We start from the raw sequence: 117,291 nt of genomic DNA, 5'->3' as shown, positions 1-117,291 counted from the left end.
GCTGTAAGGTCCCCCTGGAGCCTTCTCCAGGCTGAACAACCTCACCTCTGTCAGCCTGTCTCCATAGGAGAGGTGCTCCAGCCCTTTGGTCTTCATGACTTAGTGTGATGGCTTTTCTTAGATCTCTGTATCCAGGGGGGAAACCTGGATTGGCAGCACTGCCAGTTTCTGGCCATGTGGTTGGCTGCACAAGCTGTAGCCATTGCCCTACACATGGTTCAGCTTTTGGGTTGGACTACCCAGGCCGTGTCAGAAAGGTCCTCCTCCAGAAGCAGTTTAGACTTGTCTGCCTCAGGTACTGCTGCCAGCAGCCGTAATTTTTGGGTTTACAACCCTTTTTTCCACCTCTTTGTCTCTTTCCTCCAACAACTTGAGGGTGAGACAAAATAACTGTATGCAAACCACAATTAAAGTGCTTTTTCCCCCTCATAATTTGAGATTCTTACTGTCCAAGATGTGCTTGTGCTGTCAGCCAGTTAGTTCTGTGGTTAGTTGTTACAGGTTCTGCACAGCTTAGAGAATTGCTGGGGAAGCAGTTGGCTAACATGGAGGCTGGCAGAGAGCCCCCACACGGAAGGGCTGACAGGACCTGAGGATCACTGCAGCTCCCTAGTGCAGGTGTCCCAAAGGAGCACCTCTGAGTGCTGGGAGTGGGACAGCATTGCTGAGAATGGCACTTCTCCATGGATGCCAGGGGCACACACACAGGTCCTGCTGGCAGATGGCAAGCAGGGTTTCATAGTTTAGACTTGGGGAACCAAGGTGTAAAATTTTTAGGTTGAACTTTGGGTCTATTTCTACACCTTTTACTGCAAACATTGTATTTTCCCGTTTTTTGAAGAGGGATATTGTAATACTGAAAGTCAAGCAACCAACTTGCTCCAGTATCTTGCTTGCAGCATTATGGTACCCAGTGTTTGAGAAGAGCATCCAGAATGGGATGTCTTACTCTCCCATTACAGATTCACACAGATTTGTGAAGGAAAAGGATGTACCCCCAAAAATGTTTGCATGCCTTGCCACTCATGGAAATGTTGGACCCTTCTCCAGATCAATTTAAGATCTTGTTTTTCTTTCAAACATCCTGCAGCAGTAAGCTGTCAGGGTTTAATTAGAAATTTTGCTCAAAAAAAAAAATCTCCAGGCTTTGTTGCCTCTTCTGAATTTTTTCAAGAACAGGTTTTGCCAATCTGCCTTTGCAGCTTTGTTTGTCCAGTAGATGCTCCTCTTGTGTCACCCTGATCCATTTGCTCTCAGAGATGAGCAATCCCCATCGTGTCCATTTCTTGTCAATGAAGATTGCTCCTCATCCTGGGGTACTTAATATTCTCTTGTTCTCTAACCTCATTTCTGATGGAGAAGCACAGGTTTTTGTGTCTCAGCTTGCCAAAACCCCTGGGCTTAGACTTTCCTGCTGCTTGGCTTTGGGCCTCAGGAGCTCTGGCACACATAAAATACAGGGTGTGGGGTCTGGGGGTGCACCCATGCACCTGCAGAATGGGAGACATTTCTGACCCTTGTTTTTAGGGCACTGCCTGCTTTTGCCTCTGTGTCTGCCCAGAAGGGGGACTTGCAGTAGCATGAGAGGAGAGGGAGGATGGAGCAGATGGAGGATGCAGGCCACTTGCTCCCTCTCCAGCCTTCTGCATTCTCCACATATTTGTAAAACAACTTTTGTTTTAAATTGAATTGATTTCTAAGAGAGCCATTAAAATACAGAAATGCTTCTCACTGACCTAGTACTCTGCATTCATGTTGGTAAAATTTTGGATGTGTTTCTGTAGTCCTCCCGCCAGTTCTTTGTCAGGGTGAAGGGTTTAGTTGGCTCTGTTAATCTACTCTCTAGCTGAAATTGTTCATTTAAATAGTTATAAAAATCCACTCTTTTCCAATGCGAATCCTATATTCCCAGATTTGAGTACTGCTGCCAGAGCAAAGACTTCAAATTCTCTGAGTGCAACCACACTATGTCAGTCCAAAGCCAAATTGCAAACACTTATCCACAATTCCCCTTACTCAGCTTTAAGCTAATTTTTCCAGCAGGCAACAATAGCCATAAAAGTATAGAGGAAGATTATTACAAGAGCTTAGGAAATGGTTAACTGATTTCTTCACAAGCTGTGGGATAATTCTACCACATTCTCTTATTGCAAGAAGTTACTTAATGTATTTTCAGCACATGGTTCTTCAGTGTCACAGTAATTAAGAGCAATCACAGCCACTGAAAAATGAAGCATGGAACAAAAGATCAAGTGAGTGTTTAAGCTGAAGTCAAGGAAACTAGGAAAAGTAAGCTTACCGACACAAAGAAAAAACCTTTGAGTGCTCTGGTCTTTTACAATTAGCAAAGGCAAACACACTTCTGTAACTTTTTCTACATGCAGTGATGGATAATGTTCAGGTCACAACATGCTGTGTTGGGTGGGGAGGTTTGCTCCTGCAGGCCTGTTAGGAGCATCACTCATGTCAGGTCTTTCCTGTAGTTGAGGTATGATGTGCCCAGCAATACTTCCCTGCTAATCGAGGTTCACGCTTTAAACAGGTAACAGAGTTCCTCAGGGGGCAGGGGGAGCAAAGCTGGTTGGAAACACAGGCAGAGGACCAGTCTCCTCCAGTTGCAGTTGTTATCTCCCAAAAAGTAACATTTCAGAGGCCAGTGGAGAGAGGAGCAATTACTGTCCAGCAAAATTACAATCTGAATGGGCTGCCATTTCCAGTGCTTCACTAGGATGGCTGTGATTGCTATAGAAACTTCTGAAAGTGAGACAGAGAGGTTTTCCAGTACTGGAAACTGCGAATGGAGAAGGTTAGACTGGGTGCAAAGCCCATTCAGTCAGGCAGCTGCCAATCCAGCCTCTTTGCCAAGTAGATTGTAGGAAATGCTGATTAAAATGTCCATGGAATGCACCAGGCAAATTAAATTTCAGTCACAGCCACCTGGGCGGTTTCGGTGGGCAGACAGCTCCAGCCTGTGGTGCGCCTGGGCTTGCTCTCCCACTGTGGCCTCTCCCACGGCCACCTGCCCCTTGCACACGGCTACTGCAGAGATGCTGCAGCCATGGCAGCCTAAGGAATACCAGTGAGGTGAGGCTTGTGGGGAAAGGTCTGGTAAAGGATGTTTGGGGGGGAAAAAAAGCCAGACATCATTCCAGGTAAGGGAGCAGTGTTCCTACCCACTCCAGCTTTGACATTTCTCCCAGGGCATAAGTCTAGGAGGTGAGGGCTGCTGCCATGTTCACCACCCTGTGACTGGGCTGGCACCCCCTGCCTGTCTCACCCATCCTACTCCCCGTGTTGGCATTTAAACAGGACTGCTGTCTTTGAACACTGCCTGCCAATCCCTTCCCCTCCAAACAGCCTGCAGTGGACAGCTGAAAGTCTCCCTTTGGGGCAGAACAGCTGGCAGTACAGCCAAAAGCCTGCCACAAACCAGGAAACAAGCCACAAACCAGGAAACAAGCCTAAGTCTGAGGGAAGTGTTGGGGCTTGGAACTTCCCCTTTTCCACCTTTTCAGCAGCATAGACAAGCCTCTGAAATCCCCTCCCATAGCTCATTGTCCCCAGCTTTGGTAGAACAGCCAGGTGCAGCTGCAAGTCCAGTAATGTTTTTTCTTGAGAAGCTGCTCCGACCTCCTTTCCATACCCCCAGTCTCCAGCCCTTTCATCTGTGCTGGGAGAGGGTTTAATCTCTTTTTGTGTTCATTGCTGGCCTTGGTAAAGCAGCTCGTCACCCTTCTGGCAGCAGGCTGGCAGCAGTGATTCCAGCGCCTCGCTCCCCACTGATCCCCTAAAGGAATGTTGGCATTAGCAGGCTTTATCACCACCATAGTTTCATTTCCTTCTCTCTGCTGTCTCTCCTCAGCCTCCTTTGGTCTAACTCCAGGCAATCAGCCAGAAGAGTGTCAGGCAGGTCAGTGCAGACTCAGGTAACGCTGCGGGGCAGTCCCACAGCCATTCCCTCCTGCTCCAGGAGCTGGGTGCATGGGGCACTCACACAGCCATTCCCTCCTGCTCCAGGAGCTGGGTGCAGCCGCTGTGCCAGGCTCAGGCAGCCTCAGCACTCTGCCCCCTGTGTCCCTTCACAACAGCTCCACTCAGGACAGCTGCGTTTTTGCTCTTGGCTTCGAGGCAAAACAACAAAACCACTTTGTGAATCAAAGGAATTTCTTACCTACCTGTACTGCAGTTTCCAAAGGTTCTTCATAGGCTGTGCTAGGCTTGCATTTAGGTACACAAAATTATATGGCCTGCATAAATAAAAGCAATGAGATTTGTCTTGCCACATAAGGGTGAACAATGTAAAAAGTCACACTTACCAAATCCACTAAATGTTTGCTGTATGGATTTTTTCCCCCAGAAAAAAAAAAAAAAGAAAAAAGCCCTTTTGGTAGTGAATATAATTGGTATTTTGGCTTATTTGATTCTGCTAATTTACAATTCCTCAATACACAGTTCTTTAAAAGTCAGAGTGACTTCATCCTGTGCTCTCAGAGCACCTGAGGACAAAACATTGAGACATCTGCTCAAGCCAGTGCCTGTCACTGCCTGCCCAGCCTTTTTACATACCTTGGTTATTTATTTTACTAACACCAAACTGCTGCAGTACTGTCTATGTGTATATATTACATGTGCTCAAGGAGTTACAAATGGGTTCTGCAGCCCTTGTGGCCTGTAACTGCTCCCACAGCCATGAGTTAAGACTTAGTTAATGGATGCTAATCTGTCAATTCTTGAACAATTCAGGAAATTAGTTATTGACATAATGGAGAAATTACCTGAGTGTATCACAGCAGCCCATACTTGAGGACACCTCTGTCTGCTAGGGCTGACCTTAATAATTAACAGCTTTACCCACTGCCCCAGAGGTGCTTTATAAGGCAAGGGGCTGAAGGTTAAATAGCTTCTGTGCATCAGATGTGCTCATTACACCAGTTTGTCTATAATGGCTTTTCTGAAGCCACAGCAGCCTGTTAATTGATTGTTCTCATTTCACGGTCTTTCCAGGGGTCCCCCTGGTCCCTGTACCATTACAAAACTGCGCACTTGTCCTTGCCAGATTCCCTTTTCCTGTTCAGACTAACTGGTGTTCCCTCTCTGAACAGGGACTGCCTTCCATCCCCTTGCCTGCCCTTGGTGGGCTGTATGGTGCTGCTTGGGCACCCTCCATCCCACTCCTCCACCTCAGCTCTTCCTTCTGTCACACTCACAGGCTTGACTGCAGTTCAACCACCTGCTTCCACAGCACAGCATCCAGGCAGCCCTGCAGTTCTCCTGCTTTGTCCAGCATTTATTTCAGTTTTCCAAAATAAGGCAGCAATGATGAATCAGAAGCAAAGTGGTGTGGAAGAGGGACAAGGTTTGCAAGCAAAGCATGACTGAGCAGGAAACCACCATTCATCGGTCACAGCCAGCATGGCTTCCTGAGGGCAAGGTCCTTCTTGTCAAACTTCATTTTACAACAAGGGAACCCACCTAGCTGACCAAGGGAAGCCAGTTGATGTAATCTTTTTTAATTTCAGTAAAGCTTTCAATACTCTCTCACAGTATCCTTCTGGACAAAAAGTCCAGCACAGAGCTGAATAAACACATCATGCCATGGGTGAGCAACTGGCTCACCAGTCAGGCACAAAGGGTTACAGGGAATGGGGTGATAGCAGACTGGTGGCCTGACACTGGGGTTCCACAGGGCTCCATCTTAGGCCCTGTGCTCCCTCAACATCTTCATAAATGACTTGGATGCAGAATCTGAAGGGATCCTGGATAAGTTTGCTGATGATACTAAATTGGGAGGAGCTGCTGAAGCCCTCAAGGGCAGGGAGGCCTAGCAGAGAGACCTTGACAAATGAGAGGACTGGGCAATCACCAACCATATGAATTTCAGTGAGGGAAAGTGTTGAATTCTGCACCTGGGATGGGGCAACCCTGGATGTATGCACAGACTGGGGAACGAGAGGCTGGAAAGCACGGCTGTCAGGATTTGTGGGTCCCTCTCCTCTGACTTTGGTGCATCTACCATTAGCGACAACAGTCAAGTTCAATGCTGTATTTTAAGTGAATTGAGGCACCATTGTTCCATTATCCAGGCAAAACAGAGAGTCCGGGCTAAGGCAGGATAAACAGTAAATTATCATGAAAGACTGACAGAGAAAGGAAAGCTAGCCCCTAGTTCTGTAGGAATACTTTTGTATTTGGGCACATCACACGCCATCATCTGGCACCACTCTGTGTTGAGATCTCTTCTCTTGCCTCAGGGGAGGCAAAATTTTGTTCCTCACCCTTTCCTAGAGGAGTGTGCATGCAGTTGCATCACTCTCTCTTCAGCAGGCTGTTGTAGTAGTGCCAAGCAGGCAATTTCTCATCAACCACGCTCATTGCTTCTGCGATTCAGTGGCACTTCCAGTCAAAATGCATTCCCTGTTCTTCACTCATCTTCCCCAGAATCTGCACACGCTGAACTCTCTGGTGGTAAAAAATTAGCAGGCTGGGCCAATTAAATCCTAGACTGGCAAGGATTTGTGGGGCTAACTGTCTTTAGGATAACAGGAATCATCCAGATAGCCCAGGTTCCCCACAAGGCTTGCACCTGCAGGGGCTCTGGAAACACATCCACTCACTCTGCAATCAGCCACTTCCCAGGGATAAAAGGGAAAGCCTGTCTTAGGACACTGCCTTCGGCTTTTTCCTACCCTTGTTTGCAAAATCACAGAATCAGAATCGTAGAATAGCTTGGGAGAGAAGGGACCTTAAAGTTCCCACACCCCTGCCATGGGCAGGGACACCTTCCACTAGACCAGATTTGTTTCAGAGCCCCCACCCAACCTGGCCTTGAACACTTCCAGGGATGGGGGTCCGCAACTTCTCTAGGCAACCTGTTACAGTCCCAGTTATCTTCCGTATTTTAAGTCTGCTCGGGAAATCTCCCGTTGAAGCCCCGAGCGCCGCCGGGGCTGGGCTGAGGGCGGCCTGCAAGGCGGGCAGGGCCCACAAGATGGCGGGCGCGCTCCGCGGCCAGGCAGCGGCGGCAGCGGCGCGGGAGGGGGGCGGCCTGGCAAGGTGAGGGTAAAAATACACCCCAGAGTGTCACCGCCAGGCTGAGAACAGTCTGGCAAATACACCGAACTAGCCTGCGCTCAGATCCCTTCCAGAAAGTTCCGTTTGGAGTAGACTGAGAGGGAGGGGATCCCATTAATGCATAGGTGTCTGTCTCAAAGGCAAGAGATGTTGCCGGACTACTGTCGGTGCTGCCCTGTGACAGGATGAGGAGCGATGAACTAAAACACAGTAAGTTCCACCACAACATGAGGTAGAACTTCTGTATGCACTGGAATAGGCTGCCCGTGGAGGTTGTGGAGAGTCCTTCTCTGGAGAGACTCCGAATCCACCTGGACACGTTCCTGCATCACCTGCTCTAGGTGACCCTGCTTTGGTAGAGGGTTCAGACTGGATGAGCTCCAGAGGCCCCCTCCAACCTGAAAATGTCTGTGAAATACTGAAAAAAAAAAAAGATATATCAAACACCCACACTCCCAGCATAGGATACAGCCCTGTGTCCCACATCAGGCAGGCTGGACACAAAAATGGGGGGCAGAAGGGTCATGAGGGGCTTCAGGGCAGCTGCTGGACAGGGAAGTGTGGGGCAGGTGGGCAGCAGAGCCTTCCACAGGACAGGGATAACTCAGCCTTCACCATGATTTATGTTTCTAAACACATCTGTTTTTAATACACAACCAATTATAATGATTTTGGGAAGCAAGGGCTTCCATGAAATTGGGGCTGCCTTATATCACAGAATAATCTAAGTTGGAAGGGACCCACAGGGATCATCGAGTCCAGCTCCTGGCTTGCCCAGGACCATCCCCAAGAGTCCCACCATGTCTGAGAGTACTTCCAAACTTCCTGAACTCTCTTGGTGCTGTGACCCCTTTTGTGTTGCTTAATCCTACCCCAGCCTTCTCCCCATGGCCAGATGCTGCAATGGCTCAAGCTGAAGCCTCCCTGTCACAGCACCAGCAGCATCCTTTGGTGCAGGGTACAGGGCATGTGTGCTCCTGAGCAAAGTCACAGGCAGGCCCCAAAAAAACCTCTGGAAAGTTTCTGCATGGCTACCTTGTGACAGGGATCCCTGTCTCCAACTCATCATTTTGAACATCTGTTTGTCAGCGTGTTGCCTGGGTGATGTAAGGCTGTCTCCACCCTGGAGCGCAGAAGTTCTTGGTGGGGGTCCTTGCTGCTCCTGCATATGGGGACCTTATGGCAAATTGAGCTGGAAGTGCCATCTATTCCTGGGACTGAAGTAATTCTGGGATGCTTCTTGCACATACAGGTGGTCTTACAAGAAACAGCGACTCTCACAACTTCAGACGCACCTGTGAATTCCCCATGTTAAAGGGCAGCTGTGCTAATGAGTTGTATCTCTGTATCTCAGTGAAGAAATCTATTGTGGTTGTCTTCTGCTGGGATCCTGTTCTCAAAAAATCACAATATCTGGAACAGACTTAGAGGAGTCTAGCTTTTGAACCAGCCTGAAACCCCAATGCTGTGAAACCTGGAGCACTTGCAGGATTTAGCTTATGACAGGCTCCTCAAAAATACCCCCAAGACCATGCCTTTGTAAAAAAAGATGGCACTTGCTTGGGCTTACTATGGTTAAGAGCTTCAATAAGCTCCCTTAGTCCTGTTCTTCCACCCCTTCATCATCAGTGTCTCCACTTCTCCTCCTCCTCCTCCCACAGGGTTCAGCTTGGAGAAATCCTATCCACTGACAACATCCTAGGAGAATGTACAGACTGTATCCTCTCCAAAAACATGAGCAAGGAAACTAGAAGGTACTAGAGGGGATGGGTCAACCTCTGTTAAACATTTCACTGCTTGTTGTTTGGTTTGGGTTTTTAAAAATTATTTTGTTGTTTGTTTTTTGTCATGAGAGCAGCTCTTGTCTGCTTGGTCTTCCCCGTGTGATTTCCCCTTCCAGGCTCATACCTCCGTTGATTGGTGCAAGCAGCTCCTTGTGCGTTCAGGTTCTGTTCTTCTGAGGCACCAAACTTTCCCCTCATAAACCGCAAGCACTCCATGTGGCACTCAGGGAGTCAGGCATTTCAATGCTCAGTGTTCCTGCATACTTAAGTACCTTTCAGGCACTATTTCTTAATCTCAAGTGTTAAAAAAATGCTAAATTCAAGTGGAAAATATAGACGAACTTGTTAAACATTGGTCCCTCTGTGGCTTGCCTAAAGGAAGGAATTATATTGAGATTTTTTCAAGTCAAACTATTGCAAAAACACATTGAAGGGAGGTACATAAGAAAAGACCTTTACTGGAACACTTTACCCCTATAGAGAATCTACTGGAACAGAAGTCTGATGATGTGCAGAAAAAATACCTCAGTGTTTCAAGATTTTTGGTCCATGTAGAGTGAAGAAGAAACAAGGAAAAAAATCAGCTCCAACCAAGCATGCTAAAGCATAACCCTCTCTGCAGATGTCTCCTCATAACAGTCCAAGCCCATGAAAGGACTGGCATCAATAGGTGCTGAGGCCTACTGAAGGCCTTTAATGTAGCAAGTCAATGAACTTCTGGCTTTTCTGGAAAGTCAGCTGGATTGCCAGGGTAACCACATCACAAAAGGATGCAGGATGGAAGGATACAGACATTTGCTGAAAAGTTCTATGGACTTGACAAAATTAAATGAAACTGGATGTCCTAGAAAACAGCTTTCACATTCATCATGTCTCTTGGCTGGATTCCACAGCATCACAGAAACATTTCTACAAGAATTGATTAATTTTCACATTCTGGGCCCTGGAGAGCTTCCCATGCTGCTCAGAATAGGTAGGGTTTTTTTGAGTACAGGCCTAGAGGTGAGATCTAAGCCAGCTGGGCAGGGCCAACATCCTTCAGTTACACATTACCATGCATATGACTGAATCCTGCATCAACAAGCTGAAAGGAAAGGGAGTAAAAGGACAATGTGCTAATTTTATCCACATTTAGCAGCAGGATATGCAGATAAACCGTGGGGACAACAGTAAGCTAATCTGAGACAGAGAGCAAAGGTAAATCTTTTCTCTGAGACAAAGAATAACCTTCATCTGGGCAATGACTAAACAAATGGATCCAAGCTACAGGGTAAGGTTAAAAGCAACATTCATCCAGAGTTTAAAGAAGTTTAGACTCATGAGTTCCGTTCAGACTAAAACATGGGGTTCTTAAGTTCTAAAACTAAATGTTTCCTAAAGTCTGGGTGAGTTCCTGCCAGGCTCTGTTTGCAACTGCAGTCTTTGCAGAAAACCCTACCAGTGGCTGCAGGACTTCACCACTTCCATCTCTCCAGCTAAAGCCTTATTCTTCTTACATCCTCTGTACTTTCCTGTGTTGGAGCTCTTTGCTCATGCAGACACACCTGCTGCTTTCAAGAGGTATGAGGACTTCAGGAAAACTGGTTGGAAAACTTCTTGCATGTCCTCCAAAAACCCCAAATCTAAAACAAACACGACCACCCTCGCCCTCCAACATTTCTTATTCTTCAAAGTGGTTTTTTTCCCCACATAAAAGTAAGTTCAGGACTCTCACTATCTGGAGATATCACTTCAAAACCCTGCTCTACCTCTAAGTTCCGTGTTCTAGAGTGTCCATGAACCAGGTTAATGGTTTGTGGAAACTGACAACAATACCATGACAACAGGATGACAGTTCCACCCCTTCATTCATAGAATCATAGACTGGTTTGGGTTGGAAGGGACATTAAAGATCAACTAGTTCCTACAACCCTGCCAGGGGCAGGGACATCTTCCACTAGATCAGATTGCTTCAAGCTCCATCCAGCCTGACCTTGAACACTTCCAGAGATCCTCAGCTTCTCTGGGCAACTTGTTCCAGTGTCTCACCACCCTCACAGTAAAGAATTTCTCCCTAACATCTAATCTGGACCTATCCTCCTTAAACTTAAAACCGTTCCCCCTTGTCTTATCACTACAAGTAAAAAGCCTCTCTCCTTCTTTTTATAAGCCACTTTGAGTACTGGAAGTCTGCAATGAGGCCTTCCTGTAGTCTCCTCTTCTCCATCAAGAGAAGAGCAATCCCAGCTCACTCAGCCTGTCTGGGCAGGAGAGGTGCTCCATCCCTCTGATCATCTTCATGACCTCCTGTGGGCTCCCTCTAACAGGTTCACATCTTGTGCTGGGAACCCGAGCTGGATGCAGCACTCCAGGTGGGGACTCAGAGAGCAGAGGAAAGGGGCAGGATCACCTCCCTTGACCTGCTGACAACACCTTGTGATGCAGCCCAGGATGTGTTTGGCTTTCTGGGCCGCAAGTGTTCACTGTTGGCTCCTGTCCAGCTTTTCATCCACGAGAACCCAAAAGTCCTTCTCCACGGGGCTGATCTCCAAGAGTTCTTCTGCCAATCTGTACTGTCTGGGATTGCCCTGACCCAGCTGCAGCGCCTTGCACTTGCTGAACCTCAGGAGGGTCTCATGCTCCCACATCTCCAGTTTGTCCAGGTTCCTCTAGATGGCATCCCTTCCCTCTGTTCCAGCTGTACCTCTCAGCTTTATGCCATCTGCAAACTTGCTGAGGGTGCACTTGGTCCTACTGTCATGAATAAAGATACTGAAGAGACAGAGCCTCAAGGGCCACCACTCAGCACCAGCCTAGGCATAGAATCTTTGGCCACAACTCTCTGGCTGCATCCATCCAGTCAATGCCTTATCTAGCAAACAGTCCACCTTTCAAATCCATGTCTCTCCAATTTGAAGACAGGGATGATGTGTGGAAATCACTTGCCTTGTTTCAGCTCTGACTTTGTACCTTGCCCTTTGGAACCAGGAAAAGTGAGCAAACTTGTCTTAGGGCTTGAGAGTATAAAATACTTGCATCATCCCTGGCAGATGGCCAATAAGCATGAAAGCACTGGGACCCCAGAAAAGGGAATAGAAGATAAGAAATTACTGATTTCCACCACCAACTGGTCTTCTGGAAAAGGAGCCTTGTTTTTAAAATTAGATTAGGGCACTTCTCGAGATACAGACTGCAGGTATTTTGCAAAAACGCCTTCGTGTGTTTCCATCAATAGCTACAGCAGATACAAACTTGTACTTTTGGATGAAAGGTACTTTATCAAAAAGTTCCTGACAAGCTCTTATCTACACAGCACATCACTGACATACCCATCCTGTGTGAAATCTGTGCAAGACAGACAGCATTTATTTTGTCAAATCATAGGTAGGAAGCACCCTCCAAGGCATCCTGCACCACAGATTATCAATGCAGGAAAATACACTGAGCCTGGTGGCAAAGGCAATACAAGGAAATGGATACTAGGGAAACTAGCAGGTGTGAAGAACAGGCAAAACCAAAGCTTATGAAGATGGAATTAAAAAAAACCAAAAAAACAACTGAAAAAGGAAACTACTTATCCTAGCTACCACTGAGCCGCTGAGCATCACAAATTTTTATTCATTCTCTCCTAAAATGAAAGGTGCTGATGCCAATCTGTACAAAGAGCTTGTGGACTGGAGAAAGGTTGTTCTTGTGTTGGCAGTGGAGCAAACATTAGCAGAGCCCCAAGCAGGTGAAAGACACAGTCCTTCCAGAAACAGAGGTCACAGGAGTGTGCCAGCAATGAGGCTGTCATTCTGATGCCTCCCTTCCACTTTCTGCTAAGTGCTGTTTTTCTCGGTCTCTGGGAGGTTAAGGACAGATGGGAACCATTAGATCTTCACAGCTCCTTTGGGAGCTGTTAGTCAAGCCTGTCACACATCACAGTCCTTCAAACATCACCTGTTTACCTTGCCTGAGACTTGACTGCAGTGTCCCTCACGCTTTTAACTGTGCTTAGTGCACGCCCTTCAGAAACAGGCCTGTCTTGGCTTGGGCACATCTGGAAAATGTTCCAACTATCCTGACAGCTTGTTATGGTGATTAACCACCTTCATTCCAATAAATTTGTGCCCAGTTTTTCATATGAATGTATCTGATTTCAGCTTGCTGAAACACATTCCCATAATTTACTAGATTAAAGAGCCTTTCAGTACCTGATATTTTTCTTCCAAGGAAGTTCCTTCACCATCATAATCAATTCTCTGCTCAGCCTTTTTTGATAAACTAAAGAGACAAAGTGCTCCATGTCTCCCATTGCAAAGCATTTTCTTCAGGCCCTGAATCATTTTGTGTGGCTCTAATGTTCCACCACCCATTTTTCAACATCAATTTATAACGTGCAGGCCATCCCAGGGCTGGTCTCACAAATACAGTACATGCTTATATCCATTTGCTTCTCCCTTAGGACTCTTAAAAAAAAAAAAAGAAAAAAATAAATCTATTCAGAGTCTGAGGCAGATGCAAGCCTGCTTCCTTCTGTCTGGCATTTGGAGCAACCAAAAAAGAGCCATCAGTCACCTCTGCTGCTGCTGCTGCCATCTCAGCAGGTAAAGGGGAAGCATGACAAGGCCGTCTTCCTTCTTCCCCGCCACATAATTCAACACTGGAGAGCAAGGCTGCCCCTGTGCAGGGTTCTGCTGTGGGCACAGATCACCCCAGGCACACCCAGACCACATCCATAGGGACAAATGAGCCAATGGCACAGATTAGCTGTCAACAGGCTGTTAAACCCTCTTACCCACGGAAGTGTAGTGACTGCAGACATTTTATGCCCATACCCGGGAATTGTTTGGGAAAATGCCACCATCCTGAGGCCAACACTCTGCCAGGGACCAGTTTCTCCATGGACCTAGCTGAGCTCCACTATCTGGGAGTATTCCCCACTCTGCCACCTCCTTTATCAAGAGAGGTAAATGCCATCTGAACACAGCACCAGCCTCCAAAGAGGGAGAAGGATGAAATGGCTCCCTCATTTTCTCCTTCCAAACAGGTCGGCAGCATTTCTAAGACCAGGGAGGCAGCAACAGGCTGGGGCATCTGGCAGTTATATCAAACCTCTCAATGCAACCTCATGCCTCTCCACAAGGGAAGGGGCACAGGGCGAAAAGGCAAGAAGGAAAAAAAGGCAGTGAAAGCACTTTTGCATAAGGTCAGAGAGAAGAGCTTGTGTCTAGGGCTTGCATCACCATGCAGCTGGGATCCAATCCAGGCTGGCAACCTCACCCAAGCTGATGCTTTAGCCCTGGGGGGACCCTGACCTGCCTGTCCTGCACCAAACATCCACTGGGCACCAGCACCCTGGAGTGTCCTCACCACAGGCCTGTCCTGCAGTTGCTTGTCAGAGCTGGAACAGCAGTCACCCAGGAATCCAATGCCGACAAAGCTGGAGGCACTTCACACAGATTACATACAGAAAAGGTGCCCAGGCTGTGCCTAAATAAAACTTTGTCTTCAGTTCCAGGGTTCTCAGATCAAGAGGCTGAGGGGAGAGTGATTTTGGGAAAATATAATCTCAACCCCAGCTCATCTGAAGGGAACAAAAGTACCTGGTGGCTAATATTTTATTAGGTTTTGATTAGAACAATAGGGACTTTCTTTCTTTGCTACAGAATTTCCCCCTTTCTTGTATCTCTCAGTGGCAGAAAATGCTGAATCACAAACCTGGAGCTTTAAAAAAAAAGTATTTCATATGCAGAAGAAACATATCTTACATAATTTCATGCTTCCTGCTCTGCTCTCTGGTGCCACGTTCCTCATTTTCAGGCTGTTTTAAAGGTCAGCTTCACAGAACAAATCCTGACCTCAGACATGGGAAATATGCTGCCTCATCACTCCAGGATCTTTTCTCACATGATTAGTCCCAACATTCCTGCAAGTAGAACAGTCCCCACTGCCACTGCTGCAGACATTAAACAAACAAACAAACAAACCAATCAAACAAACAGAAAAGAAAAAGGCAAGATACTTTTTTCTCTTCATTCTCAAAGTTAATGCTCACCAACATCAAAGCCTTACTTTACAGGCTGGGGGCCACTTCAGCACTGTAATGCTATTGCCATCTACAGACAAGCAATAGTCTTAACAAACACACATACAAGTTAAAGTAGGAATATATGCCTAAACTGACAACTGTTTTTGAAAAAGCCTGAGAGGACGTAAAAGAGAATTTTATTTAAGATTTTCCAGAGGCTAAGATATAGGATCTGAGCAAAAGTTAAATGAAGACAGCAATTAGCCCTCATGGTACTGGTTTTAATATTGATGATGTATTCATTCAACTGGCTCCATTTTTCTGGAGATTCTTATTTTGATACTATAACCTGAGCAGACAGGAGAGGTCACATTAAGGGGCTGATCCAGAAGACACACGTATACTCTGTTTATTTTGAACAAAAGATCTGAACTTATTTGAAATTACTAATATCAATTACCAAAGAATGATGGAAGGCACAGCCATGATGAACAAGCTCCAGTGCTACAGGAAGGCTGAATATTAATTTACTTGCTTAATAAAGCTGAAAATATAAGATTTCAAAATTAAGAAAAAAACCAGTCAGTATTCTATTGGTTAGAAATGACAAATATATACTGAAAAATATTTTGAATGAAATATTAAAATTACTGCAAACTCTTTTTAGTGTGCTTAGGCCTCTAAGAAGCAATATGGCTCTTATTCAGTAACCTGGTGGACTAGTTTTTTGTCAGTATCTGTAAGAAATATAAAGCAAAACTGAAGCTCCCACTCACTGGGAGACTCCACAGATGATATTTAAAAGAAAGCATACCACCACAGCGAGATGAAAAACGGGGTTTCTGTTAAATTATAACTAGCCAGACAGTTATACTGCTCTCAGGTTCATGATAAAAGCAGAAAGGTTGCCTCCCATGCCTGCAGAGTTCATTGCCAGGTGGCTCAAACCAGGCACGGTTTACTTGTCAGACTTGGCCTCTTCTTGTTGATCCCTGCTGAACCAGTGCAAGGGAAATGCCCAGGCCCTGAGAGCAAAGACTGCCCCACAGCCTGTCATTCTTGGGGGGGAAAGAAGACAAAAGAAAAAAAAAATGCAGTGAAGGCATCGGACCCATCTCAGTCCCTTGCCAGAGGAAAGGCGTTGTAAGACTGAACCCTGAACAAGTCATATGAAAAGAACCAAAGCACAAAGTCCTCTAACGAAGTCAGAACAAAAACGTTTGGAGAGGATTTCTGGAAGAAGGAGCCAGAGGTGTTTGTGAATAAGCACAAGAATAGGCACTTCCAGTGACCACAGAACTAAAAACAAAAGCACTTTTGTGCACTCCCGGATTACTTGCTCTTATTTTCTCCTACAGTCACATGCTTACGTAGGCCTGTACTGTTTGAAAACGTGATTTATTAAGACACCTTAAATTGCAACCAAGTATTGTGTTGTTAATAGGAACTTTTAAAACTTTCCTGTTCTTAATATAAATTTACATAATTTTAATCTCTTATGCAGCCAAATCCCCACTGATTCTTTTAAAATTTTTTCTAGTTATGTGAGCTATATTTCCAAAGTGTTTCAGATTTATGGGCTTCCCCCCCCTTTCCCATCATTGTTTCATTGGTTTGGGGACAACCCCTTCTTTTCAGCAGATTGAAACATCCAGTAATGTGAAACAGATCTGGTGACCCTATAGCATTAAATCATGCTTTGTGGTGCTTTATTCCTGCTCCAAAAGACTTTATGCATTAGTGAGTACATAGAATTGCACCAGAGACTGAATGTATATTGAAAAGCAATAAATGATTCCATATGATCTTAATTTTTCAAAGCAGTGCACCACTGTTTTAAAGCAATAGTGTTTAATTTTCTAATTAAAGGAAGTTTTTAAAATGGCCCTTCTAACCCACAGATTTGGGAACACTCTCACTTTGGATATTCTCTCCAGCTGAGAGATTTGGGTACACCAACAATTTTCACAGTCAAATGGTGTCCTTGGTTAGCAAGCTAGCAAGGGTGCAATTAGCCACGGCAGTTAATTTCTTCCTTTTATTCAAAAAAGCTTGTGTCATCATTACTGCGAAGACACAGGTCACAAAGGCTCCGTGAGCAAACTGAATAGCACACGTTCCTCTTTAAGCTTCACACACTTGAACATCTGTCAGACCTCAGCTAGAGTTCCTCCCCCAGTTTTCCCTGTTTACCTCCAAGGAAACAAGTCCATTTTGGCTAAACAAGGTTTATAATACCTCTACCTATATTTTAAACTAGACATGCCTATTTTGAAGAGTAGTCACTGTGTTTAGAAGCAGCACACTCTCTAGCAGATTGGAATGTATTCAATTAGATGGGCTCAAAAAATAAAATTACCCCCAAAAATACATTTAAAAACCAACAAAATCAGGTCTCACTCTTGCTGTCATTGCCTCTCCATAGATAAACTGGCAGTGAATTACTTTGGTTTGCTAAACTGAAGGAAATGATTTTGCAAGGCAGGCAAGGGTGTGTGCAAATGGAAGAATTCAACTTTTCAGATTCCAGGAAGAGTTTGCAGGGCAGTTGCTATAACTGCATGCCCTGAGCTTGTTTGAGTCACGTTCACATGAGCTGCAAGGAATGTAAAGTCTTTAAGAGCAGAACAGTACCGGGGCAGAACCGAGGCACTAAAGTTCAGAACTGCCCTCCCAAAATCCCCTGCTCCTAATTAGATGCCTAATCCTGGAGGCAATAAAGGCCTATTTTTAGGCTGTCAGCATCTCAAGATACAGGATACTCTGCCTCTCACATACACACAACCACCCCAAGTTGGGCAGCTCTGTGCCTGTCTTCCCCCGGACCCAGTGCTGGAATTCGTAGTTCGGACACGTTTCCATGCAAGACGAGACCCACGGCCCCGGCTGCGTAGCCTGCTCAGAGCACATCCAGCACATACCAACAGGCTCTGGCTTCTTAGAACACGCTGCTGGGATCGCTTTTCCAGGACGGGACGGCAGGCAGGAGGTGCCCGGCGCTGTCCCATCGCTCTGCGGCTCCACAGGCACCCGGGAAACACGAGCCCCTTCCCATTCCTCAGACTTGATGCCGCTCCTGAGTCAGCAGTTACCCAGTTCCTCCGAGGTAGGAGAGAGAGAACCAGCTGCAAATGCTTATAATCAACTTCTCCACCATGTGCTAAGCCGCTGACTGCTTTTGCTTAACACTTCAGCAGCCCTTTTGAACCCTTCCTCAACTCCCCAGGGGAGATTTCCTTCCCTCTGTGTGCCTTGCAGTGCCCCTCACACACACCAGGAGACACGAGGTCATTTTCTCCTTTTCTGCCCGCCGGGGTTCAGATGCCTGGCTCTGACCTTCCCGAGGAGTGTTTCACCAGGGAGGCAGGCCAGCCTGACACGCACTCCATTTCCAAGCAGCCTGTTGAACCCGTACTGCTGCTTGGGGGAGAGGGTGGGGCTTCGGGATTCACGGGAGCAATCAAGGAGAGGCCATGACCCAGCAATAATAACATCGCCATGGGGAAGGGAGGGGACCAGCCTTGGATTTCAGTCCCCTTTTGAAAGTGTGCTCTATGTACTTGACATCAAACATCTGTCAGAGAAGAAAACACAACGTCCTGGGAAGAGGACCAGGAGCCACATCTTCAGCTCCTGAACAAGTGCTCTGATCACTGGAAATACAGGATGACAGCATGAGGGAGGTGCTTAGACTTTTTCCTCCAGGGGCCACGTACGGGAGAAAATAATTAATTCTTTAGAGGAAGCGAAATAGGCCGTATTGGGCACCTGCTGTCAAAAGGAGAGGCCAGGCTGCGAGCCTGAGAAAAGGTAAATCCTTTCCCGCAGCCCTCATTCTCGTCGCCTGATCCCCGATTAAACCCCCTGCTGGACAAGCGCGCCTTCTGTTCGCAGGTAGAGGGAAGCAGGGCTGGGAGAGGTAGTTGTTTTAGTGCTGTGCTGTGTGAGCACCACCCCAACGAAGCAAGGATCGAGGCTGTAGCTCTGCACAGCACCATGCGGGCAGGACAGTCACCTCGGGGACGTTTTTGGTCCCGCGAAGACAACCGACACTGACAACCGACATTGTTTCAGAGGTGTGGCTTCCAGGTCTCCCTCTCGGTGCCCTACCTCTAGGCATCTGGCACACTGGAATGGCACACCTGGCTGCCAGACACATACCCACCCAGTCCCTTCCCCTCCCTCCGCACACAGCTCTCCGCTGCCTCCAACCCACATCTGGAGGGCACCTGCAGCCTGGCACAACTTAGCTTTGAGACAAGGAGATCGGGGAAAGCCGAGACATGGTTTTGCTTGGTTCTCAGTGCAGCAGTACCTTCTGGCTGAGGCAATTTCCGTGCGAGCGCCGCAGCACTTAGAGGAAAGGCTTTTCTGGCGACAGGGCTGCAGGCAGGGCCCGGAGCGAGGGGCAGCTCCGGGGAGGGGGCGCGGAGCCCGCCCGGACCCCCGCCCCGCGCCGCATTTTACTCGATTGTTTATTATTTTCCGAGGGGCGGCGGCGGGGCGGAGGCGCCGGCCAATGGGAGGCGTCGCTGGCCTGACGGGCGACGGGCGACGGCCAATGGGCGGCGAGGGCGGGCCCCGGCGGTCACGCGCGGCCCCGGAGCATGACATCATTCAGTTCGCACGGCGCAGCCTAGCTTGGTGGGGGCGGGGCTGGAGCGGGGGCGGGGCCGGCGCGGGGGCGGGGCAGCAGGGGGCGGGGCCAGTGCAGCCGCTCCCCCTCCCCGCGCCGTGTGGGAGCAGGAAGGTGCTAAGTTATAATGATGGAGCAATTAAGCGATAAGTGGGGCTAATTAACCCCACGTGGGGGGAACCGAGACGGGCTTAAGCGGACACGGCCGCGTTGCACAACGAGTCAGTGGCGGGGTAGAACAGCGTTTGGTCATTCAGACCAGCCCAAGCTAAGGGAGAGAGCTGTCTATCTTTACAAGTCAAAATTCTTTCATATAATCCAAGATGAATAATAATAAAAAAGTGGAATTTCTTGGTGTATCTCAGCAATTTGACTGCACCTTAACAGTATAAACTCAAAAATTGCATGTACCCCCAAGTATTTAAAAATTATGAAGCAAGGCTTTGAGCAGTGTCAGCCTAAAGAGCAGTTTTTTAAAAGGGTTTAAAACATGTAATTATTTTTTGCCTTTTCGCCACCTCTTCCTGGCCCTCAAAGTCACATCCGTGGCACATCAGGAACTTGGCTATTGGTTTACAATGGGAGCTGAGATGCTCCTTCAATGGGACATTAAGAAGAGGGATATCAGGGAAATACAAGTATTGCAGGCCTCATAAATAATGCTGAGTCTAACTTGAAGTGATTTTTAAATTGCTGTTCATCACTTCAGGGAAAATTTTATAGTTAGAAATCTGTGGCCATCTTTGGCAAACCCATCAATTTCCACGGCACAATTTGGACCCTTGTTCTGTGTCTGCCAGTCAGCCAGTCTTTCCATAACAACTGCGAAACCCATCGGCCAGTTTTAGCCAAACTCGACCAAAAAGTTAGTCTCAGGGTATGAATTTGGCTGGTTTCTAAATGACATTTCTTTCTAATCATCAGCATCCAGGTTGCTCTGAATCAGCCACAAAGCCTATTGCCTGTTGCCCAGTCTGTGTTTAAAGGACACAGTAGAGAACTGTGGGAAGAACAAAAAAACACATAAAGGGAGCCACTCTCTCACGGTATGACTGGGAGGGGCGCACAGGGTTATTGCAGGGGACAAACTGCTCAGGGACCAGGCTGCAGGTGCCTCACCAAACAACCCCTGATATGCTTGTTTGTGTGAGGTCCATGCAGACAATGCAGCCGTTGTTTAACGTAAGTGCAATATAACATTCATTTACTGAGCGGCAGTACACTTCACAGGAGATGTCCATAATGCTGTACTGACAAGAAATTCCAGGTCTCCCAGCCCTCCATGCGACTTTATCTCCAACCCTGCTTCTGCAGTTAGGATATTTGTGTGAGAGGTGAAGCCAGAAATGTCACCTGCACTTCTCTTGCTGCCATGTGACTGTGACCCTGCCAGATCCATATAATGCAGACACTGTGATAGGCACAGGTTCCCCACATCAGCTTGAGCAGCCATAGTAGATAAAAGGAGAGGCAGATGCAGCCCTGCCCTAAAACACTTGCAGCCTAAGTAGGCAAAGTAAGTGAGCTGGTTTTCAAATGGCCTGAGGGCTGGCCTAACTTTATTCCTGTTGAAGTCAGTGATAAAACGCCCATAAATGGAGCCTTCTGGAAAATCCCACCCTTGGGGCATGAAAGTACTTAAAAGAGGAGACTGAAAATTGTGCAAGCTTTAGATTCAATTTTGATCGGTTTTTATGTGTATTTCAGAGGGCCCAGCCATGGAATCACAATAAGCAGAGCTCCCACGTCTTTCTGTTTTGCTCATACACTTTTCATAAGCAAAATGTGTAGGAAAAATTATACTGTGGTTTTAATTACGCCCCTAAACTGCATTATCACGGGCACACACGTGCTGCATGGAGCTGAGAAGAACTGGTATCATGACGTGTAATAAAGGTTGTGTGGCTGATATACCAGTGAATTCTGAAGAGGACAGATAATCTTGCTCAAGGCTGGCACTCAGGTGATCCAGTTTTATTTCTCAGTTCTGGCATGGGCTTCCTGTATGACCTCAGTACAGTCATGTAATTGTTCAGTGCCTCAGTCCATCATCTTTTTAATAGGGTTACTACTTACTTATTTCCTTTCTCCCGCCCTCTCCTGCCTCACTTAGACTGCAATTCTGCCAGGGAGTGGAGCATTTCTTACCACGTGCAGGGCCTTCATCCAGTACAGTGAGACCTAATAGCAGTGCCTGTAGAGTAATGCAATGCCAATTAAATAAATAAATGAAGATGATCATATCATTTAGGACTAGATTTGCTGCTTGCAACCCAGCCCAAGGTCAAAGTGTTATGCTTCCCTGGAACCTCAGGATATGCTCCACGTGGAGGTTTCTGTAGTGGTCAAAATCAGCCCCAAGCAGTAGCTAGTTTTGGGAAAGGGCTGAGCAGCAGTCACGGTTCACAGGTGGCTTTCTATGGCTAACTGCTGAAAGCCACAAGGAAAGCCTCCTTGGAGATGTGGTGTTGGACTAAGCATCTTCTCACCACGTCTTTTTGTCTGAACTTGGTTTCTGGCTCTTCAATGTCACTGTGGTTTTCCTCCCTACCAACTGCTAAATCATATACATGAATGCCAGTGTCACAATTGCAGAGTGGCTGCTGTCTTTTTGAGCTGCCTTGCGTTCCTGTAGGGGCCATGTTACAACAAAAGCCATGGCAAGGCACTCAACATGGTGACCCAAAATGGAGTTGCAGCCATTATTTCCATTACTCGAACAGGCATTCATTCTGATTAATTCAGTGTCTCCTGGTACATTTAGATAACCAGGGGTTAATTGTATGCATATTGAAATGCTGTCCCTTGTAATAAAATCACACTAAATTATTCCTAACTTCAGTGGCATTTGAATTCAAAACCTAACTAGATCCTTAGGCCCTACTTAGCAGCAGTGTAAGGCACTGACTTAGGATCAGGGCCTTGATGTTTTCTAATAAAATGGAATGGTTTTCAAATCTCTCTACTTGTCTATAATGCAATAGATCAGGAATAGTTTGATTAGTCAGCTAATTCTATCCAGCAAAGCTTCAGAAGCACACTGCTTCTCAGTCCATGCTATTGTATCTTGTCTCAGAGACAATGCTACCGTTGGACTAAATTTAGTCCACAGTCTAGGTCTCTATCAAGCCAGGTGAGAACTGATACATAGAAGTTGCCATGTGAAGTATTTATAACTACATCCACATTAATAGCTTTTATGTTCCTTGGTTTTGTGGGTCATCCCTTTATTCAAGCCACAATTAACATCTTCAAGCGAGCTACTTTGGAGGGCTTTCTGCTAGGGCATGGCCTCCAAAGAGGAGGTACAGCGGCACTGTATTCACGCGTGGACATGTCTGAACATGTTCCTGGCATCACCCAAAGGCAGAGTGAAAGTTTTCAAAGAATTACTAAATTAGACTCTGTATTTTAAACTTTACCAGAATAGCTCGTACACCAATAATTTATGACCAGTGAAAACAAGTACAGAAAAGAACCAGGCCTAATACAACCCTCGCAGAGATTTACCGAGTACTTGGAGAGGCCTGAGCGCTTTCCCCTGGGCCGGCCGGACAGGGCTCTGCAGCCGCAGGGCGGGCGAGCAGAGAGGCGCTGCCCTCGCCAGGTGCCGGCAGCTCCTCCAGCCCGCCCCGCTCCGGCGGCTCCCCCCATCCCGGCGCTCCCGCCCCGCTGGGGCGGCTCCTGCGTGGTGCCGCCCGCCCGTGGGCGGGCCGTGCCGAGCCGTGCGGTTTGGTTGAGCCTCCCTGCGTGTGTCTATAACTTTGTGTTGCTGGCGGTGGTTGTTAGGAGGAGGGATGTGGAAGTCGGCGGCGAGCAGGGTGACAGGCTGCTCGGGCGGGCTGCGGCGGCGGACGGGCTGGGCGCGGGCGGATCGCTTGCCTCTCGCCGGCTGCTCGCAGGGGGAGCGGGCGCTCTGCCGTTTTCCCATCCTTCGCCTTTAAAGGGAAGGCTCTCTGGAGCTGAAGGCGCAGGAGCAGCAGGAACCATGCAGCAGCGCTGCTTCTTCCTCCCGTGAATTCGGATCTCGGTTGCTGCCGGTTGTGGAGGTGGCTCTCGATCCAGCACCCCCCCGCCGCCTCCCGCCCCTCCCGATGTGGCTTTCCCTGCCTCGTCTGCCTGCGCTTTTTAAATGACTTAAGTGAAGGGGGGAAAAACTGTCAAGATGGCAGCAGCAGGAGCAAGGAGGTTATGAATGTGGTGTTGATGCTGGAACAAAACCTATTCTCTTTGGCAGCCCTAGGGAGGGCTTAAAGCTACTGGACCTGTTGGAAGACTGGCGATTTGATTTGTTCCCGTTGTTTGCTTTTTCCCTGCAAGAAGGAGGATTTATTACTAATTTTTTTTTAACCGACCAGCCCCCGGGGTGGCCTTCTCCTGCCCCCTGCTCCGCCGGCTGTGAGATTTTGGGGGGTTGCTTGCGCGTGGCTTGGGGGCACCGCAAAGTGACAGGTTTACGCTAGTGTGCAGTTGGATGTATGCTAAGACTTCGGCTTCCTTTAGGGCGTTTTGAGGAAGGAAAAAGTCTTCGGCGTAACCCAAAGGACCGCTCTCCTTGCCTTCTTGCCGACGGAGGGCGCGAAGGACCACCCCCCCCCCCCAAAAGGCAAGATATCTGCGGAAGCGACGAGGAGCGAGCTCGGAGGCGCCGGGGGCGTGAGGGGCTCCTCTCCCGGCTGGATACAGCGCGGTTCCCGCCGGAGCTACTTCTGCATCCGCATGGAGTGAAACATAAACAAACGCACACACGCACCGCGGGAGCGGCCGCCGCTCCGCCGCCGCGGAGGGCAGCGCCGCGGGCAACTCCGGCACCGCCCGGCCCGTGCTGCCGCCCTGCGCGGCCGCTCCGGCTCCTAATCTGATTTTTTTTTTTCCCTCCCTCCCTCCCTCTCCTTCTCCCCCCGCCTCCCAGCCTCGGCGTGCGCATCGCCCGCGGGGAGCGGAGCTCGGAGCGCAGCGGAGAGGCGGCCAGCCCTTAGCGGAGCGCGGCATGCCCGCCCGGCAGCCACCCGCCTGCTAGGCTCCCGTCGGCACCGAGGAGGCGGCGGAGGAGGAGCGGGGTCGGCGGCCGCCCGCCCGCCCCGTCGCAGCGCCCCGCAGCCGCCCGCGGGGGAGGCCAAGATGGCAGAGGCGTCGCCCCCCGCCCCGCTCTCGCCCCTGGACGTGGAGCTGGACCCCGAGTTCGAGCCGCAGAGCCGCCCCCGCTCCTGCACCTGGCCCCTGCAGAGGCCCGAGCTGCAGGCCAGCCCAGCCAAGCCCGCCGGCGAGTCGACCGCCGACGCCGCCTCCATGATCCCCGAGGAGGAGGACGACGAGGAGGAGGGGGGCGGCTCGGCCATGACCGTCGGCAGCGCGGCCCCCGCGGCCGGAGAAGCGGCGGCGGCGGCGGCGACCACCGCCGTGCCAGAGGAGGCGGCGCGGCTGCTGGCCCCGCTGCCCGGCGGCGGCCCGGAGGGACCGAGCCTCTCGCCGGGCGGAGCGGCGGCGGCGGCAGGCGGCGGGGGGCTGAGCGGGGGCCCGGCGGCGGCGCCGAGGAAGTGCTCGTCGCGGCGCAACGCGTGGGGCAACCTCTCCTACGCCGACCTCATCACCCGCGCCATCGAGAGCTCCCCGGAGAAGCGCCTCACTCTCTCCCAGATCTACGACTGGATGGTCCGCTGCGTGCCCTACTTCAAGGACAAGGGCGACAGCAACAGCTCGGCCGGGTGGAAGGTGAGGCGGGGTCCCGGGGCCGCGGCGCTCCCGCCGCGCCGCCCCGACGGACGGGCGGGCTGCCCGTGGAGGATGCGGCCGCGGAGCGGGGTGCTGGCGGCTCGCCCCGGCAGCAGCCTGCCAGGCACTCGTGCTGGTCGTGCTGATGGTGGTCGTCCTGTCGGCTTTGGTTTTTTTTAGGAGAGAGATTATGGAAAGTTTTGTCTCTTCCCTGTTGCTGTGTACGGGCGGTGAGGGCTATTGACTCTGGGGGCAGAGTACACGCTGGAGCGGAGTTGAGTTTTGTGATGCACGAGCACATAAGCAGGGAAAGAGAGAGGAAGAGAGAGAAAGAAAAATGAAAAATATTTATAAAGTGTGTGGGTTTTGTTTTGCCTTTTTTTTTTAAAGTTATGGTAACAGCAGAGGTAACTCATGCTGGAAACTAGCAGAATTGCTTTTATGTATGGTCAGTCTGCGTCTCAAAGCTCAAATACAGAACGACTTTATTCATTTTGTCAAGGAAACGCGCAGTTTTTTGCCCATGTGTTCCTCAAAAGCAGTAGAGGGAAATTCGGGTTTTTTCATTTCTTCATAAAGTTAATCAAAGCATGGAGTTATTGACTGTTGAGCCCCAGGAATGCTTGGTTTGCGATTCCTGCCTTGCCAGTGTATGAGAGCACCGTCTACTGATAGCCCAGCATTTTCTGTCCAGCACTGCGACAGTGAGCAGCTAAGAGTACTACGGTTTTAATAAGTGAGGGGGAGAAAAAAATCTGGTTTTGTGGCTTGTTTACTCAGCGCGTGCAAAAGCACGTTGCAGGCAGGCAGGGTTTTACCCTCAAGAAAGAGTCTTATAAGGCCTACCAGGGGCCAGAACTGCACGTAAAGCACATTTGAAGTGATTTCCAGAGCTGCCTTTTTTTTTTTCCTTCTCGTTTTCCTGTTCGTCTGTCAGCGTCTGTTGGATGCCAAAATGTCACGTACTTGCAGCTGTACAGAAATGCAGGTGCTGCTTGACGCCTGTTTGCAGAAGGAAATCCCGGCAAGGTTCAGTTGCTGCTGAGGGCCGATACTAGTGGCGTCTGACACTGAGTTTTTGTGTGGATGTCTGAAGGTGAATTTGCCAGCAAGTTCAATGCTTTTACAGAGAAATTAAATTTTGTCTTTGAATCTATCCAGGTTGGATCAGGTGATAACTTTCAGTATACAAATTGGTCAGAAATACTGTACAGATGAAACATTTCTGACAGTTTCTGTACTAGCAGCCCTGTCTTGTGTTTTGGTGCCTGAGTAGGACTTGCTGCTAGGAATTGAAGTGTGGCTGTATGATTTTTACCTTCCAAATGAAACACAGGAGAGGAAATATTTAGTTGACAGAATTGTCTCAGGCTTGGGAAAATACAAACACAAAGTTTATCTCTGGCATAGCTAGTTGAAGACAAGGCTTTTAAAACCACACATTCTATTTACAGCTTTTGTGTCTGTATTAGGTGTTGAATTTTGATCTGACTTTACAAGTGTGATGCAGAGTGTGATAAAGGGTTACATCTTCCAATGACAGCCTGTGCCTTCATAAGTCGTTTGGTTCCGCACAGAAGCAGTGGCTTTAGATGTCAGCTGTGTTGACAAACCCAGCATTTTTATCTGGTACTTTGAATTTTCAGTAAATTCTCAGTATCTGATTCAAATGAAGATTTACCTAACAGTGGGGCTGGCACTGTTTTGAATTTGGTGGCAAAACTCCTTTTCACTTTCACAGAAGCAGAATCTGGGCCATAATATGAAGTGCTTACATTGATTAGTATCCTTAATACCGTCACAATTTTTCTGACAATTTATACTGTTAATTTGATATTGATTCCTTTGCTAAGCAGCATTAACTGGTACTTGGAGCTAATTAAAATGTTAAAAACTTGGATCCCTTGAGATTCTTCTGTTATAATTTAGTTCAGAAGTTTCTCATAAGCCTTTGGGATGACCTTTCTCAGGAGATGCAGGCACACTGGTAGCAGCAAATTCTGTCTCCGTTGATTGTGAGCCGTCTCTGAAGTTAGGGTAAGGCATTTGGTCACGTTAAAGGTGGGTGCAGTTGTGTGTGGGTGGTAGGGGCATGCTGGAAGGGACAAAGGGGAGGTCAGGAGCTAATAATAATAATTTGCCAGACATCTAAAACTGGAAAATGTAATTCCTTAGTAAGGCTAGGATTTCTTTTTCAAATGCGTATATGTTCAGAAGATGACTACTTCAGTTTCTTGGCTGGAGAGTAGCTTAATTTGTGCAGGGGCAACACTCTTACACGGGGACTCCATCTTAGTCTCCTGATGTTAAAACACATTATATCTTAATTATTATCTTTGTTTCCCTCACAGGTAATGAATACAACTCTTCAGGAACTAATGTCAGCTTTTCACATTAGACTTCTTCAGATCGCTAGTTACAGCAAGACTTAAAATGAACAGAAGATAGTTCTGTGTTAGAAGGCTTTCATCTTAATTTAGAATATTTTTACACAGCTAAATTAATTGTTGAAGGCAGTAAGCCCATTTAACAATATTCTGCTCTGCCACTGAGTGGGAAAATTGTTATTTTAAAAAAAGGGAAAAAGATAACTTGGTCTTATTACCTTATGTATTATTATATATGAAATATTAATACTGTTTCCAGTGAGATGTGCCGAACACCATAATCCGTAAACACAGCCAGGATTATTCTCCTCAAACAATTATTTTAAGAGCTGTAAATTAAAGTTACAACTATCACTTTTTTTTTCTTCTTCAATTCGGATAAGGTTTGCCCAATACACCCCCCCATCAATCTCCTTTGCTTCCCCCTCCCCCTGGCCCCGGTGGGACACTGGCTAAGCTAGCAGTGCCTGAAGCTGACTGGGGCAGCAGCGTACGGTGCAGTGCTGCGGAGGTGCCGCACTCCGACACTCCTGTGTGCCACGGGCTGCCCGGTTGGTACAATCCCACACACTTCCAGACCACTGGAGAGGGTTTCTGTGCGTGTTTCGGTATTGGCTTCTGTCTTGAATACTTAGGGAAGGTCGGTATTTATGTTTGTCATCACCGGAGGGGGGAACAGATCCGAGGGTGAGCTGGTTTCACCCTTGTGAAATTCGCTGTGCCAGGTGACTGTTCCAGGTACTTCACAGAGCTCCTTGATGACTAGATCTTTCCTCATTCAGGTATCTGTTACCCAATCGAAGTCCTGCAGTCACAAAACTAGTGTGCTGACTTAAAAACCAAGTTTTATCTTGCAGGTATTTAAGGTGAAGCACTCATTTCCTTCAGTAATCTTGAAATAAGAAACTGGAAAACCTTTTGGTCCGTGTACATAGTAGAGATGCCCAGTTTCACTACAGTTTAAGTAATTCCCTACCTCTTCCCACAATGTTATTTTGTAATTTCTTGAGCACTGTCTTGTGAAACAGTCTTTTCTACATGGAGAGTACACTAGGGGGACTATTTTCCTCTTTGTTAAGCGATATGGCAAGACTATGAATCTCATCCTTTATACAGAGATACCAACAGTTCCCAAATTTAAATGTAGCTGATTTGCTTTGAATTGTTTTTCATATCAGAAGCCTATTTTGTTTTCCACCTGTTGTATTCATCTTCCCCATAGAAGATAAACACTAGCTGCTGGGATATTTACTTTGAAGGGGAGGTTTTTGTAAACTTTGTACATTTCTTACCATGTTTTATTGGCCAGTATGTACCAAAGGGCTGCAGTCCCTTTGGTGTACCAAATGCATGAGTCTCTTCTCTAATTACTGAGACTTGAAAAGGCTTGAGAAATTTGCCAGTGATGTAGACAGATGTCTAAATCTGTTAGCCAGATGCTGATATGCAAGATGTGTCGGACTCTTTTTATCATCTTCTTGCAAAGATGTGAGAAGGAAGTAACACCACTCTCTTTCTTCTTACTTCTCCTTCCTTGGACTGACACACAATGTCTTCATCAGGAGTGGCAACATAAAGCTGGAGTCTGCGTCAGTTTCTTTTTTTCCTCTATTGACTTCTAAACTTCTTTCCTTTTTTATTTATTTAAAGGTTCTGTTTCCCAATTAGCTGCTAGCAGGAATATTTTTTTCAGCCTTCTATTTTTTTTAATATATTTTTGTGTTGCCTTATTCATCTGTACAGAAGGGTTTGAGTTACAAGCTGTAGCCTGATTATTTTAAGTTTTGACCTACCAAAGAGAGCATGGATTTAAGCACGTGAATGGATCCTTGGGACTTCACTGGGATTACTTGTGTGCTTAAACTTGCTGCTTAAGCATCTTACCTGATCAAAGCCTTACTATGTTGTGCTTTAACAAAATACTCAGAAACATTTGTAAGTGACTTTTGTGCTGAGCAGTGTAAGAGATGTGTGGTTCCAGCGGTTGAAACCACCAGATAACAAATGTCTTGCATCAAAGAGGAGTATACTGTAGTAGCACAGTAACAAATGACTTTCTAAACTTTCCAGTAGAAACCATATGTAGGTATTAGCACATATTGTTATTTCATATCTGTAATGTACATCAGAGATCTCACTTTTCCCCAGCTCATGCAGGCAGGTGACAGCTATTAGAGCAGTGAGAGAGAGACCAAGTAAGTAAGTACTTCTCCCAGAATCACTCTCATTGTTTGGTCCACAGTGTGACATGAGGAGCACCTCTGCTGAAGGACTTGTTAAATGCAGACAGAAACACATCACCTTGGTGAATGTGTTCAGCTGGTAAGAATCACAGGCTCTGATGAACTCAAATTTTGATGCGAATGGGAAACTTCCAATCAATGATGATGTGGTATTGCTGGATAGTTATCACTGCCAGGTAGACCTGCATGATAAATGCTGGAATCAATGTCCCTCCATCATTCAGAGACAGGAGGTTACCTAAAACAGTCATGCAGAAATTGACATTGTCTATGATAGATCGAATAGTGTCAATATTTGTACATATTTAAAATTAGCGCATATTTAAAATAGGAAGCTTGAGACTCAGAGGTTGGCTTCTCCTCTTACCTGTGTGTTTGAAAGTACGCAGTTAATGCCAGTAAAAATTAAATCACCTTAGTGGCAGCTATATCTGATGTATTGTACTGGCTTGAACAAACACTGTCTGAGACTGCGGCCAGGGAGGAGAAATGTCCTGGCACTCCTGCCCTGGGACGTCCTGCCTCTGCTCGGTGTTGTCCTGGTGAAGCGAGCGGTGTCTTACTCTCGAGGCCATTTTGTATTCGGGTCATTTTGGTGGTGCTACACTACTTTGCTGTAATCCTGGGAGATTAGGGGAGGCTGGGCACGTGCTGGTGCATTTAGAAAGGCGAGTGATTAGGGTTAGCTGTGTGGTTTTGTGAAAGCTCTTTGTGCTGATGTGGACAAAGTAGCAGCCCAGAGTGGAAGGTAGGCAGCCCTGGGGCAGCCCCCCTGCACCCTCCCGCAGTGGCTGGGTGGGTTTCAGCCAGCTCGCCTGGGGTGCACGGGGTGAACAAGTGTGAAACCACCCCAGAAAACTACAGTGGGTGTGCTGGCTTCAGAGGGAGGCCGAAGGGATTGCCTTGGAGATAGGGAAAACTGAGGATAAGCAGCCAAAGCATTTCTCTAGGTGGCAGCCTCCTAAAGGTGCCCTGCTAGATTTTGGCAGCCAGCTATTTTGCGTGGAAGTATGGAAAATCTTTTGTGAGGATTGTTTCTTATTTGCAATGCAATTAAACTCGGTCTTGGTGTAGTGGCGAATTGCCAAAGGAGAAACTGAAAGTGTTTCCTAATGCAAGTTGCTACTTAGACTAAAGTCTCTGCGTGTTCTTGTTTCTCTCTCACTTTTTAAAAAAACCTTACTTTACTACTCTGTCTGTCACAGAAAATGTGCCCAAGGGCAGCATTACAAAATGGCAATATTAGTTTGCTTTAGAGGCAAGGAGTCCTCCTCTTTTGGAGGTACTCTGTCTGGAGAAATGCAAGCTGTGAGCATCCTCCCCGTTGCTGATCTGTTCCACTTGCCATGGAAAACTGCTATTTTCAAATTGGCTCTGGAAAGGGGCACAGCTTGGCCAGGCCCTGGAACAGAAGGTGCGTTCAGGTCCCGCACACAGTGACAATCCCGATAAAGGCCTGGCCGATAGCGGCACTCAGGGAGTGCAGGGAATTTTTGATGTGGCTTTTCTTGGGACTGACAGTATGTGCGTAGCGCAGCGGTTCAGGAGCAAAATGAAGTGTTCGAGTAATGTGCAGAGTCATGCAGTTTTCTGTACTGCTGGCTCAGCACACCATGAGTTAAGTGAAGATTATGCTTAACCTTTTATTTGCTCTTCTTTTTGTGCTTCTGCAAACTTAGACTGTTCTGTTACAATTTCCTGAGCGTTGCCACACACCAAGCTTGGAAAATGAGGTGCGTTTACCCAATTTATGGCCTGACATATATTAATTAACATTAATTACCTGCTTGAATAGTCCATTTAGCACTTATTATTAAAAAGTGGCTTGTCTACAGAAGGGGATTTTCCTTCAGAGTGAGATGTTTTGTTCTAACTTGCTTCAGATGAAGTCAGGTTGGGGTATCCCGTGCCTCTCTGCATGACTGTACCAGTTTCCTGATGTTCTAGTTGTGCATGTGGGATACAGTTGTACCACTCATAGGCACCAACTCTTTACCCATGTATATTTGGCATTTATTTGACAACAGTTTAGCTTCCTGAGCAAACTAGCATGTTTCCAAGCATTTTCTGCTAGTGGTGGGTACAGCTCTTGCTCATCTGGTTGAGGCAGCAGAGAAAGAGCCGTGCTTCTCAGCCTGCCAGGAACTGCAGGGGCATCTGGAGTCCTGTGGTGATGTGACCCCAGCACCTTTGGGGTGAAGGAGTAGGAAAAGCTCAGGTGTGCAAGGCTGGAGAGGGTATGTAGGAGTTGCTGGGGCACACTGTGGTGCCTTGCAGGGAGGTCATCTGCTCTGTGTGGAGGAGGATTATGAACCTTAGGGCTCCTGCAGCCATTGGGAACAGGATACCGCTGGAGTGGAGCGTGATCTCCGACAACAGCAGGAGTCTTGCTGTATTTGTCAACTACATTAGCCAAGTTATCTCCTGGGCAGTGTGTTGAGTAAAGGTTGTCACAGATCATTGGTCTAAAACCTGTGAGGGTAGTAAGAACCAGAGAGGACATGTTAGATTTCCAAATACCAATATTAAAAAAAAAAAATAATCTGTGCCTCAATTCCCCATATCCCAGTTTCTCGTTCCTGTCTTGGGAGACTCCAGGGATGTTATGTCCTGCTTCACCTTCTCCATCCTTCCCACTTATAACACCAGTGGGAGGGTTGCGTGTTATGCTTCTGTGGGAGGTAGAGGGCTGGCTTGTAGCTGGCAGTTTTGGCTGGGGATACAGCTAGGAGATGATTAGTCTACAGGACTGATGAAAAGCAAGGCCAGTACAGTGTGAGCAGTTGGGAACAAGTGAGTGATTGCATCCATGCTCTGCCTCATCTCTGGGGTGGAATAGCAAGGGAGCTGCTTTCCAGTAGGGCTAGAGAAGAGCATTGCTTTTTGCCAGTGTGCAAAAAGCAGAGTTCTCCTGGTGGTGTGCTTGGCTGTCAAGTCCAGGAGGAGCCCCTCTTGCCCTGCAAAGCCAGAGTCCTTTCTTTGGGCCACACACCTTGCATATTTGCTCAAGGACTGATATGCTTATAATGCTGTTTTGCAGGGAATTTGAGGGAGGTTGGGAATTAGTAGCATTGATGTGTTCTTAATAACTCTGTCTGTGTGTGTCCTACCTGGACTTTGCTTACAGGGGCAATGTTCTGTATCTATATGCTGATACCTATTAAAAATCAAGGCTGTTTAAATACTTTTTCAAATGCCTTCTCAAGGTTTCACAGACAGACAAATGCCCTTCTGTGGATTTGTACTAGTAAAGAAATGCCTTGTGAAAATTAGCTCTTATAACAGATTTGTGCTAACAAATTAAATGGATTGCTTCCTCTATCACACCATGCTACATACTTTGGAGCTGAATTATGGAATGCTGGGTTCTCACATGAACATGTTTATTTGGCAGGGTATTATTTTGCTTTTCTTTATTATTTTTCCCCTGATGGTGAAGTTTCTACTCGCTGCGTGTAAAGAGAGGTGTGAGGAGGGTGCATGCTGGTACAGAAGTGTAGAGGCAGCCCACGGACCATTGTTGGAGGAGCTGGTGGAGGAAGGACCACTTGAAGCAAGGACAGCACTGTGTGGCACCGACAGCTTGTTGTCAGGGCCCTTGCAGTGTGTGCCCCCAGTTTTGGGGGTCAGGAGGCGGTGGGTGCAGGGCTGTGCCTGTGCTGTGCCCGGGTGCTGCCCTGGTCAGGTGCGTTTCCGTGGGGTGACTCACTGGATCACGCCACTCCTGCGTCCCTTCACACACTGCCCCTGCCGCGGCGAAGGGTGGGTCCCTGCTGACGTCTCCAGGCCAAAACCCAGTTGAGAGCTCTGGAATGAGGGCAGGAGGGAGGACTGCTGCCAAAGAAGCCATTTTCCTCCTTTGACAGCTACCTCTCAGGCTGCCTTCACACTCTGTGTCGGGCTGTGGGTCTGCCTGGGGTTCCTCACAAGCCAGCTCTCAGCCTTGCAGTGTCTTCAGGCCAGCCTGACTCCCCATCCCTGGCCTTCCAGTTCTTTGTCTCTCTCTAGGGAGCAGCGGAGGCCATGGCACTCCCGGGACTGTGATCAGTGGGTGGGACAGTTTTCAGCAGGTTTGCTGGCTCCTGAGTCATGTGAGCAGAAAAGGGCAGGTCTGGCCGCTTGCCAGGACTTGAACAGGGAGGTAACATCTGCTTATCCCAGCCCTAGAGGAGTGGGAGACCACAGATAAGTCAGGAGACTGATGAGGACAGCGTGCTGTGGGAGGACAGATAGAGGAACACCCAGAAACATCAGGATGTGTCTGCTGGGGCTTCGCTCTGCGTCCTGGTGCCGCGACTGCTCAGCTGGGAGTGGGAATGAAGAAGCGTTGGCATGGATGTGGGTTTATGACAGTGCAGCTTTCATGGGTAGATGAAGTAAAGAGGGCAGGTCTGAGTCTCATCCCTGCTAAAGGCTGTGTCAAGGCAGGAGCACACATTTGCATTAGTGCTAGACAGACTCAAGCCAGCAGTGCCAAAAATGCTGGTTGCAGCTCAGTCTGAGCCCCGTGTGAGGACTGAGTATGACCAGGGAGCATTAGTAACGGTGTCATACTTAAGTAAACCAAGCTTTGTTTAAAAATGTATTAATTACCTAGTAATATCTAATACAAGCTGCTTTCCTAGTCTAGACAGTCAGCACCTCTGACTCTGGAGACCATTTGCCCTTATAACTTAGTGTTTTCTCGTGCTGTATCATGTTGGTTTCTATGCTTTTTTCCAAAATAGGTTGCAGAAGAATAAATGTATTATTCTAAAGAAATAATTTTAGGATATGGGCCGAACTCCAGGGCCATATTTGTTTTGTCTAGAATGTGGACTGAATTGTCTTGATATGTACTTACACAACAGTTCTTTTTAATCCTGCTCTATCTGGGATTTTTTCTCTCCACACTATCTCTTCAAACACCTATTGTAGTTCTCTAAAGACACATTGTGACCAAGGTTAACTCCACTTTCTTACTTGAAATTTGCAGTGTAAACATACCTTTAAATGTGAGACTTAATCCAGATCAAAAGTTTTCGACTTTGTGTGAACCCCAGTCTTGTGTAAATATATTTGCTAATACTTCATGGAGGATTTATCAGTTTCATGTATTAAGTTCTAGATATGCTTTAGTAAATAAAATTTGGCATCCGACAAGTGAGAACAGTGCTCAAGAAAGAATGTCTTATTGTGAGTGTTTCACAAGCTCTCACATTATCGCCAGTTTTGCTGACTGGTTCTGTGCAGACAGCAGTGATGTGGTTTCCTGAAAGCCTATAACTTACTGTTTGTTCTGCACAACTGCTCTGAGCCTTGACTAATTTTCAGAGAATGTTTTTTTTCAGGAATTTGTACAAGAAGGTGATGCCAGTTCAAGTCGTGTCCTGAGATGCTTGTAAGCTGAGACATGTGGAGCTGCTGTCTCTGCTTTTGTGCAACATGATCTGTTGTGCCTGAGAGTTTCACTGTATGGGGGAACTCAAAACCGTTTGTGTGAGATGTCAGGTTTCAGGGTGAATGGTGCTTCTTTAAGTATGCATCAAGACCTACAATGGGAGGCTGCTGACCCTTCTATGCCTTTGTAGGACAAGAACATTGGCACTGATAATGATGCTGCCGCTGAGGAGCTGTAAAAACTCTGAAGCATTTTTTGACTTCGAAGCCGCAGCCGAGTATAAGTGGACTACATGTAAAATCTTCGATTTGCAAATGGCAGTCATGTCAGAGCTCTGCATGAATTGGGCCAGAGGTTTCCAGCCTAGTTTGTGCAGCAGCCAAAAGCTCTGACCTAGTATTATGTTCATCATGATGTTGACAGTGTGATTTTCACTTCCCATGGCATGTTGAGATTTATTTCTTGCCCCAGTAGCTCTTGCATCCTGATTCATGCATGGCAAAAATACTTCTGATTAAAATGTGCTAGAAGGTTTGCATGCTTGGGGTAGGAGAGAAATCTTTTATGAGGAATTGTACTATATAAAGCTATGGGGAGGGGAGCTGTGGTGCTTAGGAAGGTGTTTGAAAATCAGCAGTGAGGCCATTTTCCGTACAAAGAAGAGGGGAAGTGTGTAGTCCATAAGGTAGTGGCATACGGGACTGGGAGGAGGAAGGATTCTCTGAGCTAGTAGTAGGGTGTAAATCAACCTGATGTATGTTCAGAGACATCTGATGTCTACTGGGCCTAGTGGGGTAGCTCAAAGCAGGTGGAAGAAGCATATTGTTTACCTAATTAGAAACATAAATAAAATCTTTCCAACATTCTTCTAAATTAAAATGCATTTGAAGCATATGTCAGACTTCTTCTTAAAACCCCGCCGTTCCTCATGGAGGCTGTTTCTAGCCCACTTTCTGCAGGGCTCTGCCAGGTAACAAGTGTTCTTGGTTGGAAGATGGAGTGGGATGTGCATTAGCAGCTGGAGAGTGCTGGGGCTCTTCCTGAGTCTACCTGTACTCCTTTTTAGTCAGAGGGAAAAGGCCTATTGTTTGAGATGATAGACCAGGAAATTGGAATAACAAAAGAAAATTATCATCGTTGAAATACTTGAAGACAGGATTTCACCTTTGTATTTATTGAAGAGTCAGTGATGGTGGGAAGCAGAGCCTGGGCTGCAGTGCCGTCAGAGCAGCTTCATATCTCCAGTGTATTTTAGACACCAAGGAGACAAAGATGATGCTAATTGCAAGAGAAACTACTTAACTGCTTTGTATTATGTGTGAAATGAAGGGGGAATAATGCTGATTGAATGACCTATTTTGACTTTCTCAGTATAATATGTTTAATGTTTTAGTCATTTTCTGGACAGTGAATTATAATTTTATCAAATCCTGCTGGAAATTAATATGTTGCTGGGCAAAGTTATTTTAGCCTTGCAGTTTTAGCTGCAAAGTTACATCTTGCCACTTAACTTGGTGGCAGGAGTTTTCTCTTTCAGCTGGAAAGGGCTTTTGCCATGCAACACAACGACAGTAGTACTTTTTGTTTTATACAAAATAGGGACCTGTCAGGAGGAATATAAAATAGGGCACTGAAGTAGTCCAATTTAGAAGGAGAAAGGGCATAAATCTCCACCTCTCTCTGATGACAGAAGGCCAAAGTACAGCAGAAATGTTTCCCTGCTTGTAAAATGCCAGATGCCAAATGTAAAATACCAGAGAGGTTGTGCTGTTAAAGGCACAGCTGTATCTAGTGTCCTTACAAGTTTTTCAGCCTTATTTTCAATATGTAAGGGAGTTCTTAGACAATGAAGCAGCTCTGTTAGGGTCTTCTCAGCTTATTGTGCAGTTACAGAAATTATTTGCTGTCTTGGACCAGTGTCAGGCCGAATAATACTGAATAAGTCCCAAATGAATGTGGGTGGTGAAAGGAGAAAAATAATTTCAAATAAAGAGGGGTATTATCAGCTGAGCAGCCAGTGTTGATCCTATGGTGCTGAAAAATGAGAGCAGGAAAAAGGCACTTTCTTATGAAGAATGGAAATTTTCACTGAAAAGTCTGCTCTGACCGGAGCTTGGTATTCTACTCAAACTTGCAGCAAATTAGCATTGGTGCAGCAGTGCTGTGAAGCACTGAGAGGGAGAACAGAAGTAGGAACTCCAAAAGTTCCTACTTGAGAGAATCTTCAGATTCCCTGTCCATTTTGGACAACATGACCTGTAGTGTCACTTGCAGCTGCTGGATCCAAGAGTATAAATAGTGAAAAGAACACTGATTTGGCCAGGATAAAATGTTCATTTCGGGTTTTTCCAACAGCTGTGTTGGGACTTAACCCTGACAAAAACTTCTCACATATCATTGCTATTCAGGCTTGTAAGCATGTCGAATGACAGTGTTCTCTAATTGAAAGTAAGAAAAGAGGGAAAAAGTAGTAAATTGAAAAATAGTGTGTATTTGGTATCTTCTCAGCCTGAAGGAAAAATACTGCTTGAATTGTATGATAGCAGTTGTTTGAGAAATTAAGTATGGATTTCCTTCAATTGTAGTTGAATCATGACATTTTACTAAATTTATCCAGCTTTGAGTGCCTGCTTTCTGATTTTACATTTTTGTTGGTGGCTGTTGGTTGTGTTTGGTATAAAAAAAAAAAAACAAAACAAACCAACATTGCCACAGAGGTGGTATTTTCCCTATTTTTTGCAGGAAATTGTATCAGGTATCAGACCACAAATTCTTCTAGGTGATTACAGACTTGTGAGGGTCAGCAGCTTTCTCCGTAGAAGTACCATGAGGCAGTGGTGGGTTTGAGCAATGCCGGTGATGGGCTCTCCTCATTTTCTAGGAGGGAGATTTTGCATGGTTTGACCACAAACTGTAGATCACTGGAGTATCTCTGTGGATAGTTCTCATTATCTTCTGCTTGAACAGTGAAGGGCCAAGCAGAAGAACTAAATAAGAGCATTCTTTATTTATCCAAAAATCTGCACAGAAAAGAAGTATCAATATAAAAGTCAAGTGCTTGGGAAGTACAAAGTGTCAGAAATGAAGCTGCCTCTAACACTTGAAATTACTTCTCATGCCGGCTGTGACGCTGTTTTTAGTAAGGAGCTCACAGGCTCCATCCACCCCCGCTCTCCTTGGTGGGCTGGATCCTTCTAGGGGTGCTCAGGGTTTCAGCTCGTCCCCTGTGCTCTCCGTGTGGGCCCTGTGCCATGGCTGTTGCACTTGGCTCTGAGTAAAGAGATACGCCCTTCTGGGTGTGCTTGTCTGTGCCTTTTGCCTCCTCAGTATCCATAGGCTTCCCTGATGAGCGCTGTCCCAGCACCAGATATTCTCCCCTCCCCAAGCTCCTTACTATGTTCTCTCATCCCAGTCTCTTCCTCTTGTGATTCCCTGTCTTGCTCCAAGCATTCCTCCCTCCTTTTCCTGTGACCTTCCCCACCTCTGCCCACCACCACTGGTTTTCGTATCTGTTCTGCTTGTCCCTCTTGTCTGGTTTTTTTTCCCCAGCTCCCCATTCGACATTTCCCCCCTGCCCCAGGACTGTGTATTTCCTGTGTCTTGCTTGCCTATCCTAGACCACTAATCCTGTTTCGAATCCCAGTTTCAGTTCAGGTTTGTAAAGTTATTAGTGCTGAGGAACAAGCAGGGTTTTGTAGTAGGAAGTGTTGGACAATACAAGGTGTAGGTGGGGCTCACAGCACCACCTATAATTTAGAACACTGTTTATATTTTTAACTGATCCACCCTTAGGTAAGCAGTCCTGGTACTGTCAGTATGCAAATCCTTAGTCATTGGGATAATCCTGTTCCTTCTGCCAATACTGGGTACTGAGAGGTTGCTCATTTGTGTAAGAGATGGAGGGTCCTGTCTCAGAGAGACTTGGATGTTTTACTTCTCTGTGGCCTGACCTAGACACCAAACAGCATCTGAGATTCTACAATTCATGGGGCTACTGAGCTGTCCCTAAAGTATTTAATGGTATAGGTAGTAATTGCTCTTATTTCCATGGTGTGAGGGGCTGTTCCTTTTTCCTTCCTCATCTGTGAAAAGAGAGGAGACATTTGAGTACCTCACTAAAAATAGAAAAGATGGAAGGCATAGAAGTGCATGAAAGTGTACAGTCCATAGTCATAGCATATTCTGTGTCCTCCAGTAAGGACGCTCTGACTTGATGAATAGATTTAGACTTGAAAATATAATGATACAGCTGACCTTTTCTGATATTGCTTCATGGTTTCTTGTACCTTCTGCCTGTGATGCTGACTTCATGCCTGGTCTGCAGTGGTTCTGGTAAAATGCTTTCACATCTAGAGAAGCTGATGGCAGTGGTTTTGTTATCAGAATTAGATTGAGAAACTCATACTGAATTGTGGTGCTAGCTAGACCAAGTCATTTATTGGTATGAATAACCCTGTGTTGACCTGTTAAAGAGCTTGGGCATAGAGTGTGTCATCCATGAGACTCTTGTTCCTTCATGATAGAAGTTCAAAACTTTAATCAGGTTAACAGGGTGTCCTGTCCTCTTTCCATTGCAAGGAAGTGTGTGCAAACACACATTGCAACAAATAGTGCAAAGGCAAATCTAGCACGCCCTGCTTTTTCTCCTGCAGTTTGTTCTCTGCCACTGCTCCCCGAGCCACTCTGGCAGGGTAGTTGGCTGAGGGGGTTTACTTGTAGTAGCTGATGCCTTTCAGGTGCAGTGCTTCATTTTCCCAGGCTATAGATAATGGCTGTTTAGACACAGCTCTCTGGGTCACGATGTATAGGGATTTTCTGATGGTTGTGGTGACCTTGGGGGAAGAATTAGAGTGGATGTAATGTTCCCAAGGACTGGAGACGCCTGTGCCATTGCATTGGTGCACATTGCTGAATCAATTACTAGCATTGGTAGGATTTTGCTTTAGGGGAGCCTCACAGCTATATCACAATCTTGTTATTAGTAGCATATTGTTAATTTGTTTTAATGCAGAGCCAAATATTTGCAGGGAGAAGGAACCTCAGTAGTTGGTTTCTGTGAAGTATTTTACCTAAATGCAGCACTGTTGCAGTGCATACTCCAGCATTCTTTCTCACTTTAGTTTTTAGGAAATTTTTATTAGCTCCTGTGTGGAAATAAATTTGGTATAAAACCGTCATCCTCAGGTGAGGAATTGCAGCATGGTGTCCCTATGTCTTCCAAAGCCATTGATGACAACTAAAACTCTCAGCATGAAGATTTTCTAACTTTTTTTGTTATGTGTGTCACTCTGGTGACTCAGTCTACTGAGACATAGGCTCCTGGTGAGCTTTTGCAGAAAGCCTTCCCAACAAACCTGTGCAGCCCTTGAACTAAATCCATATCACCAGCCTCTCCTGCACCCATTGCTGTAAGTTTACTGTTTGTAATTGATTGTTGCATTTAATTCAGGGGCTGGTACAGTTTTCCTCGAAATGCCTGTGTAGTGTTAAGCCAGTTAGAAGTTACAAATGTAAATATGTTTACAGAGAAAAGAGGAATGCATGAAAGCTGGCATTGCCTAAACAGCCAAAAGCAGTGTGATTTTATGCTAGACGGACACTGGAAATGTAGGTTACTGGAGTGTGCTTCCAGAAGTAAATCCCAGTCAGAAGCACTTGCGGTCCCTGCCTTCAAATGCACTGCCCATGTGCTGGAGCTGCTCTGGCTCAGGAGTCCGTGGGCATCCTTGTGGAGTTTTGTAGGGAAGCTTGAAATGCCAGAGGGAAGCGTCAGCTGTGTCTGAAGGGCTCCCTGTTTGAGATTTTCCCAGGCAGGAGCAGCACAGCTGGCAGCGAAGTGACTCCTGACGCCGGTGTTTCATAACTGAAAGTTCAGCATTTTTCACAAGCTGTCTTCTTTGGGGTTGTGAGTGCGGGCACACGCACACCCCTCGCACACCCCCCGCACGCCCCCCCAGCACATTGTTTACTTCCTCTCTAAGTTCTGGGACATTCAGTACTAAGGAGCATGATACGCTTGCATAAACACCCCAGCCAGATTTATCTCTCAAGCCTATCTTTCCTTTCCCATCTTGGAAAGTGATTAATCTGCAGCACACATTTTGTTCTTTGATTGCAGGGCATTATTCTGTAATCATTTACAGTTTTGCAGAGCTCTGGCTTGATGGAGCATTTCTGTCATGTAGTCCCTGCTGTCGGCTGAAGCTTTAGCTGTGTAATGCAGGGGGAGCATTACCTTGTGTCTCTGTGTCATGTTACATCTGTTTTCTATTTACATTGCCTGGTTTCTGCCCATTCAGAAACATTCAAATGTACACATTTAAAGTGCAGATAAGTGTCTGCAGCAGCACATGCTGAGGGCTGAGGTTTAGGAACAGCATCAGTACTGCACTATGCTGGCTGCCAGCTGAGGTTTTCCTTTGCGTTTATGGAGAGTGGAGAAGTTTAAGTAACTTTTATTTTCCATGCTGCTGGTCATCTATTGAAGCCTGCACCAGTTAGAAGTGGGCAATTTATGTAGATACAAGAATTGTACATATTTCTTAGTGTCTGTGGAAAACAAGAAAGTGAAGAGATGGAAGTTGAACCAAAAATCTGTCCTGTCTGTACTGCACTGAGGCTTCTCCGTGTGCCCTTTGTGTATTTTGTTTGTTTGCTAGTGTGCAAGGAAAGGAGATGGAAGAGGTAACAATCTTGAATTAGCATGTTGTGAATTTGAGGTAAGTCTGTTGAGCAGAGTTGTGTTTGATGCAACTCTCCATGCTGTAAGCCTCTTGTTTCAGTAGAAAGATGTGAAAAGTAGGTAGAAAAAATTCAAAGAAAGCCACGTTACTTTGAGTTCTGACATCGTGGTAATTCTCTTTTTTTGCAATGTATGTGCACCTTTCTGGCCTACAAAGGCCCTGAAATAGATGGGCCTAGTCTAGTCACCCATGCCAATGAGTATCTTTTTCCAAAGTCTCTTAGAAATCTGGCCCACAGCACATCAGATAAAGCATTTTTCTGTCACCTTATGGCAAACCAAAGTCCTGTAGTTACAAGACAGAGACCAGAACAGCAATGTATTGCATGCAGATACCAGGAAAAACTGAAGGCCTTGCAGGTGCAGCATGTCTGTTAAATGAAATATCCAAAGGATCCCATTGAGATCCCAGGAAAAGTTTTGTGTATTTTGCTGCTGAGAAGTCAAGACAAAAAAAAAAAAAATCTTCCAACAGCCTTCCTTGTCAGTTTGATTTTGAGGGCAGGACAAAGAAGGGGATTTTCTCTGACTGCAAATCCAGCAGTTGTTTTAAATGGGTAAGTGTCAAGAAGACTACCCTCCTCTGCCTTAGGGATCTGACAGTGCTGGACCAGGGAGAGCAGCTGCTTCACTCCTCCAGCAATGGGCTGGGAGCAGGAAGAAGAGGCAGCACAGACCAGTAATATCATGGTATTTTAGTTTAAACTCCTGTCCCCTGATTTCTGATGTATAGGGGTGTCTTGAACATCTAGTCACAAATGTCCTTTTCCCATCCTAGAAATGTAAATGCCGGAATTCTAAATAAAAGGGAACTTTAAAGCAAGGAGAAGGAGAGCTGGGGATCTTTGGAAGCAGCAGCTGTTTAGGGAAGCTACCAAATTGTGTAAGGAAAGGACAGATTCACTGTGTGTGCATGTATGAAGGTATCCAGCTGCTTGGGTTGTGCTAAAACCCGGGATTAAGGTTCAGTTGGTGCAGCCAGCTTTAGGCACTGGTAAGTGAGGGGAGGTGACTCCAAGCAGGAGACAGAATGGAGTGCAGTGCTGCTGAAGTCCAGCCTGGCAGCACTAGTGCTGTGCCCTTCTGGCATGGCCTGCAGGCCCAGCTTCTGGACCACTGGGAGCTTCCTCTTACTGCACTTGGATATGTGCCACCGGGTCATGGAGTCAGGGTTCAGCTTTGCTCACCCCAAATCCCTTATCACCTCAAAATGATTTGTATCAGTTGTATTTGTTTGTCTTTAACAGCGGGAGATGAACCCCTTTAATCTCTGTTGTTTATGTTACTGTTTATACAGAGTACAGCTGCCCACAGAAAGATTCCTGGGACATACTGGGTTCAGTACAAAGGAGCTTCACACTGCAAACTTGAGGCCCCATTCCATAAGGCAGAAAGGAGCCTCTGCCTCAGTGTGGGTTAATTATTTAATAGTTGGCTGAGTAGGCAGGATGATCATGGACAAGGAATGAGGCTGGTCAACTATGTCCGGCCTAATATTTCATGGAGTAGGAGGGGTTTTGCTTGGCCCTCCAGAAGCACCAGAGCTAATGTCATGCTGAAGTTACGAATTGTGTAAAAGCTTGGGGAGGTAAAGAAGCTTTGGGCTTCAACACATTCAATTATGGAAGAATACATGCACTGAAAGCAAGGTCCTCTTGAGTGGAACACATGCCTCTAAGGGAGGGTTTGGATAAGAACCAGGTCCTGAGAACATCTGTTGGAGCACCCCAACCACTCACAGAGCTTCTCCTTGGAGCTCAGTAAAAGCTTAGTCTGCTTCTGTGTACAGCCTCCTCTGCACTGTAACTGCGGTGCTGATGCTTTACCTCCCCTCTTGCCTGGTGCAGGGGTGTGTGAAAACAAGGTGTGTCTGCTTTTCCAATCCGTATGGGTGAGTTTAGAAGGTGATGCTGTGGGTTTCAGTGCAGAGAGGCCATCTTCCAGATGCAGAGGAGCCACTGGCTCTTTTTCTTGCATCACATCACAGAGAACCCCTGAACCATGGAAGTGTCCCATAAGGGTGGAAAATGTGCTAAATTACATGCCACCATTTTATCCTATTTCAGTGCAACTGAAAAGCATGTGTGGCATTCTTTACCCAAGAAATTTGTTTTTAGACAGACTAAGATCCACCATTGCCAAGTGCTGCTGTTGTGCACCTGCACAATTTTTGACAGCGATGGCTGCAGTTGGGGCAGATCTTTAGAGAGGACTTGGGCTGTGCCAGCCCTAGTAACATATGTAACAAACCCAGCAGAGACTGGAAAGGGCAGTGGTGGAACCTGAGGGACCACCAGATGACAGGCAGCTCCTCTCTACCACCAGCCCCTGGCTAATTGCTGACTTTCAGTCCTTTCTTTTCCCTAAACTGTGAGGCATTGGAGATAAGTCCTGCTTATAGGTCACCCACAAGGGAAACTGGACACTAAATTCTAAACTTCTAACCAGGCTAACATTTTACTTCTTCATTTCATGCTAGAGGCTAGTTCTGGTCTTGAAAGCACCTCCTGTGCAATGTAAAACAGGGCCCAGGGAAAGGAAATGAAATCAGAAATGGAGAAAAGTTATTTTAATCATAAATAGCTGTGGTAGGAAGGTAGATGTTTGTATGTGCAATAGTACAGTACCTACTGTGTGTATTTTAGGAGAACCTGAGAATAGCAGCTGTGCTGAAATACTTGGCAGCGAAGTCAAATATAGTTTAGGTTCAAAAAAAAAAAAAAAAGGAGGCTGGGGAGGGTGGATTTGCAGCGTGAAGCCTGTCGGTGCTATCTCTGCCGCGTGGCACAGAACAGCCTGTCACTCTGGCACTTGTTTGTGGACACACAGTTCCCGAAACGGGATCCGTCCCGCTCCTATCAGTGTGGTATTGTGCCTGGGTGAATGTCCCCCACCTCCCAAACTTCCCCAGGAGCCACAGTCAGATGGATGACAGCTTTGTTGCTCCAAAGGCTGCCTTTTCTCAAGTGTTGCTGGTTTTGCAGCCAGTGGACCTGTTGAGCTTTAAATCTATAGAGCTCAGAAGAAGCAAAGCTGCAGGCACTAAATCTGGAGCTCTTGCTAATGTGCCAAGGTCAAAAGGATCAAAACCTAAATTAAACTTGTCCCTGAAATTTGGCTGTGAATCACAAATTCAGGAAGTTGTACATGAAAATCGGTCTGGGCACTATTTCTTCCTTAAGAATCCTTTAGCTAAAAATAATGTATTGCGCTATAGTTATAAATAATACGGGCTTTTTTTTTTCTTCCCCTGTCTAATTAAATTGTTACTCTTGCCACAACGAAAGGAAAGGGAAAAGATAATAACATGAATCTGGTTGAACAAGTACGTAGCTTGCAGGTTTCAGCTAGAGTGTTTGCAGCTGCAGACGGAGCTGAACTCTACGCTCATGCGTTTAATTGTCAAAATGAAAAGAGGGTGCTCTGGAGGGATCAGCAGTGTTTTCCGTGTGTCCATCGTTCGGGAACCCTTTTGAAAGCTCACACAAAGTGGGTTTTTCCTGCACTGTCAAAATACAGAAAAACAGGAATTTTTATTTTATGGTGATGGGGTTTTCTTTGGTGTTTTTTTATTTTTTGCTGGTAACCGAGTGGATTTTGTAAAATTGTGGTTGAACTATATGGTAGGGTGTTTTGATGGACTGTGGTGTCCTACTTAAATGACAAATAGTGGCTACAGACAGCTCTGCCGTTATACAGTGTGACACTTGGGCAGGTTTGCTGTGGGTAAGTAGTGGATAAAGCTGCATAAATGAACTTTTCTGCATATTAGTTATGGCATTGAGGTGCTCTTTGAAAGCCATGTGAGCAACCTGGCCATGACCTCCTGCCTGCTGAACAGTGGTGAAGGCCAGCAGCCTGGTGAGAGTACTTACCACACCTACTGCTGCTGCTGTGTTTACTCCAGGAAAGTTTTGTGTATCTTGCTGCTGAGATTTGCCAGTGACTTCTGGGGCCTTTTAGCAGTGTTCAGGTTTGTGGTGGATTGTAGATGTTATTGGAGAGACTAACTCACTTGCTTCAGGGAGGGCAATGATAATGGCCAGTGAAAGCAGTAATCCCAGGAGCCTAAGGGACAACGATAGGCAATAATGTGTCTGCTACTTCAGGCTTAATCATGACATCTTTCAGGTGGTGAGAAAGTTATTTTCCTCAAATGAGGCCATGCTGAAGGAGAAAGAAGGATCCTAGGAAGCAGAGAAGCTGGCCTGTCTGAGCAGTAGAGCTGGGCACAGGCTCAGAGATTTATTGCACTGAAATTTGCTGTCACTTTAAAAAAAGGAAAAAAAACAAAGCAGTGAGGCAGCTGCGTTATTTCACTGGCTGTGATGCAATGCTGGTGACACACCAGGACGGGAGGGACCAGCACGTTCTGTGACAGCACAGCATGTACATGGTGTCACCCGAGAGTGCCCCACCAGCCAACAGACCCAACCAAGTGCCAGCGTGTCAGCTAGGACTTCATTTTCAAGCCAATATTTATACATAACAGCTGGAAGTATGTTTTTGGAAGTAACCCATCGTGACTGCACGTGTACAATTTCCAAAACAGCCCCCCTTTTGCCCTTCCTATATTCTGTGCTTTAGGGGGTTTTAGATTTTTTTCCTAAATTTATTTTATTGCAGTGCACTCAAGGCATTTACTAATTTTTCATTCACTTGTCAACTGCTCTAAAAGACTGAAAATCTCACAGGAAAACACCATGCGCTGATAAGGTTGTAAACAGCAGAAATCTTGGTATTAATGTTTACTGCATAGTCCTGAAGATTTCTGCTGCCCCCAAAAGTTAGTGATGGCACAATCAAAAAAGACTATTGTAATATTGAAGAGAAAGATCCAAAAAGAAGAAGCTTAAGGACTTTTTGAAGAAAAAAATGCAAAAGGGGTGAGGAAGAAAGCTGCTGGTATATTAAGTGTGTGTGTTTGGTTAAGGAATTGAATGGGTAGCAAATACTTTTCCATGTGTGTGGAAAATATGAGTTGGCTTTTGCAATAGCATTTTATGGGAAGAAAGATCAAGGGTTCAGGAGCTGAAATACTTATTCATAAAATGTAGGGAGCAAAGACAAGCTACTTGTTGTGCTTCTGCCCGTTTGCTGTAAGTCCAATCTAGCTGAATCATTTCTAGGAATGGAGTGGGTAACTGGATTTCCAGCCTCCTCTCTGTCCTTGGCTCCTCTCCTGCATGGCTGCTCCTGATTAGTACTTGTTGTACTGAGCTTTATATGAAGGGTATGTTCCTGTCCACTGCATGGCTAAAGCTTTTACCACCTTGGGATCTACACACAGTCCACTGCAAACTGGATTAAAACAGCCAGCTTGTTTCACAGAGGTTTTTTAACAGCTGTCAGACAGAAGCTGACCCGGGTAGGATTTTGGTCTGGTGCTGGGGAAATGAAAGGCCCTTCCCCATCACTGGTCCATTGCTACACTTTGTGGGTGGTTTCTGACAAAATCAAACCCAACCCAAGCATTTCCCCTGGTGTTTGAGGTCTTCCAAAAAGGCTGAAGACGGATGATCTGCCACATGAAGCCAAGCTTGCTGCAGGTGTAGCTTTTATTTGTTCAGTGAATGTGATTTTTTTATTTGTGTATCTGAAGAGATTTGGTGTTAGGCTGCAGAGACTGCTTGCCTGAAGGTTTTTGCTGTCTGCTCCCTGCACAATGCCCGGACGGTCTGAGCCCCACTCAGCTGCCAGGGTGTGCAGATAGGTGTGTGCCAGGTCAGCACAGCAACCTGGGCTCGGCCCCTGCACAGTCCCGTGCTTGCCTCTGTTTAATCTGGCACCTTCCCAGCTCACCTGAGACGTGGCTGTGTGCCTCAGGGTGGGGTGGCTCTGCAAGGCTGCACTGCACAGGGTGGTGGTTTTCCCCTCTTTCCAGTAAGTGTGATGGGAGAGGGAATTAAAACAGCCGTTCACAACATTTTTAAGAACTTTTGAGAGCCTCTGTGTTTTCCATGGGTTTTAGGACAGGTTGGTGCTGCATATGAAGGTTAAAGTTTATCTGCCTGTCAGGAGGCCAAGGGGCTGAGCTGGTGCCACACAGCACAATTTGAATCACTTTGGTTAGGAAAAGCAGCTGTGGTTATCTTGGTGATGAATATAAACCCTTCTGGTTGTTAACTAGTGAGTTTTAGTATTCTGTATTTTTGCACTTCAGTTCTGAAAAAGGTGCAATTTGGAGCTTCTGATCTTTTAACTCCAAAAGAAGCAAGTGTTTTTAGTGGTGGTCTTGATCCAAGGTGCGAATTGTTTTTTTAACAGCAAGTGAAGTAGCTTCCTAGACAAAAAAGGTTCTAGGTAAGACTGTCACCTCTGCGTCCTGCAGTTGCTGTGCATTTAATGAATGTCTTGTGAGGGCTAAAAAAATTAATTAAAAGCACTTTGTTTACCTAAAGATAATCTATGTGAAATGCCATGTCTGGAGGAATTCAAAGCGCTCTGATGATTGAAAGTTTTTTTCATTTTTGTTGATGGTTTTAATCTTAAGCACGATTCCCTTTCACCCCTGGCTTTTCTAGCTGTGCACCCATTTGTGTGTGCGCTTGTGTGGTTATCAGCACATGTGTGGCTCCAGGTCCCTCGGGGCAGCAGCCTTTCCCTGCCTAATGGCTCTGAAAGGGCTCTGCAGAGCCAGAAAGATCCTGAGGATTTGCAGTTCCCACCCTGTTTTTAATACAAGCCTTTCACGGGCCCTGCTGCCGAGGCAGGGCTGTGCCAGGTTGGAGACTGCTCTGCTCTTTGGAGCAGCTCTGGCAGCTCGGGGCTGACCCTGCTGCCCAGGCTGGTGGGGAGGATGCTGCCAGGCCAGGCAGAGCAGCTTTAGTCAGGAGGCTCCATCTCTTCTGATGGGGTCTCCCCACTTCTGCTAGGGAGAAAGAAAGAAAAGGATCTGTACTCCCCAGCATGCTGTTGCAAACACAAATAGGGGCACAGAGAGGGCCAGCTCACTCCTCTATGTAGTGCTCCATTTTGGTGGTATATGAAATATCCACTTCCATTACCAGTTCCTTCCCTTGCTGGCTGCCTCCTGCCTAGCCCTCTCATTGAGGTATTTTGGCAGCCGTAGGTTCAGCAAGGTTAGGGGAGCACTCACTCAGGCTGAGGGTGTGCTGTCGCTTGCTACAGAGGGGGTTGAATTGTAAGGAGGAGATGGTGGTCAGCCTTTAGGGTGTGAGGAGAGAGACATCTTGGGCTGGCACACTCCCCGTGCGGTTACTGTGAGGCCAGGTTTCTTCTTCAAAGCCAAGAAAATACTCCTCACTGCTCTTAGTGCTCACCAAGGTGAATGTGAGTCCTTCCCTGTTTAAAACGTGCATTAATATTACAACTGGGCAAATCAGTGGCAGAATGTTTAAGATGGCAAAATGACAATTGGTGTCTGCTCTTGCCTTTTCATGAGCAGAGGTGCCCCACACTGAGCTGCCAGGAGAGCCTGGCCCCATTGTGTGAAACATATCAGTGCTGCTATGCTGGAGTTAGGCTGGTTTCTTAGGATATGGATACTGTGTCCGCCAGGACTTCTGTAGGCATTTGGGGGATTCATTGGTGGGGACTTCGCCATCTTCCTCAGGACTCCCATTGTCATGTGAGGAGATGTCTGAGTCAGGAGCTAGAGAGCCAGAAAGGGAAGAGTGTAAATGCATGTGATATTTCAATCTGATAGCATGTCTGTGTTTAATACCTTTTGGCTGCAAGAACTTGTCTTTCATACCTCATGCTGTCATTTGAAGAAATAAATAGCAAGAGATGGGACTGAATTGTTTTTTAAGTATCTTAAAGCTAGCCAAGATATAGATGTTTCCAAGACCTCTGGCAAAAAGAAATGAAATCGTTCTAATCTAGTGTATTGGGATCAGAGGCAACCTGTCTTTAGGAACCTTCTGCCTCTTCTTCCCCAGTCACCTGGGGAAAGCAAGCCTCTTTCTTTGGGAATAAATAGTTCTTTACAGTGCTGGGACACAGTTGTCCAGCCTTCCTATCTTTGCCGCCTCCAGTCAGTACTTTACTGAGGGAGTTGTGTTTATTCTTTTCAGCCCGTGCTCATTTCAAATTAGTGCTGTGTTTCCACATAGAGTCAACTCAGATCCTTTGTTATTATCTCTAATATGTGAAGCAATTAAGCTTGTTGAATATTTGCAAGATGAGCGAAATCCAAAGATGTTCCCCTTTCTTCCAGCGTCTTCCACATTGTGCAAGTGGTTTCGCTCAGAAGAGGCTGCGCGTTTCGGGAGCTTTTCTGTCTTCCTTGCGTGTTGGGCCAGCAAAATTTTAATCCTAAAGGTTGTGAGGCAACTGCCTATGTGCTGCTGGAAGTGTTGTCAGGTATGGGGTGATCCTACCAGGCTGTTTGAAGGTGGAGGATGTTGACATGGTCTGGTGGGGTGTGATTTACAGCTGTCCTCCCTCAGGTGGGAGGTACCAGGGACAGTCAAAGCCAAGGGACTCAAAGGCTCTGTTCACTGCAGAGTGCAGGCAGGTAACTCATAAACCTGAATGTTTCCTTTGCAAGACCTTAAAAATTTCATTCTGTTGTAGACAGTCAGGTGTATTCAGAGCAAACAGTCAACAGACTGAGTGTTTTCTGCATTGTTTTCCTGTAGCAAATATTAGAGGGTTACAGTTATCGTGGGATCACTGTTTTTGTCAGGATACTTGTCAGCCGCTTCTCTGTACCAGGATGAAGATGTATTGATAATTCTATTGGTGCATAATATGCTAGGTGAACTAATTCCTGCTCAACAGAAATAATTCAAAATTCATATTTAATGGAATGGTTTTGAGAACACTTTTGTAATCCTTTACTTATTTTAGGTACTTCTCAGTGGTCAGGTTTTTTTACCTTCCAGTAGCCTCTCTCTTTTCTTTGTCTCCAGAGATTATTTTTCTGGGAGGTTGTTTCATTAGCCCAGTGTGTGTGGGGGTCATAGTTGTCTACCCAACAGTAGTTACTTGGATTCTAAGCAGGAAAAAAAGAAAATTAATTTGAAATTTCATAGTTGTCATTTTTATTTTATCTAAATACAGCTGCAGGATTATGACAGAAGTCTTATATGAAGCTAATATTCCATATATTTTTGGTTTAATGCAAGATGTACTTTTGTGTCTTCTGACTCAGAAAAGAGGGAATAAAAGTTGATTTAATGTCATAATGTGGCATCAGTTTTGGACTACATCTCTGTTTTTTCACAGAAGATTGAAAAATTCTTAAGGAACGGTATGAACAACTTTGCCAGACAATAAAAGTACACACTGAGATTTTTCATTTACTGCATTAAGGCATCATTTTACAAACTCTTGCTCTGGATGATAGTTGCTCCTTCAGAGTCAGTGTGGCTAGACATGGGGAGTGATTTAGGCTGTGCTTTCAGGATGTTAAACACCTTCCCAAAAGCATCCTCTTCTTGAGACAGGAAGGGCCAAGATGAGAGGACATCACTGGGACATGGGGCAGTTTTGCACCCGAGCTGGACACGTCTGCCTTTGGCCAATGTTTGTGTTAAGGCAACACAAAAGCTGACTTATTTGGTGTCAAAAGGCTCTGCTGCCTGCCACTCCGTGTTGGGAGCCTCTGGGCTCCAAAAGAATGCCACTTGGGAGTTGGTCTTCTATTATTATAGTTCTCAGTCTGGCTTGGCGGGCTGCTGAAAAGTGGCTCAGACCTTCAGTGAGTTATGACAAACCAACTGAAATTAATACCATATTTTACATTGTTTTAGAGAGTGACCTTTCCTCACTTGGGAAACATAAAAGAGCTCATCTTATTTCCCCAGCACTTCTTTCTGAGTCTGTGTTAATTTTCCCTTGGTTAGGCTGAATTTATAATGCTGGAAACAAAGACAAATGCAGAAGATTTAAAAGCGCTTGTTCGTGAACTTTAAAAGTTCCCTTGAATAGACTGGCCACTTCTAAATGTCTCCTTATTTACAGTTTCTATTTTTTTTTTTTTTTTTTTTTTTTTTTTTTTTTTTTTTGTCTCTTTTCCCTTTTGGAATTCCTGACTCAGATGAAGGAGATTTCCAGTATTACTGTGCTAGAAAATGCTGGAAATTTATCTGTGCTTTCCACAATACTTTAAACAGAAAGGATCACAAAAAAGCACCCTATGTCAAAGCTGTACTTCTTTCCTATTGCATTGTTAATCTAGTTACTCAAGTGTAATCTTAAAACACCTGATAATCAGATAGAATACACAAACTCGCTTTGTTGGATTTTTTAAATTGCATTGCATTTCTCAATCACTGGCACCTGAATGAGGACAAAAGGGCAGACACCAGAGCAGTCACCTTCCGTCTTCCTTTGCATGAAGGATGGGTGGCATCTTTAACCTCGTAGGCTGAATCTTCTTCTCTAGAGACTTGTTATGATAGATTTGCAAGGTGCTCTTTATTTTCTAAGGTTTTTTTTAGAAATTGCAAGGGAAGTAGAACTGAGTCTAAGATCTTGTATATTTTATCAGAGTTATTACCTCTGGATTTAAATGCGTTAAACAGTGATTAAGGAGGTTCTTTTGTTCACCACTCAGTTGCTTCTCTCAGAGCTTTGATCAGAAGTTTTAGGGAGCAAGTTAGTAGATTTTTCTTAACAAAAGCACATTGTATCCTTCACATGTAACCTGGTATCTTTTCTTATCAGCAATTTTTCTCAGAATTTGTGTTGGATTGGACAATTGCATTTTTTTTCTCTAGCAAGATTGACACAGTGGAGATGTCAGCTTGGAGGTTTTTTTCCCAGAGGAGTCCAAGCCTTTGGACACAAATCATCTTGATATGGATGTACTTCCTAAGAATCAAAGAGTGCTGTGAGGCTTTCAGGATCCCTGACAGCTGCTGGAGACCTCAGTCTTTGTAATTTGTCCTGTCTTTGTAATGTGCATGTCCCATGCAGTGTGTTGTACCCATATTTTCAGGTTTGTAAGCACTGTGAGCCCCAGCTCTGATGGACAGAAAGGTGAACTCTTGACTGATTTATATAAACCAGCTTTAGCTGTGGTCTTCAAGGGTAGTATTCCATGGAGGGTTGAGATCCTCATGTAGCTGGTCTAGCAGCTTTTTGAACACAGTCAACCTTTGCCTTTATTAGCAGGTTAGTAGTTATCTCCTTATTGGTACCTTTCACGTTGTGTTTTGTAATTCACTTTTGGTAGGAGGACCTGTTAGGCACGACCCAGCTCTGTCATTGTCCCTCTGTACCCTTTGCATCTGGAGAGGACAGCCCCAGCCTGAGCCACGTGCTCCAAACCACATTCCTTCTAGCTCCAAGGTCTTCTCCAGGTACTCTAAATGACTGGACTTCTTACTGTTTTACTTTTTTCTGATGTTCTCAAGATTTCTGGCTTCCAGGGCTTTTATTTTTCCCCCCATCTTTCATTAATCCATGTTGGAGGTAAGAGAGCAGTGGTTGTTGCGGACTGTGGACCCAGGCTCCTAGTCTCAAAAGATTCCCATTTGTCAAAGAAAACAAAAGCTGTGCTTCTCTTGCAGGACAGCAAATGGCTGAGCTGAGCAATTCTGCTCATTAGGTCTGTGACTTGCTTCATCTCCCCTCCCATACAATTATTTGCAGAGAGAAAAACTCCCATTGCATATTTTCGTTCACATCAGCCAAGCTTGAGGACTTGGTCTAGAAAGATTAAACTCGTGTTCTGTGTTTCCTGCCAAGATGCTGCAATCCACTGGAGATAAAATTAATTCCTTTTTGCTGAGTGAGAATCCAAAGCTATTTATTAATAAGGAAAAGAAAGTGCCAGATCTTTCTTCTTCTCATCTCGTATGTGTGGGCATGGGAAGGGTACTCATGCTGCTTTTGACCCTCCGTTCCCCCTTTCCACGGGACATTTTGTACAAATCAGCATTAGAATCATCAAGTTTCTGAAACCAGGTGTGACAGAAAAGACTTTAGTTTAAATACCTTTTAATTTAAAGTCATTCATGCTTTCCAGTTTTCGATTTGAAGAATAATGAGGAGATTTTCAGGTATACCAGGAGAATTAGTCTCTCAGCTCCTGTTGGCTTTTACTGGTGGGATATGAAGAGAAAGCTGAGCTGTTGTCCTTGAAAGATCTCTTTGTAAATTGTCTAGCATTTTGTGATGAGTTGGTGTTTCTCTCCAGGAGTCTTTGAAGCTAGTATTTTCCTGGATCCTTCTTACCAGAATTACCAAGCAAGGCTTTATATTCAAATCTTTAAAAGATTGTAATTGCTTTAATTAAAAAAAAAAACATGCACCTACTTGCATTTGATTTATATTACAAATACCTGTATTATCAGGTTGTATTTGCCAGAGTAAATACCTGAAAGGTTTTAAGAACCTCATTACATTGAAGCTCATGGACTGAGCTGTCCTGTTTCACAGGTTTCACACGGTTTTGTCCTATCTCCCTATGTGTGTGCATGTTTATATGGGTGTATATATGTCCTTATGTTTACCCTACCAAAAAGCTAGCAGCCTGAAGAGCCAAAGTCATCTGTGGTGAGGAGAAATACCCACTACCAGGTTTTCTGAAACTCCTGCAAACACTGGTGAAATTGCCTTGTATTGCAGGAAAAGGTTTCCCTGCTCCTATGGGTGCAATCTCAGTCTCTTCTGTGCAAACTAAAGCAAAGTGGAAAACTTCACTACGAGTGAGAACCACCATCCCTTTCTGCCCAGGTGTGTGTGTTCCCCTGGTAGTGTCACAGCTGTCATCTGAGAATCACTGGCAGGACTGACTGATGTGCACACGATCTTCTGCTACCTTGAGATTTAATTCTATTTTTTTCCCCCTGTATGGGGTTATATTGGTTTCTTACACTCCCACTTAAAAATGCGTGTTGGGAGAAAACATTAAGAAGGTCACAGCATTTTCTAACCTGTTTTGTAAGGGATTTTATGCACACTATTCTGTAGGAGTTGTAATGCACACTTGCACAATATATTGTACCACATAAACACTTTAGCATTTATTTAATGGTTCATCAAAATGCATCATGCTGGGGGGAATTTCTGCTTGTGTCACCAGGTGAGTTGGGGACCAGCGTGAGCCAAACTTATTTTAGGAGCCAAGGTCAAGGCAGGCACTTTTGAACTAAGCCTAACTTCAGAAAATCTCCAGAATTCAGTAGTTAAATTTCACTGAGAAGTAAGTTAAGTAAATTTAATAAAGGGCAAATACTTTTTTTCCCCAGAGCAATACAACAGTCCAGCTGTATGTGCTTTAAATGTGAAAATAGCAGGGGAGGCTCCAAATAGGAAGGGTGAGAGATAAAGCAGGAAGTAGAAGAAAGGGAGTGGGAAGGTGGGAGCCTGTTTCTCCTCACCTTTGTCCAAGGAATGGTGCAGTAGTGGAGGATGTCACTGGATGTGTGATGGGGGTTGAAGGTACATGTGTAAAATCTGGAAAGAGCCTTCAGCTTTGAGCTCAAAAAAGCCACCTTTGTTTGAAAGTGGTCTTGGGAAGAAGCAGAGCAAACAACACTATCATAATGCGTCTTCTCTTCCTTGGCGTGCAGTTGTCACGAGAGATTTGTAACTCTTTTCTTGGTTCATTGTTCCCCAGCTAGTGTGTATTCTCCATTCAGTAGTGCCAGAATTAAGATGAAGCCTGCCTGTTTCAATAAGGCGGCTTTGTTGTCCAAATGGCAGCACTTGTATAGAAATTGGATTGACTCCAGCAGAGCTTGCACGATACACTGTAAAACTGTTGTCATATGATCCTTTTTATTACTAAGAAATAGCCTGTTCTCAAAAAAAATGGACTAGACCTTTTTTTTTTTTTTCTGTTTTGTTAGGGAGAGGAAAAAAATCACCATAAAGTTCTTTCCATTAATAATAAAATGCAAATTTGAAAACTATGCCTAATGTTTGAGTGAAAGAAAGAGATTGGATTAAGTAAAGTGGCATTAATGTAGAAATATGATAGAGCCTCATCTACTTCATTTAATGTATCAGGAGCTGTGATTAATCTACTCACAGGTCTAAGTAAGCATGTACTGTTCAATCTTAGTAAGAGGGGGTGGGAGCTGATGGCACAACAGGGAAGAGGGAGATGTTGGAGTGATACAAAGTACAGCTGCAGTTTCCAGAAAGTACAGTTCTCTCACCTACCTTCTGCATTTCCTTGAGATATGGGGAAAAGGCAGCTTGCTCTAAACAAGCTGTTTGAAAGAGCAGACATTCCTTGGTACTCTGTGTTCAGGTAGCGCCCAGCACTGTGAGTCTTGTCCAGGCCAGCCACGAGGGAGGATGCATCCTTATGAGAAAGACATTAACTGCTAATGTGTTCTAGTGCTAATAATGGAAATTGCTGTTCCAATTCAAAGTATTTTTATTCGCCAAGATTTTTTTTTCCTCCATTCTGGAATGAAGCATCTGTAAAGAGAGCACTTCTTATCAACTAGGGTCCAGGTGGTGGATTTGAAAAGAGACTTTTCCTCCCCTTTAGTCGTATTTGGTTTTTTTTTTTTCTTCCAGTCAAGCAGCAGAAAATAGGTGAACACATTTTGTTATGATAATTGATACTACTTATTAACCATGAAATTTTACTTAAAAAATTGCGTTTTAACAATGGTGTAGCATGAGGAGGAATTGGCATAGGTCTAGATGAGTTTTATAAAGCACCTTTTTAAAAAAAAAACTATTTATTAATACACTTTCATCATGATAAGAAGCCTCATTTTGCAGTGCTTTGTGATTTATGAACTGTTTCTTCTTTAGCTTGTCTTTTGCAGCAATGTGATAATATTTGTATAGGTTTTGATGGTTCCAAAATGTAATTGAGTTCCTAACACATATGGAATAGAATGAATAGATTTTAAAGCTGGAGGGACTGATTATGGTCATGATCTGATGTCTGTGTGACATACAGGACATAAAATTTCATCTCATACTTCTTGCATAAAGAATGTGAATTCTGGCTGAGCTTGAGGTTACTCTTAAAGCATCCAGTTCTGATTTAAAGACTTAAGATGAAGCTTTTGGAATTCTTTTTCCCAGTGCATAATTACCTTCATTTTTTTTTCTTTTGTTATCAGCTTGATAACAAAAGAAAACTTCTTTTCTTCTCTGAACTTGTCAAGCCACTGTTTGGGCTTTTTGGTATTCCATTTTTGTGTGCTAACATCAGCTTATGTCTCATATCAGAGAACTTTGCACAGGGAAGGTACAAATGACCAAGTGTTCTCTTAGGTAAACCTGAATCCTTGGATTCTTCCTGCTCCTCCTGAAAGTTGTGTCTTTTAGGGCTTTACTCTGGTAGTCCTTTACTTTTCTTAATAAAATTTGTGTAAGTATTGCTACTTCAGTGCATCCTGAAATGTGCTTGCAAACACACTTCTTATCATATGAGTCTCTTCATTTGCTTCACAGCATCTAGTTGGAGTCTCCATTAAAGTTCAGTTCTACTAGAAGCTGATTTTTTAGTCAATATCAGGGTTTGTGGGGGTTTTGATTATTTTTTCTTCTTCTAATTGAATTTAATTTGTGGATTTTTGTTTGTTTAGCATTGTAATTGAATATATTTCTGATGCTAGGGTTCCAAAATCCCCACTTCCCTCTCTAGACCTCTGTGTTGGGAAAGATAGCTTTCTTTACCTGCCCAAATAGGTTAAGTGTTTTAAGTAGAAATAATGTGCATCTTCCATTCTGTATTCTTGATCCATTTCCCTATTTTGTTCTGCATGTAATGAAGAATTTGGACTTTTGTAGATGTAGGAGCTGCAGCTCTTCTGAAGCTACTGGAGCTCCGATCTCTGTTTTCTGCTGCTTTTTGTTTGCCTCTTACCTTGCACAGCAGTTTGCAAGGAGAAGCAGCACTGAAGCTGCTACTTCTTGAAAGGAAGAAAGGAAACTCTAAGTTCCAGCATCTCAGAGCCACTTGCAGGAGGCTAAATGCACTTTTACCACAGAAGTCAGCAGCATTTTGGGAAGCTTTTTTGCCTGCGTGGGGGTGTAGAAAAAGTGTCATGTGATTTTTTTTTTTTTCCAGGTATTGAAAAGGGAGCTGCTGCTTGTGTTGTACGTGGCTTCTGTTCCTTGAAAGTTAGCCATGGAGAGGGAAGTGCTTGTACCCACAAATGGTTACCGAAAAAAAATAAAAAAGAAAGGCACTGTCTCTGTGCAGGGAAGGTCACAGATGTCTTCTCTCAATGGCAGGCCGCTGGAAGCTCCATGACAATTTTGATTTGCTTCTGTGTAAATCCAAATCCACAGCTCTCCAAGTAGGTGGCACAGGGGAGGTTACTATGGGTCATTTAGCAGTTTCCAAGTTTGGTGAAGCTGCTGTGTAGTGCTTATTAAAGGGATGGGAATATAACAGGTAAGCCAAGTAAATGGATTAGCTGTAAGCAGTCCTATTGTTGGCACTGCCTGGAGATAGGTTGTGAACCAGGCAGGCATGTCTTGCAAGCGATATTCTTTCATCCCCTGATTACAGAAGAGCAGCAGAAATAGAGTGGCCTACATTGAAATGATTCCTGGAGGAAGGAGGCATTTAAAGCCAAGAATGGCTACGGGTACTCGGAGCAAACTGTTCAAACAGAATACCATTTCCAAGAAGGAGGGGAGGGGAGAGGGGAAAGAGCATTAAGCCAAGTGTCTCTCTGTCCGTCTCTGTCTGAATGCCTGAAATGTTAGAGGACAAATGATTCCTTCGAGGCATGCAGCACTGCTGTCGTCTTTAGAGCCTTCATGGAGCAGCTTTTACCTTTATTTTTAGGGGTTGGCAACTGTTGGCTTGAGGGGGAGTTAAGAGAGGAAGGTCGCTGAAGATGGTGCCTTTGTGTTTTATCAACAAGAACGGTTGTGGGGGGGCAGAAGCATTGTCCACTTCCAGTGGTGCATATCGACATGTTTGGAGAAAGCATTTGCTTCAGCACAGGGATTGCTAATGAAAGTCATGGCTTGTGCTTTTGTGCCTGTAGTCCCTGTCCAAGGAGGCGTTTGACTTTTAAGTCTGCTTCCCCCAAGCAGAAGAGAGCATGGCTTTGCTGTGCCCGCTGGGCAGGCGGGGTGCCCACCCACGCTGTGCAGTGGCAGCTGGGGGGTGCATGGAATGGGAATGCCAGCTGCTGTTTGTCCCCAGGCAGAGCCCTGGCTGTGGAGGGCGTGCTCTCCTTTCGCTGCTCTGTGGCTTCCTTTTCAGCAGAGCAGACAGCACTGATCAGCTCTCAGAGGCGTGCTATTCTTGGTGGTGCATTTTTGGTGTCTCCCCCACCATCCTGGCAAGGTTTACAGCATTGCAAGTGCTTGACAGCATGGTTTGTTGAGATCAAAGGAGTTCAGGAGGCTTAAGGTTGTATATTTATGTGGTTTTTTATTACCTACTATTATCACTCATATTATCTAAGATTACTCAAACTGAAAAGCTCAGGCAAAACAGTTGCCTCTGCAGTGTTTCTTACTGTGCCTGCTGCACTGCAGGCTTCTTTCAGGGTGAATCTGTGTTACCTGGGGCTGCCTCCCCCCATCAGCTCCTGCAGGTGTTCCTGTTATGGCTGTGTGTGTCCAAGCTGTGTGTGCAGGCAAGGAGAGCTCACAACACAGCTCACACCTGCTGTGTTGAATTGTTCTCTTTAGGAAACCCACTCTACTCCCCATATTTCCATTATAGCACTTAGGTACCACAGGTATCTAAATTTGGTCTCTTTAGGTCAGAAAAAGACACTTACCCAATCCTAGCATCAGTCTAGGCTTTCTACCTAGGTACAAGCAAGCCCTTCCAGGTGGGCTGAAGGGGACTTCAGATACAAAAGAGGTTCTGGGCAGTTCTGTCCTATCCTTATTCTCGTCAACCTCACACTTTTTTCCCCCCTCCTTTTCTCCTCCTTTTATTTTATGAAGTTAATTGGAGTTTGAGCTGATAGCAACTTGTGATGAAGATAGAAGGACGTTTTCTATTGTGTGCATTAAAAGTCACCTGTAAGGTAAATGTCTTACATGCAGACTACATTGTTTAAAGTGTCCTGCTGTTTCTGCCAGGTGGAGTTGCAGGAATTAACAGCTTTATCACTAAGAAGCAATCTTTCACTATCTGCAGCAGAAAAAATACACTGGGAGATAGAATGAAAAATCAGGTGATTTGTATCTGGAGAATAGGACTGTTGATAGAACATTCTTCCTCTGTACTTGGCCCTGGTGAGGCCACACCTCAAATCCTGTGTTTGGTTCTGGGCCCCTCAGTGCAAGAAGGACATTGAGGGGCTGGAGTGAGTCCAGAGAAGGGCAGTGAAGCTGGTGAAGGGTCTGGAGCACAAGTCCTGTGAGGAGGAGGTAGGGGTGTTTAGCCTGGAGAAAAGGAGGCTCAGGGCTGACCTTATTGCTCTCTATGACTCCCTGAAGGGAGATGGTAGCCAGGTCTCTTCTCCCAGGCAGCCAGTGACAGGATGAGAGGAAATGGCCTCAAGCTGTGCCAGGGGAGGATTAGTTTGGACACCAGGAGGAATTTCTTCACAGAAATGGTGGTTAGATATTGGAATGGGCTGCCCAAGGAGGTGATAGAGTCACCACCCCTGGAGGTGTTCAAGAAAAGACTGGATGTGGCACTTAGTGCCATGGTCTGGTTGACAAGGGGTGGTGTCAGGTCATAGGTTGGCCTCAATGATCTCAAAAGTCTTTTACAACCTAATAGATTTTGTGATTCTGTGTAACATGTTAAGTATTAAAGGATTGCAGGGACAGCTTCCCTCTGGGACTTGTCATCTACCCACTGTAAACCTGCTATATCAGATGTGTATGTGTTGGAAATATTGCAGTTTTATTGAAAAAAAATGACTTTAAGCAATTGGTCTAAATAGGAATACTCATTTTCTGATGTGTTTGATTTTAAATCTTTGTATATCTCCACATGGATCATTTCCCCCTCAAAAGTAATGGGTTTTTTTCCATGTGAAGTAGTCTACAGTTATACCCAAGAGCATTAATATTTAGCATAGCATGGAAATCATGCAATTTGAGTATGTCCAATTTTCACTTGTGTTGTTTATTTAAAGGATTTCTATTAATGCAGCTCTACAAATATCATGCAGCACTGTCTGCAAATAGAGGCTTGAAATCACTGTAATGCAGAGATCCCTGCAATTCTCCAGTGAGGCTGAAGAGCTTTCTCGGTGCCTTGCAGCAGGCCAGAGGAAACTACTTCAGCTGCATTCTTCTACTGCCATTTCTGTGATTGCTTCCACTGTAGGAATCATAAAGTGATATTACACATAACTTTGTTCTTTTGGCAGTTCTTCACAGAGAACTTTGCAAAGCAGCAATGGTCCATTTGAGTTCCACTTCAAGCACTGAGGGTGTCAAAGAGTGGGTACATGCCATCACTTTTGGTCTCACTTTATGTGAAGAATCGATGAGTTTCATTTCAGGAATGTTAAGTGAGCCATTTGAGTTCAGGTATGAGCTCTTTGCATAACTGCCTTCCATCGAAGGAGTGAATTCACGTGATTCTTGCCTGTCCCTCCTGCCTTGTGTTGTTTCATTTTTTCACCACAGCCCTGCTCCAAGTGTATTCCATAATCTAGATTATGGCCAAGGGCAAGACCTACATAAGCATATGGTGCACATTGCACGTTGCATTATCTGAAGTCATGAGGGTGTGATTAATGGGCTTAGGGTTTTAATTTGGCCTATCTTACTCTCGTGTCTCTTCCCAGTGAGGTTGCAAAGCCTGACCAGTCACTGTGACTGTGGGGTGTGTGCACAAAGTGGTGAGGTGACATTTATTTCCTTGAAGTGCTGGGCAGCTGCTGGAGGTAAAGCTGTGCTGCCAGGAGTGGGGCTGAGCCTGCTTCAAACTGGCTGACCTGGTTTGGATGGCACGGCTTTGCCAGATGCGAGTGTCTCAGGGCAGCTTGGGCTCAGCTGTCTGAGTGCTGCTGGGAAGAGTGGGTGATCTCATTCATGGCTCTCATCAGTGGTGATTCAGGTGTTGCTTGGCCTTGTGCAGTGGTGTGGATGCCTCAGGTTTGTGGCGGGCTGCCGCTTCTGGGGCACTTTCTGTGATGGGGTTCAGCAGATGTGCAGGTCCTGTCAGGGAGGAGCTCACACAAGCTGGATCAGAACTCTGATCTGCCTTGTGAATTTGTGATCTGGAGTGTGAAGGTTGTACCTTCATCCTCACATTTAGAGCATAAAATGGTTTGTTAGTGCAATACTTGGCTGTCCACGAAAAGTATGTTGGGTGTGTGTCCTGCACACGTGGCAAAAGGCACTGGCTGGCCTGTCAGCTCGCCATGCTAGACAGACAGGGGCTTTACCTGCTGTGTGGCACAGTGGGGAAGGATGAGTAGATCAAAGCAGCAGGTACAGAGGCTCCTGTATCTACACTGTATTCAAACTGAACATTTTATTCCAGACTTGATTTTGTCTGGTCCTTTGGACTAAATGTCCCCACTACATGTGTGGGTTGAATCTGCCCAAAGCACTACTTGTTTCATACACTTCAGTCTTAATTCAAAGATGTAAAGGCATTTGGTATGTCCTGGAGCTGAATTTCCTTTTTAGTTTTTTCTGAAAATAATTTAATTTTGACCCAGCAGAGCCACCCCGTGAAGAAAGCCATCTTGCAACGGGAGGGATGGCTAGGGGGGTTGCTTCAGAACTGCTTTTGACCACCCACGTGTGTGGACACAGCCAGGGTGATCCTAGCTGGAGGTTTAAGAAACCCAGGTTTCCTTTGCATCTGTGGTAGCAAAGGGAGCCATGTGGCTTATGGGAAGCCACTGCACCTCAGGCTCCCCCATCTGCTTCAGGAAGGGTGATGTGAGCTCTCCAGGTGAAACCTGCTTCATCCCAGCCAAATGGACACATCCTGCCTGCTGCATGTGCCTTGTGCTGGGACTTGGGGACCTTGCACAGTGTTTGTCTTGCATGTTGTTGCCTTTGCTACTTTTGCGGTGAACCTCACACTTCATTCATAAAATAATCTTGAATGTGTAGCGATGGAGCATGGTTGTCACCTTGATGATAATTCAAAGACTTGTATGTACTTGTAGTAAGACATCTTGGAAGGAAAATGAGGTAAAGCTTGAGTTTACAGCCAGCTTGCTTAATGTAGTGAAATTAACTTAGAAATACAAAAGTTGAAGTTGTATCTCTTTTATCCATGGTGTTGTGTTCGAACAAACTAAATTAGAAGCTTTGTTTGTGGACTGATAGTCAGAATTCTGAGTTTTTATTTATCTTGGAAAGATGTAATAGTTTGTTTTTAGTAATAACAATTCTGCTAATTTTTATGTTAGACAGTCAAATGTTGTTGGCTTAGATATCCATGTCCTTCAGAACTGCTGTTTTTAATTTTTGGATTTGGAACAAACCCAACATCCTAAGTTAAAAGCAAAAGTTTTCTCAGCAGGTTGAGACAAAAAATAAAGCGATTTTATCACAGAATATATGCACTTAACAGCCAAGGTTTTTGATTCCATGGTTACAACAACAAAACAAAAAAGCCTCACACATATAGCCAGTTGGTGATTTTATTGTTCAAGTCAGATGGCCTTTCTTTAAATTAATTTTAATGGACAAGAAAGAATTTATTCCTGTACTCGTGCAACTGAAGTTTATGAAATAGGATTGGAAAAATACACAGAATAATTGGGCACATCCTGTACTTAGTGAATCACCAAGCTAGTGCAATAAACATTGCTGCGTTTGGGAATTTAGATCTATACCCTACTCTTGCCAAGAACAATGGGAATTGCTTGGGATTACAGGCTACCTGAACTATTTCTTGTGCAAAGTTGTTCTTTTCTTTGCGTATTCTGTATTCTGAGGTAATTTCTGATTTCATAAAATAGTTGTTAGTCCAGTTCTATGACACCTTAGACTGACTCAGTACTCAGTGGAGCCTAGGAGACAAACTAGGAGCTGTACATGGCAGGACCTCTGCAGACATTGGTCTTGGTAAAGAGATTCCTGAGCAGGAAACTATGCAGTCTAACCAACATCTTCCTTCAGAGAAACAGTCTTTTGTCTTCAAAAGTAAAAACAAAAGCTACAGACATTTGATAATTTCAATCTTGTTTGCCAGATAAGAGGGATAAACTTGTGAACATATTTAAGAAATTACTAAGTTTCCAGAAAACAGACTGTTACTTAAGGGGCATGAGAATGATCATGAAGCCAGAAACAAAGACAACATCCAGATCTGCTCTTGAACACACACGTGGCTCTTGCAAATAATGAGAGCTGCACATGCACAGGCTTAATGGAATCCTGATGGAAACCATCCAGGGCTGGAGTCTGGCTCATGGTGAAATTAGGACTGCTGTCTGGCTAGGACTGAAGTTCGGGTCTCAGGCAAACTGATTGAGATGTTTTCTTCCCTCAAGGAAATATGTGTTTAGTTGTCAGCCAGAAAGGCAGGATGGCTTGTGTACAAGGTTTTTGTAGCATTGCTTAGTGTGAGCTCTGGACTTCTTCCATCCTATTTACTTACCCAAAACATGATCATCCTTCTAAGGAGAAACTTTACTGTTTTTCCCAGTAGCAGAAGGCAGTGAACCGTGTGTACACTGAACACTGTGCTCCTGTTGTTTTACCCTGTGAGGGCAACAGCCATCCAGCATTTCTGATACCACTGAGCTGAATGGCAGAATTTATGTATTCAGCCAAACCAACCAGTAGTTTCTTCGAGTGTCTGCAAATATGCATTGATAAGTCCCCAAAGGGTCTTTTACAGCTCTGCTCTATCTGAGGAACAAGAGCCAAGAAAGTAGGAATAGGCTGGAAAAGTCTCATTAGCCCCAGAGTAGTATTTCTGACTAGTATTTGAAGTAGTGGAACAGCAGAAAGAAATGGTGTTACCGAAATTTCTATGTTAGCACAATTTATGGATGTTAAACTTTAAAACATGTTTTCAACAAAACATGGCCTTTTTTGTTAAAGATGTAGCTTCTCTTGGGGGAAGAGAGAAGTGGGTTCAACAAGCAGAAAGCATTCCCTGGTCTTCTCGCCCTCCTGAATAAACACCATTAAAGGTTCAGGACATTTCACGGGAAGGGAAATCAATTTTCTGCACTCCTCAGTTCAATGCAGATGCAGCTGTGGCCCTACAGTAAGTGACTCACTCTGTGGCCATCTTTTTAATGATGAAACTATTATGTGCTGCACTGCCCATTCAGGCATTTTGGTTTCTAATTCTCTACTCCTGGCTCCCAGAAATATGAATAATGATGCTTTTACCAGAGGTGTGGAAATGCTCCCTGAGACACACCACCAGGGCAGGAGGTGCTGTTGGCTGGTGCCATGGATGGTATTAGGGATATGGGAGCGTAATTGGCTTGAACTTCTGCTCACCCCTAGACTTAAATCCAAAGCTTTTTTATCAAGTTCAGATAAGGTCCCTACCTCTATATGACTCCCATTAGAGCTGTGCCGTTCTGTGCAGTTCTGGTGGTGTCTCCTCCATTCTGTTTGGGGTTTCAGATGGGAATGCCAGCGTGTTGTGGACGTGTTGTGGATGCAGTAGTTGAACCCTGGCCTACAAAACCCAGCCAGCTCAGATGATAAGGAAAGGCAGCTTATTACTCCAAGAGCTGCCTTTCCCACATCAGGTAGATCTGCATCAGGCAATTGCATGAATCAGATGCTGATCTTTATTACCATAAAATACAGCAAGGAAAATCCTATTTCTGAAAGTCTTTCTACTGTACACAGACCCAGATGTATAGTACTGCTCTGTGCAAAGCAAACGGGACTTGTATGTATTTTAATAATGTAAGTGTAATGTAATTATTCTCTTGTCCATCTGGCAGGTGGTGTTTTCATTAAGAAGTGAATAATCTAAGCTATAGGCTCTGTAGAGGGGGATGAGTATGGAGGAGATTCAGGTCATCTGCTGTGGGACCATAAATAGAAGCTAACAAGGGAGCCCTTGCTGTCCTTGTCCACTAAAACTGAAAATCTGTTGCTTTTATTTTTCCTTTAGCAGACTGCTTGCAGGCTTAGGAGCTGGTCTATTAGTGAAAACTTCTCACCATCATGTAGTTTAATTCCTCATTTATGGCAGTGGCTAGAGGTGCAGTGTGAAAAAATAGGTTTTATATAAGAGAAAAAGCCCTAAGTCCTTACATAAACCACTATGCACAGGAAGATAAGATTAAAATCACACTTGTGGAGGTGCCCCGTATGTCTCTGGTACTGATTGAAAAAGAAACTTAGATTACTTTTTATTCATGTAGAATGTTCTGATTACAAAAAAAAGCAAACCAAAACACACTCAGAAGAACAACAAGCCTGAGGCATCCTCCAAAAAAAAAGTTTTGGGAGGAGTGTTGTGTGTAGCTTTCTAAAGGAAGTCTGGTTGCTCTCTGACCATCTGTGTGGCATCTTCTGTTTTCCAGACAACGTTTTCTGATGTCCACATGGAAATGGGAGCAATTTCCTCTTTCCTTGTCCTAGCAGGACTTTTCTTGGCACAGCACAGGGCCTAGTTTGAGTTTTGCCCTGGAAAGATATAAATATCCTGGCCCTGTCCCAGGAACATTCAAGCAAGGATTAGGTTCTGTTTTTTATCTTGTAACATTCAGAGAAACCTATCAGGTTGACCAGGCTGGGAGGTGTTTTCATTCACTAAAGCTTGTAAATAAAGAAAACCAAGCTTTAAAGAAATTATTATTATTTTTAATCTATAATTTTTAATTTAGAAGGGGATCCTGAAATGGTGCTGAGCATCATTCATTCATTTTGTAGGCATCACCAGGCAGAAGGTTAGAGATTGTCATTGCCCTTTTGTGAAGGTGCAGATTTCCATTCTGACAGGCTCGTTCTTTCACGGAGGACCCTGCTTATTTTGCTTCCCAGTAAAACTCAGGTTGGGTTGCTGTTCAGCCAGGGTGGAACGCAGAGGCTGTCGTACCACCACTTTCAAGGAAACACTTCCTAGGGTGTTCATTAGCCTGGCTGCAGATAATGGGAAACTAAAAACAAACCTGAGCAACAGCCCCTTGGAAACAGCTTTAGAGGCTGGGTGCCAAACTGTTTAGTGCTGTCTGGAGGTGCTAGTGTGTCTCTTCTCATTAAGGGCGCTGCTGAGCCTCTTTCTTTTGTGTGGGCGCTGAGAATACTTGAAAGGAGATATTTAACTACTGCACAACTTAGCACAAGGAGCAATGGGAGTAGGGACAGTAAATACAGTATCCCAGGCAAATGGTGAGCTAAAGCTTTGCCAGGCTGTAATAAAGCCTGGGGTGAGCCTTTGTCAGACATGCTTTTCTCTCTCTATTTAAAGATGTTATTTATCCCCCTGACTTCATGAAGTGTTATCTGGAAAGGTTTGCTGTGCAGATCAATCTTTATCCTAAGTCTCCTTTGATACACTCTGCTTTAGAGGGGGTTCTTTGGGTTCTGTAGAAGTCAGCAATCTCAATGTTTTGTGGTTTCAAGCGAGAACTCGTTTCTCTGAATGCATCAAGCCTCAGTTGTTTGTATATGTGTGTGAAGGTCAGTGGGCTTGTCAGATAACCAATTGTAAATCCTGTCACTAAATCAATTTCTTTTAATTAAAAAAATGTGCTGCTCTTCAGGAGAAGTGCACCCTTTCATCTGGACAAAATCCATTATATCCCAACACAAATATGATAGCCGTAAGCTCTCTGCTAGTCTCATGTTGGCTGCTTGTCTCAGCTGGTACATTGGAGGTTTGGAAATATTGGTGGTCAGAGAGGGGCTGTGTTTTCCCCCTCTCTGAAGGAAATGACTGTTGTTACTATTCTGACATCACCTTACTTTGCAGCATTTGAAGCAGAAAACATTAATATCACAAAACAAGTAGCCACACCAGCAGGTGAGAGATGTTCAAGTCCCGTTCTTGCTCCCTGTGGCGCCTGCACCAGAAGCAGGGAGAAGTCTGTCACAAGGGCTAAGAGCAGAACAGGATTTCACATTCATTTGGTAATTCCCTTGGGGTTATACTCTTAGATGACTTAATGACTTGGTGTATAGCCTGTCTGGAAGATAAGCAGGCATAATTCATTGCAGGCAGGTCGTTCATCCTTTGAGATAACCAGCAACTACACGCCATAGGGAGCAGGGAGATAAAGACACTAGGCATCAGCAGCTGTAGTTCAAGGTTTCAACCCTTCCACCTCCTTCTGTGACCCAGAAGTCATTTACAGTTGATAATTCAGTAATTTGCTTTCTTTAGAGAGAAATACACTGGCCGTGGTTGGCTGAAGTGAATGCATTTTCCGTTCTTTCTACACAGTGCCTTTCTACACAGCCACAGCGTAGCTCTACCTGCAAGTAGGCATTCTTGTGTCACTTAGAGACTTCAGGGCTGTGTTAAATGCTGGTTTTTAAAACTTACTGTAAATTGATTCCAGTTTTTCTGGTGTTATTTAAATGGTGACTTTTGTTCATGTACTGCTTGGCATGCTTACACAGTGTTAACTTCAAGTTTCAGTTCAAGTGAAGCTTTAAGGGGTCCAGTTTATGTGTTAGGTCCAAACTCAGGCACAAAGAGAGAGAGTATATTACATAATGTATACATAATATATTGTATTTGTTGATTTTCTTGTGAAAAGATATTTACTTCATATTTACTTACTTCATCTTTACTTCATTTACTTTCATTTATTTTGAAACAGACCTGAGCAGGTCTGTTTCAAAATTGAACAAGTCCCACACAACCATGCTGCTCCAAAGCCAACAAATATTAGGATCAAACATATGACATGACTTCTCCCTAGTTAGTATTCCCTCCTCCAAAAAATCTGTAGTCTGTAAACAGCAATCTACGTCTTGAGATCCCTTGCATGCAAAGATAAATGATTGCCTCAGTGGGCACTTTATGATGACTAGCTCTCAGTAAAACATTTTTATCTTGTCTGCGTGCACAGCAAAAGAAATAACAAATACAAGGCTTTAATATGGTCATATGATGGCCACAATGTGATTCACAGTCTGTGATGCTGCTTTATTTAAGGAGGAAGGGAGGGACAGAAGGAAAAGTCTATTTTTGTTTGTTTGTTTTCTAATTACTTGGGCTGGTTTTTCTTTGACTCAGCAACTCTGAAGAGTACATACTGTACTACAGTAACCAGCAGTCAGGGCTGGGAAGTGGAGCGATGGTGATAATAGAAGTAAATATCCTGCATTCTCAGAGGGATTAGGAGGAGATGGAGGATTTAGTCTCGTTATGGTTTCGTGTGGTGTCACAATCCCTCTGCATCAGTGCTGTCTTGGATGTAATCTTTCAATCTGTATTTCTCAAGTGAAGTATGGAGAACAACCAAGCAATCAGAATAGTTTTATTTTCACTTTAGGTTTTTTTCATTTATGAAACGCTTGTGTTTCGGTGATGGAAGCATTCACCTTGCACAAGAAACCATGCAACAAACAAAATGTGTGTCTTGTTTTGAGTTCTTCCCTTGACAAATATGGTGCTTATGGCCTGTCTGGAGTGTGTCCTAAGAGAGGAGAGTGATTTTGACTGCCATGAAATAATTTGATAATTGACATGAAAAAATTTGGGTGACATGGAATACCCCCTACCTTGTGATGCTTTCCTGTCAGTCTGCATAGCACACAGCAAGAGTTGTGCTCATCATGGCACACCATGTCACTCAAAATCATTTGAATCCCAACTTTCAAGACGAGCCCTTACTACTTTTAAAGGTGTTAAATTACATTTGTGATTTCATATAATGAAGATGCTCAAGGCTGTAATGGCTTGCAGGAGATTTTGTCTGCAAGGGAGGGGAAGAAGTGCAGCCTGTGGACTGCTTTGTGCAGGAGGGGATCCTCACTAAAGCACTTGTCATCTTTGTGTCCTGCGTCAACCGGCTCCGTTAATGCTGGACATTCCCATGTCAGGGTATGTTAAATACAAAACTTCCTGGCTTCTTAGGGGAGCAGCCTCACTTTAGTGAGACCGGTTCATTAGAGTTAGTTGTGAGCAAATTTTAAGTGAGATGTGAATTTTAAGCAGGATGTCCAGGCAGAAGAGCTGGTGTTGATGGTGACTGGGGAGAAAATTCTGGAGACAGTCTTTCAGAGATGCATGGCTCTCAAGAACTGGGAATTGAAAACTACTTTTTTACTCTATCTCATGGGCTAAAAGCCCTGCAAAGTGCATTCTTCCCCTTTGCAACATGCTCCTCTGAGAAGTCACAAGTCATGAGGAGGCTTTGTGGAAAGGCAGTGGGTTTCTTTAACAGGTAGCAGCTCCTATCTGGTTCCTTTCCAGAGACTGCTGTTACAGATTTTTTAATGCTTTTTTCTATGTTCTTGCTTCTGATGTTTATCACAGTACTGAAAAACATAAATATGCCCCCTTGCAGCCTTTAATTATGTGATAAAAACCGTGTCCAATTTAAAGTCTGTTCTTTTACCAGAGAGGATGACCTGATGATGGCATTCTCTTGTGAAGAAACAGGACTTCACGCTTGCTGTTGATGGCCTGCCCTCCTTCTCTGTTCTTTACTGTATTTTTTTTCATTTATCTGATGATTGTAATTGCACGAAATGCATTTGATAATGCAGAATTGATCTATTTTGTGCTCGGTTCAGCTGATTCTGTAGCTGCCTGTAGGGTCTCCTAGCAATGTTCTTCAGCTGCTCCTTGGCTTACAAAAGCCTGGTAAGTTAGGCATGGCCAGCACAACATACTTGGGGCAAGGAAAGTTCGAGGTAATGGAGGAGGATGAGCCACACAGGTGTGAACACACTGAGTGTTAGTGAGGCAAGCTGGAGGAACAGATTGGGATGAGTAGAATAGATGTCATTAAACATATTAAACTGTTGGAGGCCCTTTGTACAAGTTTGTTAATATCCGGTGACATGGCCAAACATTGTGCCCCTGTAGGCTCAGCAGTTAATGTATGGTACCTCTGGCATCTGCAGTACCTACTGAACTATAAAAAAAATAGATGAGCTGGGACCCATTACCATAAACACTGTCTGCAGCACTAACCCTGGTAACAGATTGTTCTGTGCCTCATTAAAAAGGAGATAGCACTGTCAGAGGAGTCAGGGCTTCATTTTGCCATGTTTGCTACATAATCAGTTAATTTTGCCTAATAGTGCATTGCATCGCAGATGTGCAAAAGGGCAGAGCCGCTTCTTTTTCTGCATAAAACCTCCACTCTGGTGCAGCTGCAATTTTAATAGAGTGTGGTACAGGCAGTGAGCTAACCTTGGTCACTGTCCCTGCCTTGACCTGTCCTGGGCTCTCCCAACAGCCCTCTGGACAAGTGGCATGCTTGTACGAGTTCAAGGTACAAGTTCCTGAGGAGTTAGACACAGATGTGTATGAGTGGTCATTCAGTGTCTGCTGTGCTTGTGCCTTTTTTTTTTTTTTTTTTAATCTTATGCAACATACTGTCAAGGACTTCTACACATTTCAATGGAAAATACTTAGTGCCCGTCTTTAATCTAAGCATTACTTAGAATGTGAAAGTTAGCATTACTGATTTCCAACAAGATGAATCCAAATATGCCTATCTTAACATGGATCTTAACATTTTACTTTCCTTTGAGTGCTGCTTTTGGGCAGATAATTAACAAGTCAAATACAGTAAGACAAAACATACAGAGAAGCCAAATTTAGGCCCCTGTTTAGGGACAGATTATTAAACATTACTGTTCAAGGTTTTAGAAGATCAGTGTATTACACAGTAAAACAGCATATCCAACAATTAGTGCTAATCATATGCTGCCTAAATTTGTAGTGAAACTGGGTATGTGTAAATGGTTTTCTTCAGATGAAAATTAATGTATTCCAAGTAAGTATATTCTGTACTCATGTGTCTCAGTCTGAGAATATTATAAGGATATAAATATAACTGTGTTTATAAACTCTGAAGTGCAGTGTGAACATCTTGATTAAAAAAAAAAAAACCCAGTAAAAAGTAATGCTAGATGTCCAAAGGGCCCTTGTTTAGAAGAATAGGTACACGTGTAAATTCATCTGCCTCCAGAAAAGCAAGCAGGTAAGCCCCTACTTAAATCTAAATGAGCTTAAGTTGTGTTTACTTCAAGAAATACTTAAGTATTGTAGTTAACCATCCACATAAAAGATTTTCCCCAATAAAGACTTGCACACATACAAAAGGAGAAAGGTATTTCAAAACCTAGGTATGATTATAGGTGTAAGCACTGGGTTTGATTTTAGAAGAGCCTTGATTTAGAAAACTAATTGAAATTCTATGAGTCTGTCTTGGGTCCCTCTGAAAGCCATGGCCTCTTTTAAATGCTAACAAGTGAGGGAGGTGCTGGCCCTTACAAACTGATTTCACATTAGCACACCCAACACCTTCCTGGATGTTTCTCCCCAGATGCTCAGTGTGAGGATGGAGCCTTCTGCTCATGATTTCTCCATACTGCCAAATGTGCGTCACTTTGAATATTTTTGAACTGAAAATCCACATCAAAATGCCAGTGTGTTTACAAACTTCACTGTTTATCACCCAGGGAGATTTGCAGAAGATGAAGGGTGGTGTGAGGGGAGGATGATGGTTCAATTGCTGTGCTGTGAAGTGAAGAGCATAAGAACCTTTTGGAAGCTAGCAGGTCCAGGAGAGAACTTGAATTCATAGGTGCCTGACTTGGGTCCCCACCTGAGTCCAGGCATCCCACATAGGAAGATGAGATCTAAATTTTGAATTGTGCTCTTTCTCTGCTTTTGAAAGATGAACCAAAACTTTTTAAAAAAATACTTGAATTTGCAGTGCTTGGTTGATTTCATCTGAAGCCATGGCTGTGAATTCTCAAGGTGGTCTCATGCTCACTGAGGCACGATGCAGAGCACAGAGAGGAGTGAAGAAGACTAAAAAAGAGACAAGTGGACTCTGGGAACCCTGTTTGGAGCAGTGCCACCCAACATGAGCCTTCAGCACATCTTGGTTGTGAAGCTGTGTGTAGGCAGGCAGCTCCCTAGACAAAGGAGCTGCTAAGGGTGGAAAATGATACACTCATGTAACCACCTAATCATCTCCAGAAAATCCAGGGGGACAGTCCCGGGGCAGGCCTGGGCAGCAGGTCTGTTTCATAGCTGTAGCCATGGGGTTGCCATGCTCCTCTAAACAGATGCATTGGGACATGGAGGTAAATTCCTTTAAAGAAAAGGAGGAAGATTTGGGGTTGACTGGGGTTAGCTCTTAGGACAGTAGGCTGAAGTCTTGTTGGTGCTCTGTGCCTGGTAAATCCAGTTCTGATGGCTGAGCTGTGTGGCCCATGGGGTCCATGGCCGTGGGCAGGCAGTGGTACATGCTACTTCTAAATTGCAGGTTGCTCAAATCAATGGTCTTGCATAATGGAGCATACAGAATCTCTGGAATGCTATTTTATTTTATTTTATTTTATTTTATTTTATTTTATTTTATTTTATTTTATTTTATTAAAATGACTGGCAGCAATATGCCCTTCTGAAGCTGGCATACTTCTCCATTAGCCCTTCCACTTGCACGTAGACACATACAGTCAAACTTGTGCAGCAGCATGTCACATGCAATTTGTATTCTTTGTTTGAGAAGCAGCCTATAGACAAAACTCGTTTGTTTCTCCCTTTTGTGGCGTTAAGCTGTTACTGAGGGGATTTCAGAGGCGCGGATGGGTTAGGCACCTGATTTCTGCAGACTTGAGTAGGAATCAAGGCATGTGCTACTGCCTCTGGTGACTAAAAATTTCCCCAAAGGTTTTGGCTCACTGAAAGCTTCTTCATTTTGTTTAGAAAAGGATTAATAAGTATTAAAACAAGGAGTATGTGCTGTTTTGCTCTTTGGGGGTGAAGGCCTTGTCTCCTTAAAGTTCTTAGGACTGTACCACTTTCTTTTTTTTCTTTTTTTAATTTTAATTTCTTTTAATAGCTGCTTGTTTTCTGAAGTGCAACTTTGTCTTTCCCAGTGTTGACGAGGCAATTAATGGTCAGGCTCCCAGCTGGTGCTGGGCTCTGCACCCGCTGCCTGGGGTGCTGGGCTGGGAGCAGTAGGGGCTGCCTGCTTTGCTCCCGCACAACACCTTCAAAGTTAATCTGCTTTTAGGCTTGTTTGCACTCCCTTCTTGAACAATGTATGCTGTGTGCATTGTTTGCTTTTCAGGCTTTTAGTCAAGCAGAAAGGCAACTTTTGCACTTACTCTGTGCCAAAAGCGATGGAGGTATTTTCCCCGTGTTCATATTTGGACTCAGTAATGAGCTTAACTGTTTAGTAGCTGCTGTAAAACAAGCTCAGGGAAGGAGTTAAAAATGACTGTAGTTTAGGCATGCACTGAAATGTACTTCTGCTGTACTGGGAGGTGGACAGGTTTTTTTGTAGGGAAGGGCAGCATGAAGGCTCTTTCACTGGGATTGCTAATGACAGGGCACAGTAGCCTCGCTGCTGCCTTATTAGCTCGGTATTACAAGCATGTTTCATGGAGTCCCCCATCAATAGCACTGCCAGCTTTCAATATGTAGCAGGAGAAGCGAGGTCACCATTAAGGCCTTGACTCATGGAGTTGTGGGGCAGAGCTCACACCTTCTGCAGGCCGGACCGTGCTGTGCCAGGGAGGAGGCTCGCCCTGGAGCGAAGGCAGAGCAGCACTGGTGCCACAGCCCTGAGGGCTGTGTCGGGGATAGACAGCTTTGTCTTGTGGATAAGGCAGGAGACACAGCCTGATCCTGTGGGTGGGGATTAGAGCCAGAGGCTGACAAAGGAGCATACTGAATGAGTTTGTATCTTGGCCGTGCGCCTTGCTAGGTGGTGGCACCCTTTTGGGAGGTGCTGGTGAACCTCCCATGCTGACAGTCCTGGGCTACACTTGAGGAGTGCTGTCTGCCCCTTCCAGGCTGGCTTTTCATGCCCTCTTCACACAGATGATTCTGCTGTACCAGCCTGTTCTCTTTTGGAAGTACTGGCAGAGCCTTTCCCTTCCATCCTGCTAGACAGACAAGTTTCAGCATCCCCCAGCCCTGCTGCAGCAGCCTGGGCAGTGAGCCCTTTGGGGGGCTGGGGTAGCACCAGGGTGGTGGATGCACAGTCTGAGCCCTGGCCCCCTGGGCAGCCCCCTGACATGGTGTGAGCATGGTCAGGTGACTCTGTTGTGGCTTGAACACTTGCTCACATCCCCTTGGGTCTGGGCTCTAATCCTGGCTTGAAATTTTATATTGACAGAGTTAATTCCTGACTGCTTCAGACTGCAGAAACTGGTCTCTGATAAGGCTGTGTTTAATAAGGATATTCGTGGTAAAGAGCTTTGTTGGCTAGACAGAGCTTTACCTTGCTGAGCTCTGCTCTGTCGGACGAGGAGAAGGTCCCCTCCCAGCTCGCTCCCTTCTTGCAGCCTGGCAGTGTGGCGGAGTAGGAGACACAAGGGAGGTGGGGGGTGGTACCTCTTTCTTCCTGACAAAAAAATAGCCACTAAATATTTTTACACAGATGGCTGGAAGCAGTACACGGAGCCAGAGTAAATGTACTCTTGCAGTAAGCCTAAACTCTAAAGTAAATGCCAAAAATAAAGCAGCCTGCCTTACTTTTTCCACCTTACATAGCCGTTTCCAACCACATCAAGTGAAAAGTCTAGGTGGGTGTATAGTGTTTATCATCACTGAGTAATACACATTGCATTAGCTGGGGCATTTGTTTTGTACCTGACTACTGGTTTAAAAATAGTTTTAGTGAGGGCAGGAAAGATTATTTAAGTTTATATTGCCACCTAAGAGATAGGAGTGTGTTCCTGATTTGGGGAGGAAAGCTGGGAATGTAAGGAATACTTTTTAAATATTTTTTTTTCCTTCTCCCTTCCACTACAACTGTAAGTGGGTTGAAAGACTGTGGAAGTGCAGTATCCAGCAGTGCAGTCTCACTTTCTGTATGATCGTGTCAGAATGGTTTCTATGCCTACATCCTTCTGCAGCAACTGCATCTTCCAGTATTGGAAAGTTGTTTACATAGGTGGTAGCAAAATTTTATGTCCAGAGCAATAAAAAATTGTAAACAGCTTTACATCCAGAACTATACTGTCACTGATACATGGCCAGAGATGGATTGAGGAGGTCCGTGAAATTAGGGTGAGAGGCTAAGTTCAAGTCTGCCCTTTCTTTACAGCCACTGAAAGTCAGAAATACACCAAACACAGACCCAGAGGATATGTGAGAGTTAGCAGAAGGGGAATGCTGGTGCATCTGGAAGTGGTGGACAAAGAAAACCTTGTTACCTTGCGGTGCCTTAGGCTTTGATGCATTCATTTCAGTCACAGGATGTTCAAGTTTAGCCAGGAGTTGGCAGCCAGATGGACCGCGAGGCAGTTCCCAGAGTGACTCAGTCTAGGCCAGCGTGAACACTCATTCACATAAAGGTAACCTGTTACAGTATTTTCTTAGGATTTTTTCCCTGGGTTTTCATGTTTTTGTGGTAGTGCTTGGGGTTTTGTTCATGGTAGTTTTCCAGTTGATCACTGCTTCCTGCCTTTTCTTCTACCTGGCCTCCACCTCAGTGGAATGGAGATAGAGGGCTTCTGTTGGCCTGGTCCAATGCCCGGCTGCTGTTGGTGGCCAGGTAGCCTTGCCTTCTACAGGACCTGTCAGGCAAAAGTATGGTCAATGTAAAAACTGTGACAGCATCCCTGTATTTCCTCCCCACCTCCCCACTCCTTTGCTGTCCCTGCTGGCATCATGGAGGATGGAGAAGCACCTGTGATGTGTGATTTAAGGCACTTGTCCTGCTGTGCATTGCTTGGTGTGATCCTGTTTCTGCAGTCAGGAAAGCTCTTTAGGAAGAACTGTTTCACTTGACCTTTCTTTCTAGAAAGCTGTGGTCTTGAGACTGTATCACATGATGGTGATGGTGTTTTTTTCCTAAATGAGGAAGGTAGGAAAGCACTGTATTTATTTATGCCAGCTTTTCTCAAGAGGGAGCTGAATAGGAAGGTTTCTCCTCTGAGTCAGGGTAGACAGATTTCTCCTTTGGACTGAGATTTATCAGTTTCTTATCTCATCATTTGATGCCTGCTAAATTGCTGTGGAAGCACCAGAGTGAGGAGCTAGTGATCTTTTTTAGAAATAAAAGAAATTTTTAAAATGAAGGATTGAGTAGTTTATTCTCTGAGGCTTAAATTACAGATATTAAGTGCATTGTCTGTTTTATTGTTAGACAAACCTTTATTGTTTGTTATAAGTTATTTATTTGAGAAGGGCAAGAAGAAAGTCTATAGCACCTTTTTGTTGGTAGAGATGAATTATCATGTTGTTTCTATTACTAATTCCTTTTCCCATACCTTTCTGCCTGCCTGCCTTCCCCATCATTTGGGGCATAAGTGTTTGCCTCCAGTCACCTTAACAGAAACACCATGGTCTTGAGATAAATTTCTGCTTTTTCATATGCTATTATTATGATTTGGTTTATTTCTCTGGGTATGCAATGATGAGAACAGCTTCCACAGGCCTTGTAATCCCAGCAATGAAAAGGGAGAAACTCAAAGAAAAAATATCTTCAGAAAGAGGGAAGAGGAGAAAATCACTATGGTCAAGCTTCAGATGTCCTGTGCCTCGCATGAGCAGCAGGGCTGTTCTGATCCTGGGGCCTTTGAAAGAAGTCTCAAGTGTCAGGATGCCTCACTAGCCTCAGCTCCCAGCTTGGACATCCAGGATGCCTAAAGGTGTGCCATAGGGCACACCTTGTCCCTCTCTTCCTTGCCCTCCATCCCCAGCATGGCATGCATCTCCAGCTGGGAATGGAGAGGATGTATGCCACAGTACTGGGATGGCTGCTTCAGGGATGTGTGTATTGTTGGTTTGGTATCAAAGTAGTTTTAAAAACAACCAGGCAGGCAAGACAGCGGGTGCTGGTAAAATAACTTTGGGAAGGTGCCTCAGGAGGGATTAAGATACAATGCTGAAGCTATTAACTGAGAATATGCTACCTCCTCAGCTTCAGGTTTTTTTGCCAATGTTAAGGAGGAACAGATCAAAGGAACTGCCAAGAGTTAAATAAACTCTTCAGGCAGAAAGTAGGCAGTTGTTCGAGAGCCACTCACTAGGATCAGACACCTTGCTTGTAAGTTTGCAGGAATCTCAGCTTTTCAGCAGCTCCTGGAACATGTATTGGCATAGGACCAAGCTAGGAGAGACAATTACCCTCTTTTGAGTCTGTTTTACAAAGCATTATGCTACCTACCTTCTGTTACCAGTAAATCATATCTTAATTTGAGAAAGCTTTTTCATGGGGTCACTGTCATCAGCAGCCAACAGGACTCGAGGTCTCTGAGTGCTGCTCCTCAGAGCTGTGGTCACAGAGTCTCAGTGGGCACTTTTGGACAGGGAGAAAGGATGCAGCCATACTGGAGAGTGTGTCTGTTGCAGCTTGATACTCTGTTGTACACTGACCCTTTTTGTTCACTGAAAGGTTGGTCAGGCTGCCCAGGAATGTGGTGGAATCACCACCTCTGGAAGCATTTTAAAAATGTGTGGATGTGGCACTTAGGGACACAGTTTAGAGCTGAACATGCTGAGTTTAGGTTAGTGGTTGGACTTCATGATCTTAGGTCTTTTCCAGCCTTAAGGATTCTGTGATTCTGTGACCCCTGCATATCCCAGGGGAAGCAGTAAATCCTTGCAGGCCCTTGAGAAGGAGGGTGCAAAGGGACTTGGGCAGATAAGGCCAGGCACCTCCCAGCCCTCCAGCAGCAGTGCTGCATCTTTTGTTGGAGGCAGTTATGGGCACAGCCTTCAGCTTAAGGCATGTAGCTCCAGGAGGCCTGAGCTTTTGCAGTCTACTTTGAAGTCTCTCCTGCCTTCTCTGAGGGTTTTAAAAAATCTTCTTTTCCAGTGGACAAGAGTCTCAGTCTTTGCCCTTGTGCTTCCTCTCCTATCACACTCCAGAAAAAGGAGTTGCTTGGCCTCACCAGCAGACAGTTTCTCATAAATCTCTGTGGGCCAGATGGTTCATAATTTATTGCCCACTTTTCCTCACCAAATATTTTCACATTACTCCTGTTACTTGCTGGTCTGATTTTCCTATTTCCCCATTCTTACCCAAAAATTTATCCAAGGCCTTTCGCATACAAAAAAAATCCTTAATTTAGATGCATCAATTTTGAAGAAGTCTGTATTCTCTGCTTTGAGTATGGTTTGGGTATGGTTCCTTCTTGACTTGGGTATGGTTCCTTCTTGACTTCTCCCTAATAGAAATTGTTGTTGCAGAGAAATCTGTGGCTATTGGGTTGCCTCATGCCTCTGCTCTCTTACTTGAAGCAAAAAGCCTCTGAATTTAGGACGCTTAAACCGTGTCCTTTCCTGGATCTCTTCTGCCACATGTCATTTCTTGTAAGTGAAGTTGTTTATTTGGGTAAATTATGGCCGTCTCTGGCTTTTGCTATCTCTGCAGACACATATGGTCCTGCTGATAGAGTGGTGTGTGTCTGCCTCAGATTTGTGCGTGACAGTGGCATGTGCAGAGAGCAATGGGTGGAGCCAGCGGCGATGCGCGGTGTGCAAGGCCCTGCACAGCCCCTATCTGTGAGAATGCCTCCTCAGCTCTTATCAGTCACGTCCCGATGCAGTGAGTTGTAGAAATCAAATTAGCAGGCAAGTCAATTGCTTACGTCAGTCAGAAGTTTTGCGGTGGGGATGATGTGATAGCCCAGGGCCCTTCACTGGGTAGCCTTTCTGGCTTTGATTGCAAGGGCTCTAGCAGAGTGAAAACCTGACAGTGCAGTTTCACTTCTCTTCTGCTTTTTAGTTTTCCTTCCTTCTTGCTCAAAAGACTTTTTCTCACTGTTGTTTGGGGCAAGCAGAGCAGAGACTGTGTCTTTGCTATAAAAGTAGAGAAAGCTCTGCCCTGTTATTTTACAAAACAAGTTGTTGTGGCATTCTACATGGTTCCTCACATCACTCAGTAGTTTGTTAGTCTGTCACTGTACAAGCATACTAAATGACAAGCTAAAAAACAGAAGACAGTACGACAGTCCATTAAAATTCATATAGGATATCAAATATTCAAAGTAAGGGATGTAAAAAGAAGCTGTTTGCTGTAAATACTAATACCTGTAGCTGCATAAACATAAAGAAGTGCTGTGCACCACAAAGCAGTGGACTGCTGCTGATAATTCCACAACTGCCTGGGAATCCCTGTAGTTATTTATTTCCAGAGAGCTGCTACCACTTCAGGGAAAGGTCTCCTTCAGAAGATCCAGCCTGTCATGTGAGCCTCTTCTCCTAAACAAACACCTTGGCTAACTTGAAATTGGAGGCAAGATCAATTACTTTCAAGCTTTCAGTGTCATGGAGTAACAAGAAATGATGTTATTCATTTGTTGTGTCCAGGGCAAAAGCAATGAACCTCAGGCTTAACATTTTGGAGAGCTTTTATTTTTATTTTTTTTTCCTGTACTGCTTTCTCTGGAGAGTTAACTTCATATGTCATTATATCTTCTGGTAATTCTTAATTTTCTTTGAAACTGCAAATGCCTATGCCAGCAAACTAGGACTTAACTTCCCAAGCACAGGCAACAAGCAGGCTTTTAGGTTTTTTTAAGGGCAGGACTTCTGAGTAAAAGTATCAGAGCTTCCATCAGATCTTTCAACAACAAATCCCAAATTCAGTTTCAGCTTCATCCCACTTTTTGGAAGAATATCCAGCCTTAAATGCAAAAGCTTAAGGCAATGGAGAATCCACTCCATCTTCAAGTGTGTTTTTTAGAAGGTTAATTACCTTTGCTGTTAATATGTACATGCTATTCCTGCTGTGGTTTTGGGTTCCAAATACTTGGGCCTTTTTAAGGCTTTGTCTGCTATTAATATAGTCCCCAGCCTCCTCTACCCAAATCTGTAATAAATTAGTTTTCAAGGCTTTTGTCTGTAGTGATTCTAAAAATAATTTCTTATTGGAATCCAATTGAATCTGAGGGAAGCGAGGTGATAATCAAATGATGTCACCCTCACGTCTTGCACCGCATCTCGCTGCCTGCCAAAACTAGCAACTGTTGCTATGTACCCAGGGGAAGGTGATACTCCCAGCCTTTTCTTGGTGCTGGAAAGCTCTCCTTTCCACTGCTTGTCAGGCCTCTGGGAGCTGCTGACGTCTGTTCCAGGCTTTTCATTTTACCCTTATGTGTTGGGACGGTCATGGAGAAGCGTGCATCATGTCCTGTAGGATGCTTGGGATTTTTCCTGTTCTTGAAGAAAACCATTTCTATCAACTACTGCAAATCTGGAGGACTGATGTGATTTAACCCATTAGGTGCTGTATTGCAGTGCTTGGGCTGTGGGGTGGAAACCTTGCTGCAGCATGTGTGGCAATGTCCAAAAATCCATCTGACAGGACAATGGCATGACACCATCACCTTTCCCAGACATTTTTGTTCTTTTTCTCAGTGACTTCCCTGAGAACTTGGCTCATGGGACTCCTCCCCCAGCTTTTCTTTAAGTACTTCCCGAAGTTAAAAATACCTCACCAGAAGAGCACAGCTCATTGTCATTTGACACGTGGGGGTCCAGGAGATCTTTGATAACAAACCCAACTGTGTCCCCAGATGACTTCATGCATGTGGGATTCAGGGTGGAAACCTGGGAGTAAAACAAGTCAAATGTTCGTAAGGCTCCATCTGGTTTGTGCCAGTGCGTCTTGGCAGTCACTCCCTGCCCTGTCTGCATTTAAAAGGGGTTGCTTACAGTTTTATTCTTCATTTGCTATAGTTGTTATCTAAACATGCAAACACTGTCTTTGTGGTTTTGGGCAGCAGAAGGGGGCTGAATCTCAGGCAGCCTGACTTCATGTTTTATTTCAAACATGCATGGCTGCAAATAGCATTGTGCTGAGTTTCAGCAATGTCCTAATTCTGTGGATGGAGTGGGGGACAGAGAGGGGCACGGCAGAAGAAAGCACTCTGTGTTCACTGGCTGGTGTACCAGAATGATGGGGTAGGGTTGAAGCACCGAGGCGTTTCATGGTGTCACAATTCCCAGGGACTCTTTCCCAAGCATGTACACTGTATATAGCAGCAATCCAGAACTAATTGACATGTAAGTGCCATGGGGGAATAAAGTTATTTGAAGTTATTATTTTGTCTTTCACCAAGTGAAAAAATCCAAAGTTATCCAGGTGGAAAAAAGGAGAGGAGGAAAAAACCAGCCCAAACTGTGACTTGTTCAGACTAGCTTGTGAAAGTATCTTGAGGTCATCTATCCTGAAAACCTTTGAAATTTGAAGACTGTGGTCTCTTGTCTCTTGGCACTCTGCCGATTCCTCCTCCTCCTCCTAGCACATTCTGCCTAACAGTTGCCCTTTTTTTCCACTTTTAAATACCCTGAATCACAGAGCTTGCTCATTTTCTTCACTGAGGTCTAAGGCCTTAAGGACTGTGTTGAAGTAATGAAGAGGACAGCATGTACTGGATACTGGAGCCAAGGGAGAGGGGGTGTGGGCAGAGAGAAGAGATGACCCTGCTTCCAGGCTTTGGCCCTAATCCTGCAGACTTTTTCTCATGTGAAGAGTCCTGCAGAGGTCAGCCAGACATTCTGCACGAACAGCGACATATTTGCTATTTGGCATCATGCTTGAATTATGCTTATAGTAGCCATAAAAACACGGTCAGAGTTTGTGATAAGGCGTGGATGGGGTGCTTTAAGCCAGCTCAACAGGGAGTCTGTTGGAGACATGCATGGGATTAATTAAATAGAAATTTTGTGTGTTTGGCAAGCGTGGCTGGGTTTGGCTAAGCTCTAGGACTCAGAGAAAGTGCCTCTCTAAAAAGAATATATAAATGCAGTGTCCAATGTGCACTCTCTGGCATTGCCCTCAAGAAGGAAGGGTTAGCACATGATAAATCTTGCCAGGATTTATGTGCCCAGGTGGCCCAGTTCCCTGCATGCCAGTATCTTGTGTACTCGCGTGTTTGGCTATCAGATCCAGGAGGCAGTGTTCTGAACCACCCCATGATCATGTTGCATTTGTGATTACATTGTTGGCTCTTGCGGTGGGAACCATTTGTTGGGGCCTGGAGGTGCAGTAGCAGCTCTGCTGGTGCAGCCTTGATCCTGGGCGATTGCTGGCAAACATGACCTTGGGTAAGCAAGCAAACATTTCATCCTGTTGTGCTCTAAAACCTTATGACTGTATATAGGGTCTCCTAACACAGAAGGCCTTGTCACTTGATTTTGTGGAGAATTAGCTTCAGTCCTTACTGTTCTGCTGAACAGATATTTTCTAGAGTAGATATTTTTCATATATTTCTGAGCTACTTCACTAAAATGCAACTCACTAAAATGCAGCTTGAGACATGGAGTCCAAAGTGTCCAACACTTCTGTGGTGTTGGTAAAAAGGTGCTCCTCTGTACACAGAGCCTTAAGGTTTCTTGCCATCCTGACTTTAATTGCTTTTGACACACTCATTTAAGGGCAGTGGGGCAGGGAGGAGACGCAGCTCTTCGGTGTGAGTTGAACAAGGGGAGCCCAAGTGCTGCCTGCTCCGGCTCGTGCAGGCACAGTGCCACGGGGGCAGCAGCTGAGGGAGGTGGCAGCTCCTGCAGATGCAGGGAAGGACCAGCACCCAGCTGCTCCCTCCTGCCGCCTTCCCCCCGCGCTGGCAGCATCGCCGCTTGTCCTGCCGAGTCCTTGTGTCCTGAGTCTGCCCAAGAGCAGAGTGTGGTGAAAGACCAGGCTGCTCCCAGCCTCTTCCTGCTTCTTTATGTGTCACAGGAGGAAAAAACCTAGATAGAGATAGGGTGTTCGGGGTCATCCTGTTGTAGTTCTGATGATGGCAACAATTCACAGCTGAAGCATTTGATTTGTTAACCTTATAAAAATATGCCATTAAATACTGTATTTAGCTCCTCAGGGGAAGTAGCCTAGTTTCTTTTTCATTTTCCTTTTCTTATCCCTGTTTTAGCATTAGTGACTCAGCTGTCACTCTCCTGCAGAAGGGCTGCTGGTGTCATAGCTGTGATTGGATGGCACCAAAAACCCATTTCTGCTGAAAATAATTAATGTGGTGCATTTTCACCTCAAAAAGAGCCTGTTACAAAACTACTAGAAGGTTTTCATTAACTTTTGCAAGCTTTGAAACTTGCCTGTGAACAAAATTGGCAATTTCTGTATGTCTCCTTGTGTTTATCCTTGTCAACAAGGCAGAGTCTGGCAAAGGCTGGTGCACATCTACCCTACACATTGAGGGCATTCCTGTTGAAGCACACAAAGTAGTTCATATGCATTTAGGCATGCAAAAAAGCCTTTGCAGGTGAGAATCTCACTTTGCAACAGGCACATGAGCAGATCCTCATAAACAGAACTAATTTCCTCTAGCTCTGAAAAAAGTCAAACTGGAGATGAGTGTGGACTCTTCCATCTCTTTATTTTTTTTATTCCCCTTTTCTTAACCTTAATCAGAAAGTGGGTGGTTCATTTATTTTTTTCTAGATACCCCATCTCCTCTAAACTTCAGTCATGGGGGCAGGGGGAAGGAGAAGGAAATAAAAAGCACAAAGCTAGTAAGCCCATTTTATATTTTGCATATTGTCTCATATTGCAAAAGTATTAGCAGACCTGTCATAATGGATGTACATCTCAGGGTTCTTGGTGCAGTGGGTCCTTTCCTGTTCCAAAGGAGGGAAAATATCTCCATAAGTATTTGCCATTGCTCGCTCTTTTTGCCCTCATCTATTCAACTGCAACTTGAAGGTGCTTGTTTCTTGTGTATTTTGCTTATGAAAATGATTCCTGGCATACTTAGGAGGCCTTGCTTTCTTGGGCTGTGAATGCTGTGAACAGTGTCATAAGAAAAAGGTGATGTACAAAGGCATCATCATTCTTGGCATTGCCCTTTAAAATTTGCCCTATGTCTTGGACATGTAGGTGTTGAAAAAGAGCAGTGTAGTTCCACTAATAAAACTCACCAGTTTTCCCCTAAAAACCAGATGTGGCCTGTGTCCACCCAACCCATGTGAGATCTGGGATAGTTTCTCTAAGAAGCAGAAAATTATCTGAGAGAGAATATATCTGGAGGAATTGTAAGGGCATCTCAGAGTCCATACATCTGCTGCAACCCCAAAATGCATAGATTTTGATTCAGCTAGTCAAAACTTTGAATTTTCCAGAGTACAAGATAGTGTCTGTGAAGCTGGCTCAAGGCCTGTCCCGAAGGGCAGGGAAGACAAGGCTGGTTTATGCTAGCAAATGAAAGCAAAACAAGTGTCCTGATTTTATTTTCTGTGGAATCTTTATGGAGTTAGTGCTCCTTTGTCTGCCTGTTGATGCTGTAAACTTTCAGATGCAAGTCTTTCACTGGTGCAGTCCTTCCCACACCTGGAGCACAACCAGACTGCATCCTACAGGGAAGATAATTCTTGTCATATTACCTTGTGAGGACTCTTGCTATTGACACAGTCAAGATCCTGAAACCCATTGCCCTGTGGCTCCTCAGCTGCCTCTGAAAAAGGCATGTATGGAGCAATACAAGGATCCCATCATGGCCCAAGTGCTGGCCTCTGGAGGGATTACTCATGTGTGCAGGTTCAAATCCAGAACCTGAAAAGGCTCCTCCACTCATCATTCTGCTATTCAGGCTCTGGTGTTGAGGTGGGGCTTGAACAAAGCATTGAGTGCTGAAACATTTTGACAGTCTAGCTTTAGGCTCAACATTCAGCACTTGGGATTATGATTGTATCGGTGATGGTGGTCTTATTTTCTCAAACTAGGTAAACAGCTTAAAAAAAAAATTATTTTCATACTTACGCATTTACCTGGATTGTGAGGTTTCGGGATGGTGCTGCTGCCAGTTACATGTGAAACAGGAATGTCCTGCTTTCTGTAGCAAAGGGCTGATTCATTGGCATTGTAATAGGTGTCATATTCCCTTTTGTCAGCTCCTCGGGTATATTTTGCCCCTGCAGTAAACAGAAAATAAATTTAAAAAATCCAGTAGAACCAGTAACATGCAAGTCATCTGAGTGAGGTGAGGTTCAATGAAAACTAAAACAGTTCATAAGTGGGGTAGGTGAGGCTGGGATGAATCTAGAGTTTGGTTTGAGTGCTGAGGAGCTCTCTGAGGCTGCCATGCCCTGGTAGGCACTGGGAGTCACCATCCCAAAACCTGCCTGCCAGAGGATGAGATCTACCCCCACCAGCAGAGGGTCAGGCACTCTCAGACAAGAACAAGAAGACAGGCTGGTGGGCATGTTGGGTGGAGGTGCCCCTTTCTCCCCAGGAATCCTGAGGGTGGCTGGTGTCACTAGCTCCAGGTCTGACCTGGAGCTGCCCAGGTAGAAAAAGAACCAAGTGCTGTCAACTTGGAGATTACACCCAGGGCATCACAGCATGGAAACTAACGTGACATGCTTGGTGGTGGGTTTCTGGGCAGACCTGGTTTTGGGACTGAGTGCCCTGATGCAGTGTATCAGTAGAAGTCAGATCAAAGAATGGGCTGGGGAGAGACTGCTGGAGTAAACCCACCTTGCTACTGTTCTTGTAAAAACAGTGTGGAGATGGATATTTTTGTCTACCCATGTCATCTGGCACAGCATGAGCTGTGTTTATGTATACAGAAAGCAAATCTGTAGGATTCTTCAAATATACTCTTAAGTGCAGTGTTTAAAATATGTTCCCCAATGGCAGTGAGGGGAAATACAGGAATCTGTGTAACCAGTAGGCTGGAGAGGACCCATGTGTTATTCTCAGGACGAAAGCAGAATGCACGTCAGAATACATCAGAAAGAAAACTGATCACTTTCTACTTTCAAAAGGCATTAATATTTTACAGCTGCCATTACATTTTGAAGAATGCTCAGGTATTTACTGGTAGCTATCCAGTCTGGAGTCATGAAGGGGATACCTGTTTTTCAAGTTGTGCTGTTCACTTATCCCTTGTCTCCTAATTCACACCCTGTCCAGAGCAGTGCTGCAGTAACTGCAGTCACAGCTGTGTGTTCCCACACCAGCTGCCCTTTGGGAGGCTCCCAAGGGCTTTTTGCCTGTAAAAGTCAGTGGGTCAGACCCACTGAGAGCCATGCTTAGATGCATCCCCAGCTTCCCCCAGAGCTCAGGTCTGTGGAGCAGGACTATTCCCTTTGCCACCTCAGCTGCCAACTGAAGCACATCATATTTTAAAACGCTGTTGTTTTTTTAAAAAATCACATAGTATCTTCTGGTTCAATAAAAAAGTAATTATGTGCTTAAAATAGCACAGGAGAGGGGTCCTGTTTCAGATTAGCTGACAGAGCAGAAATGCTGGGGGCTGGTTTGGAGGTTGCTTGTGGGCTTTCTCGGAGAAGGTCTCAGGTGCCTTTGCTGGCTTCTGAAGGGCTTGCTGAGGCCAGATCAAACTCAGTCAGGCGACAGTGCATCCGATCTGTTCCTCTCATCAGTCACGTGTTTGCTGTAACTGTCACCAGATTCACAATTTAGTGTGTGCAGCTCAACACTTCCAATTAATCCCGGCCGGGTGTTTAACAATCTATCATTTCAGAGCTAGCACTTCGCAGAGCCGCGTGCAGGGCAGCCTTGAGCTTGGCTTCCAGAACCCTGGAATGCTGCGTCCACACAGATTTTATTCTTCCCCTGCTGCTGTGTGGTGGGAGTTGTTGCTGGTTTACTTGCATTTCATAGAAAGTGTTAAAAAAATCAACCCATGACTGCAAAGGATTTCAAAAAATGAAGATTTATAATAGGTGATTCAGCAGTGAGAGGCTTTTATGGTCTTCCATGGGAAGCTACTATTTTTAGTGAATTATTATAAGCAGTAGCATCGCTCACATTTATTTATAAAGGCATGAAAGAACGCCCATACGTGTTTCTAAATAGTCAATGTATAGTAACAGCCATATGCTGAGAATGAGTAAAAATAGAATTGAGCACTCTGGCTTCCACAATGATGCGTGGATCTTTGCATCTAAGAAATGAAAAACAGAGGCTTTTTTTTTTCTCCCTAGATCTTCTTTCTAGCAATACAAACCCAAGGCCTTCATGATGAAAGTCTGCCTTGCAGTAAAATTGCATTGTTTTCATTAAGGTCTAACTGGGTGACCACTGAGATATGGGAGGACTCTTCCAGTAGCTTCGGCAGTGGTGGATTGGGGCTGTGCTGACAGGAGTAGCTCTTTTTGTGGGTGTTACTGTTATGTGCAGTGTTCAGGTTGATTACTCCTGTGTGCTTGCCCTTCTCTGGGGGCTCTGTGGTGTGGAGGAGAAATGCAGGGATGCTGTGCTGAAGGAGCTCCACAAATAAAGCATGGTGTTATTTCCAAAGTTCTTACAGTGGAAGCACTTGAAATGCTAGAGCTTGCCATTGAGAAACAATAGGAGAAAAAGAAAGATGTTACCTGCTGGTGATACCACTCCTGAACAGAAATTACAGCTGTTTTGCTCTGTCTCTGCAAAGACCCAGCCCTGTGTGTCCATTGCAGCCTATTTGTATGCAGCTCCTTGGGTTTAAGTTCAGTAAGGGCAACATCTCCCATTTTCTTGCTGACTCTGTTCATGTCCCAGTCAAGCTTGTGATGAGTTCCCTTGGGATTTCACCTTACAAGAGCAATCCCTTGCAGTAAATTCTTGCTCTTAATTAACTTAAATCCTTTTATTTAAATCAACTGTGGTTTTGAGTTTTGGGTGGCTACAATATGAAGTGGGTGGAAGGGACTGGAAAAGGTGCCTCTTGACAAGGTGCCCTAGCAACCTCAGTGGCAGTGCCTGCCTCCTGATTCCCAAATCCTATTCTGATGTGGAAAAGCATTGCCATAGCATGCAGAGGATAACACTTTATTTTTTAGGGGACTTCCTATGGCAAAGGGTGCTCAGGTACCTGGCTCCTGACACTGGGGGAGGGGGAGGGGGTTGCTGGAGAGCCTGACCTTCCTGGATCACAGCTGTGTTAAAATATCAGCATTTTCCTTGCACTCTGCTTCCCATATCCCAACACCCAGTGTAAATGACAACCAGCATGCTCTACTCACAGCAAAACAAATGTTATTTATTAGAGTCCTCATGTGGTCAGAGCATGTCTGACTGTAAAATAACTGGAGATTTTTCTGCTAACTGGAATTGTGGTGCTCTGAGGCAATTTCCAGGCAGTGTATATTTTCAGCTAAGTTTTATTTACGTCAGCATAGCAATTTGCAATATCACTGTTTGCAATGAGTGAGGCAGTGGTTGTTTTAACTAGAATTAATTTTTTAAACTTTTCTTACTGGTTTTTTTTTGGGTTTTTTTTTTTTTTTTTGGAAAAACTTTCAAGTCATGACTCAATTCCCACAGGTCCATGCTTTGAGATGCTTTCCTTTTGGAGGAGGAGGGCACCCAGCCCTGTGATGGGCAGGTGGCTGGCTGCCCTCGTGGCCAGCGCAGCTGGGGGAGCGTGGTGTGCGTGTCGGGGAGGGTTTGTTTCCCTCTGCTAATCACTTTCTCCTGCTGGAATTTGGCACAGTGCAGTGCCCCGCGTGCGGGACGCAGGAGGCAGATCCGTGTGCTGCTCTCCTGTCCGAGCACGTTTCAGGGCATAAACCTTGTCCTGACTTACTGGTCTCCCAAGGAGCTTAAATCCCTCAAGGCTCTGCTCTTCTGGGGTGGGGGACAATGGGCAGAGGTGCAGGCAGAGCTGGTCACAGCAGAGGCCTCTTCTGGTGTTCTTCCCCTACCACCAAGGTCAGAAAACTCCTTTGAAGAGAGGATGAGGAGAGGAAACCACAGAGCCACCCTTCAGATGCGGAGCTGACTTTCTTAAATCTTTGGGATATTTTTTTTTTCCATTTTCCTGAAGGAGAGTGTGCTTGGGTAGGGCTGAGCCTGTGTCACCCCACATATGCAGGAGTGTGAGGATGGTGCCTTTCCCAGCTGGGTGTGAAGGTGTGTACCCTGCAGGACTCTGGTGTGTGCTGGCTGCCTGCTTCTGCTGAACAGCTGGTGGGATTTTTGGGAGCTGCCTTGGGAACATGCAGATTATACCAAATATCAGACATCGAAACCAGTTTGGGTGTCAGAAGAGATTTCTTTTCCTGTGTGTAATTTTCTTAATGCTTTTTTTGTCCCTGCAGCTTCCATACTTTAGGGAAAATATAACAATCTGGAACACATAATACTTGTTTTAATATGGAAAAGAGGTATATCAGGACAACATGGCTGATAGATATTGTGGGAGAACTCTCTTTATATTTTAGTTCTTGATTTTTCTGTATCTGCAGAGCACCCTCACTACTTTATTAAATTATATACATTTTTCTGTTTTGCAAAAGCTCATGGGAAAGAGGAAGAAATTCTGAGGCCACTTTGGGACTTCAAAGTTCTTTGAGATATGTAGCACTGCAGCCTTTTGCAGCTAGGCAACAAGGGACTGTATGGAACCACTAGATTGGTACTTTCTAAAGATCAACTTCCCTACGCTTGCAGATCCCTTTCACCAGGAATTCCTATGTACATGCACAATTGGCAACTTCAGCCACTGCATCTGTTTTCTTGTTTACTTGCAACTGAATCTCCTTGGGGACTTTAAAGCAAACAAAATGTAAAATATGTGAAATGTGATTGTCCCACTGTGCTCTGCACTGATGCAGCATCGCCTTTAGTCCTGTGTGCAGTTTTGGGCACCACAGTATAAAATTGAGCTATTAGAGAGTGTCCAAAGGAGGGCCACAAGGATGGGGAAGGGCCTTGAGGAGAAGCCATATGAGGAGCACTGAGGTCACTTGGTCTGTTTAGCCTGGAGAAAAAAGAGACTGAGGGGAGAACTCCTTGCAGTCTGCAACATCCTTGTGAGAGGAGGGGCAGACACCGATCTCTTCTTTGTGGTGACCAGTGGCAGGACCCAAGAAAATGGCATGAAGCTGTGCCAGGGGAGGGGTAGGTTAAATATCAGGAAAAGGTTTTTCATCTTGAGGGTGGTTGGGCTCCCTAGGTAAGTGGTCACAGCATCACTTGTCAAGTGTTCAGACAATGCTCTCAGGCACATGATGTGACTCTTGGGGTGTCCTCGGCAGGGCTGGGTGTTGGACTTGATGATTCTGATGTGTCCCTTCCAAATCAGCATATTCTGTGATTCTGTGATGCTATGAAGAGTGGTAGTTGAAACAAGTTTTGAGTTACTTTATGAGAAGGCACAGACACTGATCTGAACAGGTGGGCAAAATGCGTTGAATTACTAACAGGCTCTGGTTTCATCAACTGCTGAATGCAAAAAAAGTAGGATTTTCTTGAAGAAAATAATTTTTTGGTGGAAGCTGTCTCTAGAGGTGTTCATCCCAAATGAGATCTGTGTGACAACATTTTGAGCAAGATGACATAAGCTGAAAACTGAAATTCAAGTGAGCAAGCAGAGCCATGGAGGAGCTGGACTCCCTCTGTTCAGCTAGAGGCTGATAAACTGGAGTTATTTTCATGGCTTGTTTTTGTATTACATCTGATGTCTTTCTCTGCTGCATGGCTACCAGACAACTTCATATGATGAAATAAAAACATTATATATGTTAATACAGGATAAAATAAAGTGTGATTCTCCCAAGTGAGCATTAGCAGCATTTATCGGTCTGCAGATAGTGTTTGTTTTTCTCCCACCGTGTCTTAATATCCCACTTGTTAAACTGCTGCTTTTGATTTTTAGCCCTAACTTTACAGTTTAGGAGCCCATATCTGAAATTTCAAGTTTGCTACTCACTACAAAACACTGAAAGAAAAACAGACCAGTGTGTAACTTGGACTCATCAGCCACCAGCTGCACCTCATCTTGCTAATCTTCAGGCATTAAAAAAAAAAAAAAAAAAAAAAGCAGGGACTTTTAAGAGTTAAGTTACACAACTCTCATTTTATTTTTAAAGCGAGTGGATTCCTTGTTGCGTTGTTGAGGATGATAAATTGATACCACATGTTGCTTCCAGACAAAAAAGACTCTGTGCTGCAGTGGAAGCACTTGCAGCTGGTGTCTGAGTTAGTGGACAGGCTCCACAAGGTAAACACTGCTTGGAAGAGGCTGAAATGGGCACAGGGAGGGGGAATTTTCTCCATTTTAAAAGCTCAAGCATTTGCTGCTGTTGTCTGACTGAGTCTGAGTGTTGAAATAACACACAGTCCTGGCCTGCTTGGGAGACTCATTCAGTTGTTTGTATCAGATTAGGGATAGGGCACTTTGGAAATGTTTGTGTCTCCTCTCTGTCAGCTTGCCCGTTTGCAGTCTTATCAAAATATTGAGAGAGACTCATGTAATTAGGACATGCCAGCTGATCTCGGGGGATTTTCCTGAGAGCAAAATGTAGCTGGATCCCTCGAGGAGTATTAACCAAATAAAACACAGTGCAGTGGATCAAAATTTGTTGAAGTTGAGAGCATGTCCCTGAGTTTGGGGGAAGTGGTATAAGCCCTGGTGTTGCTGCCCAGGCTGTTCTGTCCCCCAGCTCACCCCTTCTCCTGGTGCCATCAACCTAAGCCAAGGGAGGTCAGCAGCACTGCTTCACTGCTTGCCTGTGGCACGACTGCACCAGCCTCTGCCCTCTGCTCACACCAGTTCTGCCCTGAGTCTTCCTTGTCTCCAGGAACAGTCCCTCTTCTTGCAGGACCATTTTCAAAGGGGACTTCAACCAGCTGGTCTGGCCTCAGGGCAGTACATGATGCTCTAGATGTTATCTGCAGGAACCTCAGTCCTCTGGCTTTCAGTGGAGCACACGACATTCTTCAAGCCTGGTATAAATAGCAACACTAATAAAGGGAGGAGCTCATCATATTTCTTTTTTGCTCTGCTCGAGTACAGCCCATATGTTGTACCCATCAGTGGTATCTGAGCTGTCTGCAGCCTGGCTAGCATCTCTCCCATCTACATATGGTCTCCAGGACAGATGATGGAAGTTCCTTTATGGATCTTTTAAAGTTTCTCATTGCATTTTGGCATGGAAAAATGTGTTAAGTTTCCATCATCATGGCCTAATTCATCTCCCACATAAGTCAAAGACAAATCCCCATTAATTTCATCAGCAGTGGGTTCAAATGATAAACTGTGTTTTCTTTGCTTTCCTACCTCCTTTGTGGTTTGTTGCATGGTCATATATTAGTAATGCCCGTAGTTGGGAGCAGTGATTGTCCCCATATACTTTCCTGTCTTTTAAGCAGATAGGAATATTTTTTGACAGCTCAGAAAACAGGTAGAAAATACAGTTATTTTCATCCAGATTGCCACCTGGTAGCACAGTGCAACAGCCTTCACTGATGTGAGTTGTCAATCCTGGTGGCTTCTGTAGCAAAACTTGCATGAGAAAGGATAATAGGATCCAGCCCTGATTTGATTTGGCAGGGCACCCAACAGAAGGAGAAACCAAAAACTCAGATACTGTTGCTGAAGAGGTTAGTGGGGGAGGTTACGTGAAAGTAGTGGGTTTTAAGGCAGTGTTTGAACAGAGGGTGGAGATGGGGTACACAAAAATAAATTAGCCCACAATTATGCCTAAGAAAATCTTCCTGCAGAAGAAAAGGAAAGAAAAACAGAAGCAGGATTATAAGTGGCATAGTGCTTAATGTAAAGGAAAACAAACTGCTTGGATTTTTTATAACTACTAATTTTCAATGCAGAAGGATTATTACATTCTTTTATTATTTGAGTAAAATCGACACTGAGCAAAAAGATGTAATAAGAAAATTACACATGTGCATGTACGTATCCACACATGCAGCAGTCCTCATCCTGAAAGGTTCCTCAGTCTCACAGTTTTACCATTTAGGATTTTTCATGGTTTTAAGCCAAATACTTTCATACTACGGATACCAGCAGCAGAAATAACCCCTTTTATGAGAATACTGTAGGCTGAAAACTGTTAGCTGCTGGCACTTTGGCTGAGTTTTTTTATATCTGAAGCTGTGCATGGCACACTGTGCATGCCACCTCAGGTGTTTCTCCTCTCTGAGATTTATTTTTCATTAGCAAGAGTCATGATGCCATGTATTCTTTTACCCAGCATTTTTAGGTGGGGAGCAGCATAGCTCCTGTGGCTTTTGAAGCCTGGCCTGGACTTTGCATGGAGAAATCCCCATGCAGATGTTCTCACAAGTGGATGTCCATGGAAGTTACAGGGCCTGAGGGTGAGAGCTACCTGCAGAGATGCAGTACAAGCTGGAACATCAAGAAAGGTTATTTTAAACAAAAAAATCAGCTCCCCAGCCAGTTTTACAGGGAGAAACCTGAAAAAGTAAGGAGTGGTAACTAGTTATTAGAAGCTAGACTGTTGCCAGACTCAAAATATTGTTAAAATGCGATCAGTTAAACAATAAAAAGCTTTTCCCCTCCTTAGGCTGAAGAATTATTATGATGCAACTCAATGTACCATATTTTGATGGCATGATAGTCGCTCAGAAATGGGCATGTTTATAGCTGAGGCACTGACCCAAACTTCTCTTGAGCATGTCAGCAAAGTCCAATCAGTTGCTTTGTGTAAATTGTTTAAAACATAACAGTTGCTGTTTTGAAGCATGGTCCATATGATTTCTCTTTTTGTTAAGTGATAATCACAACCACGTCTGCTGTCTGCGTGCAAGAACTTCAGGCATGCTTTCCATTTCACAATCTGACAAAAACCACAAAACAGTGAGGAAAGAAAGGCATTTTATACGGAAAAGAATTGTTCTTAAAAAACAGCTGGGCTGTACTTCTTTATATGTATCTCCAGTTTATTTATATCAAGCATCCATGTTTCCTAAGGATGCAGATATTGAGGTGAATGATTTGTCGATTGATTCATTCTTTGCCCATTTAAATCTGGAGTTTCTTCAGTGTTTTGTAAATGAAGGGCACTTCTTCTCAATGGTTTTATTGTGTTATGGTCTTGCTGACTATGTGTTTTTAAAAGATGTTGATAGGACAAACATGATTTTATCCTTTTCATAGATACACCTGGTAATTGCCAAAATTTAAGAAAAAAGAACTCTGCACTCTTTAAACTTAGAGGAATAGCACAAGGGCTTTCTCAAAGGAATATGGGATTTCTCCAAAATTCTTTTGGATTTCCACATGGGAAAAAAATGTTGGTTTACCAAACCTGTTAGCAGTGGAAGCATTCACACTAACAAATACTATTTGCTTTTCCTTTCTTTGATCCATATTTTAAGCACAAGATCAGCAGGATGACTGGAGTGGGATTTTCATCTCAGTTATTTTGGTTTAAATCTGGTGCCGTTTCTCTGGGGCTACCGTGGGCTGGTTTTCTCAGGCTCTTTCTGATTCTGAGGTGGTTATCTCCAGTTTGGGCTAACGTGGTGTGTGGGCAGTTTGATGCTGCTGACCAGTGCGAGCAGGTAGGGTGCAGGAGCAGGCTGTGTGCAGGCTCCCCTGAGAGCCCTGTGTTCCATAGCATCCTGTACAGCACGGAGCATCCGGCTGTGTACAGCAGCTTCATACAGCTCTGCATCCAGCGGCTTACGGGGACAGGGATATCGTTGCACGCTGTGTCACATCATGTTTTGAAGACGGTGAGGATACTATAGCGAGGGGACAGCTGGCCAGCTACTGCCGTATGGGCATAATTCTGGTGCCTCTAATCAAGAGAGAAAGTACAGCTTAGTCATGCACAGAGTGCCTGTGGGAGAGGAGCAACAGCACTTGCAGTTTTCTCAGGAATTATTATAACAAATATACAGCACACGTGCCCATGAAGAATTAAAAAGACATTTGCAGAGGCTGCAATGAGTGTGACTACCCCTCCAGCCAGAGTTTTGTTGTGCCTTTGCAGTTTTTATTTCAAGGAACTGATGGCAAGATTGCTGATAGTTTGTCCTGAGTAAAAAGTAAGGGAGAAACATCTAGCTCCTTTCTAGCAGGAATGTCGCTCTCCCAGCAATGTCACCTTTTCTTAGGATGAAGTTTTTAGGGGTGTGGAGATGGGCACAAGGAATGCACAGCTGATGCAAGCTTGGGGCTTGCTTTCCAGCAGAACGCTGCCATGCCACAGTCACACTCCAGCCCTCCCATATCCAGCACCTGAGAAATTCACGAAGATGTCCAGGAGGGTCCAATGATTTTATTCATGTTGCTGTTATCATGGGATGTTGGTTTAATGATTGAGATTTGGGTTGTAAAAGAAGTGGGGTGCTGGTCTTGACGCTTTGTTTTGTTCCTTTCCTGCAGAATTCGATCCGGCACAACTTGTCACTCCACAGCCGATTCGTCAGGGTGCAGAATGAAGGCACCGGGAAAAGCTCTTGGTGGATGATCAATCCAGATGGTGGAAAAGGCGGCAAGGCGCCCCGGAGGCGCGCTGTGTCAATGGACAACAGCAACAAGTACACCAAGAGCAGAGGGCGGGCGGCGAAGAAAAAGGCAGCCCTGCAGACAGCCCAGGAGACGAGTGAGGACAGCCCTTCCCAGCTCTCCAAGTGGCCAGGGAGTCCCACCTCCCGCAGCAGCGACGAGCTGGATGCGTGGACAGATTTTCGCTCCCGTACAAATTCAAACGCCAGTACGATCAGTGGCCGCTTGTCGCCAATTTTGGCAAGCACCGAGCTCGATGATGTTCAAGATGATGATGCTCCGCTTTCTCCCATGCTGTACAGTAGTCCATCGAGCTTGTCCCCGTCGGTAAACAAACCGTGCACTGTGGAGTTGCCTAGGTTGACTGATATGGCTGGGACAATGAACTTGAATGATGGACTGACTGATAACCTCATGGATGATCTCTTGGACAATATAACACTCCCTCCCTCCCAGCAGTCACCCACAGGAGGGATAATGCAGAGAAGCTCCAGTTTTCCTTATGGTTCCAAAGGTTCAGGGCTGGGCTCCCCGTCAAGTAGTTTCAACAACGCTGTGTTTGGGCCATCGTCCCTGAATTCCCTCCGCCAGTCGCCCATGCAGACGATTCAGGAGAACAAGCAGGCCACCTTCTCTTCCATTTCTCATTACAACAACCAGACGCTGCAGGATCTCCTCACCTCTGATGCGCTTAGTCACAGCGATGTCATGATGACACAGTCTGACCCACTCATGTCACAAGCCAGCACAGCTGTGTCCGCCCAGAATTCCCGCAGGAATATAATGCTCCGCAGCGACCCCATGATGTCGTTTGCCGCGCAGTCCAGCCAGGGCGGTCTGGTCAGTCAGAACCTGTCCCATCACCAGCACCAGTCCCACAACTCCTCTCTTAGTGGCAGCCGTGCCTTGTCCAATTCCATCAGTAACATAGGCTTGAGTGACTCCAACGGCTTGGGATCCACCAAACATCAGCAGTCACCTGTCAATCAGTCTATGCAAACGCTTTCTGACCCGCTGTCAGGCTCCTCTTTGTACTCCTCTAGCGTGAACCTCCCGGTCATGGGACACGAGAAGTTCCCCAGTGACTTGGACCTGGACATTTTCAATGGGAGCCTGGAGTGTGACATGGAGTCCATTATCCGCAGTGAACTCATGGATGCCGATGGGCTGGATTTTAACTTTGATTCCCTCATCTCAGCTCAGAACGTTGTCAGTCTGAATGTGGGGAACTTCACTGGTGCTAAACAGGCTTCATCACAGAGTTGGGTACCAGGCTGAAGGATCTTTGAGAACAGGGAAAACGGGCAAACAGGTCAGTGCCCCATAGATGTGGTAAAATAATTGGTTCCTTAGTTTTATTGGAGTTTGCACCGAACCCTTAATAGTTAGTGCTCACTAATAATAGTAATTTGGCTTGTGATGGCTTGCTGTGTGTTGGTATGCAACAGGCACAACCAAGAAACGTGGAGGTGTGGAAGGAAACGAGGCTAAGCTATAAAAGCTGCTCGACTGCAACACTGTCGGCGCGCATCTGGTGTTCAGCGCCCTTCTTAATTTAGGCATGAGAAATGTTAATGACAAATCAGGCAAACCAAGGTGGAATATTTGTGGTTTTTAGGAATCACAGAGCTCTAACTCGTCTTCTTTGAAGTCGCAACAGATGGATTCCCTCTTGCAGCCGATGCCACGTGTACCCAAGCTGTGTTACACAGGGATGGGGCGAGGTGCTCTGCAGTCAGTGGAGCAGAGTTGCTGTGGGGGAGGAGGAAGAGTGTCTTTGCAAGATCAGAGCACTCACTTGGGATCAGGTGTGTGGGACAGATCTGGACAGAATCAGAGTTGTGCCGCTGCTGTGGCTTAGCAACACTAGCAAAGCTGTTTGGGTTTGCTTTTTTGTAAAATTGTATTTCTTGGCCAAAAAAAGGTATCAAATGCAGGAATTATATATTGGTGGGATCCTGGTCTCAGGAATGTCCTGGCCTATTTAATGTTTTAAGTATGCAGTAACTGTTTTCCTCCTCCCCCCTCCCTGAATGGGGTAGAAATCTTTTTCTTTTGGACTCAACCAAGAAAATATCTGTAGATTGAGGTTCTGACATAGGTGTTTTTCAAATGTTAGCTTCTTCAGATTAATTTTTTTTCAAGATTGATGTGGTTTTTTCTGTTGCTTCTTTTCCACAGCTGGGGGCTTGTAATCATTGTTTCTGTCATTCTTTTGTGATTCTTCAGGATCCTGCCCATACCTCTGCCTGCTCACACATATGTATTCCCTGACTCATAGGGCAGGTGCCACACAAAGTGCCCTTTCTCCTTTGTTTATTTATTAGTATAAGGGAGTAAATTTCAAAATGTAGTAGGATAAAAGGTTAGCTATAAATTATTGAAAGTGTTCTATTAACTTCAGAATAGTATGTAGAGCATCTCAGTGGTGAGGTTAAATGAGGCATTCATTCAGTTTACAGCTTACTTGCAGCTTTCTTATTTTACAGGTGAAGGACAGAAAGAAGGAGTCAGTGTCCTTTGACTTTACAGTGCATAATTTGCCCCTTCCATCTTTAATTGCGTTTTCATTCACTGTTTCACAGTTAGATGTTCAAGGGAAAGCTTTGTGGTAGGTGAGCAGCAGTGGTGAACCTGGAGAATGTTTTCCTGTTTCCTGTGTGTATGGAGCACCTCAGGATACATGCTGTTATCTGTTCTCTGTTAGGGACAGCGAGGCTGCCCAGGCAGCCTGCTTTCAGTCCACCTGCAAAGCTGCCCTGCTCTGATGGAGTTGTTGGTGTGCACAGTCCTTTGTCAGTGCAAGGATTTGCTCTGGATCTTGCACATCTTCTCACTCTCAGTGAGAGCCTTGCAGTGCACAGCCAGGAGACAGACTGCGGAGAAGGCCTGTAGAGGACACTGCATCCCACGAACCCTGAGCAAGGCAGCAGTGTGGCAATGCCAGGGCCACAGATGAATTTTGGGGTTTCTTCAGTTCTGGTTGTGGAGAATTTAGGAAAAGAAAGGGGGGGGGAAAAGAGATTTGATTCAAAATTGAGGAAGCAGAAGTTCGCAGCAGGTCGTACTTGCTGACCACTTTTCCTTCAGGTGTGTGAGCTGCTTGGATTGAGAAAGCTTCATTGCATGATGTAAAAAAAAAGGCTGTAGGGACTTTATTGCTGTGCAACATCCAGCAGTACAATCTGTCGAATGGGGCCTGAAAAATAGATGTTATTGACAGTTTTGCTTGACACAAGCAAGTAGGGCAGCCTCTTGCTTCCATAGCTTCATGTGCTGCGTGTAGGTAGCAGCCACCGAAGGGGACTTGTGTGAGCAGCATGGAGGAGACACAACACCCCACCTCCTCACTGATGCTCCCTGCTGCCTCTTCACCCTGGCCTCTGGCATCCATGGAAAGCATAGCTGCCATGATCTTTTTCAGCCTGCTCCCTCTGAATAAAGGAGCTGACACATCTGTGTGAGCAGAGTCTCATTGCAGAGGACAGATTTATTAACGAGACAGCTCTCCTTGGTGGATTACTGTCCAGTCATCTGTGGAAGCCTCTCTCCCTCTCTCTGACAAGTGGACCGGCTGCTGTGGGTATCTGGTATCAGGTGCAAGCACAGATGATTTCTGCTGAGCTGGTTCATCATGCACCCTTCCTCATCTGTAAAGCATCACTCTTTGACAGTTTGCCTCCCTGTGAGCGTCTCGTGTTTTGATAGGGGCTTCTTGCATGACATCAGATGCAATCGTTCTGAATTGCTTTTCTTGGTTACTTCTCCACTGCAGCAGTAGGGATCCCTGAATTAAAATCTTCTCTCAGCAATGTTCACGGCCCCAGTAATGAATCTTTACAAGTCCAAAGACTGGGGTACATTTTTGGCAGAACAGCCTGGCAATTGCTTATGTTAAATCCGTTTCACTAGGACAGCCAGGTGTGCTTTGCAGGCAGGCAAAAGTGGTTACAATGGATTATTGGCATACCTAGGAATAGTGAGTGCTGTGTGTTCTATTAAAAATAAGAGAAACATTGGAGTCAGTTTTCAGGAAGAAAAGAAAGAAGGCAAATACACAGGTATTTAATTTATACATACTTAGGTATTGAGGGAGGTTTACTTTGGAAGAAAATCAACTACAGTTTCTTCATAGGGAAATTAAAAAATCCTGCAGGAGATGCCACTGTTGCAGGTTTAGTGGCTGTGCACGTTTGCTGCACACAAGCCTGTGCATGGTCCCTGCAAAGAACCCTGGCCAGTCCCACCCCACCAACCCATGCCCATGAGGCTGCCCAGGCTCAGCCTTTCAGAGGAGCCTCATTGAGGCATATAAATGAATTTGGGTTCGGTTTGGTTTTTTTTCCTCTTACAAGAAGGAATAGAGAAAATCAATTTTTTTTTCCTTGCTTTATTCGCTCAGTCAAAATTTCCCCCTCTTATACTGCCTGGGGCCTCTGTTCCTCTCTCTCTACCTACTTTCCAAAAGCACTGGATAATGCCCTCCACCCACTCAGATAATCATCACTTTGGTATTTCAGAGGGTTTAGCAATAAATAGGCATCACTATTCCTTCACCTGTCTCTAGAATACCTTTTATTTTGAAATTAATGGGTTCTTCTCTTAGACTGGGATTCCCACAACTCTGCACTTTGCTCCAGGGTCTGTCTCACCTGGAAAGTTCAAAGGGACTTGGCTTTTGCCGAGGAATAATCCCAAAAGAGAGCATCAGGGAAGACTTCAGGACTTGTGCTGCTGCCTGGAAGGTCAGGAGCTGGTGAGCAGTTGCTGCATGAGCAGACATTTTCTCCAGCACCAGAACTCATCCAAGAAGTTGCTTTTACTTGGATTGTTTCAGTGATCCAGTTTACAATGGCATCACGTAGGCAGCAATGCTGTCAGGGTTAGGCAAAGAGTGGAGAACGGCTCAGCACGAGCAGGGCAGGAACTTCTTGAGTTAGTGTCATAGTCTGAAAAACTCATCTAAGCTGCATCTTCTGAAGGAGGTTTCAGTGTGTCATTTATCAGGGTGCCTCTGGGCTCTGTAACAGAGCTGTGCTGGACTCAGGTTGATTTATTTGAAAATTACATGTAAAATACTTGACAGATGAGTTAAAGTCACTCATTTTCCACTAGTATCATCTAGGTCCCACATCTTCTTATTGCAGAATACACAAGCTGCAAATAGTCATGTAGCGTTCACACTTGATGATTAACATCTCTGGTGAAAAAAATCTTAGGAAACCTAACAAAATGTCTGTTAGTCATTCATTAGTCCATATCAGCTTGGACTACTTGCCAGTTTGTTATTTGGTGTTCAGCCAATTCTCCGTACAATTCATACCTAAGACAAATTGGTCTGAGGATGACTTCATGTTTACAGCACCACCTTAAAAGTGAAAATCGGTAGTCAAAGATCTCCATTTGGATGGAGTTTTGAATCAGAGAGTTGTGTGCAGTTTGCCACAAAGAAAATTATTTTTGTTTATTGCCAGAAAACTTCTGCCCATGAAAGCTGAATTACTGGACCTCCTATCTGATGACATGTGACTGCCTCAGGACCATAGCTGCACTTCCTTTTCTCTTATTTTGAAAAATGAGGTCTTAGGGATAGGACTGCCAGGTTTTTTACACAGAGCTAAGGTGGAGCTGTCCGCCTTCAAAAAATCTAGAGGAAATTCAAGAGCAGCACATTCTTCTGCTCCGTTTCTAGTAGACCAGTGGTTAAGGTGGTGGCACTTGTAACATTTAAATGTTGTTTCTGCCAGCCCAAGTTTTGAAAGGTGGTTTTGTGACTAGCTGAACTCCACACATGCCAAGTTTAGTCTTTGAACAAAAATATCTATGTAGAAAATGTATTTTGTGGGGAACAGGGATCCCTTCAACTCCAAGGAGGGCCTGCCCTGAGCAGGCTCCTCAGTGGCTGGGGAATACATCTGTGGCCAAGGAACAAACTCTGTGCTCATGTCTGCTAGGGAGGAGGAGAGGGGATATTGTGGAAAACCCCATTGGGACTGTCCCCCATGAGGTCCCACTGAAGCTGATCAAAGCCCCTTGCATCCAGAGGCCAGTCCTGGGCTTGCAGGGATGCTGTGGCTTTTGCTGTGTGAAGACAGCAGGAGCTGACACACAAATGAATTGCTCACTCCTTCTGGGAGTAGGGCTTTTTTGTTCTGGTATGTTTTTAATCTGGGTTTATTGTTTGGGGTTTTATTAAGCCAGAGAAGAGATCTGTAAAAACCAGGATTGGCTCCACGGGCTTGTGTTGTGAGTGTAAAGCAGCTGAAGCCAGGACAGCAGTCTTATCCTGTGGTTTGGGTGTTCTTCTGGTGGTGTTTTATATAGATGTATTTTTTAGAACCTCATGCTTTGTCATGTGATTCAGCAGCAATAATTAGGCAGAAACTTGCTGTCCCTGCAGATGCTAAGATTACAGGATGACATACTCTCACCAGATGACAGCACAAACCGATATTTTTAGCACAGCCCGCATCAACTGGTCTCCCCAGTGCTTTCCTCCTTGGATCAGCAGTGCACAGGTTTTGCTACAGAATGAGTCTTTGCAAATCGTCTGTCTCGTGTGAATGAGCCATAATGACTGTTTAGAGCTGCAGATCAGTGTTGGTCCCTCGGTATGTGGTTTGCCTGATAACTGGGCTGGTTACAGGTGGCTTTTCTTTGTTCATTCCTTCCTTTGAGCCAGACTTTTAAATAGCCCCCATGAAAGCATGTTTTCTTGAAGAAGTGCGTAATAAGAGCTCCTTTTTAGAAACATAGCGTCATGCAGCTGAGGAAAGGTCGGGATCTTTTTTTCATATCAATTGGGCACTCAGCCCAGGTGATGAACTGACAGCTGGAGAGGTTTAAGTCTGGTGTTGATGCCAGCCAAAAAGCCCAGGTACAGTGTGGCAGTGGGAGTGCAGGATGGAGTAGTACTGATAGCCAGCCTTTCTGTCCTGGCCTGGGGAAGGAGGATGAAGGAAGGAGCCACGCTGGGCTCCTGGTGCCAATGGTGAAGGAGCTCCAGCAGGATGTTCCCATCAGCACTGTCCGCGATCAAATCCCGAGCGGGATGTGGGGATGCTGACCCCGTTAAATCAGGTGCCTGTGGCTGGGTGGTGGGAATGCCTGCTCTGGTCCAGTCTGCTGGGGATGTTTAATCAGCTTTTCCACTCAGATTGCTGCACAGGGTGGCAGTTATTGGAATCTGGCAGAGGGACATCTGCTGAGCAGGAATCGGACGGGGACACAGCTCGGCTAGCGGAAGCTGCTGTGCAGCCACGGCTGTCCGCCATTCCTCCAGTAAAAAGGCCACTTTTCCCAGATGATGCTGTGGAGAATGGCTTGTGCTTATGCACTTCTACAGCTGAGCTGAATGTCTTGCCCATTGTTTTTTCCTTGCGCTGCTTGCATCTCCTGACTTGAACAGAAGTTGGACCAGATGATACTGATCTCTTCCAGCCTGGACTTGTATATGGTGCTGTAGAGCAGTGGATATCAGAATAACCTGCTTATAAATAGTTGTGGCGCCTCACTACAGTTCTGGCCTTTCCCAGGGTACTGGTACAGGATGAGAAAATGATCTGCTGTCTTAAATTACATTTACTTCCAAAATACTTGGTTGTCTCCTATGGTTTGCAGTGTTCCTTGGAAGAAGAGCGGCAGCAGAAGGAAAAGAGATACTTTCGTGCCTTATGTGCTTATGCAGCTACAAGCACTGCAGCATCTTAGCTCCCATAAGTCCTGGTTGTGTGCTGGCATTCTTCCTCTTTCCATCCTTCGACCCTTATTCTCTGCCCCCAGTTCTGAGCTGGGAAAAATCTATTTTTATGAGCAGAATTAAAAGAGAAAAGGCGAAGTTGCAACATGCCTGAAAGTTCAGGAAATAAAGCCACATTAAGTTGCCAACTCTTTTTTTTGTCCTTGGGCTTTGTCCCCTGACCTCAGTGTTGTCCCTCAGCACCGGGCCATCCTGTGGCATCCTCGTGCAGCCTGTAGGGTGTCCCTGTGGCATACCTGCTGTGGGCATTGGGATTTCCAATTTTTATTGTGCTTGAAATATAAATCTCATGCTGTAGTTTTGTTGTTACAGAAACACTGGCCTCAGTAGCTATCTTCCTTACTTGTTTTTAAGAAAATTCTGTTTATTTTTCAGTCTTCAGCTGTGAACCTCAGGCAGAATATTAACTTGTAACCACACAAAATCAAGTCTTGCTTTTTGAGCCTTCCCCCACTTTGGAGTAGAAGCTCAGTTGCTAGAAGCGATGACAAATTGGAGGGCAGAGGCACCAGAACGAATGCACATCTGTCACTAAAGGACACAAGTTTCCTTGAAAATGTTTGCATCCCAAGTGTCTAGACAGTAAAAGTAGTTACTGGGATTTCCTGTCCCTGGAGAGTTGGTGCAAAGTGGTACCCAGGGAGAGTGCTTGTTTTACAGACCTCTAAAGGGTGATACTTTCCAAGATGAGATCCACTGAACAAGCCTTCCAGCCAAATCAGGAGATCCATGTTAGGCTGCCATAGAGAGTAGCGGTGTGTTGGCAGTGCAGATTCTTGTACCATAATTGTGTAAAGGAGCACACAGCTTTTCTTCCAGCAGAAAACTTCATGTGCTGGTGGCTGTGCTGGCTCACTGATAATCCAGGGCACGTTATCTCCCCAGGGCCCTGCTCTGGGGAGCATCACCACGTCACCTTTCTGTTCTGAAGAAATTTCCAGTGCTTCATAATTGGCCCCACTGGGGATCAAAGGGAGAAATCAGCAGGTGGCAGATGTTTCTTCAGAGCTGCTCGATGGTGCACAAGCTGGCATGGGGCTTGGGAGTCCAGTTAAGTTGTGCAATGATGGGAGACAGAGGTGAAGAAATGTTGTTGCTGGAGGGAGATCAGAACTGGTCAGCTTGGCCACAGAGTAAAATGAGAGTAGCATTTGTAACTGGTCAGTAGCAAGGTAGAGGATGGGAGAGCAGAGAATAGGACAGAAGAAAGGGGCATCTCATCTCCTGCATGACTGTTTGCAAAGCTTTTAGCAGGACCTGTTCCAACAGGACAAGGGCAATGGTTTTAAACCAGAAGAGGGTAGATTTAGAAAAAATAAGAGGAAAGCGTTTTTTTACAATGAGGGTGGTAAAACACCACAACAGATTGCCCAGTGAGGTGGTGGATGACCCATCCCTGAAACTGCTCCAGGCCAGCTTGGATAGGGCTCTGAGCAAACTGATCTAGTTGAAGATGTTGTTGCTTACTTCAGGGGGATTGGACTAGACAATCTATAAGGTCCCTGCCAGCCCAAACCATTGTATGACTCTGTGATAAATGAAGGCATAACTGGAGTACTTGTTTCCCTGCCTTGATACAGTTTTCATCGCTGTGGGGTAGCTGGCTGCTAACTCAGGGTAAATAGGCTTTTTGTGGTGAGACAGAAAGCAAGACTGTGTGAGTCTGTTACAGATGTTAACAGGGTAATTTGAAGGCAGGCAGGTTAAGACTTTGATCTAGCTCTTTTCATTTTTAATCCGTTTGCAAAGTCCATGTAAGCAGAGGTAGGAAAATGGAACATAGTTTGGTTTTGTTATGTGATGCACACCTCAGCTGTGCATCTGTCTCCAAAATGTTGGCACTGTCTGAAGTACAGATCCCACAAGAAAAAATATTTGGTAGTGCCACTTCCACAAAAGATGCTCAGCTTAACCCATCCTCCAGGTTTTTTTTCTCATCACTTGGTTTCATAGTATAATGCTTCGCATAGATTTTTAATTTAAACATTAAGCAGTACTCTGGTGCTTTATTGGGAGTTTCTGTACTCTTTTTCTTTTAATCAATAGCTTTATTCAAAGTCAGCAAGACTTCTCACATGTGCCACAGTTAAGTCCATGATCAACATAACTGGCAGCTGCCTGAGAGGGAGCTGACTTGCTGGGCTGTGGCATTTGGGACACGAGCCTTGCCTTCAGAGGGTGTTGTGCTTTGGGAAGTCGCTCATTTCCAGCCCCCTCTGGTGCTCAGGCTTTAAGAAGTAGAGAAATGGGCTTGCACTTGCTTGAGCTGCTTGTGAGCCACTGGCCAGGTTTTACTGGGGGCTGCCAGGCCTGTCTGGGTATCTCCTGCTGACCTTGTTACGGCCATCGGGGCACACCAAATGGAGTCACTGGCAGGCAGTCACATTAACGAGCGGCCAGCCTTAGTTTGCCCTTTGAAAATGAAGAAATCAATATGTTGATCCAGTCAGAAATCCCTTTATTCACAAAACAGTCTACCCCAAACCCCTCCACATAATTAAGGCTAAAGCCAAATTTTGTTTGGGTGAAATGTACAATCTGTCTGCTCCCTAAGCTGTGCTGAATGAAGTTCTCCCCTAATGGCGCAGGGAGCAGCTGTCACACTGTTGCTTTAATAACCATGAGACAAAATGATTAAATTTCCATCAATCATTTAGCATTATCAGAATAGGTCATTTTAATAAATTGTTATCATAGGATCAGTGCCTGGCACCTTAGACAGGAGACAGTTTGAGTGATCCTCCTTGCAGGAGATGCCCGTCCTGGTTAAAGCAGCAGTTCCACTAAATCCACCATTTTTCATGAGGATGCCTGCTAGCAGGGTCTTTTCAAAGTAAAGACATTCCTGTAGTCAACTCAATGGCTTTTTGGTTTCAGCCAGTGTCCCCTTGTTCTTGCACTGTATAAAAAAATCATCAATCTTTCGTCTTGGGGAAAATCCTCAAAAGGTAGTAAGTGTGAGGTGTGAGGGGACTAAACCCTGTTTTCAGAAGCCATTTCAGAGCCAGAAACTACATGTCCAGCAATACTGATGTCTACCAAGTGAACTTTCTGAAAATGTGAGAGGATTTCATGGGAATGTTTAAATGTACATACTTTCCAAAACTCTATGTGGTGTTTGCCTATATCTCTAAGCCACTGAATACCTTTAAAACTCTGTCCCCTTGCCCCCCTTGGTTGAAATGTTCATCTGTTTTCAGTGTTTTACCTACTTACCGTGTTTCTTCATAGTCATCTCAGTGCTGTATCCAAGGTGTCTTCCCCATGCTTCTCTCTCCTCAGAGAAGTTTCTTGGCTAGAGAATGAGATAGACCCTAACCCAGTTTTTAAAGCCAGCTGGACCCTGTCTGTTGCTGGTGTATTGTGTGAGCAGGAAAATGGAAAACCCCAAAGTCCACACTGAAATTTGTGACTCCGTACTGTTTGTTTTAAGCATCCTCTTCATCTGTCCTTCAGGGGTGGTGGTGGATGTCAAACACTTACAGAAGCTTTATTCAGCTTTTTGGTGATGCTGAGAAAAGGTGATTGTGAAAAATGGAGAAAAGCTGGAAGATCCTTCATTGCTTCTACCTGGAAATATGTTTAACAAATCTACAGTGCACTGGGTTTCTGTAAATCAGACTTGACCATCATTTTTCATCAGAGAAAGGGTTTTTCTGTCCTGTTTGGGAGCAGCTAAGCCATCAAAGAAACACATGAACTTTGGCAAGGGAAAAGTATTTTCAGGCAGAGTCATCTTATTCCTTGCTATATGTTTGAAGTTCCTGGGTGCAAACATACCTGAAATGTTCCTCAGTGTAAGCTGTTGTTTTGTTTGGATGTTTGCTTGGTTGCCTTTTTTGTTGTGGTGGGTTTTTTGTTGTTGTTGTTTTGGGGTTTTTGTTTTTGTTTTTCTACATGCAGTAATCTCACTGTCTTTTTTTCTTCTTCTTCTCCAGGCCCTCAAACTGACACGAGATGTAGAGAGAGAACCCTTTGCCAAATCTGCTGTCAGCAAGTGGACAGTGATACTGTTTACAGCTTACGACCTTTGTGAACCCTGCATTATTTTCCTAATGAAGCAGACTGTTAATAGGCCCCTTACTGGAGTGAAGAATCTACTTTTTTTCCTCCCTCTTTTTCTTTTTTTTTCTTTTTTTGTTGAAAATTGAACTCATTCTGAAGTATGCAAAATCTTCCTTTTCTGGGATGGCCAAGCACCTGCTGTGGAGACAATGTTCAGCACCATCCTGTTGAGAACACACTGTGTAGCCTTTACACTAGTAACTTGTCAATGAGTATGTGGTGTTTCAATATATTAATGGTTTATGGGATGTTTTAAGTTGGCTTTTCTTTTTGGAGGTTTTCCCTATCTGCCCACCCTCCCCCTCCTACAGCCTCCAGTTTTATTTCTGTAGATTTTGAACCATTTTTGCTTTCTCTCCCTGGGGAATCTGAGGCACTGTGCACATGAATGGCAATGACTGTAACCCAGCACCGCTCAGGTGTCAGGGTTTTCTGAAGGTACAGCGTTTGTCAGTCCTGTCAGCCAGCTGGATTCCAGAGAGGGGATGTGCGTGCCCTGCTTGTTTGTTGGGTTGGTTGGTTTGTTTCTCTCTTATTCTTTCCTTAAGTTTAATGGTACACCCCTGTTTTCCGTAAGGGTCAGCCCAGAGCTGGTTGCAAAGCAGGGGAAGCTGGTGGGTGCCTCTTGGCTCATAAGGACAGACTGACAGCGGGTGCCACTGCCCTCACAGGCACCGAGGCAGGAGCCCCTCTCCTGCCCACTGGAGCAGGCTCCCCTCCTGCCTTAGGTTAGCAAAGCTGCCCTCACTGCTCTGGGGAGCTGGTGAGGAGTTGCAGGCTGAGCTGCCCCACGAGGTGGATGTAGTCACCTGTAGAGATGTGTTTGGAAGGACTTAAAGGAAACCGAGCGGCTGGGCGTCGGCAGGTGACTTGCAGTGACAATGAGGAGCTGAGGCACAGATCACTGCAGAGTGTGTTATGGCATTAGTGATCCTGTTTATTTTTGTTGTTGTTGTTGTTTTGGACATATCCTTGATTATTTTTTCCTTCTCATTATGTATAATCCATTGTGGCAGAAGAAGCAGGAGTGGGAATGGCACAGTATCATGCAAATGGCTTTTCATACGAGCATAGATTGTAGCAGGATAAATGACACTGAAAGACAAGGCAGTTTTATATATTTTGCTTCTAAGATTTTCTTTTGTAAAATGGATAATAATTAATAATAATAATGAATAAAAGGTATGGTGCTGTATAGATCCTCTCTATAATCTGGAAAGTTTGATTACTTTTTATTAGTATCTGGGGGAGGGAGGGATACAAAAAAAGAGGGGAAAACACCAGTGGTACATAGGAATTTGGTATGAAGAGGTTCTGAATAGGACAGTGTATACATAATTCTCCAAAGCGATATATGAAGTTTTTTTTTCCTTTGCATTAAAGCATTATGCATATAAATATATAAATATATTTTATTATGTACAGAAATGGATCATTATGCATGGATGTTAGGAAAACAAAACTAGCATTTTAACCCAAGGTCTCAGTGCATGAGTTCCCACCGACCCGTGTCCCATGCAATGTGGAGTGACTCCCTCTCGCCACTGCCACCACACGTGCACAGTCATGCACCAACACTCACATGCATTCGTGGGCCCTTCCTCACTCCTTACCTTCCAGGTCCCTGAGGTGATTTTGGTGAAACAATGGCTCCTAGTGTGATGGAAGTTTTGGTTTTTACCGTAGCCCCCATGCTGTTCTCTCATAAAGATGCACCTCTTGGTTTCTCCCCCCAGTTACGACTGCGTAGGCTCTGTGCAGTTGTGGGTAGCATAGCCCTGTAGCATATCAACTCTTTCAAGCAGCCAAGGGTTTATCATTTGCCTTTTAAAAAAACTTCTCTTTTCTTTTTACACTGAGGGGTTCTATTTGTTAGCATGTGGCCTAGTTCATTACATTCATTGGAGCTGGCTGGTGCACATTGCTCATGTCTATCAGCAACCAGCTTCCCAGGATGCTTGTGTGGCACATCTGGGCACCCTGCTTACCCGAGTCCAGTTGCAGGCACCTTGTACTGAAATTGGTCAAGAGTTCATCACTGGCCTCCCCTGAGTGTGTGCCATTCGCCCTTATCTTCCTGGTACACCCCAAAATGTGAGTGTATGCTGAAGGACTTCCCTCTGGTGTTTCTTTTGCTGAGGCTTCTCTGCAGCTGCTGCCCTGAGGCTGGACTTGTGCCCCAGCCCCATGTTCTGGCTGTCAGCAGAGCTCACTCAGTGGCTCCCCGTGCTGAGGTGCAGCTTTTGATCCCTACACAGATGAGCCTCCAGTGAGACCGTGGTGCTGCCCAAAGACCCATTGTCACTGACAGATCAGTAAAGCCTCACTCGATGGTATGGCCAAAGTCAGCAAACCCCATAATTTATTTTTTTCTTAATTCAGATTCAGTTCTTGTCAAAGGCAAGGGAAGGCCTGTTGAAAACTTGAATGAAAAGGCTGCAAATTCTGCTCTGTTCCAGCAACTTAGCCTGCTTGGGTTCAGAGGAACTGCTTTCCACTGGCAGAAATGAGAGATGAAGTGATGGCCTGCTCTGTTCAGAAAATGGAGAAAAAACACTTGGTTTAGAGACAGCCCATCAATGGCAGAAAAGGTTTTTTAGAAGAAACAATAAAAGCATTAGTGGCTGAAAGGCTTAGCCTGCCTCCCAGCAGTGTCAAGGGGAGCATTTCCATTGGCATGGCTGGGACAGCTTGGGCCCCTGCTTTGGAGAACATCCCAGCACTCACTGAAGAGGGATGGACCTGGCCAGTCTCTTCAGTTTGGTTTGGTTTCTATTGCTCAGTTTTGGGGCCAAAATTTTCAAGCAGCAGTGCCTGGTATCAGGCACCAGACGTTGGGGACTCCAGTGTGGCCTCAGGGGACGAGCTGCTCTGCCCTCATGGCTTCCTGAAGGATGGGGAGGGGACAGGTCCCCCCAGGCCCAGGGGAAGGTCATCGCCCTCTTCACCTGCTGGGGTGCCCAGCAAAGGCCCTGTACTCCAGAGGTGCTAGGTAAATCTCCCTGAATTCAAAGGGCCAGTTATTAAGGTGTCAAATTAAGCCTTGAATAGTTAGTTTGAGGAACTTACATTTTGAAAATTTGGCCTTTGAGTCTTTGAACATGTTTATGCCTAGGAGTTGTCCTTGTGAAATCATGTCAAACAGATGAAGGTCAAGGTCACAATTACATGGTTGGCTTTTCGACACTTGGACTAAACAAAAGGTCTAAAAAGGTGTTATTTATGCAGTTTCTAGTCACAGGTTGGGGCTTGATTTAATGATTTTGTAAAAGAAATTTTCTTTGAACAATAATCAGGTAGTTAAACACTGCTTAACTCCAGAAATTTTTGTGCCACTGCTTAAAAAAGTTACCTTTTAGGTCATGTATTTCTCCAAAATTATATCATTGCTTGGCAATTGGTGTCCTGTAAGTGTTTCAAGTACACAGTATACCTTTGGAATTGCCAACAGATGCGAAGGGGGACCAGATACATTTCGTAACTATGGGTTGGGAAAAATGGATTGTACATTTGGCTTCACATGTTTAACTTTTTTTTTAAAAAGTTGCATGATTGGAAAAAATATGTATACAGTATCTGTAAAACTGTTTTATCTGTTTCTGTTTCAAGCCATGTAAATTGGAAGAATATTAAATCCACAGCCTTATCGCGCATGGCCGTCTTTACATACCGAAGAGCTGAACAGTTTATACTTTTCATTTGGGCTATCTTGTACTTTCATTTGAAAGCAGACACTCTCACGTTGCAGTCTTACTGAGGATTTTATATTTTAAAAAAAAAACACAAAAAACCAAAAAAAAAAGGAAAACAAAGAAAAAAGATGCTGCCCTGGAGGAATATATTACCTTACTACTCAGAGGTTGGAAGGAAGTTTGTTTTGGAGCAAAACCTGCCCCTTTTCAAATGAAGTAGAGACGCAGTGCTTACTCCACTTGGTGTTAGTAGATATTGCCTTGTGTATTCCATTTTAAATTGTAATCTAGTTTGTAAAAGAGATGGTGACGCATGTAAATAAAGCATAATGGATCTCTGCATTGCACATTTGCCTTTGCTCTGTTTTATTGTGTCACAGACAGACGTGTGTTTACACAGGACCTGGAGAAGGGGTGACTTTCAAGCAGCAAGTGAAAATGGCTGGTGGGGCACTTGTGGCTGGGCAGGGGTCCCCAGCCTGCATCCCCTAATGTCTGTCAATGCGTATTGACATGGGCCTCGGCCCTTCAATCCTTCAGCCAAGCCAGGTGGTGGTCAGATAACCCCCAGGAGGATCATTTACTGCTGCTAAAAATCACAAGGTTCTCTTGAATCTGGGGATGGAGGGGGGTTGTCCCCAGGGGTGGGAGCTGCACTGTGCAGCTGCAGACCAGCTCGCCTGACCTGGGAGAGAACCAGTCCGACCGCAGGCCTGTCCAGAGAAGGGTTACACTCCCCACCAGGGGCTGGCTGGGTTTCAAACTGTCTTTGAAAAATGCCTGGAGTACTTGAAACCACTCGTTTGGGATTTGGGATAATAAAACCAGCAGCCTGACTCAGCAGAAAGTTATACTGAGGGCTCTGGCTGAGGCCATGGGGAGCGTGCTCAGAAATTAGAGACATGTCAACAAAAAAACTCTTCTCCCAACCTGATGGGAAGCCAGAGATGTATATGGTCTTTTTGAGTCGTTTTTCAGGAGGAAATGATGTTTTCAAGAAAGAAAATCTCACAGGAGGGAGAGGGTTTTCATTACTCCAGGAGGACAAACCGTGATGTTGTCCGTGCAGAGCCCACAGGAGCGCTACACTGAAGTACTGCAGCAATAAAGAGCAGCTTGGGGATATCCCTTGTTAAACACAGCAAGAACTGTTCAGGTTTTGCTCTAACTAGAGACAGCCTGGAACATCACAAGATCTAGACGGAGTAAATAGCCTTTGAGCAGAAGAAAGTGTGCATTAAACTTGCCAGAGTGAGAGTGCACTTGTCCTGCAGCAGCTACAGCTTCCCCTCACAAACAGGGCTGGTTTTTTTTTTTTACAAGGCTTCTCCAACAAGGCTCTGCCAGGGAAGGACCCAGATGCCCATGGCATTGCCCCGCTGATTTTTGGGACACTGATATTGTGACTGTTTGGCCTAGTGAGGTGCCAAGTCAAAGGGACTCAGCTTTAACCTGAATTTAGGCAGGGATGGCCACAGCAATGAAGACGAGCTGATCAGCTCCTGAGCAAGTTTAGTGCTAAGCCTACTTGGGTCTATTGTGCAATGCCTCAGCTGTGACCTTCAGTTCACACGGCCTTGGAATAGATCATTCTTATCTTTCACAGTACTTTCAAAATAAGTCCAAACATTTTAAAACTTCTCCAAGTTGTCCCAGAAGGCAAAAGACTTTTCAAGTGGCTGCTGAGGCTGGTGAGGCAACAGAGAGCTATTTTAGGAGCTCCCCACCACATTTGCTGAGTCATGAGTTCAGCCAGACCAGGGAAAACAGTATTTTACAGCTCTTGTTTGGTTACTGCTGCCAAGGAAGTTTGGGGTGCTTTCAAGAAGGCTGAGATAAGTAAATCTGGGAGGCTACCTCCTTTCCTGGTTGGAGCCATCATGGCTGGAATCTCACCCTTCAAAAGGAAGTCTTCCTGGATGAAGTGGAGCCCAAGCCAGATGGAGTAGATACTGCTCTTGCTGGTACACACATTCATCCCACTGCCAGCAGCTTCTGGGCTGTTTCATGGCATTTCTCTTTGCCCAACCCAGCCACAGAGCTTTTTTTCCCACTGGGTCTGCCTGTGGATTTTTTAAAAATGAAAATGTATTTATCACATAAGTACAAAGCATAGAAAACAAACAAAAAAACAAGTAAGCTTTAATTATTTTTTTAAACTGTGATTTAAATCTTTGAACAACTTTGGAATTATCTGACAAATTTCAGAATCTCCAGATGGGAATTTTTATTTTTGCACCTGGATTTTCTTTGCATACTCATGACATGAGCAGTTTTGCATATGTCAAAACATTTACTTGCTAGAACAAAGCATCTCCTGCTTTTATTTTTTGATGGTTTGATTACATACCAAGGACCTGATTTAATCTAGAAAATGAGATAAAATGTCCCAATTCAGTAGGAGCAGCTGGCATAAATGAGGTTAACTGTTGTAACATTCTTTTAATGTTACATTATGCCATGCAGGTTTAAAGATGCCTTTGTCCTATGAGTGACATGGTGATATGGGGGGAAAACTGTAAAATACATGACATCTCATAAAAATATTTCCAACTTCCAAGACAAATATAATGCTGATCAGGAGTCTTTTCCCTCAGTTTTCACTCTTTTTGAGGAAATACCCTAAAACTTTGTTTTTGCTGGAATTTAAAGCACAGAGCAATTCCCACATGTTGCCTTTCCCTGGGGATCCGCCATCCAGCAGCGCTCTCTGCAATGGGCATTGAGGGAAATGCTGCTGCTGGCACCTGTGCACCCTGGCACCACAGAATGCAGACTTTGGCTCTACTTCATGCTCTGAGGGCCACTGTAAACCCTGAATTGTCCCATGGCTGGTGCAGCGAGGTCCAGTGCAGGAGGATGGGAAGGACATCAGTGGCAGCGAACACAGCAGGTGCCAGCACCTTGCTCTGGTGTGTGATAACCTCTCTAAGATTCACCTGCTGCATGGACAGTGGTTCCTTCTGCTGTTCCCAAACACCTTGGAAAAGGATGGCATTGGTTAGAAAGTGCTAGTCAAGAACTACAGGTGTACTCTTCCTCTGGCCTCCAAAGCAAAAGATGGAGAAAACGTGTGCATTGGCAGAGTCACCTCAGAGGTGACCCTGGAGAGCAGCAGAGGAAGCTGCTCCTGACACCTTCCCCTCCAGGAGGGAGAGGTCCAGCCATTCCAAGCCTCTGCTGTGATGACTGGCCTAGTGTTTGTCTTGGATTTGTTGTTTCAGAAGAAAATTCATACTTCACCAGCATTTTATCTTAAATCTCTCAGGCTTCTCTCACTTAAGGTTAACCAGGCTTGTACACCATTAACTAATTCATGGATGAGTGTCCTGGAGAAAAGTCACTGCTTAGCAAGCAATAAAGCAATTCATAAAAGACATACAATAAAAAAACAAAGTCCTTTTACTCATTAAATTAAACCCATTGTCATTCACACTTCTCTGGAGAGTCATATTTGCAATATCAAATTGTGTTATCAACCTCAGTGTGCATCTGTTAGTCAGAATTTATGGCGAGGCTGCCTCATTTATACAGAAGTTTTTGCCATGCGCTGTCACTCAGCCTAGTAGACTCCCTTGGAAAAGCCACAACTGAAGCTAAAATTCTGCTCTGCCATAGCAGTTATAAAATTATAGTGGCTTCCAGAGCTGGATCCAAGTCTCTTCCTGAGGAAGGCAGCTATCTTTGAGTGTCCTCTCTGAAGCCTCTGGAGAAGGTATCACAGGGGAGGTGAGGCATGGATGTGGATGTGGAGGGGATGGCAGTGGAGCTGTGTTTGCTCTGCAGTCTGGGTACAGTGGCTGTCACCACAAGGCCAGCACCAATCAAGTTACACGGACAGGAGAGGTCATGGGGAAGTTTCCTTGGGGTAGCACAAATGCAAAGCCTCTCCTCCCTTCTCCTCCCCCATAACAAGCACTTCAGGGTGAGCCCATTTCACTCAGTTTTTCACCAGAGGATGTCAAGGTGAGAAGTTGCCTGCAGAAGGTGCCCTGAATTGCTGGGTCCTGGGGGACATGGCTGCATTTCCAGCCTCTTAAATCTCCTACCAGAACATCTCTGCTTTTCCACTATGTCTTCACCTTCCCTTGCCAAAGCTTTGCTCCCTTATTAAGAAAGGGCCTCTGGGATGACAAGATGATGTTGCTGTTAGCAGGAGACTCTCAAGGATTGGTTTTCCCCCACAAAGAGATGTTGAAGGAGCAGAGGGGTGGGCAGCTCCCACCTCACAGATCTCATGGACCATGCATCCAAGGGGGCTTCTCCTTGGGTGCAGAGAAAATGTCAAGAGATGTGAGCACATGGGAGTGAAAAACAAAGTGGAAAGGGTTTCATAAAATGCTACTCTTTAAATGATACAATGCCATGGGGGCATCTGAGCCACTTTTTCATTCCCTTTAGTCATTCTTCAATCCATATCTAAAGTCACCCGTGATTTTCGTTGCTGTCAGCAATGATCTTCCTATCTTTTAATCTTCATGAATCTTTTTTGGAAATAAATATTTTTTTCTCTTTTTTTTCCTTTTTTTCATTCTATGACTTTTTTACATTCTCTGTTTTTCTAAGGCCCATTGTTATAATGTTTGTTGGGTCAATTATGTATGCTGTGGACATGATTTTTTGTTTTTTTGAGGCGTTGATTTAAGCAACTAGGCCAGGTTACACAGTTAGCTGGTAAGAACTCATTGCCAGCACAAGTCACACCATTCCAGCTACACTAGGAAGAAACACTCCTTGTGTTGCTGCTTCAAACTACACCTGAGTCTGAAGACAAAGTTTGCTTCTCTGTCTGCATCAGCCACACTTTCCTAACACAGGCTAAACCCTGAACATTGCTTCACTTGGAATAGCAAAGTTTGCAGCCAGTGTGGTCTGGTGGCTGTATTCACAGGTCTGCTAAGGTAAGGAGAGGTAGAGCTGAGAGTACAAATGGTTTGTGGGCCTCTTACCAGATATGGCAGCTCAAAGGGACCCCAGCCCAAGACTTCAAGCAAATTCCTACAGACAAATAAATGGCAAAGAAATGAATGCCTTGCTGCCTTGCTCTTTTAGGAAGTGTCTCTCTTTGTTCATGCTCTGCCAAGTTTTTCTGTGAGAAATTAATATTGTGAATAACTTTGAACAGTTCAGGTGCAGCCTTGAACAACCAGCTGCAGAGCTGACAGTGGTGTCTGCTCTCTGGCAGTGCTGGCACGTGTGACCTGCAATGCTTCCCTGGGTCATAATCTGCAAAATAAGATTGAAAAACTTTGATTCTCTCTATTTCAGTGAGTCAAGAATCTGCAAACTTTTCCAGCTGAAGGTTATCAGAATTTGATGCTGATCACGTCATCCATAAGCTAACAAAAGGCTTACCTGTTTCTTTTCCTCAATAACTGACAGCCCTCTCTAGGCACATGTTCAACATATCAAGACTAATTTAAAGGTCAAATTTACCATATGGGGAGATCAGGTGAGCTCATGGTTGAGGAAAGACCATCTAAAAGTGACTTGTCTAATATCTGCACTCACACACACACATACACACACACAAACACACACACACACACACACAGACACAGACACAAACACACACACACACACACACACACACACAGATACTCTCAGAGGTCACACACACATTTCTTTTCCGTCTAGCCTTGTCTCAGACATGACCCATGTGCCAGAGTATCAGGATAAATCTGTACTAGAGATGTAAGATGTGGGCCAAATCTGCCACCTTAAACACAAGGTAATGATAACAG

The 117,291-nt window shown here is 45.0% G+C and overlaps 1 protein-coding gene across 1 annotated transcript; it reads left to right on the top strand.

The window, feature by feature from the left end:
- Window positions 1–24,574: 24,574 nt before the first annotated feature.
- FOXO3 (forkhead box O3) lies at window positions 24,575–111,894 on the top strand. Its single transcript, XM_054279758.1, has 3 exons — window positions 24,575–25,195; window positions 95,909–97,343; window positions 107,729–111,894. Exons 1-2 carry the CDS (start codon window positions 24,605–24,607, stop codon window positions 97,307–97,309), a joined length of 1,992 nt encoding a protein of 663 aa, XP_054135733.1. The 5' UTR covers window positions 24,575–24,604; the 3' UTR covers window positions 97,310–97,343; window positions 107,729–111,894.
- Window positions 111,895–117,291: the final 5,397 nt, after the last annotated feature.

This window comes from Melozone crissalis, unplaced genomic scaffold (assembly GCF_028551555.1).
Source record: "Melozone crissalis strain CALT ecotype California unplaced genomic scaffold, PUWL_Pcris_2 ptg000027l_1, whole genome shotgun sequence".
In the NCBI taxonomy this organism is placed as follows: Eukaryota; Metazoa; Chordata; class Aves; order Passeriformes; family Passerellidae; genus Melozone; species Melozone crissalis.
The sequence above is the reverse complement of the archived record's forward strand: the minus strand, read 5'-3'. Positions and strand labels throughout refer to the sequence as shown.

Bases quoted from the DNA above. Each gene is read 5' to 3' on its own strand.
- FOXO3 (XM_054279758.1), top strand. From the start codon at position 24,605: ATGGCAGAGGCGTCGCCCCCCGCCCCGCTCTCGCCCCTGGACGTGGAG. The intron at 25,196-95,908 runs GTGAGGCGGGGT...CCTTTCCTGCAG, and splicing joins ACAGCTCGGCCGGGTGGAAG to AATTCGATCCGGCACAACTT.